The sequence below is a fragment of the Pithys albifrons genome, chromosome Z, assembly GCF_047495875.1.
Source record: "Pithys albifrons albifrons isolate INPA30051 chromosome Z, PitAlb_v1, whole genome shotgun sequence".
In the NCBI taxonomy this organism is placed as follows: Eukaryota; Metazoa; Chordata; class Aves; order Passeriformes; family Thamnophilidae; genus Pithys; species Pithys albifrons.
This window is the reverse complement of record NC_092497.1, coordinates 77003744-77123326: the sequence shown is the minus strand read 5'-3', so window position 1 is coordinate 77123326 and position 119583 is coordinate 77003744. Positions and strand designations below refer to the sequence as shown.

The 119583-nt window shown below is 40.1% G+C and overlaps 1 protein-coding gene across 22 annotated transcripts; it reads right to left on the bottom strand.

The window, feature by feature from the left end:
* Positions 1 to 1449: 1449 nt before the first annotated feature.
* Positions 1450 to 96601, bottom strand: SEMA4D (semaphorin 4D). 22 transcript variants are annotated; one of them, XR_011700023.1, is made up of 23 exons: positions 95929 to 96082; positions 95195 to 95244; positions 45500 to 45576; positions 43362 to 43497; positions 36921 to 37314; positions 34151 to 34296; positions 32900 to 32962; positions 29904 to 30002; positions 28655 to 28748; positions 27586 to 27699; positions 26540 to 26691; positions 24658 to 24833; positions 24375 to 24531; positions 23397 to 23619; positions 22871 to 22986; positions 18187 to 18359; positions 17923 to 17966; positions 13801 to 14007; positions 4868 to 5077; positions 3396 to 3493; positions 2806 to 2844; positions 2297 to 2359; positions 1450 to 1798 (listed from the first exon to the last, which is right to left on the bottom strand). XR_011700023.1 is itself a non-coding variant. In XM_071581636.1 (22 exons), the coding sequence occupies exons 5-21, from the start codon at positions 37012 to 37014 to the stop codon at positions 2815 to 2817; spliced, it is 2196 nt and encodes a 731-aa protein (XP_071437737.1). In that variant the 5' UTR covers positions 37015 to 37314; positions 43362 to 43497; positions 45500 to 45576; positions 95195 to 95244; positions 95929 to 96082; the 3' UTR covers positions 1841 to 2359; positions 2806 to 2814. The 22 variants fall into 22 exon arrangements, 18 of the variants coding, with proteins under 18 accessions (XP_071437737.1, XP_071437739.1, XP_071437741.1 ...); XR_011700024.1 differs by lacking the exon at positions 3396 to 3493 and having other exon boundaries at positions 95929 to 96081; XM_071581636.1 differs by lacking the exon at positions 1450 to 1798 and having other exon boundaries at positions 1841 to 2359.
* Positions 96602 to 119583: the final 22982 nt, after the last annotated feature.

Sequence of the window (119583 nt, the reverse complement as noted above, 5' to 3'; positions counted from 1 at the left end):
GTAAATTGTATAAAATATGTTACAATATATTGATTCTATAAAGAATGATTGTGACTTAAGTAGACTCTTCTAGAAGTTAATAATACTTGAACTGTCAAGTTTTGAGGAAGAACAAGGACAAGGGGAACCAGCCTTCTGCTGAAATGCTCAGTTTGCTCCCTACTTATAATGATGATCTTTTTACATTAGTTTCTTCTAATCATAAATGGAAACTAGGGGCAAAAGGTCTGAATGACAAAATATGGTTCTGGCCAGCATATATCCTTGATCTGGACGGTCCCATGGTGTAAAGGAGAGCACTCTGGACTCTGAATCCCAAGGTCCTGAGTTCAGGTCTCAGTGGGGACTGTCCCTTGGACAGTTCAATGCCTCCCTGCCATCCCATCCCATCAGATCTCGGATGCTCAGCAGGGTCAGCCCCAGTTAGTACCGGGTGCTGTGACAGTCCCGAGGACTTCCCTGTCTGTCCAAGCTCGCTCAGCCGTGGCAGATGGACCTCAGGAGTTAAACGGTGCGGCCAGTTCTGTGCACGCTGTGCCTCACCTAAAAAATCCACTGCACAGGCTGGAAGGGGAGAACCCTTCCCAAATCTTCATTCACAAAGTCTGGCCCTACATACATCCTTGATCTGGAGGTAAGCTGTGATTTATTCATTTATACTTATGCCACTTTGATATACATCAAAAACTGAAACTGCTAAACCTAGTCATTGCATGGAATGGGGACCAGGTGGTGAAAAAGTTTGGTTTTTGACCATGTTTTCCATTTTGTCTTAACTGTAGAAGAACATGAAAAGTTACTTTTGAACATTATAGGTTGTTCAGAATCTTAGGGAGTTATTTCCTCTTATCAGAGAAACCTGGCAATTTTTTTATCACTTGCAGTAATCTTCTGCTGGGACAAAGCAAAGCTTAGCTATGTCATGTGTAACTCTGACCTCAGTCTTACAAAGCTTTACCTTCCCATTCAGCAGCACAGAATTAAACTAGTCTGCTCCAAATCTATTGAACAAATGGAAGAAGGACAATTCAAGCAAAGTCTACTTATTGTTGTCCCAAGAAAAAAAAATGGGGAAAATATTATCTCTGAATGTTGGTGTCCAAAGTCTGCATCACCATTAATTTATGACTCCCAATGTGAAAAACAGAGAACATGGTTAGAAAAATAGGGGAGTAAAAAAATTTTCACTGAGCATCTGTGACCACAAGGTGGTCAGGTATTGGAAAAAAAAAGGGCTGTTCAAGTCATATTGCAAAGAGAATGCTTTCTTCTATGTGCAAAACAATCAAATTTAAATCTTATCCCTAAGTTATCCCCTAACTGATGATTATGAACCTTTCTGCTGTTGCTAGGAGCAGCTGCCCGCTTGGGCTGATTACTAGATGGCATTTTATTTGCTTCCAGATTTGAAAATCATTGATAATACAGAAAACTTGAATTATGCCTGAGATTTGTGTTTATTAGATGCAGAAGGACAAAACTGATAAGCGATGCAGTAAAACAATTTCAGTACGGATTTTGTACATCCTCACATTTTCAAGCTGCAGTTGATCAGTAGGAACACTCTTTGACTTCATTCAGCATAGACTTTGTTTAATCTACCACAGTTATCTCAAATACAGAAGAAGAATTTGCAAACACTAAAGAGTCTGTTTGCACTAGAGTCCTTGGTGATCTATGTGTATTTCAAGAATTAGTCAGAACTTCTTTATTTGATACAGAAACCTTATTACTGTCATGGTTTAACCCCAGCCAACAGCCAAGCACCACACAGCCTATCAGTTACTCACAGCAGGATCTGGGAGAGAAGCAGAAGGATAAAAGTAAGAAAACTCATGAGTTGAGATAAAGACAGTTTAATAGGGAAAGCAAAAGCTTTGCACACAAGCAAAGCAAAACAAAACAAGGAATTCATGCACTGCTTCCCGTGGGCAGGCAGGTGTTCAGCCATCTCCAGGACAGCAGGACCCCATCACTCCAAACATCCCCCTTTCCTTCTTCTTCTCCCATACTTATATACTGAGCATGATGTCATGTGATACAGGATATCCCTTTGGCCAGTTTGGGTCACCTGTCCCAACTGTGTCTACTCCCAGCTTCCCGTATACACCTACTTGCCTTGCCCATGTGGCAGTATGAAAAGCTGAAAAAGCCTTGGCTCTGTGTAAACCCCGCTCAGCAGTAACAAAAAACATGTATTATCAACAGCATGTTCACCACACATATGAAATACATGCCTATTACTAAACACTATGAAGAAAATTAACTCCACCCCAGCCAAACCCAGCACAATTACCAAAGGAAATGCATGTGAACAAATGGAAGTTGCTGAGCCCAGAAAGGAACGCTCTTCAAAAACCTGGCAACAGAGTAAAAGGGTAAACAGAAGAAAATTAGGATACAAATTCAACTGCCTTTAAATATATGTGATCGACATCTTAAATTTCTAAATCATATGCCAAGATACTCTAGGCCAAAATAAGTTGGTTTGCTTAATGCACTCAAAGCAGAAGATACACATCATATATTGTTTGAGCAGCACAAGTCTTACTAAGACTACTTTTGTCCTTCATTAAACTGGATAGCTGGCATCAGAAAACCAGAGATAGTTCCAGCATGGGATAGGTGGCCTCTCTTGTAGCTTGTAACTCAGTTATTCTTTGATTCAATAAGAATATCCCCTTCCACTTCAAGCTTAAGTTGACTCTCTTGAGTATCACTTTTAATGCCAGCACTAACACCTGGAAAGACACCTCCAAATGCTGGGTACTCTTGCATACATTTCTGCTTCTAGCCTGTTCATACCTTTGTCCATTACAGGCTGTTTTTCTTGTTGCAGGTCTCCTGAAGAAAAATTTCAGAATGGTGTGTTAATGCTTTAAAAACTGTAAAAATTAAAATGGGTCTTAAAAGTTGCCTGTACCAACTCTTCCACATGAAAAAAGGGTGTCATACCCAAAATTTTCAAAAGTAATCTCTGTTTTAACTGTTGGGAAAAAACACATTAATAGCTCGATCTGGGCTATTTTTTTAAATGGCCAGCTTTGATGGGCACTGCCATTGATGAAGTCCAGTAGTCTCTGCAATCCAGTTAGTCTACAGTTATGATGAAGTTAATGTATATTTAGTATACACAGATATACTATTTTGGGCCAGAAGAGGAACTACTGACTGAGGAGCACTTGGTTAGTGAACTGGAGGAACAAACTGACATAACTGCAATGAATGACATGCAGAGGACCACTAATCATTTTGTTAATAAATGCATTTTGTTATATAAATTAATACATAAATCAGTGGCAGAAGTGTGAGAGGCAGTTTATAAAATTGGGACTACTGTGCCTCATATAGAAAGCACAGTGGGGGGGGGGGATGTCTTTTCCAAAAATTCTTACCCATGTTTTCCTCCAGTTTTGCATCATCTTGTCATGTTCACTGATAGCACTTCTCCAGGTATCAAATTCTTTGGTCCATGCACCCTGACCAGCACTGTCTGAGAATTGTATATGGGGTGATTACATAACCATGTAATGGTGCAGAAGTCAGTACTTGTTCAGTTGCAGGACTTGCAGTGGAGGGTTGGGCTAGAAGGATCAGAAGCCACTATTTTGTCCTTCATTTTGCTCTACCTCTTTTCCTGTTACTTGGCAATAAGTTCTGGTGAAATGGTTGTCTCTTCTCTGCAGCAAAATTAATACCCTCCAGAGTAAACAGTGTTATTGCCTTTATCTGTGATTTGTGATCTAGAAAATGTGCCCTACAAATTAAGGGTTCAAACCCATCCATCAAGGCATGCCCCAGTTAGATCACACTGATCCTGGGGAGGAGAGTGATGAGATAGGACTGTGTCCAGTTAGTAAATTCTCCATTTTTCAGTAATGTTATATAGTTACTTATTACTTCCATTGAGAACTTCAGAAGGGCTATGTTACTGCTGCGTGATAAAATTTTAATACTGTCTGCCACCTTTTCTTGCAGAATGTAACACTGATGGGGACATAATATTTTCTGTTTATCCTTTGTGACAATAGCAACAGTATATAATGCTTTAAAGCACAGTGAGAGGCCCTCTCTCTGTTTTAAATTAATTTCAAGAGGCTTTTCATCCTGCTTCTGAGACAGACTTCAAAGTAACCAGAGTGATGGCATATAACTTGCATAACTCCCATTGCTTTTCTGTCACTAAAAAAAGAAGGAGCCATTCTTGACAAACTCACATTCATTCACCAGCTAATTAAATTTTCCTTCACATTGCAAAGAAAATCCATACCATATCATGTTCGTTACTCCTGCTGTCTTTTTAAAGACTATTCAGACCTTCTCCAGGCCTGGAGTTCTCAAGAGCTAGGTGTGGCAGGCAGTTTGGATCCCCAAAAATCTTGCACAGTTGCTTAAGTTGGCTACCTGCGTTCCTCCTTCGTTAGAATCGAAATGGAGCAGTGAGAACTGACCTCACCTAGCTAGAGGTGGTTTACAAATCATCTGGTATTTAAAAATCCTGGATACCAGAGGTTTCTCTTTACTGCCTGACTTCCTTAAGTCCTCATGAAATAAAGAAGTTTTTTACATTACCCTGTAGAGTTCTGGCAGAGTACCTCTTTGTAGCTCTCTAGTACTCATGCGACTTACAATTTTTTTCAGTAATTTAGCAGATTTTAGTTTAATATCTAGTCCATAACTGCTAATTTACTAGTTAGTCCTTTGTGGGAGGGTGTGGAAGAAGGAGTTTTTACAACTGAAGTGGACACTAATACACAGTAGGCAAGAGTTACCATCTTCAGATATGCACGTTTTATGGGTAAATATTACAGAGCTTTACTCATACCAAGGTCAGGCCAGACATGGCATAGATTGGAAACAAACCTACCTTTATCTTCCACCATGATCAGCACTTTTGATGTTGTGTTCCCAACTTTTGAGATGAATGAACATATATATTCTGTGTTTTCTGATACCGAATCTTTCACCCAACTGAGAACATGCACTCTGCCATCAAGCAGTGTATGAGATTGCTCCATGATGCATGCCTTCATCTTCTGTCCATTCTTCTTCCAGAGAAAATAGGAGTCTTCTGGACCTGTAAAAATGTCAGCCTATTCTGTAATAGATGAGCCTTTGAAAAGATAACAAAAGCCTACTACCTCAAGATTAGGCTTAAAAGCATAAATAGTTGATTGTCATGTTTCTTAGGTTTCTTCAGCTGAAATTCTGTGTACCAAATACCTGGGATGAGTTGCAGTAGCACTGATGACATAGGTTCAAGTCAAAGTTGTAAATGAGAGTATACGTATTAAGGAATTCTGTGGATTCTCACAAGGGGGAACTTAGCCCACAAACATGGTGGAGCAGATGAATGCACTATCTGCCTATATGAATTCCTGTAGAGCCAGGACCTAGTGCTGAACCAAGCTACACTAGCTTCTGGTACAAAGCTGAAGGCCCCGGAGACATGCCTCACAGAATCTGAAAAACAGGTTCGGAGGGGAAAACATTCAAGAGCTCAGTGTGTCAAAGATGCTGGAACTAGTGATGAGAGACAGAACTGGAAAAAGCACGGAACCAGTAGTCACAGCAGGCACGTAGCAAGACAGAACTTGAAAGAGGCTTGGATCAACAACAAAGAACAATCTAAGTTTTTAGTCTTCTTGCTATTATTTGTCTTAACCTGCAAGTACAATATTTGAATAAATCAGAGATTGACAGTGCCTAGAGGACAGAACAGCTGTTCACTGAAAATCAGCAAAGTTGGCTAAAGTGTACTTGGCAGCATCAGAGCCTTTTCATTTAAAATACAGACATCTGGGCCAACCTAAGAACATGGAATAATTCTGATGTCTAAAACATGCCTATTTCTCCCTCTAGGCCTAGGATCCAGACTAGTCTTAGCAAGAGAAGACATAAAGAGAAATTTGGGGTAAAAACGAAAAGCTGTTTTTGCAAATACGCCTTGACAGAACGGGTAACCTACTACACAAGTGAGTTTCATGAGCACTTCATATTGCAAATCAGTGTGGCATTTTTTCCCTAGAGAAATACAAATCTGTGATTAGTTTTAAATAATCACGCAGGCAGACAAAAAAACCCCAGTTTTTACATCTGTGCATTTCCTCAGTGTATCATGTTAAACTCTTAGTTTTATTTCTTAATCTGCCACAAGTAATGGACACAAATTAGTAGTAAGGTTGAATGATAGAGACAATCATCTAGCTAAAGCATTGCAGAGTTTCTCCGAGGGAAGTGGCACAGTCTTAAAGACTGACAACAGCTCTAACCAAGTGGAGAGGGTAAACACATTCTGGACTGAAAGTCACAGAATAGTTTAGCACATACTCAGTTTAGTAAAAAAAAAAAGGTGCTTTATGTGTGATTGTATTCATTCTACAGTTAACAGCAGATAGGTTACATGTTGTGAAAATCGTAGGAAGTCTGGAACCAGGGACAAATTACTTCTTCAGTAAACTAATGCTGCAGTTGGAATTTGCACAAATGGTGAGGAAGTCAGTACAAGCACAGCAGAAAGAAAAAATCTTGCAGTATCATTTTAGGGCCGTGCAAGGAAGTGGCACATTCAGTGCATGACCCTTCCCTAAACTTACCTCAAATGCACTATTCACATCAGAGAACCTGCTCTACTACTTTCTGGTGCTAAAGGTCACAGTTTTGCTGGAAATCTGCCGAAAGTTCAGCTTAGATCCGCATTTCACCAGAAGACTGAAATCCAAAAATTTCCTTATACATGAAATTTTTCAAGCTGTGTTGGTTCAGGCTGCCCCCTTATGGAGTTACAACTGGGCAATCTTACCCAATTACCTTCTCTACTTCTCTTTCATTATCAGAATAGAACAATAAAAAAAATACAATATGAAACAGTTTCATCTGCAAAAGCTTTGAATCACATTTGTTAAATGCAAATTTCTACAGCTCTCTGGTAAAATAAATTCAGACTCAGATGCAACAGAGAATTAGTTTTTGAAGATAAAGGAAAATAAAATGAACATATTCTCTCCATTTTCTACTGATGCTATAATACAAATTAATTACACGTCTGCTGAAAATTTTAAAATACGAGTTTCTGAAACATTAGATCTACTTACTTTGCCATCCATTTTAAGAATGCTTGAAAAATGAAAAAAAACTATAAAATCACAATAAAGCAAATAAAAAGCACAACAGTAAGTTAACTTAGCAATTGCTTCAATATATTGTGATTAAGTAAAATCAATTTCACTTACTTAGACTTTTAGATGGGGAATTAACCTCAAAAATGCAAAAAAAACCCTTGCTGCATTGCCTGAATTATCCTTTTTTTTTTTTGCATAAGCCCTTCACAATTTCCTGTGTGTGTGAGAGTGTTTGCTTTTGTCCTATATAGATTGCATTTTCTATACCTCTGCTTTTAGTAGTTTGAATGAAACAGTACTGCCCACATACTAACAGCCCAGGAATTGTCCAGGTAGTTTTTGCTGGCAGAAAAGGTTCTCTGATTCATGTCAAGTTGATCTGGGTTGCTTAAACCATGTATTTTAATAGCAAGATGATTTTTCCTCAATATTTTCCACAATAAAAAAATTCCAGCAGCGAAATAGCACAAAAACCCACTGCAGCTGCTTGTAAGCTTCTCCCACAGTGTAACTGTGTGCACTGAGTTACTGGTCAAATTTGACCTATGGGTAAAATCAATAAGTAAATAAAACCAGATTTAAAGAACTGAAGCATACAGCTACAGATCCAGAGAAGCATGGTGATGTGCCCTGATAAACTGGAGCAAATTAAGCATTTACTATATACACATCAGGGCTTTCAAGTTTGGAGATACCAATTTCAGAGGAGAGCATTGTGGATTAAGGAGAGCTCACTGACATAAGGAGCACTGCCCACACTCGCTCATGTGCCAAACGCTGCTAGATGCAGAGCTGCACAGACATTTGAAAAGCAGCCCAGTGAAGCTGTGTAGTGAAACTGAGCAGTGCTACCCCACTGCTGCTGATTTAGCATGTCCTACCAAGCCAGTTCTTGAAGGGTAGCATTAGAACAAGGCTTCCCTATACTTAGGAACAGTCCCAAGACAGAAGAGAGGTAGTGAAATAAAGCGAGAGCAATCAGCAAGCCTAAACTGCTTCCTAAAGCTTTCTCCAGCTAACCTAACTTCTCTTGACAGCAAATTGAAATCCAGCAAAGATAACCAACAGGGATCCCCCTGAGAAATTCCATCAGGGTAACAAAATGTCTTTTACACAACTTCCTATAATCTGAACAGAACTGCTACCACAGGCTATCCAGTGATGGGAAAACCCCCCTCCCTTCTGTAACCCCATACACACTGAAACCCCTTCAAAATATCAAGTGCAGCAGATTTAAAAAGAGTGGCATGTGGATTTAATGCTTACTATTTAGCTTGCAGCTTTGCTGAATGCTACTGAAGCAAATAACAGATTTCTAGAAACTAAGATCATACAGGAAGCTCTGATCTCAAACAGGGATTAAGTTTTAAAAAGACCCTGTAATCTGGATGCAGTAAAGTTATTTTTAATCAGAGATCAAAGTTAGCCCAGGAAAAGGTTAGTCAATCATTAACAGGAACACTACCACCAAGCACTACCCAGTATGTGAATGAAAAATTTAGGCTGGTTACAGTGACTTGAGCTGCGGGAGTGTGAGTCATTGCTGCTGATAAACTACCAAAGTAATTAATCTCTAGTTTATGAAGCCATCAGAGGGTAATTGATTGGAAAAGTGGTGAAAGAATCTAAACTGAGACAAGCATCTTTGCAGTTTTCTGAAAAAACAGTGAGCAAGTTACACAGCCTGCACCTTCTGTAACTGGGGTGAAGTTTTTTATAATGTGATTGGTTTTGTTTATTGAAGTAGGAGCAATGCATTCTGGAAGATAATCCTGACAGCAAACAATCACTTTAAAAAGTCAAGGAAAATGGACCTGAAATGTCAAAAGAATATTGTTTCCAACACCAAATATTTTGTACTGAAGAATACACAACATACGTTGCCTTCAAATACCTGGTATTTTGATAAACTACCAGCCCATTTGTGTAACATCAACACCACAAACTGGTGCAGCCTTATTAGGGCAGATGAAAAAAGCAGGAATTGCTCCCTGCAAAATGTGAACCATGTCCCAGCTGGAATCACCAGAGGTGATGCACACTGCATGCAGATGGAAGCAGAACATGGCATCTGTCTTCTCACAGTGGAACTCAAAAGCAGGTTGGGGAAACAGCTGACTTACCTGTTACATGAAAATGCAATTGGTAACTTTGTGCTTCCCAGCACAAACAGCATTTATTTAGTGTTCTCTGAGTGGGTCCAGAAAAAGGTTTTGCAGTTGGAACCCAGGTAATTGCCTGGGGAAAAAAATAAATGAAGCACTAGCAAGCTAGAACTAAGGACTGGCAGAAAAAAAATTAGGGTTCCACTTCAAGTTTGCATAATCCTGTTATCTAACAAGGATACTACAGTGAGTTTTAAAAATAAGCTGAAGAGAACTGGAGAACATGTTTTATGGAGTAGCATGTTTTCTAAAAATAATTCTGTTCTCCAGAGAACACAAACTACTGCTTTTGCTTCTTTGATTGCCAGGTAGATTTAGCAGTAAGATGACTGGAAGAGATAGAAATGAGATCTTCATCTACACTGAGGGGACAATGCACGTAGCACACTGAAGCAGCTCTGGTAGCAGTTTCTGCAGAAATTGTTAACAGGTGACAACTTTGTTCCAAATTAGTACCCAGTTAACCAGCCATCACACCAATTGATTAATAATCAGAAGTCTACAGGCTGTAGCTCTCATGGGAAAGAAAAGTGTGTGCAGGTAGTAAGTTTGCAATCCAGGCTGGTGGGGGCAAACAAGATGTTCTGAGGAAAAATAGTGTAAAGTTGTGATTATGCTCCAGAGATTCCAATACCTGTCCAAACCACATCTCACCAGGCAGGACGGGGAAACACAGCTGCTCAGTAAGGGCCAGGGTGTGGTTAGTACCACTGTACTGCTCCAGTGTGCCACTACTAAATCAAGAGTTCCACATTAGCAAGGAGAAAAACAGCTGGAATATTTAAACTTAATTGCAAGAGAAGAAAGGCTAAGCTGAGAGGTCAAGGTCAAGTAAATGTGTATAAACAAATGGTAAGGAGAAGCAAATACAAACCAAAGTGAATCCCTTTCTCTCCCAAGAGAATACATCCCTAAAGGTCTTTAGAAGTTAGGTTTGTGTCTCAAAGACCCCAGTGGGAAGTAAACCTCTCCTTTTATAAATACCTACTCATGCTACAAAAGCTTTTTTTTTCCTGCACCCTTGTAGTCTTCCCATAATCATGTGAATATTAAATCTAAATGGAGAATACTTGCTGTTTCATGACCAAATGAGTTTGTCTCCTTAAACAGCCCATGCCATGCCTGATCTCCAAACAAGCTGAAAGCTGAACTAGACAACTAAGCTGCAAAGCCACTGCTGCAGAGGGATTCCTTCATGGAGGTACCAGCTGTTTACCTTGGCCTCCAGAGACATTTTGGCAAATTCTTTTCTCCAGAGGATGGCTTATTGAAACTGTGCACAGCTACCAATGAAAAGCTTTGAAAACCATGCAATAGGCTTTATTTGGCCAAGCCCTTGGCTGACATGTCATGGCAGCCATTAAGATTTACTGGTGAGCGTATGACAACACTTATCTACTGATGTGTATGGGACGCACTACAACACATGCAGCCTCAAAATATTTTAAGCACATTACAACAGTAATAACCACTTGCAGGCCACAAACTACTAGTCCTAAGTTGACTGATTCCCCCCATGGGAAGAAAGATATTTTAGTGTCTTTAAGCATTTACAAATTATTAAAAGCCACACAAGAAAAGGTTTCCCAACTGCATTATTGCACAGAAAAAACCTGTATGATTGCAGTCAGCTGCACACTGTGCAAGGTAAGATTCAATTCAGGAGGAAAAAAAAATTAGAAAACCTTCTGAGGAAAAATTAGTAAGACACTTTTGGTTCTACCTGTTTTCCTTACTCTCCCTTTATGCTTAATTATATTTATGTTTACACAATTTATTCTAATCCTTATAAGAAAATCGATAGTTTTTAAAAGGTGTTATACACCTTAACATGAATTTCTTAACTTGACCATAGCAAGCATTTACATATAAAACTGCACAGTGAAAGAAATTTCTACAAAATGTTTTAAAATCTGTTGATAGCAGACTTTAAGAAGGCATTATCAATGTCACAGTCCTCATAGAAATCAATTTTCAGCTTTCTTACAGAAGTCACTATGAAGGGAACCATCAGAACCTGGAAACACCAGCATTTACAAAGGTGCTTAATGCTGTTGGTTTTGCATGTAGAGTTAGATGTAAGAGGGTGTCAGCAGGCCCCTATGTCTGAAAAATAGAAATGCCAACATCCTAGAAACTACAGCCTTAAGGTATCACAATCTAAAATAGCAAGGATACCTCTACTGTCTATTGATCTTATGTAAAATAGGTCTGTGATATTTACTTGATTTTATAACCTTAAGACTTCCAAGTCCTTTTCTATAAAAGGAACAATCAATTTTTCAATGTATCTTCCAGATGCATCTCAAATAATGAAAAACAGATGGCATGTCAGAGATCCGCCCTAAGGAATGGTTTTATAGTACCAAGATGCCTTTAAATGATGTTTAGTCAGTGCATAAACCTTTGAAAGAACTGGTACAGATTGTGGTACTACAAATTATGAAGTAGCAGCTACTACGAGATAACTATACACTGAAAGTGAGTCATAGGCAAATTGCATTAGATAAAACACTGAAGGTCTCTAGAGAAGCTAATTTATACAGTGGGATATGGAATTGTTTAACAAGGTGCAAATTTAGCATTCTCACATGAACATAAACCAACCATCAATTACTAAGTATCATGCAGATTAAATTCAAGGGCGTCACTGTGTAAATCTCAAAATATTTGGCATAAAAAGTTAAAAATTTTAAAAAGTTTTAAAGTATTTGTTTAGTCACTTGAATTGTCTTGGGAGATGCAGAGCTCATCTTTGCTACTCTACTAAGTAAAACATTTTCAGGTTTCCAAAACTAGTTTTGCATCTGTCCACAGCCTCAATTATTAAGAGATACCAACTGCAATTGACTATAAAACTTAAGTGCATGCTCATGGGAAATTCCTGTGTTACTGGAAATTTGCGTTCTTTTAAGAGTAAAAAAGTAACAGCCCTAGTAAACTCCATTTTAAGACACATGCTGTAATTTAAGTGCTGTCATTTGTAGTTCCACACAAACATTTTGTCTCTAGCAGAAAACACACTCCAAGGCAGGCTCATTCTGCTCTGCATGCTGCACAACTCTGTGCCACCCCTGACTGAGCTCCAAACCAGATGAGATCACCTCAGGGCACCATGGCTGATGCAATCATGTAAATGATGTGAAAACCTCACACAAGAATGACTTACACATTTAATGTGAGCAAGCCAGTCTCTGACAGATGAGCCCCTCCTCCCAGGGACAAATCAGGCACACCAAGGGGTAGGAAGGGCTTTTGAGCCCTGAGATGCATGAGCACGTTGTGACACCAGCACAGGCAGCCCTTAGGCTTCCCAGAAGGGACTAAATCCCCAATCCATAATACGAAGTCCAGTCTTACCACTGTTTCTTTGAGAGGAACCAGAAGCACTTCCACAGCTCGGTCATCCTGGCCCTGCCTATGCCATCAATGCATCACTTGGATGCCAGGTGGTTGTGACAGTTTCTTCCAATACACACACCCCTCCTACACCTCCTGAGGAGTGAATTCCACAGGGTGACTTTAGGACACAGCAAATACCATTAATGGCAATTTTTAAAAGCAGCATGAGCATGATGATAAAACATGCACTGCTGGATGAAAAAAAGTAATTTTAAAATAAATTCCAGGTCCATTTAAATCTTTTGTGCTATTTATGCTATTATAATTTTTTGCATGGTGGACAATGAAGTTTCTTAATTGCCTATAGCCAAATTATTGCTGAAAGGTCTTTTCCAATATAAATTATTTCATTCCATGAAAGAAACTTCATCCCACCATTGTTCTTTTTAGCCATGGAAACACAAATAATGCCTTCATTAAGATCTACACTAATAAAAATGTGTATGACTCCATAAAACACTAACAGAGAGACCAATCTGAAACAACGCTACTTTTAAAAATTGCTCTATCTATATAATCTCTTATTTTAAGGAACAAGGTTACATCTAAAGACCTGTTTAGATCCATTAAATCACACTTAAGTTAAACCAGCAATTACAAATTGTAATTTCTAACAATCCAAACAAAATCTGGAAGGTAAGTGTTGAATTGCTATGGAAAAAATAGCTTTTTCCTTCTTCTGTACACCTCAGATAATACATCTGTCATAAAATGGAAGTTGCTATTCCTGTAAGTAGTTCACCATTTAAAATAAGATGAAAAAGGAATAACTGACCTGATCTAAACAATATGCTAAATTCAAATACAAGTACATTTTTTAAATTGCATACACACTGACAATGAAAATATCTACCTGCTTAAACATCCATATGCAAACCTGATTCCCTGAGTTCCTTCAGCATGCAAGTGAGCCTAATAAAATCAATTACCTCCGTTATACAATACAGTACCTGCACTGACTGGCTCTTGGTAACAGCACGTCAGGATCCCGAAACTGTCTTTTCTCTTCCTGCTCCCCCCACCCCCAAACATCAGAACAGTAAAACTTACACAGTGCATGGTGACATAGCTAAGCCTTTAATGCTGGCTTATACAGGGATCCTCCAACTTACCTGTGGCTTGGCAGAAGAGGTGAAAATGTCCCCGGACAATAACATGCTGTGCCTGGTCACTTAGCAAAGGTGGCAACAGCATGACCTTTACAGGGTCTGTGATAGACCAAACATCAGGCTGGGTACGGGTGGGTGAAGGAGGTGAATCATTTCCCACACAGGACAAAAAGGAGGTACCAGTAGGAGGGAAAGGTATAGGAGATGAGGCTGTGTGACAGAAGAGGACAGAAAAGAAAGTAAAAGGGTACTAAGGAAAAAAGTTGTAAGAAATACATCACACAATGAAGAAATAATGCAAAAAGACAAATGAATTTTAGAAAGGTAGTAAGAGGAAGTGTCCCTAGGCCCCTACAGAAGAGCATTTTTCTCTTTCACCCATATTTTTTTTCCTCATCCTTCCAATCTATCCACCCATTCAATTGAAGCTGAGAGGCTGTTTCAAATTAATTATGAGAGTTTCCACTTTCCCCCTTAAAGGAAATCACAAGGTACACATTAGTGCTTGCCAAATGGAAAGCAGTGTCATTGTGTCACGCTTCATAAAAGCCAAGATATAATACAATTTATTTTAATATTTATTCTGTTATATGTACATAATTAAAAATAGAAAAATAAAACCAAACTGAATCATAAAATATAAACTGTTTACACTAAGATGGTCTAAATTATGTTCGCATGAAAGTTCAACATAGAAAAGCAGCCCAAGCATACTGTTATTTACTGTTAAAACATATTCTACTTCTAGCAATATTTACAGAAAGATGCAGTGAAAGGAACAATTCTTCAGGACTGTACTGCACACAAAATGCTTTTACAGACAAACAGTGCTGCTGTGAACCACGCTGAGAACAAATGCACACTTTCACGTTAGCAGGCATGATTCACATAAACAGTTCAAAGGACTGATTGTTTAAGCAGCTCCAGTTTCAGTCTCCAGGTGCACAGGAGAGTGGAAGGTATCATCCAGAAAGGGTGATGCTGCAAAGATTTGTCACAAAAAGAAGCTGAGTAATTTCTGAATCTGAAAAGAAGAGAGAAAAAAAACCCCAACACGACATTTTCTCTTCAGGCTGTGTCATGACAGTCCGTTCCAGCGAGTCACTTGCTTAACTGCTGGAGTTAATTCTTCTGGATTCCTGTTTTGCTTCCACAATCCAAGAAACCTCATTCCATGTCACTGCTAACTGGCAGTTGCTTGCCTGTACTGTTTTGTTAACTAAAAAAAAAAATAAACCGTGACTATGTCCAGCTCTCTGGCTGGTGGGGGGAGGAAAAATAAAAAAGAAAAGCATTTATTTAGATCCTCCTTCCCCATTCCCCACTTTACTCCATGTTTTGTACCGATATTGTTGTACCTACATTTCTAGAAAGCAGCAAAGAAAAAAGCCATTAAACAAGATTATCCCTGAGTCTTACACAAATCAAGGCAATGCTATCCCCATTTTACCTTAAAATCTAAGATACTTAAAAAGTAGTTAAAAAATTAACCAACTAAAGAGAACTAGTGTGCCAAAACACAAAGCATAAAACTAAAAATAATCACTAGAAGCAAAGAAAAAAAATGTCCCAATCTGGACAAAAGTCTATAATTTACCAATCTGATAAACTAAACTCAATTTCCAATTTGGAATTAAAATGAAACTAGGTCTTTTTTTAATGGGAACTAAAAATGTATGTAGACCGAAGCACTTTTTAAAGCCAACTGAATTAGAAAGTTACTTATACTCTACAGAAGAACACAGCCAAAGAACAAGCAAGTAGCTTCACTTGAGCAAAGTGCTCAGTGGGGGAAAAAATTGGGAAAAACAAGTGGTGATCTGAAACTGGCCATTTAAAAGGAAGACAAAAAAACGCAAAAAAAGGACAGTACAACACAAGATGCTATGGTCTCCAGACAAGAATACCACTTCTCTAATCTGCTGAGATCTGAATGAAAATTGGCTTGCTGTACAGCTTAAGCATGTAACCCCACTGTGGCTTAGCTGTCACATCCTGTCACGCTGTCCGTGCTCAAATATCCAGCCACAGGACCACAGCTTGCTTCCACCATGGAAAGGGGCGACTGGGCCCTTCATTCCCCTTCCACATCAGAGTCAGCATACTTGAGCTCACACTTGACATCAAAGGGCTTGGCCTTGGCCTCTTGGGACGCCTGTGAATCCCCGGCCTGCAGCTGGCTGTTCCCACAGTCGGGCTCAGTCTCGTAGCCAGTGTCATGGGCAGGCTTCGGCTGCTCCCCGCTCTGGTGGCTGACACTGCCTTGCTCCACCAGTGTCTCCTTCACACTCTGCTCACAGTCAGAAAAATCTGACTTTGTTTTCTTCTTACCAAGCAGCATGACAGAGCGAAATTTCAAGCACTGCCCTGGCAAGTACCCTTTGTAACAGTTGTAGGAGAGCAGGCACAAAAACAGAATGAAAAAGAAGAGGAAGAGGAACATCAACAGGAAGTTATCATTTGACTTGAGGAACATTGTCTTTTCTGGGACTGCATCAGGAATTGAATTGAAGAGGTCTGTGTTGGAGGCTACACTTGTTAGGACAGGACCAATGGGCTTTGTTACTATCCTTGCTGTCGTTACTGGTACCATATGAGTGGTTAAGGTTTGAGCAGTAGAACCGTCGGTTGATACAGCTGACACTTTTGGGACACCGTTATTACCTTCTGTTGATGCAGCTGTGGCAGTGGGGCCCACAGTGGTGTGCTGTATTTTTTTCAGTTCCAAAACATGCTTAGCCAGTACTTGAGAAAATTTCTTATTCTTCACTTTTTCTTCTGACAAACACTGGTAAACACCACTGTCTCCTTCTGATAAATTGAAGATGAGCAGTGCCTTTTCCAGTAGACGGTACTTGGGACTCTCCACTCTCAGCACATCGTCTCTGAACTTCCAAACTACCTGTGCCAGATTGGACTTTTGAGAACACTTGAGTTCTGCTGTGCTCCCATGCTTGAATGTATGCTGTAGGGGATTCTCTCTTACTTTATCTAGAACATCAAAATAAATGTGCAGAGTATCAGCAATGATTCCAGTTTGCTCTAATCTGTACAGCTTCACAGGACTGTGTTACAGTCTTAATTGAAGTGTGAAGGTTATGGCATTCACTTCACAAGACCAAGATGACAGCATGCAAAAATCTCAGTGAATTACCAAGCTATAGCTGTAAGCAAAACATCAAGACAGACTAACAGATAAGGACACCTCAAACTCTAAGACAGCCACAACTTCTGGACAAAGATGAGACCTTGCTGATCTGCAACTGAGCATGCACCTGAGACAAGTCATTGTTTGAGACAAGATACTAACTGGTCTCACTTTATATGCAACTGATGCATTTTAAGTAAATCAGCAACTACAAAATATCCAAGAAGAAACCAAACTAAGTGCTGCTGTTACTCGGCTCTCTTCTACAAAAAGAGTATCTGCACTTATGGAACACTCACGATGCAACACCGTAAATTAGCACAAAAAACCCCTAAAACACCATCAAGCAAAACTCTTGTTGCAGTCCAGGCTCCGCTTGGATTAGAAATAAAAAGGGAGTAAATCAAACTCTTAAGAGCCTTGTTTACTGCAGCTCAAATCTCCTGTAACACTTCTCCTCTTTAAGATGCCCTTGATCTGGTAGCAGCAGCACACACTATGAAGAAAGGACCTATGATTACTTGTCTTAAAGCATATCATATCATATTACATCATATTCTGAGTTCCCTCACCCCTCTCATTACAAAATCAGCTTTTTTTCAGAATCAGTTAATCTGATCTAGCAGTAATAACCAAGCACTTGTCAAGGCTCACAGTAGAGTATCAAATGCTGTATCAAAGAGACAGAGGCCTCTGCAATAGAAGTATTTCTGGTACTGCTTTCACTCACAGGTCACTGTTGAGGTGCCCCCATTCATTTCAGGGGGTTGTGCACTGCACACTGAAATGCATACAAACACAGACATTTTTTAAGACAACATGCAGGCTGTACAGATGCTCGAATATTCAAAAGCAGAATCTCTACCTATTCAAATGTAAAGGCATGTTCAGATCATCACAAAAGCGAAGCTGAACTAAACACAACTTTTTCACTACTCCAGCTAGACATTTGAAGACCTCTTCAAAGACTAACTCACCAGAACAAGAAGATGCATCTCCACCTATGTTCTGAATCCAGTTCCTGTAAAAGAAAGTCCAACCATTACAGCTTCAAATTTTGTTTCGTAGAGGCTGCCCATCCCCTGGTACTATGTAAGAGTTACCTTATTTTAACAGCACTAGCAGACATAGAAACAAGTCTGTATTTGAAAATATCTGTTTTATAAAATTCCACTCATCAGCAAGGGATAAGACAGATTCAATATTGATTGTAACTGTAAGTTAATCAATGCTACCATTACCTTTCAATTTCACCTTCTTTAAGAATATCAGTGCAGGAAGCTTCAAGGGGTTTCCAAGCACAGTAAGGATCCCTTGCTAAAACACAGTCAACACAAGTGGTGTACTTGTCACAGAATGCCACTGGAGACTGAACCACGCCAGAATTGGAACCAGCAAAGAGGTATCTTCTGCCCTAAAGAAGTACAAACAAACCATAACAACAACAACAAAAATCACAGCCAATCACTTCCTTAAAGCCAAAAACCCAATTAATTAAATGATTTAATTATCATTAGAGAGTTGCATACATTAGCCATGTTTGTAAAAACTGGTGCATGAGGGGAATAAGCATTTGGTTAGCTTTTATTTCTAGAAATTTACCTTGAAAATATTGCAGCAATGCTACAAGTGCAAAAAGACAAAAACTGAAATAGTTACAACTTACAACAATGGAAAGTAATCATGTCTAACCATGGCTTTATCACACATTTTCGAGAAATATGAATGCAGCAACAATCCCTCTATGAGGCGAGGCAAGGCAAGCCTCTACTCATGACAAGCCTTCAGCAGGCACATTCAATCTTGTTCTATGCAGGACCTGCTCCTGTTAACCCAAAGCTGCCCTGCTGTCTTCAGCTTTATCAATGAACCAAGCCTCTGTAACCACACCAGCATCAGCCTTATGGGAGTCAAATGCTTCTCAAGGAGGAACACTGGCAATATTCAAAGGAAAACAGCACTGGTAAGATACCTAGGAAAAGGGGGGAATAATCAGAACACCTGATGAACCATTGCTGCTAGGGATTCCAAACAAGGCTCACTCTGGTACAACAGGAAAAGACTCATGCCAACCATCCTTCTTATAAAAGGCAGGCAGCTCCTGTATTTCATTCATCTGCTTGAAAGCTCAGAAGCCAATGGCTAAAGCTACACTGAGTTCACATATTACTAGACAAAGCCTCAAGAAAGGGACCTGTGCTGCAACCCAAACCCACCAGTGATCAACTGTCTACTCCTTCTGAAAGGCTCTGCATACAAAGCTGAACAGCATAACCCACCTTTGCAGTGGGTTGGCTTCTTCCTGAGCAGAATACCAAGTGGACAGCACCCTACCGCAGCTGTCACAGCAAATGAGCTGCATCCAAGCATGGAATGGCTTTTCTTATACTGCAGCCATACAGATCTCAGTACCTAGAAATGTACTAAGGGGTCATGTCTGCAGTGAAATTGCTTAACTCTGGCAGGATGATTATGGTTACAAAGTGACGGGAAGACATCCAAGAAAGGCTTCTAGTAGGGAAACATTCTTCATAAATCTCATGTTCATGGTGCAGACATTTGGTCTTGACATCAGAAACAGTCACAAAAAAACTGACTAATACATTCTCTTAGGGGTCCATTTAGGTTTTGGGGGTCACTGATGCTTTTTCAATAAGCATTTAAGGGGTTCTAACATGAGAACTCAGAACAGGTCAATGTCTTTAATGCAATGATGTGGTAGTTTTGGTTTTAGTTTTAGCTAGGCCTCAAATTAGCAGGCTCAGAGAACACATGCAGATTAGGAGAGACAGGTATCACCTGACTTAAGTAACCAAAGAAATATTTCATACCAGATGACACAAACCTGGGATAGGTAGGAGGAGTTTCTCAGTTGGCATGATGGCTGCAGTAGAGTAGGACATGCTACTGCTGTTGCTGTCCTGGGCCTTGCTGCTGCTGCCACTACTTTGTATTTTGTTTGAGTTCAGGGAAGTAGAAACATTTTATTGTTATTTTCTCTCTTTGCCTTGCTGGCTGTCTTTTGGAATGCTTTATTAAATCTAGAGTAATGGAATCTGTTTTTGGTGGGAGGCAGAAAATTGTTCTTATATCTAACTTGTGTAAGTGTGTGTTATATTGAAGTTTTCTTTTAATCTTTTTTTTTCTGTATAAATATATAAGTTTAAATGTGTTTCCAGCTTTTTTTCCTTCCCTCCTTTTTCTTGGCAGCAGGAGGGAGACTGACAGTCTGTATTGGACAGCTGGCATTTTGCCAGCTTAACCCAAGACAAATGACTATGAGGAAGTCTCCAGAGGAAGCTATAAGACCAAGCACAGATTGGTTTAGATTGATCTTGTATATGAACTGTGAAGACAGCTTTCAAGGGAACTCTCAACACCAGAAAATGCAAGGCAGAATAGGATGAAAAAAGAATCTGCTGGCACTGCTGAAAGATGGTGTTTGAAAGACAGTCTAACATCTATCCAAATGCAATCTTTCATACTTATATTTAACTTGGACTATGCTGCAGTGCTCATGGAAGGAAGTGTACAGTGTTGGAGACATATTACTTCCTAGGAAATGGCTCCCACTCTGCCCAAAGACTCACCCAATGCACCAAGCACTGCTTATCCCTCTAGCGCTCTACTAGATAATGCTGCAACTCTGTGCATGGACTGCAGTGTCTTGCATGTTTCCCACCTCTTACATTCAAGAGTTCAGGGAACACACAGCAATCTGAAAGATCATTCAAAAAAATCCAGCCACACCTTCAAGTTAAGTAGAAGTAGATCTACCGTAGGCTCATCTGACTCTGCCCAGCACCCTCCAAACAATGTGGGAAGAACCTGGACACTACTAAAAAATGTGTTCAGAAAGGACTCTGGCTCCAGTGAGGTCTAAAGTTCACCATCAGTCTAATCATTATCCTTCTGTGATTAATCCACAACCGTGGGATGCCACGATATGTATCAAAATTCCAGCTCTATGAGGGACTTCAGTAGCCACTGACTGTGGAGGCAGAAACTTGTGTTTTCATGCTGGGGAGCAGCAGTAAATTCCTGCTTGGGTGGTACCACAACTACACAGCTTTCATGACACTGGCAGCTGATCCAATCTTCCCCTTATCCTCACTGAAAAGGACCTCTGCTTTTATGGGAATGTACTGGGCAGCACAGTTTCAGGGTTTAGTTTTATGCGTCAACAATTATACTAGCAACACAGAAACTTGCCCTTGCAGAAGACACAAACTGTTACTCTCCACAGTGCCACACAGGAAGCAGCGTTTTGTTTCAATTCTAGGCTTTGAGTGAAGCTTCTTTATGAAAAGGCAATGCACTCCCTATGCAGACTCCATGCCATGCCTCACACTGCCCCCTTTCAGGATATTCTTGAAGAACTGAGCATATAGCACCTGGACTAACAACAAATAAATTCAATGACATTATTTTACACTAGCCTTGGCTACCAAGTATGTGCTGAAACTGCTACATCATGTATCTTTGGTATAAGGCTATAATGTTCATCTATTCCTTGCACTCCCAAAAATTGAGAGGAATCATAATTAAGCCAGTGTACAAATGATCTCACAATTAGAAAAATGGGTACTAGCATATTTAGTAGAAGAGTTATCTATTGTTATCTTCTACCTCAGGAAAGACTCTGAAAACTGTCAAAGCAGGGCATTTGAAGCTTTCTCTGCAGATATAGCAGAAGAAACAAGTACTTTTAGTACATACATATATGCACATACGTATCTACACACACATACAGTGAGTTGTCAAAAATGATACAAACATCTTTACTGAAAACTGTAACCACAGAAGTTTTTAATCCTTATTTTCATTTGTCTAGCAAAAATACGCTCTGTCTGCAAGACTTTGTTCTAAGCAGAAAGGACAAATAAGCATGCAAGCTGAGCTTGTAACAATTATGACACAAAGTTCCATTTCACTGAGCTGATCATGCTGACAGATGAAGTTCTATTAACTATCACACAAAAATAAAAGCTGTTTCAAAGGTATGTTGGCAGTATTCCTAATACCTAAGCTGCAGAGCATTTATCGATCACTAGGTAGCTACTGAATGTGGGTATTACTACCAGATATTTCAAAAGAGGCATTCAGCTCTCACAAAACCCTGAAATCTCATTTGAGGGGTCTGACGCTACAAGTCACTGCTGAGGGCACAGACACACATTCATGGATCTGCAGATCTGAGTAACTACAGCCAAAAACCTAATTCACGTACAAACTACACGCAGTGATTATCCTCACACTGTCACAAACCCACCAGGATTAAACCAAGCAATGATGAATAGCAAAGGACAGCAGATCAGAGTCTGTGGCAAGACTTTTGGCACCCAGCTGGAGCTGAAGTTGGTGCCTCACTGGGCAGACAGGACCTTACCAGACAGTCTCACCCACAACTGCACCACTGTGGCTGCTTTCACAACACATCTAGCATGCAGGAAGCCTGCCAGATTGGGGACAGCAGAAACCAGTTAGTTACACAATTATGAGCTTCCTGTGCTAGACAAGACTGTTGTCTCTTCTTGGGTCTATTTCTTCAGAACCACACACCACACACCTCTGTCAACTTTACCGAGAGGATTTTTCTTCACTGATATGCAACGGCCACAAGGGGTCAGGAGTTTTACTACTCCTAACCCAGAATCTGACATCTTAAAACGCCTTACAACTTCTGCACATGGAATCCAAGTGAGGATCTGCACACCTGTGTCCCCTGCACTGCCTTCCCTACATCCCCAATACCTTCAGAAGCTTGGCACCTACCAAACATACTGCTGCAGCACCGTGAGTCACACATGCAGCTTTTGGATAGGTGTTCTGTGAGAGTCTCTAACACAAGGTTGTGGAAGTGGTCCTAAGAAGTTTTGTAGAAGAACAAAATGAGAAGAATGCTATGATGCCTACAGCACTTACTGTTTTGGATGAAAGCAGGAGAGTTTGGACTGGTTCAAAGTTTGGAAAAAACTGTGTTTCTTCAATAATATGCATTCCATTTTCATAGCTGATAGCTTTATGCACAGCTCCCCGACCTGAAATGACAGCGCAGTATGTTTAAGTAAGATCCTTAAAATACAAAGGCAGGAAAAAAAACTGCATAATTGGTCTAAATTCTCAATAATTTGCTTACTGTTCAGCTAAAGACTTCACACTACTCTGTCAAAGGCAACGACTAAATTCACCATCACCAGGATCTCTGAGCAAGAAATAACATTTTGGTACATAGAATAACCACTTAGGGACTATGTGTTTTTGCTGCATTCATGCAGCTTTGCAGTTCTTTTCCTGCAATATTTTCTCCAAGTGTGTAAGACTGCCCACTTACTGTAGCACCTTACCTTATAATGAAAACACCAGCTGGTGTAAAACACAGTAAATATGGAAATTTTAGGAAACTAAAGAATCAGTGCATATTAAAACAGAGGTGTTTTCCAGAACTCACCTGTACCAATGAACATGACATCATATATGGTGCCATTGAGTGCTCTGACTCTGTCTACTACAATCTGTGTATACTTCACATCTCGCTTTACCAGCCGAGGTCTGTCTCCTATTGGGGTCACTGAGTCATCCATTAGAGGATGATCTTTAACAAACTGCAATGTTTTGTCTGGTAAATTCAACGAACTCATGTAGTTTGATGCTCTGGCTTCATTGTTTATACACTAGCAGGAGGACAGGGAAGGGGGGGAAGAAGAAAACAAAAACCAAAAGAGTCAACCAAGACGTATCTTGTACAAATATTAACAGCAGCTGTACGCATTTTCTTCTCTGCATTATTTATTTTGGCCAGTAAGCACACCTTTACATTGTACTTATTCTACTGAGGAAGGTCTTCAGGTCTTGCAACATTTAGGCTTCTGTGATGTACTAATTCCTGAACTTTGGACTATATTTTTGTTTGGGCTCAAAATACATTCTAGGAAAATATTCCTTTTGTGCTTTCATGCATCTTAACTACTTTTACCAATTACCTCATTCAGCAGTGGCAACAAGATGACTGTAAGGAAAGTCTGAAAGAGACCCAGCACTATGAACATTTTAGTTTGAAGAGGAACGCATTGCACTGGATAAACATGCTGAACCTATGGAGACAATTCAACAGTTGCTATACTTCTGTTCATTTGAGCTAAGAATTATTTAACGCTGCTAGTGTATACTGAGTTCTCTTTCACCACCAGAAAATTATTAACAAAATAATGAAAATCCCAGCAAATAACTCAATTCTAAATGAAAAAGAAAAAAATACTTTGATTCCCAGATACAAAGTTCAGAACACATCACTGCACTGTTTTTGTACAAAGTCTTTGCAACAAGAAGGGAAAGCAAATTAATCATTAATAGGTTACCTAATATTCTCTAGTCTCCTTACTTTTGAGCACTTAAAGAAGTCATCAGGTCCAAAATTACAGAAACTTACCGCACCGGGTCGAGGATTAGGAATTTCCCCATTGTATCGTACCCACTTTGTATGAGACTGTTCCACTGTAGCACTCTGCATATATTTTCCTTTTGAGAAAACCTCTTCTACAGTAGACAGATTGTATGCACACACTGCTGACAACCCCACATTATTTCTAGAAGTTCAGAAAGAAATAAAAAAAGAAACAAATCCACCAAAAAAATAGGAGTATTTATTACTTCTTGTAGTAACCAACTGAGATTAAAGGTACTTATTTGGGGAAAAGCTGTACCACACTTACAGTTGTGGGGTGAAGACTCCATAGATCACTGGTTCCTTCAAAGTCAGAGACTTGAGAATAAAAACATCATTGATAACATTGAAAATTAAGTTCTTATCAGGAATGGTACAAATCAGTCTGGCCTTGAGAAAGGAAGTCCATTTTTTCTGCAAGGTCCTTAATCCTCCTTGGTCCCTCTTATGATATTAAAAAAATAAAAAGATGTTTGTGAGGAGAATTAGCAGCACTTTTGCATTTGAGAACCACTCTCACATAGCAAGAAATTACTAAGCTCTGTTATTTTCTAACATTTCATCTATAGCAACATCAATAAATGTTAACACATTCACAAACAGAACAGTAAAAAAGCCACAGGAAAATCTATTCAACAACAAAAAAATATTTCTATCACACATACAGCCAAGATGAAATATGAGAGTTAACAAAGAACCATAGTGCAGCTGCACTTGAAAAAATTGAGATGGGCAATGTACCATTAGGAAAATCCTGTATACTAGAACAAGCAAAATAAGTGTGAAAGTATTATATTGAAAAATAAGTAATATGGCATTTGTTCTAAGACATCAAAACTGTGATTTAAATTCCAGTAATGCAACATGGACCTAAACTTGCCTGACACTGATAATTTCATTAGAATTGCAGCAATGGTTTAATCCTGCTAGCAGTTGCCACCTTTACTACGGATTTGCAGTACCAAGGCTCAGAGAAGTTAAGACATACTGACTAGAAGCTTTCCAAAATATTTGATAAATCAAGCTGTAGCTGTGATACTTTACTTCAAAGATCAGGGTATATTGAAACCGTATTAGTATTTCCCATTTATTATCCAATGGTGTTATGCAAACTATTTAAGCAGATCTTCAAAATTTATAAAAGCAATTAAGTATAAATGCTTATTGATTTGCAACCTGCCACTGATTCCTATTTCAAACAGTCCGAAAAATATAAAACTATGACAGTGAAGCTCTCATATTCCACAGTACTCCCCCTTTAAAGCGTGCACAAGCTGCTAATGGGCAGAGAGCCATAATAAGCCCAATATAAACCTGCCTCCGGCTCCTCGTTTGATGGAAATCTCAAGGGCACTAACTTATTACTGATGTTTTGACCTCCATGTTTAGATTTAAAGCAGTAAAGTAAAACTAAAACTTCCATCTCATAAAAATGAAACAGATAAATTTCCTGTTGGAAAAAAAAATCCTGAGGAAATTGATACACTCCACTAAAAAGTTTTTTTAAGAATCAACATTTTCTACTAGAAAAAACTTTCATCAGCAAGATTCTCAGCAAACACTTCTGAGGACATACTTGAATCAGCCTAGCACACTGAGGTTTAAGCACAGCAACTGCGACACAATCAGGCTACTGGTGACCATTTTCCTTCAGGCTGTGACAGCTTAACAGCTTCACAGAAGTCCTGTCTGCTACACCACAGCCAAGAACTATTTTGCTGTGGACAGAGCTATAGTTCTGTTTGCATACAGCTACTTGAAAAGTCCCTTGACAGACATTCTATCTGCTTAGCTCCAACCAATGTCAGTTCTTCATAGGGAGCCGTACTTGTTTAAAAACAACAGAGAGGAAAGCCTAGAGAGATACTTTTTCAGTTGCTGGGTTTTGTCATGGTCGGTTTGTTTTGCCCCAGAGGAGGGCAGAACTCCCAGTTGTATTGAAATTTGATGACTGCAAAATTAAATTATGTATTTATTCACAGAACAGCCATTAGGCTTTCTCAGTTCTGAACAACTGATTGGAATTGCTGATTCACTAAATTCAACCACTTCCAATTAACTGGAAATAAATTCACAGTAATAAATACTTTTTAATACACATACACAAAATTCTAATTGATATAGCAAAAGTAAACCAAACTATACCCCACCTTGCAGACTCTAGCTATTCTTGGAATCATCAGTTTTCCAACAAATTCATACTCCACAGACACCTCGGTGAAAAAGAAGTATATCTTGTCATCTTCTCCATTTGTGCTGTTTTGATCTGCTCTTATCACATCAGCAAAAACAAAATTTGGCTCTACAGATAAAGAAAAGAATTTTCTATTACATATGGGACTACTAACTTGATTCTCTCAAGGACCCTCTAGTTTTCTTTCAACTCCACACTGCATTCACCTGTTCTCTAGTCACTCACCCGCCTACACAGTTTGTAGTTCACAATATGAATAGCATTTCTCAAAAGCAAAACACCAATCAGAAACCAAAAAAATAAACCAAACCCCACAAACTCTAGATGAAATCACTAAGATACCTGACAGATCTCTGTGGTGTGATAGCTCATCACTTCAATGTTCTTCAGGCCACACTCAAACATGGTTTTCTAATGGGCCTGGAAAGGTGACCTCCCTTGCCTTGCTCTCCTCTATTTCAGCTATTAGTTGAAAGACTAAAAATTACATTACAATATGTACTATAAAACTCACCATCCTGTACTTTCTGGATACAATGATCATGATTTTGGTCCTTTTTGGCACAAAGACTCAAACCTCTGAGCATTCAGAAAATTTAGTGAATTTTGAAATTCAGGAACTGAAATCACCAAGAACATGATAGCTCAATTTGAAAACCCATTCCAGACCAAAACCATTGTCCTCCTTACTGGATCATAACTGCATTATTGCACGGATGAACAAGTAGCTATAAAATGAACTTGCATCCATTAATGTCAGGTTGAAGCCTGTACATCTGGAAGCTGTTTTCATTGTCTATGCCAACAAAAATCGTGAAACTTCAAAATAACATCTCTTGATGGCAACCATGACAGCACACACTTCCATGCCAGTGTATGTCAGTATAATAAAATCCATTCTCTCCAAGATACTACACAATTGCTCCTTACCCATGGAAAATCTGTCAGCGTGATGCTCAAGAATAAAACAATTTATTTACGCTGGTTCTCATGCCCACTTACCATTAAGCCAAGGTATTGCATACTCTGTTCTCAGAGGGCTCTGATGAGAGTGCCGTGAAATAATTGGTTCACTTCCCAAGAAATTGTAGGAAGTCCCAGAATAAAGCTCCTCATCTTTAACACAAAACCAAATATTTTAGATATTATGGACTAGATATGAAAAAAGGGTACACAGATATTTTGAGTCTATGTAAGCTTAAACTTCCCACAGGAAAAGATTAACAAGTATTTCCTATAAATTGCCATAGACATATTTTACATTTACATTTCTCCTGACTCTGCTGAAACCTCACGCTTCCACACTTTGGTTTATTAATGCTCTACCACAAGAACTGACTAAAGTCAGTGCTGGTTTTGTACCACTTAACAGTAAACACATAAACCTACATTTTATGTAAAAACATGCAAATTTACTTAAATGCATCAGAAGTTTGGAATTGTCCTCCTGTCCTTCTATGTCGCTACTATTCAAACTCAACTTCTAAAATTGTAGACACAATGAAGGGTATTGTGTTTCTCATTTCCTGTTTCATATTATGTTGAGCTTCTCTCTTATGATCTTGTGACACAAAGGTAAAGCCATGAACTCTGTTTCCCCCAAATCAAGGTTCAGTGGTGTCTTTCCATGCAGTAAATATACTTACAATAAATATCTCGCTTCCCTACTCTGTCTCATGGGTAAGTCATCAAGACAGCTAAAAAGTACTACTTGTTAAATTCACTGAAATTATAGTACAATTTATACTACAAATTATAGGACAACTTATAGTACAAAGGCAGTCAAGTACATTTGGACTACCTGGACTAATATATTAAATACCTCAGAACACAGTTTGAAAATTAGTATTTCAGGAGTTACTTCCAAAACAACCTAGAGTTTTAAGTTCTCCTGTTAAGAAACATGCTTAAGGTTTACTGAATAAGTATTGCAATGTCTATACAGGTACACAGGAAATAAAAAAATATAGATATAAGCTAACATTTTGACATCGACAGACTGGAGCATGACAGTGGAAAAGACAGAACATTTTTATATTTAAGAATGAGGTACACAAAACTCTGAACTTACCAACCATAACAGATGTGTAGCTTTGAGCAGGATCAAATGGACATCTGCCCTTACCATCCTCATTTTTACCTCCAAGTTCAAATGAAATTAAATTCTGAAAAAAAAAAAAAAGTTGAAAATCACAAAACAACTGTCAGCACTTTTTTATTTCAGCCACTCAACTCATGCAAATGTAACTGAAAACTAAGCACTAAATATTGGGCTATATCATCAACTTCCAGCATCAAAGGAATTCTATGTAGAATTATAAAAGGCATACATGTATTTGGAAAATTTGAGTTTCACAGACAGAGGAGAAATGTGATCCTGTAATTTGTGAGGCCAGGAGCAGGTAAGAGCAGAAGATGAAAAGTTAAAGCCAGACAGACCTCAAGAAGAAGCATCCAATAAAGACAGCAGGAAAGGCAGAGAAGTTAATCAATACATGGAAAGAACTGGCAATAACTGAATTAGGCTTTCTGAAGTGGATTTAGCAATTTTCAAGATTATGTTAAATTTGTGAGATAGGGCATAACCCGACTAGGCTTTAGAAAGAAACAGAGTACTTTGGCTGCTATTTTATAAATCCCTTAAAACCCAAGAGAACAAGATGACAAAGTGCAGTCATAGCACTGCGGAAGTAATTGATTATACTGTGTAAGGAAGACATGGGAAGCTAAGGACAACAGCTCCTGGCAATAGTCCAGAGGTGATGGCTGGCAGACTTGCAAGCAGAGACATAAGAAGGCACAATTACAAGATTGCTCAATTTTCAAATTGCTAAGAGCTGCAGTAAGGAAAACGATACAAGAGTCAACAATGAGAAAAGGGAGTTTTAATTTTGTGCCAAGACTTCACGCTGAAGCTTACAGCACTATGAATCTGTGGCACAGCCAGAAGCAGAGACAAGACAAGCAGAGACAGGAATCTGAGAAATTTAAGGGAGATTTGGTAATGGGTGGAAGTTGCAAACAATGTCTTTTCAGTCTGAGAAACTGATTTTATGCTAATGCACAGTACACAAAGAATTATGAAAATGTAAATTTGCAGTTAGACAAGATGAGTCAATAATTCATTAAATACTCTGAAAAAAAGGTACAGTTTATTTCCATACTCTATCATTATTGTCAGACAGTGCAATAAATGCTCCTAACCTTATGACCAGCACTGAAGATTAAACAGTTTTGAGAATGGAGGTTAACTCATCATTTACCTGAGCTGCTTTTAAGTTACAACTATTGCTGGGTCAAAACTTATGTACATTTCTTACCAGATAATCACACGTTGGCTGAAATGCATTAGTTCCACACACGTAGAGGAAAGTATCGTTGAGCTGCTGCAAGACACGCACGTAATTACGACACTCTGTCTGTAATAGAGGATGAGGAAAGAACTAGTCTGATAAACCATAGCTTCCACATTCCAACATAAATAAACAATATTGTGCTGTCAGCTTGTCTGTTGCCACACACCAATAAGCCAGGGTGACACGTAGGTGACAATGGGACACCATCTCCCTACAATGTTCAGGAGCTCTAATCAGTCCTGCAGCATCTGGTTTCCTACAGACAGTAGGGTGCCGCTGCCTCAGTATCCTGTCAAGGTAGCACAATCAACTACCAACCACATGCTCAGCAGGGTCCATCTCAAACACAAATCCAATCGATAGGAATGACTAGTCAAACATGAAGTAAGTTTTAGATTTCATCATCCCCTGTACATCTAAATGAAACAGCGACAGCCAAGGCTGTTTCTTAAGAGCAAAACCTCTAATACCCTAAAATTGCCTACAAAGCTTTGTCACTTATTGCTGTACTTTTTTTCCTCTCGCAGTCCTTGATATCATCCAAGGAAGCTTCTTAATTTCTTTGGCTCTGAAATAGGACAAGCAGATTAAGCAAAACCCTTATAAAGGGGATACCATGAAGATTCAGATTAATAATGAAGAAAAACACCCACTTAGAGAGAGAAACCAGGAGTATCAACAACATGCCTTAATTCTTGCTGGCACACTGCCAGACACTACCACTGAACTGTTGTTCCATGAACTTCTGAAGCAAGTTTAAGCACCGGCCTTAGTATTCCTTCTTATGAGACAAACTAGGTATTTCTGTGACTGTATGGCAGAAATCTCTAGAGGAAGAGAGTAAAACCAGCAGATGAGGTCCTTGAATAGCTGCATGAAAGATTTCTGATAGCATTACACAGCCTAGTGGTGATAGGGTGAGAGAGGACTACACACTTTAAGACTAAGAAATAGCAGTAGTGGCTTAATACCTTGACCCTTCTGAAACTACTGCATTGTTGTAACAAATACATTTTCAGGCTAGTGAACCAAAAGCAAATTTGCAGGTGCCAGCTTCTAAGATAAGAATGGAATTTGTCTATAGACCTTGAACGGGTGCAGAAGTGAGAGAAGAAGCCTGCAGAAGCTGTGCAGAAGAACACACTAAATAACTCTTTTTTAAAGTTAAAACAAGTTACATAGAAACTGCTTGGATCCAGCAATTTTGTGAAATATATATTATTTAGTATTTACCTATAGCCATGTGATGTTAGATAGTTTGGATGGTGTATGTAGGTTTTAGAATTGTGTGTAACTGTGTAGAAATATAGTCCTGTGTAAAACTCCTCTTGTAGTTAGTATGTTCCTATGCAGAACTAGATAAAAAGTGTTAATGTAAACATAGTGGGCCCTTCTGTTCTTTTTTCACCATTTTTCAAGCAGCTGCAACCTACGACAAAGAAGACCACAAATAAACTACAAGAAAATCCCAAAATTAGATGCAGTCAAGTGTTTTATTTAACGACAGAGGTAGAAGGCTCTTAAAGCCTCAAAAAGGCACACTGTAACTGTGTTGGTGGAGAAACAGGCGTCACAACATTGCACTATGAAAAACATTGTGACTACTAAGAAGGTTAGAGTGCTGTGAGGACAAAGCATGGCTGGCAGTAAGCGTGAATTGCTAAGCTCAGGGCTCTCAGAAAGTACGTATTTATGGGTTCTCATATACCACACCAGTGATCTCTGGAGAGGACTTGTGGAGATTCACACACAGCCTGCTGAACATACACATACACACAAAAGACAAATTCACATCTCATATTTACCATGGCTGTTAGTGAATATTATTACTAGCAACCTCAACTGAACGTGGACAACACAAATAACATTCTCTGACCCCAACCTGAAGCCAAGGAGGAAACAGCCTTTAAGTATCTGCGAACCTCAGATAATGCCCTGATAGTCATCAGTGGAAAGAAAAGCAGCAAGCTGGTCAAAGGGAAAGAGCCAACTAGCACAATGAGGAGGCCCAGGAATGCAGGATGTCTATCAGCCCTGGATCCAGCACTTGGGATTTTTTAACAGTGTGAACTGAATACGCTGCAGAGGTTCAAGGGTCACATCCCTGCAAGTACAGTGCAGGACTGCTTTCTGCATTCACAGGATTTGCAGACTTCTACTTTCAAAGCTGTGCTAAAAGCCTGAATGACAGTCTTGCCCAGCAAACCCTCACTTTACCACATCATTAAACTGGTGTTACACAAGGAGAAAGGTACATCCACGTACAGCCAACTACCTCGAGTAAACCATCTCCACAAAGACACAAAACCAGCAAACCAGGCTGCGCCCTGGCAGTCACGAGGAGTCAGTGGTCCCTAGAAACACCCACGGATCCCAGGGGCTGAGCTGCCTGCACTGCCAAGCTGTCAGGAGGTCGGGCTGCTCAGTTACCAGGTTGCTGTCTGAGCAGTCACACCAGTGAGGTGCACACCACCCACTGTGCACTACAGTAGGGCTATACAGAGAGAGAAAATACACTGGCCGAATGGCAGACAACTATTCCCTAAAGCAAAGCTAACAAAATTATCATTTTGTAAAATCAAATTGGAAGGAATTATTCTAATAACAAAACACAACAGTTGTAAACAATTACTTCAGTGAAAGCAATACTGATTTATTGTTTTAATGGAAAACCATTAGGTGCACATAAGGGCGTGCTCAAATTTCCAGAAATACAAATAATTGTCACCAGAAAAAAAATAGTGAATTAAAAAAAACCCAAAACAGAAAACCAAAAAACCAACTAAACTCCAGCACACCAAAACCTACACATGCTGCAGTTTCTAATGCTCAAGTTAATTAAAAAAAACTTAGATGATTATTTCAAAATTTTAATTTGAAACACTTGGATATTTTCTCAACATCACTTCTGTTGAAGTACAATGTGTAACATCTTTCTCAAAGTTCAATAAAGTACATACCTTTTCTGATTTGCCCTTGACTGCACATTTAGTCCTTTTATCTTCTGTGACCTTCCAGTGCAACTAAGTGAAAGAAAAAGCAACAAAAAGGCACATTCAAAGTACTTTAATTCAATATAAGATCTGAAAATCTTGCAATAACACACACAAAAAAGGCAGTCCTAACACTACCTTGCAGCAAATGCAAGTAATTTATTTTCCAAATAATTTTCAAAGATTCAAAGCCATTCTTTCCCTGCGAGGTGACATTTTCAAATTCATGTGCCCTATGTAGGACAAAACTACTGCCATTATCTCTTGGGTTCATAATGATGACTCCCCTCAAATTGCTAATGAAATTTTCATTACCGTGTGTATTATGTAAATGCAATGTAACTGGTTTAAGTATTTTTCGATTTAAAATACTTCTCTATTTCAGCAACACTTGAATAAAAAACACTGGGGGGAGAAGAATCAAAGAAAACTTAATGGACCAGTTTACACTGTACTGAGTACAATATTTTGACAGTCACATGCACCCATAGAATATGTTTTATATACAAGTGACGTTTCCCACCATCACCCATGAATATGTTCTTTAGATTAAAAACCTTAGGAGAGCATCTTCCAAAGTACCCTGGGTGGGACTCCAGCCTGTGTTGCTGATGGAATGAAAAGTAGGAGCCTGGGAAGGTCTGGAAGCAATACAACATTATCAAACTTCTGCCTGACTAATCTACTTTGAGAAGCCAGTGTCAGCATATCCAAAGCACTTCTCTGAGCAAGCTGGATCAGACCTGCCCTCGCCACCACTTGCTGTGCAGACACACTGACATAAAACAGAAGCTGAAACTCAAAGAGCAGGGCCTTAGCAGCACATCTGCAGACTGCCACTCCTGAGCAAGCTCCAACTTTGCTTCTGTTTCAGACTGGGTTACTTTTGGACTTAGATTAACAGAATGTGGCCCACTCCTCATAGTAAGGTTATGTCTAAGAACCACCATTACAGACAATATCTGAAGTCCCTCCAGTCCAGCATCCCGGCCACAAGAAGAAAATACCCAAAGATACCTCTACTTTTTTATATCCACCTTATCCTTTCTTCCTTTCTTTGATTCTACAGCATCTTCCAGAAGTAACCCTGGAGTAACCCATACAGTGGTTTCTCTTTTAGGTATCTACTACCTAAAGTGCAATGCTACTGATACTAGGAAATTAAGTTAAATTTGGTATATGATTTTCACATGGGGGATAACGTATTAAAATGCATACCTCATGCTGCTTCTCAGCAATATTCACTGCGTTTAAGGCAAAGATCACTTCCCTGGCTCCTACATATAGAACATTTTTGTCTTCACTTAGCAGTAAGGTTGAATAGTTTGACACTTTTGATGCATTAAAATGTATTAGCTGGACCTCTGTTGAAACGGAAAAAAAACAGCACCACATGAAGAAGCACAATCACTTAGGGTCAAACTTATGAGTCATTTTTTCTGGTCGTCTAACAGCTGTTGGATAACTTGAGAACAACAAAGGTTAGCTTAGAAAATCCATGTAAAAGATGAGGGACCCCTCAGAAGCTTGATTCAGCAGAAACAGCAGCTCCCATCATGAACATCAATATTACTTGTCCCCACTTTCTCATTCAATTTCATACAACTAAATATTTCCTCTCACGGGGATCCCTGTAACTCACTTCTTCCTTCATTTCTTTTTTCTATCTGCTTTTTCTAAACACCTATTTTCCACAACCATTGTCAGGTCCTTCCTCACCTTTTTCTTTCCACATAATCTACTGTGGAAAACCAGGTCAGCCACCACATCTCTGGCAATTGCCTCACACAAACATTATAAAATATCCTGCACCTCAGATGACACTTCAGCATATTGCCATAGCAGAAAGACACAGAAGCTAAAAAAAGAATATTTACAGATGGTCAATGAACTGATTTTGAAGTGAAAACCAGAGATGAAATGCACACAACAGAAGGAAATTGCACAAGACAAAAAAATCAAGATGAAAATGAAGAAGCTGAGAAACAGAAGGAGATATGAGATTAAAGGCAGTGGAATGAGGAAGCATGAAGACTGGACCAGAATGGCTTGGAGGAAGATGACACAAACTGACTAATATAAAAGAGTATTTCTTTCTGCATGTACAATCAAAAGGGAAAAATGACTGAAAGCTTAGGAGACCATATTTTGCACAAGAGACTACCACAAGCTTAATTAAGCATGGTTAAGATATATTATTGATTTCAATTCTAATATTAGTAATTTCACATTCTCAACTATAATACTCCAAAAACGTTAATCTTAAACTAGATTCTCAAGCATGAATTTCAAAATCTTTTACGTGGCAGGAAAATTTTCTCTAAATGGATGAACTGATTTCTATAACTCCGTTGAACTAAACTCCTTCTCCTATTCAAAGTAGGTTTCCAATATTTAAAAGCAACAATCTTTAGCGGATGGACACAGAGAGAAATAACAAGAATGAACATAAATTCCATTCATTTTGACTAATTTGGATGTGCATCTTCAGTACAATACTATATGAATAAACAGCAACTTGCCGAATTTTAATTACTATACAAGATAGGAGCATCAAAGAGTCTAAGCAGAAACTATGAGCCTTGTCCAGACCACTCTTTCTGAAAGGCTTCATCAGCAACTACTAATTGCTATACCAATAATCAGGAGAAACACTTTCCTACAGTCATCTTATAATCTTCTTATTCCTACTAAATTCTTAATCTCAATTTATCTTTTCCTACAGTAGGATTGTTCAAATTTAATATCCTTATTTAATGTTGCTTCTTCATATGGCCAATGTATTTGTTCTGCTTTGTTCAGTTACTGCACACTTGGGCAAGTAAAAACTTGTTGCTTACTAACTAGTAGTAAAGTACACTGAGACAAGGTCTTGAAAACCTAAAGCATCCACGCCACATGAAGGTGGGGAGGCAAGGGAGAAGAAAATGAAAAAAAGAATATTCACAAACAGCACCAAATAACGACCCTATAGTCCTTGCTTTAGAGTTCTTCTCAGACCCAGGTTAAATCATTATACCAAAAGCTCAAGGATCCCCTGATGCCTCTTGCTTCTCGCACCACATTTGCAGACTTCTGATAATTGTATTGTGAGGTTATGAGTATTTGCTGCAACATCAGATACTAGAAAAATATGTATGTATGGCCAGACTTCGGAAGGGCTCTCCCCATGTGCCCTTCTGGCCCGTGCAGTGGAATTTTAGGTGAGGCACAGAGTGCACAGAACTGGCCCCACTGTTAAGTCCTGAGGTTCATCTGCCACGGCCGAGCGAGCTTGGACAGTGACAGTGAAATCCTCAGGACTGTCACAGCACCCAGTACTAACCGGGGCTGACCCTGCTGAGCATCTGAGATCTGAGGAGATCAGATGGCAGGGAGGCACTGAACTGCCAGGGGATGGTCCCCACTGAGACTCGAACTCAGGTCCTTGGGATTCGGAGCCGAAGTGCTCTCCATGACACCAAATGTAGTGTTCTGTGAAAGATTGTTTCATAGCCAGGCACTGTACAATGCTGTCAAGAAGCAGGTCAAGTGCTTATTTTTTCTTCACCTGATAATTTATTTAGTCCACAGGACGGCTTGGTGTCAAAATACATCTCAAAAAAACCATGAAATATATTATTAGCTGGAGAGGTGCACTTTCTTAATATGTTCAGACTCAAAGTAAAAGTAATTTGTTTAAAACAAACTGGTGTTTTCTCCTGAAGCAGACTTCATTTGCGAGATCCTTCTGCTGAGAAAGCCAAATGCAGAACTCCTTCTTTAAAAAGCTTTATTTTCAGAGCTGCCTGAAGGACCTGAAAAGTGCTAACGCAGTGCCCAAGTAATTTTTTACTATTCTGGTCCTAAGCACTTCATAAACTGAGCAAAGCCAGCAACACCTGGCCAAACTAACAGCAGACAGGGCCTCAACAAGTTTCAGATCCCACAGAAACCCCGAAGTTGTGGAAATGTTCCCATATTACACTACTTTTATTGCTGTTCTTACCTCTGTGTTCCCACGTGATCCTTGGTACTGGGCCAAATGCTATTGCCACTTCTAGGAACAAACCCCAAACTGCATAAAAAGCATACAGAGCCATCTTCAGTGTCCTTGGTCTTTGGGCTTTGCTGGATAACTTGCGGCAGGTAGTGTTTCTTTGGCAGATGAAACACAAATCACAAGGAGTATTAGAGACCAGGCATTTCAGACCTTGACAGCAGTGCAACAATGAAGGCTGGAACCACTGTAATAGTACGTGCTTTTTAGCAGATCACTTCAAGAGAATGCACATTTTCCAGGATACTGTGCACAGAGACTGCCCATGCTCTCCACAGGCTGCAGAACTGCTGAGAAGTGCAACTGAGTGCATTCTTCTGTTTATGGGGAGAAATGAATGGTGCTGTGGAGAGAGAAGGGGAGTAAGAAGTAGAAGAGAAAGCAAACCAACTACTGCCAAAAATAGCACTGATCTTGCAGTAAATCTAAAGCTATCTGCCTTAATTTGGATTAAAAAATGCATTAATTGATGAAAATAATATTCTTAAAAACAAGACATTACTCAGCAAATAGGCAGAAATTGAAAGGAGTAATTTCAGTCTAGAATGTCAAGTATAAATATTTTGCATTTTCAATTACATTTAATGCACAAATTTTGGCTGTAGTTTTTGTATTTTCTTTACATAGTTAGTCAAAGCAAATCCCACTTCTCTTGACAAATGATAAAGATAACAAAAACCACCATGACTAAGTTCAGAGAGCAAGGGGCAGGAGAAGTGCAGCATTAATTACAAGCATTGGTTACATAAACTTGCTGTACCTCCCATCCTTGGAATGTTTCAGAAGTGTCTTTTAGTGAAGTTTTCTAATGCTACTTACACGCTCAGGGTGTGCAGGGGAAGAAAAACTACAGCTACAGAAAAGAAGACCTAATGCACTGCATACAAAAAAAAAGGGAGGGGTAAGGGGGGAACACTTCACTAGTGAAACTAGATTGTCCTATGAAAGTCACTGTCTCTGAGACACCCATTACTGTCAGGCCCAGAAAGGCCTGTTCTCAATAATCAACAAAGTGTTCACCGCTTTCCACACAATCTTCCACAAGTCTCCACTGCTGCTGTCTTCCTACAACCTCTCCTAGGTGAAGGCTTATTGAGGACTTACCAGGAGAAGTGAGTGCATTCAGCAATTACTGGATTATAGATAAATTCTGAGGGCTGTAAGCTCAGGGTGGGGGAGTGGTGAAAATAGCACACTGTCCTTTGTAGCAGGGCACAGAAGATGCTAGGTTTTCACTGTGCCTTTGCCTGAGACACCAGCACAGCACTACTAAGCAGGTGCCACAATCCAAGGTAGCCACAACACCCAGAGCTCATCCAGCAAGAGGGTAACCAAAGCTTACAAAATCATTAGTAACATTAGAGAGGAAGGGGTCAGTAGGTGAGGAACACAAAAGAAAAAACAGTAGGGTGAAGCTGCTGCAGAAACATCTCTAAGGGTAAGCAAACCTCTGGGAAAGAGAGGTCCCAGATTTAAGCAGGTAAAGGCAAGCTGGAACCTCTAGAAAGTGCAGCCAGCAGATCTGCAATGAACACAGAAGTAATGTGGCCAAGCAGAAGATGAGCAACTACATTTGAAGCATTTACACCTTCTTTACTAAATAATCACAATTAAGATTAAAACATTTTATAATCTCATCCCTACAAATCTTTTGTCTACTATGAAAAAACTCCACACAAGACCACAACTTTTTCAAGCTGAACCTGTGATGTAAATATATTTTTCTGTGTTTGGTTTTTTCCAGTCTCAGTAAGCACTTCAGATCAGATTCTACTGTTCATAGGAGCTCACATACATAATTTTGTTTTTAAGGCATCATATTATCAGCTAAGCTTGTAGGCTTGTTTTGTCGTTCACCCTTCCTGTTTCCCATCACAGGTAAGCAATTCCACATTTTGCTCTGTGATCCGTTAAAAAGTGCCCACTCAGAGGTACAAGGTATCACAAAGACAGTGGCAAACACACAGCTAAGTATTTAAAAGGAAACAGTAATTCAATGATTACTTCAAGGCACTTTAGCAATTTTATTTAATGGCAATGTATGGGGGAAACAGTGGTTTGAAGAGAGATCTTTGGCCCATTATTTCTACATACTGCTAATTCTCTTTTTCCTGTTACCTTTTGTTACTGAAGACTACATGTAATAATTCCCTGTTAACTCCTGATTTTGTGTTTGTTGAGCTTTTTTTCTAAAAAAGAGACACCTATAACCTATCAGTTAAGTACAATATCACACCGCATAGATGACTCTATAAGAATTCTGAAATCTTGTGAATTTTCTGGACTTAAAATTAGCAAATAAAAGCTCTGGTAAAGAAAAATGAGTTTCCCTACAGCCAGTAACATTCCTTGCCTAGCTCACCTACCTCAGGAAAGGCAGAATCTCAAGGAAACCTGAGAAAGAAGTGCATTATCTTCTGAAGAAGACAAAGGTCTGGTTGGACTGCTTAGTGCCTACTTTGCCATGTGGACTGAGAATTGCTCTGGCCACACAAAGTGGAAATCTGTAATTTCATTCCTACAGTACCAGCTTGCAGAACAGGTCCTTTTTTCACATTAATAAGTTTGACTTATTAAGTGGGACATTATTTGTTGATCTATGGTAAAATTCTGCATGTTATAAAAAGCAGTGAGGCACACTACAGTGAACTCTCAAGCCCATTTGTGCAAGATTCACTTTGTTCTCATTTCTGTTACTTAAAATAGATGAAAATGCACTCAGGCCCTTGTCCTTTAATTTAGCCTTCAATTTAATTACTCTCCCCTGCCCGTCCCTTCCCTGTGCTATAAATTATCCTTCACTAACAGCTAATGGGAGGTCACCCATAATCTAATATGAACATCTTTCTATATAACAGAAGGGGTAGAAGATGGAAAAACAACAACAAAAAAAGGCCCAGTCAGTGCCCTGATTTACAATTTAACTCTGTTCTATCAGTGTTCACTGGCTTTGATTAAATCTGAGTGCTCTGTATTTCTGAAAAGTGCTTTAAGTTTTACTCCCAAAACTGAGCCACAACTTGCTTGAAACTAGAACATTGAAGAAGTAAAGCAAAAAGAAACCTGAAATGCTTGGTTACATATTAAACTCGAATTCAAGTGACCACAGGTCTATTTTTTTAAAAACTTAAATATTTGCTGAGGTAAATTTAAATCAGTAATTTTAATTTCCATACTTGGATGATTATTTTACATTAATGGGAGAAAGATACATATACTACTTGCATGAGTTTTCCATAATGCTTGTGCTTATGGTGGCTAAAACCAGAGCAACTATAGAAGAAACAATCAACAGAGCTCCTGCCAGCTTGTCAGAGTACAGCTGAAGCTGAGAGCCATGAACATTCTCACTGACATGTATAATTTTAATGCCCAGGAAGAGAAACAGGTAGAGACAACTTCATACTCTCTCAAAGTACAGAAAATCAAAGTTAAAAAAATTTCAGGCTGCATTAACTGCTAGTAAGCAATACTAGCTAGAAACTACATTATGAAAGCATGGAGTTGCAATGGCATATATTGGCTGTTGCCAAGATCAAAAACATCTGTCTCACATTGCCTGTGTCACTGGATATCAAAGAAACAGTGCTCTGGTCTGCTTTCTAGAAAAATGTGAAACACTAACCCTGCAGTGGGAGAAGTTGAAAAACCAACAATGGGAAGGAGACTGTCATCTTTTTCATCCTCCAGGACACAGACTTGGGAACATAGAAGTGCATCTTTCAGAGATGTCAATTCAGCAATCCTTACCAATGTCGAATTTCTTTTATAAGCAATGCAACCCAGAGGCCACTGTCTTCTTCCACAGTCAGCGTGGTAAAGCTGGATCCAAGTCTGTATCTTGTATGTGCAAATCTTGCACAACTTATCTGAATTCCAGAATTTCGAAGTTAAAAATTACCAATTTCGAAACTCTGGTTTTGAACTATTTTTTTCTTCTAAGAACACTCAGCTGCATTGTGCAACTTCTCAGTTTGGCTCAATACTACACAAACTGATAAGTGGATCTATCTCTATTTTCTATATGAAGGTTAAAAACATAGGAGAATTTACTAACACACCAGCATCAGCCAATATAATAGCTGGGATCCTTGAGATTCCCAAGAAATGATAACTACCATCACAGAACATCCAGCCTCTCCCTGCAGAAAGCCAAACAAGCACTGGCCCTCCTGGCCTAATTCTGTCACTCTCTTCAGAATTCCCCAGGCATGCTAAGTGTTCCCATCATTTCCCTCACATTTTTTTTTAACTCTATTCTCCTCCACAGGGTTTATCTTTCCTTGTAATTCCTCACACACTCTGCTTTTGCTCCCACCCATGCTACCACCCTATCTTCCTTCCCCATCAGTGAGGCTGCCAGGCAAAAGACAACCTTCCTCTGGGCTCCAAAGAAGGCTTTCTAAAATATGTACTTCCCTACCTCTCCATCTTTCACATCACTCATTGTCCAGGCACAGCAAATGAGGACCTCGCAGCAAAGCAGCAACTGACTGCAAGACACCCTTCCTTCCCAATGCCAGGAGCAAAAAAGCAAAATGATAGTTTAAGCAGAAAGCCTACCCTGCTATTTTTAGATTAAAGAAAAAAAATACAAAACCAAAAATTATCCATCTGCAAAATTTCTAAGTTACTAGGATGCGAGATATGAAGCTCAATATGTGGAGACAGGCAAATTTTAAGCAAATTGCTTCCTCCAACAAAAAACGAGAGGGTTAAAGGATTCAACTGTGAAGAGGACAGAAATTGTAAGTTCTCTCTAACTAACTTTCTTTTGAAAGCTTTTGAAGCTTTAACAGAATACAGGCCTGCTTCAATGTTTATTTGATGCTTACTTTGTAATAAAGAGGTTAAGGCTTCATACATGAAAAATAAGCCACAGAACTCCCCCTGAGATTTTGCTTAAATCCAGTTTTTTTTCAATTTTGTTTCCAAAACTGAAAGGAAAAAGTTAGTAATACTTGCATTTTAAGTAATCAAAATGACACTGTAAGAAGTGTACAATTTAACTTTGACAGCTGAGTTTTATTTACATAGTTCATACTTCAGATCAGTAAGGGCAGGCTGGATATACCCTTTGCTTTAGTTCTCACCCTTTCAAAACCTCAAGTACAGTGCCATTTTTAGACAGTCTCATGAAAAACATCACTATTTACAATCTTTTCATTATAAAATACATATGGACTCATTTTCTGCTGAGCTAAGGGATAACCTCAAGCTAGCAGACCAGACTTTATGATTAACAAACATTTAGGGCATGGGACTATTTACACTTCAAACTGTAACCCAAATACTTTGTAGTTGCTAGGTGCTTACAAATTAGATGAAGATTTTTAAGATAATTTGATGTGGTCTTTATTTATTTCTACAACAAAGCTTGCTGGAGGATGTGCCGTAAGTGACAAAAGAGGATGAAATTTCTGAGGAAACTAAAAGTCCCAGTTTTAAGCCAGAAATTAGAATTTTCTGTTTCTGCATGATAAATATGCCTTATCAAGCAGAACTCAGGAAACTAATGCTCGTGCTTAAAGCAGAGAATATTTTTATCTTCAGTGGAATACCTAAAGAGACCCTTTTCTTTTTAATACACATTGTTTTTCTCTTACTATTACGCGCTTTTTCTGGGAGTGAAGATTACATAAAGTATTACACCATAAAAAAAAGTGCAAAACAAACAGGAGATTAAAATGCTTATTTTTCAGCTTATTATGGGTAACTATCCCCAAAAGAGAATTAAAGAGCTACCCAGGGCATATTTGAAGACCCTCTTTTGCCTCACTGAGTACTCCCAGATATTGAATCTGGGTTGTGACTGTGTTAGTGCTGCAGTGGAAACTGCTCAAGCAAGCAAGTCCCTGAAATTCAAAGTTCATCTCCCCTACCACTTAAACAAACATACTGTCACAATCAAAAATATTCCTCAGTTTCTCACACATTTCTTTTTGGGCTGATAGGACTGAGTGACTCATTTGAGACATCTGAAGATGCCTACTGGCAACAAATGGCACTTGTAAAAGTACCTGCACATCTAAATTAACAGGCAAGTGTGCTTTAAAAAAACCCCTATCCTCAGCGTCCAGCAACAGTTTCAGAGTCAAACATCTCCAAAAGCAAGCCCCAATACCCTCTCATAACACATAAACTGCATTACACAGGGTAGCTGCAATCCTGAACATGACCATTCAGTGGTAATTAAAAGCCAAGTATATATACAGTATGTTCCCAAGTGAAAAAAGTCCCTTTTCCTGTTAAGTTTCTTTGGTCTTTGAGCAAAAGAAAGCAACAAATCAAGCTTATAATAACATCCTTTTTTTACATTTTCTGGTGTAAGTCCCTAGTATTCTTGTATTCTTGCAGTGTATGTATTTTTTTGCTAACAAAGCCACCTACCACTGAGTCACCATGAATCCATCACAGTCCACCTTTGCTGTTGGGAGGATACCTCTAGTTTCACTGTATGTACCTGCCACCCTCTGGAGTCTCCTGAACAGTCGGAAGCTGGGAAGCAGTCAGAAACACATCCTTTCTGAAAAGAGAGAAGAAACAGGCCTTGATATCATTATCACATAAACCCAAAGGGCATGTTCTCATATGGGAACTATAATAAATCTTCCCCCAAAAGTTTGGCTTTTATTTCCCAGATTGGCAGGACAGAAACCAGACATACTACATTTGCATCCAACAATCCAAGACCCTGACATTGCACTTAACAGGAAAAAAATACTAAGCAGACCTGATAAAAAGCATACACATTAGCCCATTTAAAACTCAATTTGTTTCTCCTGTCCCACGCTGCCTGATAACTATTCAGTACAAAATTATTTGACATCTACATTGCAGTAGCAACTACCAATACTGGTTAAGAGTCAGGGACTCTCCCTTTACTGGTACGGGATAAACAAGAGAAAGTTCAGAAAGGTTAAACACCAGCCAGCCCCACAAACAATTACCTTTGCTAAATCTATACAAAGGAGTTCCAACACTTCCCTGCATTTTTTGAATTACTGCATCATGCACAAACTTAGACAAGAATATATGGATATTTATGACAAAATCTCACAGGCTTATATTTATATTTTTGCAACCAAGGGAGAGTGGAGGGCCACTCCAAAGTAATCGCAACTGGACACAAAGAGGCATTTATCCCAAGACTGGTTTAGGTAACATACTTCTGAATATGCAGATTTGTAATACTGTTACATTAGACTGTATTCAGCATATATACTTCCTACTGTTCATCAACGCACTTTTAGAAGGGTGTGAGCTATGGAAAGGGACAGTGTTTTTTAAATGCAGGTCACCATGGGTCTGAAGTAGATTTCACTTAACAGTAAGGAGGTTCCCAGAGATGCAAGTGGGAAGACAGTGCACCTAAAAAATAGTCTCCATTGCACATCTGAATGCTTCATTCTTGATCCACAAGATTATAATGACTCATAAGACAGAGGCCACAGAAGAAAAAGGCCAAAGAAAATAACAAGAAACAGCTCGATCCCACATGGTCTCTGAGGAAAGGGAGAGCCTATATGGGGTCTTTTTCAGAGACCTTCAACAGCACATGTTTTGTGGCTATCAGTATGATTGCAGGTATCAAACAGCTACAACCCCACTTCTGCCTACAAAATAGTATTTTCCTTTATTTCTGGGTCTTTTGTGCTATAGAGAGGAACTCTGGTATGACTCTCTCCACACTCTTGTTTCAACAAAATAACCCATGAAAATCCATTGCCCTCCTATGTTATTATCCACTGACTATTTTTCACAAGTACTAACAGAATATAATTGAATTTTTTCTTTTTTTGCAAAAACAACCATCCACCTATCATTCTGCTGAAAAACAGAAGAGGCAAACTGTGAGTCATCTGACCAGTTATGAAGCTCTCTATGAACCAGCTTGCACCAGATCATCTCTACTGCTGTAGCTACTCAGTATTTTAAGTGAACAGTTAAAATTCACCAAAAATTAAGGCTTGCCACGAGAGCCCATCCAACTACATAGTCACTATCACTGCTGGAGTTTTCAGATCCCAGTGTGTTTTCTTATAGCTTACTGCTTGCAGAGCAAACTATAATCATCTATTTCAGCTGCAAATACCTTAAGGGAAAAAGAAATTTCTCTTTTGCCTCTCTTGAGAAAGGACTTTTAGCAGCCTGCGGCTTGCAGGAGTATTTTCATTGTAAGAAAGCACTTGCATATAAATGAATAGCTGCAGTAGGTGTGAAACTCCTTGCAGCACATGAGCTGACCTCTATACTAAAGAGTTTTTAAGTCTCCACAAGTGACTCCAAGTTTGAGCTACAGTTTGAGGCCACTGGGTACCTGAAAGCCAGGTGAACAGACAGCTGAGCCCAGGCCAGCTCTCAGCTAGCCCCTGGATCTCCACAGAGATGGGGAAAGGCAGAAATGCTACTAGGAGCTCCAAGATGTGGCACTTCACCTAAAGAACTCAGCTACCCAAGAGCAGTCCATCATTCCTTGGAGTTTCTGGCAGAGAAGTCCACGCATGTGGGCTCGGGTGTGAGGGTACCTGGGCTAAGGTGAAGGGTCCTTTGCAAGCAGGGGCTGATTCCTCTCCTTTGATCAGACTGTCTGCCAGGACACCACCTGTAACAAGAGTCACAAGAGTAACTACTCATAGCTTGCCAGAAGCTCTGACATAATTGAGCCCTTTATTCCAACCAGGACTTCACCATGAAATTAACATGCATGTAAGCACTGCAAATTGTAAGACAGCCTTTGGGTCATCTTGTTTGACACAAGCCTCACAGGTGATCCCTTAAAGCAGGCACTGCAGAAGCTCCTTAACAAACCTCATACCCTATACCCTGTCAGGTTTTAAGAGTACTTCAGTGTAAACTTAAGGGGGGTGGAAAAACCCAACCTGCTTCTTCTGGCAACAATTACTTCAGCTTGGGGAAAAAAAATTACACCATGAATAGTTCTTTATTTTGACAGCAGTGACTAAGTCCTCAAAGATTAAAGAAAACACCTACTGGATTATAAATGAAAGGCAGCCTGGAATACATTAATGTAGAATAAAAGGACAGACGCAATAAGCAAATTTTTCAAAAAATATCCACAATCCTTCATATATGTGTGTGCATATACTTCATTTATTTGAAGACCTTCTTATAATCTGACAAACTCCAAAGCACATTAATCTATTACAAGGTACTTCTGGCTGTGACAGCCTACTTGTATTTAAAGGAGAAAAAAAGTTCAAAGAACAACACATAACATGTGCTCCTTTTTCTTCTGCACATCGACCACTATCCAGACCAGTAGCAATTCTTTCATTCTCTACTCAAGCATATGCCTGCTGTAACCAGGTCCCAGTGATTCCAAATGAAGAGAAGAAAGGGAATACAAGAAAATCAGCTTGTAAACAAATTGTGTTTACTTTGAGAACTCTTTAGGAGACCACGGAGGTAAATTTTAAGTTTGAGAATGTTTCTAGCATTACTACACTATAAACAGACCTCACTGAAACACAATTTCCAGATAAATATCTTGATGATTACAACTAGAGGTGTATTTGCTACCCGTATCTCAAGCCTGCCATAATCTATATGCACTGGCTCTCTTAGAAAAACTCTTTTAGATGCTTACATGGAAGCCACAGATAAGGCAAATATACAGCCAAGGCTGCATATGCTGCCCACAGACAGAGTTTGTCACAAAAAACTTTGCTGCTGTGAAAGCTGTGTGGTTTTAGAGTTTTGAATTAATTACATGAAAAGACAGGCTAAACTACAAACTTAAAAAACTGTACATAGTACCAGTACTATATTTTAGTAACTGATCTGATATACCAAAATAACTTGCCAATACTGCCACAACTTCCACTGTTCCCACCCTTTCTGTGTGGTGCCAGTGATCACACCTGCCAATCACCTGTGCAAGACACTGTACAAGGGAGGAGGGAGGACCAAGTAACATATTACAGGATTTACAGAGCAAAGCATCAAATATTTTTTTTTCCTTTCCTGCCTGCAAAGCTTCACTTTTCCTAAAAGCATCCTTCTTTCACAGAACCATTTAGTGGCCTATCAACATCCCTCAACTTTTCCTAAACCGCAGCAGAGGCCCATCCTAAACCCAGTTTTGAAAGAAAAAAGCAGAAACACCCTCATGTCTCAAATAGTCACTCCTGTGACTAAACTCTGCTGGGATCTTCAGCTTCCAGTTCCATTGTCACCATGAGAGTCGGTAGCTCTCACAAGCACTCTCAAAAAAGGCAAGAACAACACAGAGATCATCACGAAGGCAGAAAGCTATGAATTCCTCCTGTGCCCCAAGAGCAAAATACAAATATCAAGGCTGGGCCATCTACTGCAAAGATAGGAGTTTCTCCATTTTTAAAGATATTAAGAGATTCTGTAATTAAGCAACCTAACTTTCATAAAACGGAACAGGAACATTCATGGTACTACCTATGCAACCTAACCCTTCTTCAGGAAAGGATCTGAGTGTTGTTTCACAATTCTCACTTTCCTACAGTTAAAATACTATACAAAGGTCAACAAAAGATTATTTTAATCAAAAACATGGTAGCGGTTCTGAATCAAATCCCAGTAAAGACAGAGAACACCAACACAAATGTGTAAGACCAAGAGCCCCAGAGTATGAAGAAAGTAACAAATGCCAGCACTTTGGCTTCAGGTTGAACATTTTAAATCACCACTTCAGGGACAAGTAAAATTTTTATGTGCTTGCACAGCAGTTGTTTAGGGAAGAAGATGTTCTTTCACAAGCAACATTAGAATATTTTGGTTAATAAACAGCCGAGTCTTTGAAGAGCAGAGATCACTGGGAGCACCTCCATATTCAGCATTTACTTCAACAAGATCAATATAGAGGAGACAATTACCCCTCCTCTTGTCATAAAATCCCACATAATCCAGGTCTCTTTCTCCTTCTATCAGAAAAAGATCAATCCTGAAAACCGTTTGATGGTTCAAAAACCTGAACAAGAAGGAACAGCAGAGGAGCCTTAAATCTTACTCTAAGTACTTAATGAAAAGAGAAAATAAAGTCTAAATTCTGCCTGTAATTTTTGTTAATGTTCTTTAATAAACAAATGAAGCTCACTGCAATAAAATGAAGAGTTAAAAAAACCTCAAAAACAATTGCATGTCTTACCCAAAAGACTAGCTGCTAATTATGTGCAAATACCTCCTAATATTCAAAAGTAAATGAATGTTATATGTTTCCATATTCACTCTGACAACACAGCAACCCAGGAAAGCCAAAACTAAAATCAAAATGCTGTATTATACCACCTGCTTTCTTAAGAGCTTAAATTACATATTTTGTCACTTTAAGAGAACACCTTTTGTTGCTTTTAAACTATTTATTACTACAGCATTTCCTTTTTTGACTATATGGTCTTTTGCACAAATTGCACTTACCGCTGTTTACAGGTGATAGTCTGAATATATTCAAGACAGTTCTATGAACACTGAGATTACAAAAGGTGTTGGTGTTACTTCATAGTGTTTCATACTTCGTATTTTTCAATGCTAACTTGATATTTTACTTTCTCTCTTGCCTAGAGAAATGCATGGTCCCTTCCAAAAAAACCCAAAACCAAACAGAAAACCCCATCAAAACAGACCACAAAAAACCAAAACAACAAAAACCCAACAAAAAAACCCCCACCATGCAGGCAAGGAAGACACATGAAAAGGACTCCTTAATGTTCTCTAGGACTGAGTACTTAAGCATCATGATAGTGTAGAAAAACTCAGCTATTCAGTATCAGATTCTAGTTTTTCAGGCTTTCTAGTCAGTTTTTAACAAATTATGCCAGTTACCAATAGGTGTCAAGACCCTGAAGTTTCTTGACTTTCAGAGGAGGCAAAATTCAACAACCCCCTTGTCCACATAGCAGAGGTTTTCAGTACGAAAACATGCTTGGCCAGTATGCCCACTGAGAACACTTCACTTCTTAAGTTACACGTATGCTTTGAACAGCACACCCTGCTCAGGACCCAGACAGTGAGATGGTACAGTGACAAGACAGCTTTAAACAAACTTTAAAAGCACACTCAAAACACTGCCTTCCTTCTAATTTCTTCTTTTCCTCCCTAAAGTTAATTAGAATTAGGTAGAGGAGAACGAAGAGAAATTTTCAACACAGCACACAAGATTAAAAGACAGCACTTCGCCACTTGCACATTCTGCACATTGAAGAGAAGCCTTGGAAGAGGTTACCTGTCTTTCCTGAGAAAAAGCTTCTGTGCTGAAAAAAACACGCACCTTCAGTTCGACCCAGAGTCAGCTCCCTGGTTGTGTAAGACACAGCACAGCCTCCCTGAGGGAGCTGCACAAGGTTGCTGAAGTAGGGGATTTGAACAAAGTTATTCAAAACCGTGGAGAAATAACAAAAACAAAACTTCACTGTGCTTGGCTACACAGAAGTCAAACCCTGCAGCAGTATTTACTATTAAAAAAAGCCAATTAAAATTCACAGGTGGAGTTCTCCAATTTTTTGTAAAAACAAAACATAACTTTCATGTCCAAAAAACGTCCAAAAGCTTGAAAAGGCATTTCCTCAAGCTTTACAAGTTATGCAAGAACATCTCTGACTTATGAACACAGGTAAAATTTGCTCTGCTTCTCAGTAACTTTATCTTACTCTCATTCATTACAACACACTTATCACACACATCCCTTTGAAACCATCCTCCTCTCATGTTTAGTTGCACAAAGTCATAATGTCACGAGAATGTCATTAGACTGGTTAGGACGATATTTCATATCATGCTAAAAACATGCCCATTCAATAGCAAAACAACCAGAACAGACCTTCAAAAATTAACACATTCCTGATTCTCCTGTATCACATTCCCAGTTTCATCTGGAACAAAGAACCACAACATCCAAACGACAAATAGGTTTGTGAGAATAATTTTGACCTCTCAGTTTCAGTTGCAGTGAGGAGATGGCAGCACTGCCGCTCTCAGTGCTTCACCTGTCACTACACAGAGCTGCTTCCACTGCCCACCACACAAAACCAGTTTGCATCTGACATGAATCATACAGGCTAAACAGTAAAACCTGTGCAATTTTCCCTCCATCTGTTGAAAATGGTGCAGTAAAGCCATCTTTTTTTCCCCTAATTAATTCTATTTCCATGTCAGCTAGTTGAAGAGTAACCACCAAGTGCTGTCAACTCTGTCAGAAGTTCCATGCTGAAGTCAGTGTCTCCATGCCTGTGCTGTTTGCTTTTCCAGTAGCAAGTTCAACATTCATGTTTCCATACGACAGATACAGAGGCATTATGATTTATATAGAACATTGATTGCTTCCATTTTTCCTGTGACCCAGCTGTGGGATGAAGTTGCATTCAGAACCTTCTCGAAGTAAATCCAGTCTGACTTCCAAAATAAATTCCACTGAGAATCTGCTACAGGTTAAACATTAACAACAAAAGAACTCAACACTAAAGATGGTAATTTCCCCCAGGTCTGCTTATTCTCATATTAATTGAAATTAACATAGAAACATCTTATCTCTACCTTCCATTCCCATTCTTTGTTATCTGACCCTCGGACACAAAATGTCAAATTCTATTTTCAGGTACAGCATTAGCAACACTAAGGAGGAACACAGTTTTCACTGCACTGACACATGTACATTTTAACATTCTCGGCTCTCATACCTGGCATGTCACCAGGTGGCTGCTATTTTCCTCTGTCTCCTGCAGTATTCCACTTGCAATACGTGGTAACCCACTCCTATTTTTACTCTTAATTACAGCACATTTAGGCTTTATAGGTCCCAGACACCAGCTGCACAGTGACAAATTATATGAATGTCTTACTTTTAAGACATTCATCAGAAATTTAGCCATGTGCACGTGTGAATGGCCTAAAAATCATCTCCTGGATTCCTAAAATGGGGCTAGGGGAAACAAGCTAGATTAACTGCTCCTCTTCCTTAGAGTTGGGTCCAGGCTGCTTACTTACCTCTGCCCATTTCTGTGTCCCCTGGTCTCCATCCATCCCAAACTCTCTGACTCTGAGCAGACTTACACCACTGTGTAACTGGTTAGGGAGGCTGACTGATCAACTTCCACCTACTCAGGGGAGGAGAAGGGTGAGGGTAGTTTGAATTCATCCATAATGCCTCTTTCAGTAGCTGTGTTAGCTTGGGGTGGATTGAAACCTGTGTGCAACACTATTGGAGAAATTATGATCCTGAGATTAGCTCAGTTGTTTAGAGCATGGTGCTAATAATGCCAAGGTTGCAGATGCTGTCCTAGTACGGGGTCACTTGTGGGTCCCTCCCAATTCAGAATACTTTGTGATTCAAGTCTGAGCCTTCCTTAAGGGAAAAAAAATGGGATGGGAAGTAAGTGCTAGACTCACTCTAAGTCCTCCCTGCCTCACCTCAGGGGCAAAATAAGAAAAAGCGAGGAAGCGATGAGGGATCATGGTCTGAAAAAAAGGAAACCCCTGAAGGACTGAGGGCATTACAGGATTAGGCCTGTGACAGACATAACACAACTCTCCCTTCTGATGGTGCACAGCATCCAGTTAGGGTACCAAGCTTTCTGCAGGTCTGCTTCCTGAAAAAGATGTTGAAAAGACGAAAGTCAGAACTACTCAAGGGTAGGGCTACATCCCCAAGAGCAAACACTGCTCTTCTACTGCACCATTATTAGTTTATTCTGTCAGTGATGAGTAACAAACTACAATTCCTTCTCATCAGCTAAACGCTGACCACAAGCGTGTTTACCTTACATTTATTTTCATATTCAAGAAACTGCACTCCCTCTGAAGGACTGGCAAAGAGCATTACTGTGTGACAATTATATATGCCCTAGCCAGCGCCACTCAAAATAGGACATACCAGGTTTAGAGTCAAACTCCAGAATTCACTGTACATTACGAAGGCCATTTTGAATACTCGAGATCTCAACAGGAGATTAATCTCCAACAGCAGCTCCAGACTGCAGCTCATGTTTTGTTGCCAAGCACCATGGAAATACAGTAAAACAGCCTTAAAAATTAAGAAATCATCATCTCATCCAAACAGAGAATACACCTAATACACACCTAATACGCACAGCTTCAGATGAAAGCATTTTAAAACATCTGGGATTTTGCTGTGTTATGCTAGCTCAGAAATGAGTCACCTTTTCTTAACACATTATAACCTCTGCACCAACTCTAGCATCTTTTATGCTGAAAAGTAACAATCATATTTTTGAAATAAGCTTTTAGTACTATTCACAGACAGCATGGACATGGATTATACAAATCATCATTAGATAATTTTACTATTGCTCACTAACCTTTGCTATTTTTAAACTATGTAGAGCCAGGGAGTCTACAACTCTTCTGTATGACATACAAAGAAATTACAGATGCCAGCAGCTATAAGAATGTTTGCAAAGAACAGAACTTGTTAAACATTATTGTTTTGCTGCAGACTCTGGTTGGCAACAAGTTAGTGATTACTAATTCTGGAGTTTGAAAAAGCTCACTGACTTTGGGATAATTTCCACAAATGTAGTGATTTATCATGTGTTGTTACATCGATTCTATCTGGTTATAGCACATTGATCATACCTGCTCCTGCCTCAATACAAACCTTTTGTTGATATTAACAATGCAAAGGTCATTTTGACCTTTAGCTAGTAACTGGGTTATCAGTTTGTGCCCATATTACTGCTTTCTGTACATACAAAAACACAGGTGCAGATCTTTCAGTAGAAGTTCTTCAGGTTTCACTTCAAATTATCTGTGAGCATGTCAGAAACAGGATTAATAGAAGCTTTGCTTGCAGAACATTCTCATAAGCATGGGATTTTAACTTCCTGCCAAGCCTAAAATGAGCTTTTTCTTATGCCAAATGAAATGTTGCAGAGAGAGTCGTTATTACACTCGATGATTACCTTCTAAGAACCCTGTTTGCACTATCATTAGACATTTGAAAGGAAAAGACTGATGTGAGAGCTGCACACCACAGAGGTTTCTTGACACAATGGATAATTACTGCAAGTTTCCAGCCCCAGAATGCTAAATTTGACAGGTTTCAGTATTAAAAGCAGAACTGGAAAATTACATGAAGGCATTAGAGGAGAGACTATTTATGGGCTTTCTTCAAGATTTAGGTCTCAACAGGGAAACAGCCTTCCATGGCAAAGATGACCTACAATTGCCACAGCATCGGCCATTCACGTCGTATCGTAAACCAAAGACCCCCACCTCAAACCACTTACCGCTTTCACATTTCAAATGTCACAGTGGAAAAAATAAGTTAAGCTCAGCCAAATGCAAAAACGAATCCCAGACAAGACATATATGTCAGAACTCAGTGACAACTGATGTTACTTGTGAACCAGATTCCATAGAGGTGCTCAAGCAGTTCGCTGCTTTCCTGTATCCTTCTGTAACCTTTTGAGGTCCTCAGCTACACATACCACAATACCAAAAACTATGCAAAGAGGAAGACCGTCCTTGAGACTGCCACCCTCTTTCCAGCTGCATTACCCAGAACAGCCCGAGACAGGACTCAAGAAGGTAACTTCATTGCCTATATTCCAAGCGTTATTCTACATTGCAAAATATCCTCCTGTTCCAAAGTGCACTCAATTGAGCAAGAAAGAAACCCAAGTCCCCATACAGCCTATAAAGCAAACGGGCCATTTCTTAAAAAAAAGAAAATCATTCATCATTCGTTCAAATCATTTAAACTTTAAGTTCTCTGTTGATGTATTCATTTCGTAAATTTGAATTTCAATTGTTATGCAACCAGCTAAAAGTTTGCTGTTTTGTTTTGGGTCAGCTGTTAATTTTTTTTAAGGACAGATATAATGCAGTAAACAAAACAATTACTAAGCATTAGTTTCCTTCTCACTCTCCCTTGATGCCTCCCCCAATTTTCTTTATTTGGAATATTAAGTTTAAACTACTGTGAGAGGTTAAAATAGCAAAACAAAGCAATCATTAGTAACATTAGCAAAACATTATTAAAATATGAGCCTAGGCAATATTATTTATTTATGTATAGAGTAAGTTCTGTTATACTGTCTTCAGCAAACTATTGTTTAGACTTCATTAAGTCTAAAAAACTTTTTCTTTGCAACTGAAAACCACTCATCTTCAAGTTTCCTACAGGATGCACAGATCTGCAGTGAGAATCTAAATCTACTACAAATTAGCTTGCTTTTCTTAAGTAGCTTTTGCAGATCTCTTAGAAGTCATCCAAGGTAGCCAAAGTATATGGGCCACAAACTGAAATCAGAACTCCAGATTAACAACATGTATTAGCTGCTTTGCTACTGCTCTTTGACAACTAAAGAGGGAATGACAGATTTCATTATTTTCGTTGCTAAGAATTCTGCCTCCTGTCAGACTCTTTGCTACCAAGCTTCCTTTAAGCTTTCTTGTTCTTAAAGGCCACATATTTCTGCTTGGCAAAACAGATTGTCTTTAGCACAGGAGAAACTGCACTGTAGTTTGCATGTACTGGTCTAAGATGTTCAATGGCAAGGTCAGCCAACTGCACACCTCAAGGCACAACACAAGCTGCTCCTTATTCACCCTGAAACTTCTATGACTCCCCTCTGAGAAAGTCTAAAACCGTAGTCATTCTGCAGAAAAAATATAGGTACCAGATAATCAATGTTCAAACATTTCTCTATCTTTCTAACAAGACAGGCATTTATGAATTTTACTATCAGCTCTTTTGAGCCATGGCACTTTAAAAATATCTGAGTAGGTTAAAGATTTTTAAACATGCTTTGAAAGGCTGGGGGCATATCCAACATTTAAGTGACAGAAAATGTTTATGCAATTTCGCTACAGCTGACCTCTTCCCCGAGACTGCTAGGAGAACACTTACCATGCTGTATTGCCTCAGATGATGTGACTGACATCAGTCCCCAGCAGGAAAAAGCCCCTGCTTATTTATCTTTTTGTTAGGATGAAACAAAGAAATTCAGCTGTTAATATTTAAAATTACTGCTCAAAATCAACCTTCTGCAAGATAATGACAAACTAGCAAAAGCTTAAAAATTAGTATTATTTCATGTATATTTCAGCAGTGATAAAAAGTTTCATCTTCCTGATGTTCATTTAGGTTCTCCAAGCTACTGCTGGTGGACAGGGAATCCAAGATGCATCTCCTGCTGCATCTCTTGAGCATGAAAACAGATTGCTGCATTCTGTATACCACAAGATTTCTTGTAAGATTTCCTACAGAGTCCTTCCTGTCTGACGTGAGAGATTTCACAGGAGACTTTCTGAGAAAACATGTCCTGAAATCAATCTGCTCAGATCCTGGCCAAAGATGAGCTGCTGACCAGCAGCCTCTCAGACCACCCCATGGATAACAGATGTTTTTCAACCCAAGGATCAGAACTTCTCAATTGCATTTATCTTCTCTCCAATGCTTTGGTACATTTCCAGCTCCCAGAGACAGGTGTTAGATTTAACCTTCCCTGACAGACACTTGCCAGTGCAGCTGCCAGTTCCAAGCCTTCAAAAGAAAAGCAATTGCTTCACCTTCAAAGGACACAGTAACTGCAAAACCAGGTGACCTTGCCTGGAGAAACAGCTACTCTACAGAGCACTCCACCCGCTCCTGTGGTGCTCAAGGGGCTGATGCTGAGAGCTGGACTCAGGAAGCCTGCTGAAGTGTCACAATGCACTCGGTGAGAAGCTCTTCTTGGTACAGCACATGAACAACACTCAAAATCGCAAAAATTTTAATAACCAGGAAGACTTGAAATGTCTTCAGCACCTCCAATAGAAAGAAAGTGAAAGGACTTCCTAGTGAGATCACAGCAGTGTGATAGGGATTTTCACACTTTTAAAAATTACAACTTGCAGCTTGCAGTGAATGTTCACACCACTTTCAGCTTAAACATCTTAATGCTTATGCTCACCAAATAATTCTGTCCTACTAAGACACTTCATAAGGTTTCAAGCGGAAAGCAAGTTTAATAAACACTATTCATCTGTCTCTTTAATAGTCTGAGTAGTCAGAAGCACAGTCTGTAAGCACCTTTGAGCACGTGCTGTTCTCCTCTATGGATGTCCCAGCCAGCCACTCACCTTACTTCTTCATCCCCACCTCCATACCTACCGGAACCATGTCATTGCAGCAACCATTCCTTCACCACCACAGGCCTCTTCCAGCTGCACTGGAGGACCCATGCCTGCCATGGGGTAGTATGACCACACTTGCAGTACTTACATGCAAAGTAAGAAAATACCATCTGATACATATGAATGCAGACAGGTTCCAAAAAGTGCCTACTCTCTCCGTAGGACTCAATCTGGCCTTACAACAGCCTGCTTCTCCTGAGCCCCAAAATAAACCCATCTCCATGCACTTCTGGTAAATAAGAAATGCAGCGGAAAGCAAAGACCCCAGGCCAAACCCTCCACTGCTTCCCACACTGCCAGAAGAGGCAAGGGCCAGGCAGACAACTCTCTCCCACTACTGTGCAAGGTCCTGTTTCATATACTTTTGGATGAGTGATAAATTTTAAGACCAACAGCAGTAAGAAGCACTCTCTCAGACAGCAAAGCACATGCCATGTCCTTAGGACACCAACAGGCAAAGACACACGATTTCAAGGAATAAACGCATCATGTGGTGGATCATCTGATCGAGGAGGGACAAAGGCACTTAAAAAGTCTAGAGCTGAACAATGTTTCTCAGGTGAAATGCTCATCCGATAGAAAGTCTGTAGTCCTCCACTCCTTGCCCTCACAGCTGTGAAACTGAGACAAATACAATTATAAGGTCTTAAAGTGATCTGTTAAAGCAGATAAAGCAAACACTTCACTGTCTTACTGCAGCACACTGGAAGATGAGGCCAAAACACAAACCCTGTTTCTCAAAGGAATAGGTTTTCATAGCTGCAGAATACCACAGAAAAACACAGGATTGTTCCTGCTGCTGGTTTGCCAAATTTAAATACAGGAAAATAGCAAATAAAGATGCTTAGAGAACACACCATATTGTCAAGCTCCATTTCAGTAATGTCAGTTTGTAGTCCAAAAGATTAAACTTTAGTGGACTAGTAAGGATGACATGTCACTTTTAGAACAGCCTGTCTGTGACAATTATATCCATGAGACTGCAGAAGGCTGATCACCAGCAGAGGGAGGGTAAGGCAAGTGTACAGGACAGAAAGTCAAGTAATGGTCCACTCCACAGACAAAACTATAGTCAGGCCAGGGTTTAGACCTCATTCAGACTCTTAACCTACACAGTGGATGCTGCCCTTCAACCCAGACTTGAGGAAACTCATGTAATACTGCCTCAGGGTAAAGAACAACTGCTGATTAGCAGGATTTACATTCAGCACTAAAGAGGACACTACAAGAACAGAATAAGCACAGCTGGTTTGGACAAGTAACACACCACACAGGGATATCCACATGGTGGCCACATGGACCAGTGGATATAAAAAACAAAATTAAAAATATATTCTAAAAAATCAGCCAGCTATATTTGAGAAAAGCTATTTCAGGGGAATAAATTTTTAACCAGGACACCCTAAATTCACATTATCACAAAGAATTCATTCAAGGGAAGCAGTAGAAGCAGCAGCACAGGAGGTCAGGGAAGGGAGGAAAAGGACAAGAGCAGGCAGTTGCAGTTACTGTATTCAGCACAACCTGAAGCTGGGACATTTAGGCTGCATCCTTGGAGGACTGGCATTCCATCTGCCCTGCTCCTGGGCCGCTTCCTGCAGTGCCTCAGAACAGTGTGACAATGTTCCCACCTATGAGATGCAAGAGTAAATATGGGAGCACCAGATCATGTTCCTTTATTGCACATTAGCTAAATGCTGGCAACAAGGCAGACTCCAACTGAGAATTATTTACACTTCAGCCTCAGCAGTCATTTTATCTTCTTAACATACAGGCCAATATTACATTTCCAGTTTCAAGGAAGCTGATAATTTATTCCACCAGAACAAAGAAAACATTATCATCACTAACAAAAGACGTTTTCAGATGTTGTGCATTATTTCATCCAAACCAAGGCTGACCAGAGACAATGATCTGTGATGTCTGCAGTCTTTCCTTTTCTTCTGCTTATAAAGGGTCTGTTGGTTGACAGAAGCTAAACAGAGCAAATGTAAAAATAGAGAATTTCCACAGATCTAAAGATCAAAAGAACCTAGACTGAAAAGTAGCAATCATTTCCACCTTCATGGGGAAAAAGCCACAGTCAGAACAAGCTGAGTGAATTTAGTTAATCATAACCACAACAAGCAGTTCATCACTTTAGCAGAATGTTCCAGGCTTTGCAGCTAACATTTCACCATGTGAATGGGTAGAAACATTTGCTCACATAAGCTGGTTAAACGTGATTCAGCCCAGATGTCCAAATGTCCTATCAGTCTTTGTTATGAGACATTTGCAAAATACCCACTAAGAATGGCAGACACAAATACATGACTGAGTTCCTGTCCACAGGATGTGCAAGGCCTGGAGTTTAACAAGACCACTTTTGGCAGCATGTCTTGCTAATTTACTGATCTACCCAAACTGGAGTTATACAACATTCTGTTCTTGTTCAAATGAAAGGTAAGAATAGGATACAACCTGGAATCTAGAAGACCTGCCCATCACACTCCCCACAATTCTGTGAAGCACTGATGTACCTTTCAGCAATAAGGAAACAGAGCAGAAAAATGAGATTGGCAGTGTTTTTTCTGTCTTGGAAAATACATGGTACACCACAATGTGTGACTAAGTATTCCACTGACAGTCGTGATTGTTTTGATAACTGTGCACCAGGGTAAGTACAAAAGGTTTGTCTTACAGGTAGTGGAAGGTATGAGTAACTAGGGCCAGAATTGCATTTACAGTGGATCGGCTCAGACAATTCTGTCAGAATAGCTCTCTTAGTACCACATGTAGTTCTGCAGAATACACACATTAAAATATAGTATTTTAAAACCAAGTATCACAGACATACAAAACTTAACAGAAGAACTCAGGGTGAGAATAATGCAGGAAAAAACTTGAAGCAAGACCAATAACAAGGCCAGTATTCCATCCTTGCAAATACAAGGTCATTTTCTACTCTCACTGGGGAATGTATTGATTCTAATTAAGCACAAAATTTCCTCCAGCAATATGTCGTCTGATTCAGACGGTTTCTGCAATGCATGTGTACATTACAAATTTACCCTTAAGAAAGCAAACATGGGAAAAAACATGGACTTGATCTATTATGTAAATGTGTGTAAACATGCAGGTACAAACTTCTGCACAACTAATTACACAGAGGTATTTGGTTCCGTATGATGAAACAAAATGATGTACAACCTCTTTCATAAAAAAAGACATTCACCTCACTCCCTGATCTCAAATAACAAATCCATTCCAATGCCACTGTCCCAGATTACCTGCTTAATGGAATATAAAGCTGAAACTAGCACAGAAGCTTGATTAGAACCCAAGTCCTCCCCATAATGTACCATAGATCAACAGATGAACCTTAACACACGAGGTCAGACCTATGAGCTGCAGAGCCACCAGTCCCTCCTATGCTACTTAAAACAGGCTAACAGCTAATTGTAAATAAAGAAGCATTTCACAGGCAAAATAATGAATATGCAATAATTAATACTGATAAAATTTATCATTACAGCAGGACACTGTCTTCACAGACACCAGGTTTACTGCCTTCAAATTTAAAGACAACAAATTAAAGGAAACACACAACTCTAAGAGCACAACAGATACAACAAAGTCTTCTACACCTGTGACTTTGCATCTACACAGAGAAAAGCCAGTTTCAAATTCTCCTCCTCAGAGCCATCCCCATCTTTAAAGCTCAACAGACATCCTTCTGCTTGTAGCAGGCTAGTCAGCTTTCATAACTTGAGAGGATTTACCTTGACCAAAACTTAAGAGGTTGGTTTTAACTCTGGGGGGTGGAACAATTGGGAAAAAATTGAGCATCAAGTACCTAATTATAGCCCAAGTGCAAGCAAAGCGAAAACTTGTGCACACTGTACACACTTAACTTTGATCAACACAAGAACACTGAAACCCTGAGCAACCACGCTCTTGATACGTCTGTGCCAGAAGTCTTTATGCTCTAATGGAAGAACATTACCTTTTGTGTACCACTCTCCTTCACAAGTCATTTGTAACTACATTTTGACACATTTAGTTATAAATGTAGTTTTGCACAATATTTTCAAGAAAGGAAAGCAAAAAAGCAAATGCAAAGAAGATTTTGTGGCACAGAACAGAGCTATGGGATCAAGGACCAAAAAGTAAAACACCCAGCAGAGCTTCCCCCGCCTGAGATTTAAAACATCTGCAGAAAGTTTACTGATGAAACATTATCTTTTGTTCTAATTTGTACCTATCATTTCACAGAATAGAGGCAGCACACTCCTGCATCTGTATTTTGAAGGTGCATGGACCAAATGCTTTATATAAAATAGTACAAATATTCTTTCTACCTGCCACATACTTGGGATGGCCATGTACAAGCAGTTGCTTCAGCCAGTTTTGTTCCAAAAGCAGCAACTGCTCTCCTTGTTCCTAAAAGAGAATTTAATGAATCCATCTGCTCACAGTTCAGACTATTCTAAAAACATCCTGGATTCTTTATGCTCTCTTTTACAGTTCAAAGCCTGGCTGACATCCCAAGGTTATAACCCTTGAAAAAAGCAAAGCAAGAAACAAATAAAATATTGAAAATATTTTGCTCATATGTATGCTAAAATACTTCAGTATATGCATATATCATATTACTGACAACATTTTTGGCAATATTATTATTTTGAAGAAAGGCAATAGACTAGTGAATTGCAATATAAATATAAAATTGAATCTAGCAATGCTTGTTTTTCAATATTTGATTATTTACTTGCTAACATAAACAATGTCCAGTCAAGGAAGCTAACTGATCCACAATTTAAAAATAACTTGGTGTTACAAACTCATAACCAAGAAATTCAGAACTTACATTCATTTAGTTTTTGGACTCTCTATCCAACCCATCTGTAAAATACCAAGCAGGAAATACAGATTTAAAACAACTGCTGTACAGGCTATAAGAATGTGCTGTCACACAATGGAATTGCCACTCAACTGCAACAGCTTGTTTCAGATGAGAGGATGTTGCCCATCCTTCTGGAATGTACAGGGCAAGACTCCTGGAAGAGGTACAACCAGCAAGAATGAACATGAGGTGGGTCTCCTATGTGAAGTTACTGCTTTTCCAGAGTACAGATACAAAACATGTATTGATTTTTAATAGTCCAAACTTAGAGGCCTATTTCTACAATTTCTCATCTGTTATCACCCCTCTGGCAGCAGCTTAAAACATGATTTTTCAAAGAGATATACTGCAGCACAGGATTAACTTCTGCTGCATCTGGCAGTATAAATAAGCATTAAGTGTAGTTTTCCAACTGAAAAATACACCCTTTAGTTACAATGCAAGATCAAAAAGGCAAAACCTGTTTCATTCTTTATCCAAGATAACTCTGAAATAAATAGTGCTGCAAGTCATCTGGGAACAGAAAATACATTCATCATGGTACCAAGCACAATGGAGCTTTCCATTTAGCCTGGCTCTTCTAGATCACTTTCCCACACAACTATTGGCTGTGATCAATTGCAAACAAAACATTATGAACAAAACAAAACAAACAAGAAAAAAAAATCCAGAAACTACATGTGGCACAATTAAAAAAAGCCATCCAACTTTATTTGTAGGGAAACAGACTTCAGACAACAGGAGCAAGCGCGTGAACACACAACATGCATGTTTTGGGGTTCATTGTATCCACAACAAGACTTTCCAGAAGGCTGGGGACAAGAAAGGGAGAGGAATCTCTCTTTCAAATGTTTATTATGACAGTTTCTAAAAGGACGGTTTCTCAGTGGGACTCACATTTAACATACTAAGATTGCATATTCGAAATTTCACTAATCATCTGGTGCCCAGGAAAGTTATGGCAGTAGCACAGAACAGGAAAAAAAAAAAAAGGCAGTGAAATTCCACACCAAAACCTCGGTGTGAACATTTGCTCTGCTCTTGCTGTGCTAAGTGACAAATTTCCATACTCCCAGCTCGCAACACACTGTCAAAGAGCTGCTTCTTCACAGAGCCAAGCCTGTTACAGCATGAAGAGAAACAAGAAATTCTCAGTTTACAGTTTTTCTCCCAGGTTTCTCTGTAATGAAACCACTCTTTTAATTGCATTCATTAAAGAAGTGTGTCTTCCAAATCTGGCCTTTTCACAACCATAGCACAACAAAAACAAGGCTGTCATTTCTGGTCTTATACAGAGAGAAAAAAAGTAAAAATGGTACTGCAATCAATGACTAAGAAATATTTCTCTCCACCTCACCAGTGCCAGGATTCTCCAAACACAATCATGTGGCTACTGTCAAGGGCATAGCTAACTCATCTCAAATACTACGTGGTTGACAGAGACAGCTCCCAGATTAGGGTAAAACTATCAAAGGAACTCCATAAGGCCAAAATTAAAGTTCTACAAGAATCCAGTTTTCCCACTGCAAATGGTGCCATTTCCTCATTCTGCATGTGTTAAGTGACTGAAACAAAAGGTTCATGAAAATTGAAGCAGAAAGCACTAAGACAGTGCCACAAGTGTTGAAGACATACAGCACCTCCTGTTCTGAGAAGCAAAACCACTCTGTAATTCAAAGGACAATGGTTAAGTACGGTGTTTGCTACACTCGCTGACTTCAAAGACACAGATAGACCTCTCCTTTGCACTGGCCTCAGAACTTGTGCCTTGACGGCAAAAACTTTACTAAACAAACTGCCTCAGCCCACTCTCTGGGTAAGATAAAATACATCTGCAGAACAGTGGCAGGATGGGCCTTGTTGCACATCATCTGGACACCAGCACTGTGCATGCAGCCAGTATGCTGTGCCATTCATTTCAGGGACTGCTGGGTCTGTTGGGCCAGAACACAGGCAGGCAGTAACACACAGCTCATTTGCTGTGCAAAGAGGAAGGAAAAGATCTTCCTGTCAGACGTGGTATGGGAGTCTGCACTTGGTAGTCAGTGGCTACTTTGCAAATTACTGCTCAACAGCACTATCAATGCAACTCCTTTTCTGACCGCACATTAATGAAAATTCCCAACATTATCACTCACTGCATATTGAACAGGCCTAGGCCACATGGCGAGAACGCTTCGACTCCCCACCAACAAGGCAGAGAGAGAAGCAGTGCTCCCCCAGACACCACTTTCTGAACCAGGGATCCTACTAAAATAATTAAGGCAGGGACACATAGTGCTGCATCATTTTTAGCACTTCTCAGACCTGACATGTTCTGGAGAATGTTCTTCTGGAATATACAGAAACAAGTTAAGCAAAAACATGTTTTCCAGGTTAGTGCTAGAGTCACATCTGTGCATGCATATTTTTTCTCCTCCATATTGTATGGTGTCTGATCAGTGTTATTTATCAAGGATTAAACAGATTGTAAACTACCAAGTGCTTGAAATTTGCTTTGTTGGAAATGCCCCTAAACTCACTTGTTTGAAGTATGTGAGGCAAGAGATGAAAAGTAATTTGAACAAATATTAGCCGTGCTTGACGGAGATGCAGGTTTTGTCAGCTGCAGACACAGGCTCTTCTCCACCTCCACCAACCAGGAGCAGAATGTTGTCACCCAGCAAGTCAGAAGAACAGGACCAGGCACACAAACAGAAAAGTACAGGCTTTATACAACCACCAAGTTGACAGTATCTGAATTGACACTTACACAGCAGTAAATACATAACATCTATACTAGTATGAGACATGCAGAAAGCTACATGTGCACAGGGGTTTTTGTCCCTTGTTCTTAGAGACAAATGAAAACACTAAAATTAAAGTTTATGTTAGTTCTAGAAGCTTACCAGTCAAAGGCTATTTGCTTATACAGGGAGAAAAAGAGGTGTGATGTTACTTTTCAGCTGGACCAGTTTCTGAATGTAGCTCACTGTAGAACCAGACAAATTTTAATACTAATGCAGGGAAACAAGTAAACTGCAGATTTAATTGCAGATTTTCAAGAAAAATATGTTCTATCTCCTTCACTGTGCAGAACTAGTTTTGAAAAGTGTTAAGGTTTTGACTGATATTCTGACAACTAGAGAAAACACATGGGAATCTACTAGACCAGTTGCTGCCATGGAACAAAGCATCTTCAAAGTGTTCCTCACAAGCTGAGGTTTCCAGTGATTCACTTGTGCCTTCAATTTGTAGTTGTATTTGGGTACCTTTTGAGTATCTCTTATTTAATTTTCCTTCTGACACCTGCACCAGAGACTTGACAAACTCTGAAGCATCTCTCTTCAGCTCACAACACACCAGGTTAACAGGACCCTCTTGCTACCTAAGCGAGAAAACACTGCAAAGCACCAACATGCTTTATTTCAAGTCAGTATTAACTTGTGTTTGAGCTCCAGTGAAGGTAAGAAGCATACAGAAAGGGTGGAGCAGGTTCTGAAAACCCTGTGTTGATGACAGGACTGAAGTGCAAGTCCATGAGCTATGCCTCTGTGACACACACAGGAATGCACTTCAAAAACACCAACCTTAGCGGCCCTGAAACACACTTGCCACACACAGCTAAATCTTCAACAGTATTGATACTGTGTGGCAAACCTTGTAACACAAGTGTAACAAAAAGTAGGAAATCTGGATTTCAGAATCCCAGTACTCAACGCAGATAATGTCATCTTTGCTCTCTTCCCACTCCAGACCTTGTTTCAGTCCATTAAGCAGAGATAGCATTTTCAGTTGCCTCCAAAGCCTCTTTTTGCAGCAGCAACGTGAGATGTCACCTGTTCCTGAGCCTTTTCCCATTCCGGGGCTGATGAAAGCCAGCAGACTGTGGCACAGACACAATGCTTCAGCCAGACCGCAAGTTCAGAAGTACAACTTCTATCACAAAAGTTGCCTTCACCACTTGGATATCACAAACGCACAAATATTGTTACTGTGTTTAAAATTTACTTGCCACATGTTGAAGACTGAAAACGTACCCTAAAGGATCACAATTAAACCCAGGCAAAAGATACAGCAAGCACACAAACCAAACTGCATTACAGTTACACAATGTCTTACAGTCCTCAGTAAATTTTTTTGAAAAAAAATAAATTTAAATACACTCATTTGAAGTGAACTAATGTTTAATCAAATTCTTTCATCTCACTCTATCAAAATTAAACTGGGATTCTGATCATAAGGAAGAAATAGTGTAACAAGTAATTAGTGGCTGACCCGTCCAGACCACTGAACAGTGATTGACTGACCACAGCACACAGTGTAGTCATGGCAGCTGTAGCAGAGAGAAAATGATTCTACAAAACATGTAACCAGACTAGCTTAGAATTGCCAAAGAAAAAGTTAACATACAACTAAGACCTTCACACATGGGCACCTCATTAACCTTAGATTTTCATGTTATGCACCGCTGAGTAACAGGTATGTGAAACCTTGTTTTAAGAGGTATCTACCTCACTATCAATGCATGCCATCATAGGGTCCCTCAAAGAGAAAGCTCTGCAGTTACTAAATCGATTTAAACGGGTACTACCATCTTGACTAAAACCCTGCCCAAGTGTGGATGGCACCCACTTACTTTCCTCCTGGAAAGTAAGTGGATGCTAAGATAAGAGCTGGATGCTAAGGCTATCACTCAGAAGTGGAGCTTCAAAGCAGAGAAATCAAGATTCACAGCTACTGGTACGTTTGATTTTCTATCCATCAGTGAATTTTTGGCGTTGCAATTCATACATCAGTCTGAAAGACTTTCAAGGCAGACAACTAAATATTCCTATAGGTTAGTATGTCACTGACCAGTGGGCCTCCTAGCACAGTTCAAACAAACGAACTCTACTAACAGACTGTCCATTAATTAAAGCTGACGCTTCCTTGCCCATCAGGCAACAGGCATTCAGGAGCCATCACATAACTAAACCATTGTTAGTCAGCCTCTTACGTATTCAACTGGAGAACAAAAGGTGACTGTTGTACAGTCAATGAGGATTTCTGCAGGTAGCAGGGCTTCTCATCAACAAACAGCAAAAAAAAGATCTTGCACTGAAAGAAGAGGTGAAAACTTAGTAAAAACAAATCAAACTTTCCTATTACAGTTTTTCACTGAACAACACCCTTTCATAAGCACTATCAGATTTTAAGTCTGACACCATACCACTTATCCTCTGTCATTATCTAGAGAAGATAGTACAAAATAGCTCCCCAGAAAGGACAGTTCACTCTTCTTCCCTCCTCACAGATCCCCATATTTAGTGCTCTTTTGCAACTTTTCAGATCTATGAATAAAACACATTTTTACTCTTGAATATGAGTCAAACATTGTAAAAAAATCAGATATTCACTTATTCCCAAACATTTGTGAAATGATAGTTATTCTTAAATTCAAAAAATCTGAAGTTGAAAAACACTTACCAGAAGGAAAAAGTAAGGAGAAAGTTCCTTGCACAAAGGAGAGAAGAAGACATTTTGAACTGCTGGTGGTGTTCCACGAATATATAAAACACATTTAAAATCAAAAATTGATTCATATTCCTACCAACTTTGTTTCTAAACTGTGATGCTTTATCAACTGCACTAACTATAAACAGCAATCATAGCTGGGACAATGCGAGCACCAACTCTAAAGAGCAAAATATTTTCATCACAATTTTCCTAAGAGTAAAATAGATGAAAGAACATCCAAATCTTCAGAAACCAGTAAAGAAAGAAACCACAGAACAAAATGAAATAACAGGCTGAGGCAAGTAAAGGGCCTGTAATGGTAGTGATTTATTCTATTACAGCCTGTTAGTGTCAGGTTATGTAATAAGACCATATGATTAGGACTTCACATAGGGAGAAAATATTTTTCAATTAGCAATATGGATCTGGGTTGGCTGATGTCAAGTGCCTGTAAGTGATAATCTTCTCAAAATGACAGATGAAGACTTTCAACAATGGCTTAAAATTAAATACTTTTTTGACCCTGTGTTGATCGAGGTATTCCTTAATGCTACCTTCAAAAATCAACCAAAAGAAATTAGAAAAGTAGATGTAAGCTGCAATTCTCCCCAGTACCAGCATCTCTCACTTTCAAATGCCTCTGCTTCCAAATTAGGGTACAGATGAGATGAGGTATGAGGCCAAAACACAGAGGTAGGTAACCCAACAGCTATGAATTACAGGCAGAGAAGACTAAGCAATGAAACTCACAAAGAACAATAATTACATGGCAGGCATTTCAGAAGGGAAGATATGGATGGAAAACAACATGCAGCCAACAAAGCCAAAGCTTTCATGGGAAAAAAAAATTCTAATCTGCCCTTCTGCATAACAAGAGACTGCTAAACCCCTCGTCAGCTGAAGTGAAAATCTGCTCTTAGAAAAGCAGACCATTCCCAATTTATAGCCTCCTGCAGAGGAAGAATCCATTACCAGTTTTCTTTTAATTACATAAGTGCGCTTAAATACTGTCCTGAAATACCTGCCTTCACCTTCCAAATACTGGGGTGCTATGTACATTACCCTAACAAGTCAGGTAATATTTTCCTCCACGTCATCTGCATTTATTTATTTATGACCATTAACTTTTATTTGCTAAGTTACAAGCTTTTGTGAGCTTCCCTAAACTGATACTTACAAGCATTAGAAGCACCACACAGTAAAAACATACACAGAATCAGTTCATGATGGCTACAATAAACTTTCAAATACATCCTTGGAAGCAGCTTTTGTAACTGGTTTCTGAGACATTCAGACAGTATCTGTCCAAAACCTTGTGTTTTCAAAGGAACCAGGTTCAGAGCAAAAAGTCATGACCAAGCAGCAACCTCTGGGGGCAGTCATCACTGAAGTCCTCTGATGTCAAGTCAATTTTGGTAGCTCTGAAGTTACTGAAAGGAGACGCCTCCAGCAGACATTTATTCTCCAGAATCTTTTAAAAGACACAGATATTCTTGTTATACAACACAAGGGGCATAGGTAATACCATTTTTTGGGGTTTTGTTTTGGTTGTGCTGTGTTGTTGTTTTTTATCTTCTTAAATCAGTTATTAGTTTGGTACACAGGTATCTTTCATTTAGTGATGTAACTTCAGCCAGTTCAGCACAGAAAAAGCACTCCTAGTAAGCTGTAGAACAGTTATGCATTCCTTTTTGCCTGAAGGCACACCACTTCATGTGGGTAAAGAAGCTATGCCAGGTAGAAATCCCTCTGATTAAGTAAGGACAAGAGATAAAGTACAGAGACAGTTACAAGATTTTTCTCATGATGCAACTTTGGCCATACCATGAATACACTTCTCTTCAATCTGAGTCCAATTCTCATATTGCCAAAAGACATGCAAAGTGACCCTCTTATTCCCACCAGCTAGAATGTACATAAAAGTTTGCAAAAGAAAGGGAACAAATACGTTTATACAAACCAAATTAAACGTTTTGGCTCATTTCCTTCTTCCCCTTTCACTTGCTAAAAGCCAAACCTCTTGTCTTCATCACTCAGCAGAAATTCCTCAGATCAATTATCATCTGCACTTACCTTCTGCAGGCAATGAGAAATGCAGTGTCTTCCTCTCAACAAAGCTTCAACATTTCACAGGCGAGAGCAAAGCAAAGTTTCAGGGTGGACACAAACAGGCAGTAAAGGAAGGGGAGGGCTGCCGAAGTACACCAGAGAGGTCAGAGTTCCCTCACAACCCGATGCCCCATGCTGCACATGTCCCTCAATACAGATTTGCCTTCTCCCATCCTGCAGAGCCCATCTGGCCACTGCTGCATCAGCTCCCGTCTTCCCAGACATGCCTGTCTTGTTCATAACAAGGAGGAAAACAGAGTGGGGAGAGCAAGAGAAGAGAAAGGGCTCTATGTTTTTCACCACCTCATTTTCTGGTTTGAGGTTCATTTTTGTTTAACATTTGACTTATTTAAGAAGGAACTGATGTCATCCCGGTGCAGTAGTTCAGTGCATCAGAGAAGCAGCAGCCACAGGGACATAATGCAGTGGCTACCATGTCTGCCCCCCAGGATTCCTACCACATCTCACATCCACAATCAACCTTTGGTTGCCCCAGAAAACTCTGGCCACACTAAGCCACCAGCTGCCGGCCAATACTGCTTAAGCAGCCAGGGAGTCCCTGCCTGACAAACACTGAAATACCTCACAAAAGGAGGAAGGAGGTCTACAGCTATCAACCTCCATTAATAATTCAAGAACAATATCAGACAGTTACTATTTTTCAGAAGAGCCTTGTTCAATGTTAAACCACATAACTGATTTATCAGACCCTTGAAAAGCATCTTATCCATGCTTAATACATTAACTGATCTGTTAGCTTCACATTAAGGGTCAACCCTCTTTTCCTACAGCTTACAAATACAGTTTTTATCAGTTCACATTTTATACCCTGGAACTCTTGCCCAGATTTTTCCCCTAGAACCTGACTGTCAAATGATTTCTATCTTAACTGTAACTAAAAAAAAAACAACCAACCAAACAAACAAAAAACCCTCAAAAAAACAAAAAACCAAACCAACAAACAAGCAAAACAAAAAACCAAAACAAAAACCCTCAAAAAACCCAAGCCCAAACAAATAAAAAAACAACACTAAACTCCCCCAAACTTTTATCCATTTCCAGCTTTGAAGAAACCCTACTGATACGTACTTTTCTGACTCAGGAACACAAAACACTGTACCCTTCCTAAAAGGACATGCATTTCCCATGTCCAGACCCTATTCCACAGTCAGATGTGTTCTTTGAAATACTCAGTGTAAACAATACAGCAAATTAGGAGTTTCAAGTGCTAGACTAACATCCTCAGCATGGCTAAGTACATTTTATCCTTCAGGCACTCTTCAATAAACAGACTGAAGTCGTACCATGCCTATAGCAACCATTCTTTCAGGAAGATGATTAAAAAGAAGCTGCCCACCATACTGTCCCTATGATGCAATTTTTGTTACAGAAAGGTATCTGTAAGATAGCTTAAAAATTAAAACATCAGATCAGGGAGTAAATTAAGACTTCTCTCATTAAGCAGCTGTGTTTTCCAAACACATTTTTCTTAGAATTTTTCCACCATTCAAAGGCAAACAATACTCCCCAAAAAGACTACCCATATGCTGCATTTATGTAATACTATGAAAAGTGTTTCAACCTACAGGAAGTGGGACAGTTTTCAAATTAAACAAAAACTGCTACTTTCAGCCTTCTTAACTAGTAAGTAGTTTGGCATTAGGTCAATGGGACCAACAAACTCCAACGCTACTGTCATATATGGGTGAGCTAAAGCAAAACAGTTTTGTAGCAAACCACCAACTACAGCCTGCAAAGTCATGACCGAAGAGCTATTCCATATAAAAATCAGCAACTTGCTGAACATAATTAAGAAATATAGGTTGAAAGGAGCATATTAAATCTTAGGGAAACTACTTATGCAGCAGAATGTTAGTGGTGAAAAAGCACTAACTACTGACAATACCAAAACACAGAAAACAACTCACAACTCATCAGTAGCAAAGTAAGCAATCACAGCGAGCTGGTCAGCATTGCAAAGTGTACCCAAAAGCCTACAGGTCAGATTACATCACTTTTGTGTGCTTTATGGAGAGCCCTCCCTCTACACTGAATGTCTGGGCTTAAACCAAGACAGCCTGCAGAGCGAAATGCCAACTCTATTGAGAGTAAATAAGATGGTGAAAATGTGTGCCCGCACAAAGAGAATCAACTGCTACCCTGAAACTAAAATTAGAGAGGAAAAAAATATACAACTTGTTCTAAGAAATTGTCAACTGGAAAATGATAGGGTGACAGATGCTATTATTAAACTGAGTTGTACCAGAAATCAAGAACAGAGACCACTTAAACGTCAGGTGAAGATGTCAACATCGAAAGGAAAAGGACACTGTTCAACCAGTCTCCAATACCCCATTCTGTGCCGCCCCCATCCTAAAACCTGGGGGAAGAAGAGATAACATGACAAACACATCACAGAGATCATAATCTCCTGCTTCAGGGAAAGGTGTGGAATTAAAAATTCCCTCCTTTGGTGGCTGCCAAGGAACACGACCTACAATTGCACACTAGATAATAATTGAAAAAAAGCTAGCATTTATAAAGTATTTTTATCAGCTGAAAGAAACTGTCACTTCAGTCAAGTCAGATTCATTCCTAATTTGTTGATACCCATTTTCATGCTCCAGCTCACTGCAGCACAGATTACACCATGGTTTCACCGACACTCCTCTTGCTGGCAAAACCAGCTGAAGCAGCTCTCGGCCCCACAGCAGTGCTGCTTTGTCACTGGTGGGGCCACACCAGCAGCAAGCAGCACTGATGTGGTGCAGCATCAGACCTCTAAGCATCTGCACCACACCTCTAAGAAGCCTGCATGGAAGCACGGAGAGGGAGTAGGAATAGGCAGATTTATCTTAGCCTGTCTTTTCTGGCATATGCAATGGCAGTGGTGCATCAACATTAAGAGATATAAGCTTCTATGAATGCTCTGACTACCTGAAACACATAGAACACCTCTAATGCTGCTGCATTCAACTTAATGAGCAAGCAGTGACATTGGAAATTTGCATATGTATTCACAATAAGAGTCCTATTGTGCAAATCTCAAGCTACATTCAAACAATAAATATAATCGTGGAGGATAAAGAGGCAACTCTAGTTTTGCCCATAGTAACAATGAACTCATAGGCAAGCAAATGTTGGGAATAACCATCCTGTTCTGTCAGTAAGGGCTTGTATTCATGTTTCACATGCCTCAAGTCACACTGACACCTTCTTTCAGTAGGAGGCGGACAGAAGGGACACCATGACATGCCCAGTGACATGGAGTGGTCATGTGCTCAAGCCATCACACCACTCTATATTCTCCATACCCTGGCAGCACCACCGCATCAGCACAGTCAACCCCAGGTTAGCTCCTTGCTGGGTCATTACTGTGAAGGTGAAGCACCTATGTGCCTCAAGAGCCACTGAGACACACAGGGAGCTCAAAGGTCTGGGTCTTTTTTAACCTGACAGCCAGTCCACTCCAAGTTGCAGGCATTCTAAATACATACCAACACATCGGCAGGTAAAAACTACACCAAACTCAGTCTGGCCTTTCTGCCTGTGGTAGACTACAGTATCAATATCACTATAAAGACACCACTGTAAAAACCAGCAGTACCTTTTCTCATGGGTTTTCAACCATAGTATGAACAAATGATTATCACAAGGCAAAGGGCCCACTTCTTATTATAGTTAAGGTAAAATGTGCAAGGTACTACTGGTAGTTGAGAAACCATCACAATACTTCAGTAATCTTTGTAAACAAAATAACCCTCTTCTACATAGACTGACTGGGTACACACTGCTCATGAAGACGAAAGACAAACAGGTCAGAAAGCAAAGAGAGTTTTAAATACCTGCTTTGGAGACAAACGTCAATACAACATAAAAAAGAAATCATGTTCCTTATTTACAACATACTACGAGATCTTACAAGCTCCTATACCTTTAACTCAGTTTGTAATTAGGAGTCTCTCAGTAACATGTGCACAGGATTATAGATGTCTTTCCCTTCCCCCCCTCCACACCAAAATCAAGTTTCAAGTTTGTGGACCAGATCCAAGGAGCTCGTTTCTATGCATTCCTGAGGGAGAAAGGACTATAGAAAATCCTTTTATTTCTGCATGTATTTCCCAGAAGGCCTAACTAATGCAAAAAGAAACGTATCAGGCTTCTTCAGTGGGGGGAGGGCAGGAGGGGATTAACATGTTTCACAGGCAGAGTGTGCACAAGCAGCCAGGGGTGAGCACTTCAGCCTGAGCAATTAAATGCAACTCTTTTGTGATACTTACTGTAAGATATCTGAAATACCCTTTTCACCTGAAAAACTTACTCAACTAAACGTCAAAGTAAATGGCACTGAAAAACAAGACTGTACTTCACAAAAAGCTGCTATGAAGGGACACACTTGAGTCTGTGTGAAGCACATCAGCATCATGAAGTTAAGGGTATAAATACAGGAGTGCATGTTGTCATTGCAAGTCAGTTTCACATAACTGCTCACAATGGTTTCCTCTTCCTCCTCCTAAATGGATTTTATACATATTTCTCTGCAAAGCATTTAAAAAACTTATCAGGTTGGTCCCAGGTTCAGAAAGACACTTCAAGGTAAGATTTAAAAAAAGGCAATCACAAATAGAGCTACTGTTTCCTATACTAACATAAATACTACAGAAAAACTGAATAAAAGGTTATTGCTGCAGGATTAGGACTCTGGCTGCTGGGTCTATTTCACTGCCATAGCATACCATAGGCAATGCACCAGGCAGCTTTTGCCCCTCCTCACATCTCTGGAGACCCAAACCCTGATTCCAGCCATCACACACACTGTCAACTAGAGCATGCTGCCCCAAGCCTCTCTTTTTCCCTTTTTTTTTCTTTTACTTTAAAACACATATCTTCCTTTTCCTAGCAGAAGTAGCACTTCTGCCAGACATAGGCTGAGTTTGCTGCAGGTACCTGTCCCTTTTATTTTTACAGGGAGGAGAGGCAGAAGACCACACAGCTCAAGTTAACTTCTTGTTAGCATACACTTACCAATATACTTGTTCAAGAAGCTTAGTTTTACTGCATTTGCTGCTTCAAAAATTCCTGCTCTACCTGTATTTAAAAACTATTTTCATGTTTAATATAGCATGCAACTATTATAGTTGTCTCTTCACACTAAATAAAAACAAATTAATTTGCAGAGTTAATCACCATTAATACTAGTTACAGTGTAAGTAACCTAGGATATTTAACTCGTACACTCAGTAACAGCCACTCATCCTCATCTCCAACCCTTTCATAGAGAAGTAAAAGAAGCAAAATTATTTGTTTACTCAAAACCAAATACTGAGGTTGTTTGCTGTTAGGACTGTGTTTTTAGGTGGTGAACTACTTAGCACTGTATTTAAAACATTTAGTAAATCAGTAAAAACAGAAAGTTTTTTAGTAAAAACAGAAAAGAGACCCAACAAGATTTATTACTGATTTTGCTCAGTCATTTTTCTTTCCTATATTCTCATTTTACATTATTTTAAGACTTCCACTTTTTCAAAAATATATTCTGGAATTTTAACACTACAAATGATAGACTTTTATACACCTCTCTGTACACAGAGATCACCACTTCCAGCTGTGACCCACTTACTTATTGATAAAAAAACCCTAGCTGGCAAGCAACTTAAGAGTTTATAGAGAAGGTGATACAGAATAGCATGATCATTCACTTGGTAAGGTATTGAAAAGATTCAGCAGCAGAAACTGATGATCAACAATAGAAAGTGCAGACTCTCACAGAGGAGAGTAATTAATGACTGGAAATAAGATGACATGGGGGATTTTCAATCATTAGAAACAAAATGAGGAGAGATCCATTTTATGCATGGGGAACAGGAGAGTACTGGACAAGGCTGGGTACAGAATTTCACTCAGTCATTCCAGAGGTTCCTGTTACTCAGGGCATAAGGTAACACCTTTAATTTGCCTTTTTTCAGGGAAGCACAGGGTTACTTTCTTTCATCACATTATCTTTTCACCTCAGACAAGTCTAAGCTCATCTCCCCACCACCCTGTCTCAGACACCAGAGAGGCACTGAAGAGGCAGGCAGGACACCAGCCACTGTAATTCTGGGGGTGCTACAAGAAAACAGATTTCCTCACTCTATGAAGATTTTTCCTAACTTTCACATCTTTTAATAGTTCTGTAATGTAGCTTTAGCCATAAAGCACCAGCAGCAATGAAGGACAGAGCACAGCTGCAGCAGTAGCATACATGGCTCTGCAGCACAATCCCTTCTCAAGGCAGAAACCCACTCACCAGCCCCCTGTTACACGTGCTGCTGCCCCAAAGAGGGAACCTCGCCATCCCATGCAGTGCTCAGAAAGACTTCATGCATGTACATCTGAGAGACACAACAAAGATCAAGGCAGCAATCTTTCTTATGGCTGTTTTGAACACATTTCTCTACTATTCCACCAAAAACGAAAACAAAATGCAAAACTGGAAAAATACCCACACCACAGCAAAAAAAACCATTCATCATTATAGCACAGTTATTTTCATTATGAATGTGCCCAACCCATTACCAAGTTGAGAACTAAACCCAAGCATCAGTACATTTGTGAAAACAATGTCTCATCATTACAGAGCAAACTACTCAGTCACCTATATAACAATTATTTATAAAAAACCTTCTCATTTCTCTTTGTATACACAGCTTTGAAAAATCCCACTTAGATTTTAAAAAAGTCTCCTTCACAAAGCCATACTGCTCTAAGTCCATTCTTATTTGCCATGAATCCCTTGAGTACAAGTTCTCCATATTAACTCCTTCAGCCTTGCATGGCATAATTACAAATGTTCTCTCTGCATATTTTTGCATATTTAACTGAGACATATTTCATGCTAATGCAAAGGAAATGTCTCAGTACACATTTATTTCATATGTTATACTTGCATTGTGCGACACCATTTACTTCTCAATTTCTAGATAAACTCTTGCACAGTGCAGGTGGAGCTCATAAACAGCAATTATAACATGATACAAAGTACAACAAAAGTACATTCACAGAACATCAGGTTAAAGTAATGCAAAGGGAACTCCCCAAATTGCACATGTTAATTAAGATCCTTCAGGAGAAACCTCATGTGAAGAAAAATTTCCTTGTATACCAGGAAAGTGATGACTGTAAACTCAAATAAATGGGAAGATAAGTTTCAGCCTCAAGACACTGTGCATTCTGCATGCATGCAAGACCTCAGAGAACTTTCTCTTAAAACCTCACATGGGATCTGAAGCTATCTGTGATGGTCTAGAGCAAAAGAAAAGCAGCAGTATGTGATGTTTTGCCTATGGTAGTAGCAGCATGGTTTGGAGGAAGTCTCTCGTCCATATAATCATTTGACCAAGGCATTTGTGCTCCCATTGTTACTACTCTGATGAAGCCACACTAGCTGAAGGATTACTGGAAGCACACCATCAGAACACCTCACTCTGGATATCATCTGCAAAACTGAAGTCAACAGCAAGTGCCAGCATAACTAAGGATACTTCCTCCCTCACCAGTCTTTTCCTTCACAAGACTACAAATCTCAAGCAGAGCAGGACCACTGATCTAATGCCTGATGTGAAAGTGCTACTCTTGACAGAGTTAAACATACTCCCCCTCTCCATAAGCCTTGTAGATCTCAAACCTCTGAAGGAATGGGTGGTCCCTTCCGGAAGTAAAGAATTCCCATCACCTAAAAAGATGGGCAAAATATAATCAGTCAGCACTGAGCAAAAGCAAACTCCATTCTCCATTCCTGACTACTTCCTAAAATGAGTTTCTGTCATCCACAAATCCAAATCAAGAAAGCAGATCCTGTAAGAGCAGTGAATACTCCTGAGATCGTAACTAGTAGCTTCTCAAATCAAAGAAACAGGTATAACTTGTTTCTTATTCCCTAAGTTCCTCATGCATCCTCAGAATAACATCTGAACTTCAGGTAAATAGGGCCCCTCAGGATTCTGGCCTTCACTAGATTTCCAGACAGGAAAATTTGCATTTACATGATTAATAATATAATTACTATTATAATTATAGATAATTATATATTAGTATATATTATATGTTAGGTACTATAATATATATTAATCCAGTGGTATAATTACTTATATTTATCGAAACATTTAGAAAGGTACAGACTTCTTTCACTGACTGATGCCTTTAAAGTTTAAAGCAACATTTAACATAAAAGGAGAGAATGCAAAAGGCAGGAAAATTGGGTTATGCACTTATTTTACTTTAGCACTTCAGGCAAATTTAAGTACTTTACTGAGCTTTTTGAAAGATTTCCTCCAAGTTGTAAAATTCAAACTGCAATTTATGTTGTCCACATAATTTAATTTCTGATTATGAGGCTATCACCCGAAGTCTCATACAACTTTTTAAAACAAATTCCTTTAGTTACACTGTGGCTTTGCTAGAGGTTGGACAAAACGCAGCAAGCCAGCCACTGCAGACCTTCCCAAACCTCTTGAATGTTTGCATCTCTGGTTGCTAATGCAGCAGGGTGACTTTATCAGCACCACTTCTACAAACCATTTTAACTGCAAAAGCCAGCATGCACCACTGGCTTCTGCTGTGGCATGCTGTGCTGCACACCCCCAACCTGGGCCTTGGTCACGGTGTTGAAGCAGCCAGACTAATCCTAAAGGTTTGTGGTTTTTTCAAAAGAGATCATAGCAGGTTTTGTGGACCTTATTTTACAGATGAAGGCAAACTGCAAACAGCAACAAGCAACAACAATGACCACTTTGTTCATGCAATAAACCAATGTGAAACTGCCAGTATCTTTCTGAATTGCTGAAATAGCAAAGTTTTACAGCACTATGGTAAACAGCTGGGCTACAAAGCGAAGTCACAAAACTCATTTTGTTGGTATTTCCCTCTTCCATTCACCCTGCCTCACAGCAGATACCAACTACTCAGCCACATTTTGTTATCAAGAAAAACATGCAGTCAGCTCATACAAATATGGTAACATGAAATCTCTCATTGTTTTAACCGTTTCATTCCTGACAGAAAAATGAGAAAGAAAACCTGAACACTATACAGTTCAAATCTGCAATTATGGTCCTTCAACTGAAGGGAAGAAAAAAAAAGGTAGTAATTCTCGATACACAAATAAAAACTGCATTCTGAAAAAAACTACTTGGCAAGTTCAAGGTTTTGTGGGTTAAACAAAATAAAACCAACAAGGGCACCATGTGATTTGTGTAACACAAGAGAAGCAAGACGTGGAGGGCAACACAACTTTCTTGAGAGGAACACTCTTGTTTCGCCTTGCTACCACCCACTGTGGCCCTGACACCTTGGGCAGCCCAACAGCCTCTGTTAAGGCTCTCCAAACAGCCTGCTCAGGTGCTGGTATTCTCACAGCCTGCAGGCAGGTGGGAGAGGAGGCCACAGACAGCAGGCAGGAGCCCTGGTGAGGGTCACACAGTAGCAGGCACTGTCCCAGATCAGCAGAGGATGTCCTGTGCCACCTCCAGCACTTCTGTCCCTGGCTGTCAGTGCCTGCAGAGCTCAGGGCAAAACTAATCACCATATATAAGTAACAGGTATAAAAGCACAGGCAGAATAGCCTGTACTGAAATGCATGAATAAACAAGGCTGTAGAGAGTTATGCAAGACAACAATCATAAGGCACCTGATTAGCTTTAAAAATAAAATTAAAAAAGGGAAAGGAAGAAGAAAAGACAGACATGTACATACCCAGACAAAAATCAGGGAGAGCAAACCACCACTGAGACCTACGCCAGATCAGAAGTATCAGCTTACCACTTAATAAAAGTTAAACTGTGACAGGTTTCAGCCATTCCAGAGAAAAGCAAGTCTGTATCACACACATCTCCTACAACAGATGGGACCATTCTCTCAAATCACTTCAACAGAGTACAGAGAAAGGCCACCTGTACCCATGAAAACACATCTCATGTCCCAGCAGCCCTGAAATCCAAACCAAAACCAAGAAAAGCCTGCTGTGGCAAACTTTCTGAAGGACCTACTACCACGGAGCCAAACACTACTCTCCTGCCTGCACCCACCCTGACATCACTGCACATTGATCCATGGACACCATCTACTCAAACACACTTGTCAGGGAAGGCTCCCTTCTCAACAAAGACGGAGTTCCTGAAGAGAAGGTATCTCAAGGTATCCAATTCTTTGTGTGCCATGATCTCACATACTGTAAAAACCTTCCCCATTTTGTCCACTGTATCATCAGCTCTAATTTAGTCTGCTATCTGCTGATCACCCTAGAAAAAAAAATATATATACACTTCTTTTGTAGTAGTAGGAGAGAAAAAGCAAATTCAAGACATCAAGCATGAGACACTACTACATGCCCTATCCATGACAAAACAACTCAGTGACAAAGGTTTGTTTCTCCAAATCTGCTTTTGTGTCAATGTGACTGTTTTGGTTTTCTTTTTCTGACTAAAGTAACAGGTTCAGTCAGACCTTGGCTAAAGTAATGAAACATTCCAACATATTAAAATAAAAGAATCTGTTAATTGAACACAAGGTAAATTTCTTCTTAAATTCTTAGCTTCTCAAAATGCTCAGATTCCCTTCCCTTTTTATTTTCTATTTCTTAACAGATAAAGCATCAATGTCATTAAAATGTAACAGTACCCTTTCAGTATTTAATAGATTCTTGCTATTAGGGAAGCATAAAACATAATTCTGTTGTCTTCTAAAAGGCAGATTTTATTCTTGGTTTCCCTTTTGTTTTGCATGTATTTGCAAACTCTCTACTGATTTTGGATTTTCATGGAGTGAATTTTGTTCATTTATTAAAGTGAGCTTCAGTGACGTTGATAACCAAGGTACAGCTAAGTTTTTAAAAGCAGAAAACCAGAGCTAGTTATGCAATACATACTGTAAGTTTTAGTAAAGAACAAAAGCACTGGCATGATTTAAAAGCAATAACCAGAAAATGCAGTAAGATATTCTACATTCCAGCCACTATTTATTCATCTAAGTTCAGCATGTCGAACAGTCAACTGTTACTTCATAAGCACAGATTATTCTGAATGCATTATTACAAATCACCCATTACTTCAAAACAAAACTCATGATTGAAACTACAGTTTTGCACACTCACAGTGTAAATAAAGCAGCCAATTCTTCAGCTACAATTTACACAATATACTCGTTAAGGGTTATTTGTGAATTCTACACATTTAATTTGCATGGCAATAGAAAATGTACAGTATCTACATACAAATATATTGATAGAAAAAAAAATAGCTTCCCAGTAGGTCGTTATCAGGACAACACTGAGGCATTTACTCGGGCATTGCTGTTTGCAGGAAACTGCACCTACGTGCGTATGTCTGGGTACTCTCAATCCAGACCAAGGCTTTCAGAGATGCAGAAAAGGAGTCACAGAAAGAGGTTCCTCTCCAAATACATATAAACATAAGATCATTTACCATTAATCTCTACACAGGCAGCATGACTCACAGTTCTAGAAATCTCAATGTGCTGAGTAATTCAAACAGCTTCATTGTTAATTATGATGTAATGAAACTAGTCAGTCAGCAGTGACAACACTATGTAAATCTCTCTCATTTGGAGTCTAGATTACAGCATCTTACAAGTTAAGACAATTCTCTTCCATTACCACTGAATTATTCCCTATTGTGATGACTGATTTACCAGATGAAGAATCTTTAAATGGCTTCAATTTACTCTAACAAAAAATTTTATTACACGCAACTCAGGCTGCATAGCTGTTTTCAGAGCTTTATTACAAGAACTGTAGCAGAAGTTTGCCTTGAGCAGTTGGCAATGCCCTGAATTTTGTCCTCAGGTAATGAGTCTGCCACAAAAACAATGACCACAAGGCAGCAGACTACTGCATATAAATCCCTTCGCTGCTTAAAACTAGACTTTGGATCAGTATTAAAACAAACACAAACCCCCTATACTATCTGAAAAGAGTAGCAAGAATAAAAAGCATCTGTGCTTGTCTCACTAACAGGATGTAAATTAGCACTAGCTTGTTTTATATTTAAGCAAGTGTAAAAATAAGAACATGAAACAGAAAACACTTCGCTTTCTGCATAGCTCTCAAGTCCTAAATGGTTCACCATATAAATGGGGAATGCTTTCTAAAGAAAGATTAATACTGAGACGCATCAAAGTAAGTGCTGCATGCTTTTGGGAGCTGCCTCCTCCCTCCCCCTCCAGCTCTGCTTACCCTTTCCTCCCATAAGTCTTCAGTTCTCGGTTAACATCTCTCTGTCTGAAAATAATTGCCTTCCTCCTAAAGGCATCTCAGACCATGTCACTCCTTAATCAGCAGGAGGACAGCTGAGTGATGTGAGGCATTTCCACCTTCTCCCTGGAGTAATTGCACCATCTCCGCAAGGCACTACCGCAACATCAAGAACTAAAATTACTTTAAATGTGGTGCTCTCCCATAACGAGAGCCATATTTCAGTAAGGCCACCCTCCAAAAACGCAATTCTGTTACACCAGCTGCCCATTAGGACTTAGCTTATCAATACAGCTATTGCCAAGAATCAGTTAGTGCAGCCTGAATACAAACCTTAGGGAAAATCCATTTGCAGAAATGAATTCACAACGGGTTTTGTATACCTAGATACATAAACAGAAGCAATAATCAATTGCATTATCTTTACATCTTTTAGCACAGTGTGAACATGGTAACAAGCAGCAGTAGGTTTGAAAGCTCTAATGTCATGGTATAGGAAGGATACCAGAAGAATTACACTATATTTACTAAATGGGACAAATTTACTTCTCTGAACAAATATCTTGGACAATAAAACCAGGTATCTATTTCTCAATAAATTGCAGAAATTGAGAGAAAAAAAACATGCTCATGGGCTTTGTTAACACATTTGCAGTGGGTATACAAAGCAGGAAATGAGTAATCAGAATGACACAAATTTCAGCCTTCATCAGATCAGTAACACATGCTACAGTTTCAGTCCAGAATGAAACATCAGCATCTAGAAATTGCTTGGATGTGTTTCTTCAGAAATGTTGCCTTTTCTTCCCCACATGACAAATTCATCGAAACGAAACTTCATAGGCATGATCCTTTACCACCCTCAATTCTCAAAGAGACATCAAAATCATATTTTCTGTGAGAACATTTAAACCCCATAATTCTTTTTATCCAGTTTTCTATCCTTCCCAACTCTGCCCCCTTCCTAACTATCCAATCTTAAAGTCTGTGCCACATAGTTCATACCTGTGACTACTGCTCTTATTCCCTGTCCCACATTAATGTAATTTTGCAGCTTATCCAATAAATTAACAGCTACTGTCATCCTTCCCTTCCCCAAGCATTTGGAATCCACATCTGCAGAAAGATTTAGAAAGATTTACAGGAAATAACTTTCAGATAAAGCAGCCAAAAGGCAAAGTTCAGTGAATGGATGCAGGAGAGCCACTCAAGTTATTTTGCCAATCCTGCTTCTCTCCTTCTTCCATGAGACTCACTTTCTTCGTGTTTCAAACTATGCTGTACACTTCTCAAGGAAGTGACCATGTCTCCCCCCTGGTGTTTATCCACCATAAACTCTTAACACATCAAAGCCCTGCCTGACTGGGACCCTGAAATGCCACCAGAATACAATAGCCCTGGTATTGCCATAAACCCAATTACACCCGAGTCTAGAGCCTTCAGATTTTTGCAGGAAATGTAAATCCCTGTCCTTTTGCAATCCTCAAGTCCCTCTTTCCACATAAAGGGAACTAACTAATTTGGTTATATCAGACACAGTTTGATTGTTGGGATAAAAGTTTCAGGAGCCTTCATAATCACTTCCACTGCCTCTCAAAAATCCAATTAAACCTCAGCTTGTTTTCTTTTCTCCTTCCTGAACATTGTTAAAAGCTCACATTTCCATCAACTATAGCCGATTAAACTGCCCATGCTTCATACCACATTACAGTAACACAGAAACATTTAAAGCTTTTCACACAAACTTTAAAGAACAAATACAATTAGGAATTAAATTTAGAGCAATCAGTTTTGAAAATGGAGAAAGCAATCCTTGCATTGAGAGATGGGAAAAAAGAAGTGCTTTATATCCTTAAAGCAATCAAGGCATGTTTAGAAATGTGAAAAAATATGGCAGCAATGTAAGCAGATACAGAAAGCTTGAGTACAAAAAAGTTTTGCCAAGTGCTTAAAGCCTTGAAGTCCAAAAGTAAATAAACTCCATTATTTCATCCCACAAAGCCTATATAGAGAGAAGGGGAAGTGCTTCTGAAATCTCGGGTTTTTAAGAATTTCCTTTTCACAGCAGAACACTTCCTTAATTAATTAATGTATTCCTGTATGATGCACATGTACATAACCCCCATGTACAAAGAGAGCCCTTACACAACATACGCTAAACATTTTCAAGTCTGCAGATGGCCAGAACGAGACGCATAAAGCTTCATTACTGATCCTCACTGTTATCATGGTTTCTCCGCCTTTAGCAGTTTCAGGGCTAGGCTGTTCCACACGCCTCTCAGAGACGTGAAAGCCTGACCTCAGGCTCTCGACCAGATTACTCTGTCCTGCCAAAGAGCTGGGCAGAGGGTTCCAGCCGAAGTCCAGACACATGCCACAACTGCCACAGCAAACACGGGCTGTTTTAGTGCATCCAATTTCCGCCTGCCACAAAGCCTGACCCCAAAACAAGGACGAGCACTTTACTCCTGTGAGGAGTTTGCTGGCTGACAGCCGGGCTGAGACACAGCTTATCAACAAAATGAGGCATATTTTGCTGTGTATTTTACGAAAAGCCAGCAGCTTTCACCCTCACACTCCCTGCCTCGGTCTAAAACCAAGCACTGAAAGTACTAAAATAAAGGTTTTGAAGGACTGTTAACAAACTTTACAAATCACAACACAGCCCAAGAAGAGATGATCATCACACTGCTGGTACTGCCCTGGATGTCGCAGGCCTCGCCTCTCATTCTATACACTTAACCCTTTGGCACACATCCCACTATTGGTTCAGTATGACGAGTCTGGAAAATCTGTGCCAATGTTACACATCATTTCCAAAGAGAAAAGACAGCTATGTGCATATTTGTTGTACACAACGGCATTAGGAATTTCAAGCAACTAAAAATCAAGCTTTATATACAATACTTCTTTGTCCTAGGTGTTAGAAATGCTAAGTACATAACCTGATTATATAAGCTACAGGTACTACTCACTAAAAACTAACTGAAACACCAACTTTGAATTACCCATGTAACTACCTATGCAGTTGGAGATTAAAGTTTAGATTAAAAAATTTGTAAGTAGCTTGATATTAAAATTTAGACTAAAGTGATTTTAAGGAAATGAAACATCAAGAAATAAAACTCAATTGAACTTTAGCTACAGCTTTTCTTTAGACTGGAAAGCAATAATCATCCATTTTTATTATAGTTTTGGCCTTCACATTCCTATAGTCAGGATGACTCAGGAAATTATGAAGTTGTTTGTTCCAATACAGGTCATACCCACCTGACACTGTTCTGGCTCACAACAGTACAAACAGTTCCATCAATATATTTACAAAAAAAAATAACTTGCTGAAACAAACAGAATTCTTCAAAACTGTATTTTCCCTCTTTGAATGCTGAGATTGATAGGCATCGTTATTGTTAATATCTCACCAATAAAACTTCTTTATTTTTTTCTTACTTTGCGTAAGAATTTTAATATATGCCAGCTTTAGATTGTATGATCTATAAAACGCTTATGGCTTTCCTGTCAATATTTAATTTTAACCCTAAACAAAGGTTCCTCCCTCTGTGAACAGAAGACACACTCACACATAGCAATACCTAAAGAAAAAAGCAATAGCGTATTGCCTGAGTAACCAATATAAAATCTCAGCTACATTTACAATTTTCAAGTCTTAATCTAAAGGCTTGAACATCTTGAACACATGCAATCACAAAGGAATTTCAACACCACAGGAAGGGTCTCAAAAGAGCCTGCTGAAGTCATTTGATCACATCTGAAAAAGTTCATGGAATCAATCCTGTATGAACACCTAACCAAGTATTTTCATGGTGCTACTGGCTGTAATGAAAGTACTACACTGAAAATCCACACTACTCTTCTTAGTGAGACCATTAAAACATTTTTCAAAAGACAATTTAAAAACCTGCAAATTCCAAATACAGGCTACGGTGTTATCTGCTACACACATTTCTATTTCAGCTGAGCTTTATCCAGACAGACACTTCAGGATCTGGATGAACTGTTCACCAAGACTGCCCAAATATCATGGTCTGAACACACAAGTTCAGAGCTGCCACAGCATCTTTTCAACCAGAGGCACGTGTTTAGATCATGAGGGTCTGTCCTGCATTTTATGTGTCCATCTTCAAACTGCAGCATGTGCTTTCAATATTCTTAATTTGTGACCACTTGGTTCCCAACCTCTACAAAACTGCCTTTTAGGCAGTTTCAGATAATGTTATTTATTTATTTATGTTATTTATTTGCTTGTTTTTGTTATCTTGTGATGGAACAGAATATAAACCTTTACAAAGCTCACAAACAAGTTTTCAGGACCCTAAAATAGGGGTTAGAAACTTAGCTGTAATTGACATGGAAGCTAATAAATAATATTTTCCACTCTTACACATTACCCCAATCCACCCTTCATACCACAAAACAGTTATGGGAATGCTCTCCCGCCACACAGTAGAAGCTGACAAAAAAACCCACTTTCCTTCTTTGGTGATAACCACTAGAACAAGACCACTTCAGAGAAGAGGTTTTGTGACTTTGGTGTTTTACTGACAGCACTCTTCCATCAGAAGACAAATGACCACATGCCTCATGGGTATAACTGTATACACCTGCATGATGCCTTGTGGTCAGAAGGCAAAGCAACTTGATCCAACAGTTACTTCAGCCTTAAAATGCATCTGTTTAACTCTGGCTAAAACAAAAAGTTGTGAAAACAATGCCTCATCCTCTGACAGTTAAAAAACAACCCTCAATCCCTACCAACTAGTGCTATAACTCACCTTCCTGATTCATGAAAATGGAGGCAAATGCTGTAACTATACCAGCAAGTCCATTTGGCATATAGTCCTGTATGACCAGGATGACCTCTAATTTTTCCTGCCTTTATTTAGATCCCAAGCAGACAACAGTTACCTTATTTCACAGAGTAGCCAGAAATACTTACTCATATCACAGGTTACTGAAAACCACTCCCAATACAAAATTAAATGGATTAATGACAGTATCAATATCCATTGCTAGCCTTTCCTTCAAGTTTTGTTTTTCTTTTCTTTCCCTTTTTATAGAGGAGAACATCCTTATAAATATCCTAGCATCATGAATGTTCCAGTTCTGTTTGCACAGTCACTATGAACTTTTCCCATTAACCAACTGGGTCTTTCAATACCAAAAACTTCCTCAAGGAATGTTAAGAATTTATACAAGAGCAGCATAGCATGAAGGGCACTTCATGGTCAGGGCAGAAGTACTACATGAGGGTATTACTGACCATACAGTGCACTCAGTCTTAAAAATTCAGATGGAATAGTAAAACTCCCTGTTTTGGCAACCATAGCCAACTCTGTCCATTTCAACTACTAACTGCCAATCATGAGGCTTAGCAGTATCTATACATCTCTTCCTTCTGAAAAGAAAAAGAAATGATGGTGAAATGCTATAGAAACTCTACATGTAGTTTCAGAAAAACTTTCTTTATTTTCTCTCACCAAGTCAGTCATGGCCAGCCACTTCTGCCTTCACCTGCAATCAGTACTGGTTAGTCCAAAGCAAAGCCGAAGTTTAGCTATCCAAAGCAAAGGCACAGAAGAAAACCATTATTTTATTTCATCCCTCTTCAGAGGTGTCCTGGTGCTCTGAGACTACAGATAAACTCTTGGTAGCATAAACATGAAATCCACATGCAACGCAGTGTTTCTCCCCAAGGATTATGTGAGAAAATGACAGAAGGCAAAAATTCCACTGCTCTTCAATAGCAACAAATTTCCAGGAAATGCAACATGATGTAGCTGAGTATTACACAGGATATTGAACCTTAATGGACAGCACTCCTGTCACTATACTGGTACCTGGCCACCACTGCACAAAGTAAAACACTTTCAAGAACATGCAGGTGGGTAGAGCAGGGAGAGACGTGAAGATGCACTAAGTATAAACATGCCCTTCCACACAGCTTGCAAAGCAACAGCAAGCCTTAGTTTCAGCAGGAACACCTTGCCCTCCCCACCAGCATAAGGCTTTTTGCACCAGCCATTACACTGCTTAAGAAATTACAATTTAGAGCACATCTCAAGTTCCTCATCTTTGAAAAGAAGTCTTATTCAACAGAAAATTAAGGGGTTTTTCCTCAAACTCTTTTACCAAAGACACAAATCTCCTTGCATAAGACTTAAAGTATAATTTCGGTACAAAATATAGTAATATAAATAGATAGCAGCTACATTGGTGGAATGATGTTGGTCAGCTATGATCAGAGAAGCCATTTCCAGAACTTCACATTTGCCCCTAAATATCATCTAAAAGTCTATCAGACGGGGAAAGGACAGCTGCATTCCTTATAGTATCACCATACTCCAAAAAATGTAAATAAGGGATACTGCTAAAAAAAGAAGATCTAGTTAAAGCTTTACGTTTGTAACTTTTTAAAGATTTTCCCCTCTTTTTTGTATCTTTAATCAAAGGTTATAAATGCGCAAGGGATGGCTGTTGCCAAGGAAATATGCAGGCCAACATCTCTCTGCAGGAACCTCAAAGCTTCCCTCACCACTGGGTGCCATGTAATGACAGGGTCACATTAGCACCTTTGACTCCCAAAGCACATTTATGTGCATTAGAAATTAGCACAGCTGACTCCATTCACCTTCCACAGACAAACAGCAACTACTCCAGCTCCACAGATGCTCAGCTGCACTTGCCCATTCCCCAGGACATGCTCACAGACCTGTTTCAGCACCATCCTTCACACTGCAGCAAATTGAGTTTCAATGTGTACAGCCCGCTTGGCAAACACTAAGAAGAAACCTGAGAATGCAGAGGCCATCAGATGTTTCACCTGATCAAGAGCTTAATTTTATAATCTGTTGAGAAATTTTTTTCCAAAGCAATTGACATATAATAAATCTGCATCTATTCCAGAAGATGAAGGCATAGCTATGAGGAAAATAGAGGCAAACATGCAGCGACAGGAACAAAACTCTCATAAAATCTATTAGAGAACAGAAGAGAGGCTCTGAATAATGGTTGGCTTTTGCCCTGGTGGCTGTAAGTCCTAAAGCAGGAAAAAGTAGTTCTTAAAAGCCTTAGTAGAATTCCTGAATATCAGCATGTACCACTTGATGCACAATCAATTTCTGCACATAGGAGGCCCCTTTCAAAGCAGATGCAAGCAGAGGTTTTTTAATTTTAAATCAATTCCAGAAAGGCAAATTCAACCACCTGAGTATGCCCTGTTATCAGCATCTTAATACTGTGAGCAAATACACACATTTAATTTACGCAGTCACATGTTTGTATGAAATGGAGATTTGTGTCACATACTCTGACATTGCAATAATAAATCCCTTAAACTTATAAAAGATTGAGGATGCATTTAGAATTAATTTATTTTCATATTTGAAGACAGAAACTTTCAATAGTGTCTACCCACATTAAAAATGGCTATCAAACATTTCAAACCACGAATATTTCGTGAATGTATACATGCGGATTGGTTTTTATTTTTAATTATTTGGAGAGAGAAAACAGCACAGAGAGGAAAGCTCTTAAGCCTATGGAAAGGTCTGTCTCACATATTTATCATACAACCCCTCACAACTAATCCTAGTGCAAAAGACGCGAAATGAAAAGGCCATTCGGCGTCTCACTTACCCAGAAGACAACCAAGAAGACCTTTCAAGGCAGCTTATTTGCTGAGTAGAAGAGATCTAGATTCAACTGAATAACAAATTTATTTCCATAGGGCCAAACACCTAAATATTTAACAGCAGATTTGTAACAATCTTAATAATCTCAAAAACAAAAAGGCAGTCGTTCTCTCATTTAAGTAAGATTAGATTTTAACAGCAAAGGAAAATTTAATTCCTGCTTCTTAGCAAAATACAGATACTTTTTAGTGGGTTTCGTTCTTCTTTCATTTTCTTGGTGGAAGAGTATTAGTTCCATCGAATGTAGGTACTTTCTTTACTTCTACAGTTCTGAGGAAGGACTGATTTTCTGGCAAATGGACCCTTCTGGTAGGGTACACCTACAGCCAAATACAGATGGGGGTCTCTGTGGGCATACATATGCACCTCTCACCTTAGTAATTATATGCAGTTGCTGAACGGAAACAGGAATGCCTGATTTCTTGCCTCTGCCCATTTTACACACTTTTAATGACATAAAATAACATATATACAGTGGTAGAGGGGAAACAAAAAGCTTTGAGCACAGCATTGCTCCAGCAGACTACTATACCTGAAGAGGCCAACTAAAGCATCACCCTGTTACTACTGCAATTTTTTTGAGGTTTATTGTTTGTCTGAGATTTTTTGTTTGTCTTGGGGGGCGTTTGTTGGTGTTGTGGGTGTTGGTTTGGTTTTGTTTGGGTTTTTTTTCCCCACTTGTTTCTGAAAGATGTCAAGACAGTCTGCATGTGCAGGGCCCCAGTAAACCTCTGCAGGCCTATCCCCAACTTCAGCTTCACTCCACCCACACAAAACTGCTGGCCACTTTTGAGCCCCTATTATTAACTTCTGCTTGCAGAGCACTCATCTGTTCTTAAATGCTTTGCAGAGAATTCTTACCATTCTCAAATTAAGTACAGACTTACATATGGCAATTTCTCATGTCAAGAATTAGAGTCTACCATGAACATCCAAGATGTAGCTTAGAGAGGACAATAAATATTTTATAAGATTAGGCTGAGAGAATATTGATTTTTTTCAAAGCTGGTCATTGTATCCGTTGGTCCAATGATCAGTTTAGACTCTTTCCACAACTCTGTCTTCCTTACATCCTCAGGCGAGTAAGAGGAATCTCATCTGGATTCACTGAACAGCCATGTGGTTCTTGCATTAACAACTAGGACTTTAGTCCTTAAATGTGTTTTAATAAATGTCTTCTGAATAAATTCAAGCATTACTAGATGAAGTAAAAGCACAGAGAAGGGTATCTGTAAAACGCCATACTGACATACATTCTGACAAGTCACTGTAACTCTAGCAAAAGAACAAGGATTACCCATGTGCACATGACAGTCCCTAATGCCACATGGCATGGCCAGTTTCATCTTCCCTACTGTAACAAGAGATGACCTGCAAATGAGACAGGTTAAATAATGCATTTTTACAGTGATAAATTACCAAATTCAGTGTGTCCTCACACACACTTTGACAAGTACACCTCATGCTAAGCAATACAAGCGACAGTTCCTCTTGGAAGTACTTCAAATGTACGAGTTTAACTACAACAAACCTAAATAAAGCCAAGCACAACTTCAATGAACTAGAACACAATGAATTAGAACACAAATTCAGTGTGCCTTTTGCGTTTTAAAAAGTCTATACTGCTCCATTCTCCTCAGAACACATAAAAATTACACACAGAATTCAAATACAAATTCAAAGGCTTGCACATCTCTAGGTCTCTTCCCTACATCCTGAATTGTTTATCCAGTAACAAACAACCATAAGTCATTATCTCATTCAGTGAAAAGGAGAACAAAGACATTCTGTAAAAACAAAAAGCCTCCACATTTCTATGCATCTCTTTGTATATACAATGACTATGTTCATACAGTATTATTTGTTTATTATAAAAAAAATAAAGCACAAATGAGCATATACATATAAAAACAAATATTTGGGGCAAGAAGAATACCTGCTTTATACTGGGAGAAGGAGCAGAACTCAGCAGAAACACAGTTAAAGCCAGCCATTGAAAACTACTCTTGAACAAAACAAGAACTATAATCACATTTCATGCATTTTTCCCTCTACTCCTCTGCTCCATCATTTGCAATGCATGCAAATCTGTGTGGACCTGGGGGTTTTATTCAAGCACACAGGAACACCAGCCTTCCCACTCTGTCTCACCTCACTGCTGCTCTGTCAGACCTGCTTTAGCTTTCAGGCAACCTTTGTCTCTGTTGCACACACCAGCAAAGGAGCTAACCAAGTCCACAGAAGTTTCTACTCTCCTGCCTGCTTTCCCAGCCAAAGTTGAACATCTCCATAAACCTTCCCCTGCTTTGCATATCCTTTTCTGTCTCACAGCTGAGTAATCAGATGCACTAACAATGACAAAATTTCCCAGCCCGACAGTTCCATATATTTCCCAGTCATTTCCGTATCAGTGCTCCAGCACCCACACATCTGCTCAGCATGCACAATCTCACACAGGAAAACATAAGCAAGCATCTCACAAGAGAAAGGGAATCTGCCTGTCCTTGCAATGAGGCCAACAGGTACTAATTTTGCAGCAGTGTTCAATCCTCTTTGGCCTGCCTCATATATAGGCTAATACTAATTTTTTAAGAGGATCAATGCAGAAAATGCCTGATGGATTATGTGTTCACTGCTGTACAGGACCAGAGAGAGAAAGAAATAGGTGGAAAAGCAGGGAAAGACAAGAAAGTGGGTACACTATTTCTATATTACCAAGAAACTTATTCTAAACTTGATACATGGGCTTCAATTAACTTTATTGTCTTTACAATAAAGTTCCTTATATCTGCTTACATCTACAGTCCAGGTTTTTATTACTTTTCCGTCTGTTTTTTATCCCCCTCAGGCCACAGAAATGGTCCCCTTGGTATGTAAGAACATCTCTTGAAGTAAAGGCTGCTGTTTAATGCTTTAAAGAACTTACTTGTCAAAAATCTCACAGTAATACAAACAACATACATGCCACTTCATTCAACAAAAGTCTTTTTCTCCACCACCCCAACATTAAACAAAATAAAAAACCAAAAAACCCAAATTCAAAACAAAACAAAAAAAGGAAAAAAATTCATACTGTCCGAAAATTGAGTTTTTCCTTATTTATGCATGCCATTTTCAGAGACATGCTCACATTCTCATAGTGAGAAGCTCACTGCAGCAAGCTTGGTGTTGCAGGGAGCAGGAGGGGCCAGATCAGCTCCCTGACACCCTTGGTTAGCACAAGTGGAGCTGAACACACTTCCTGCAGGCACTAAGCTTCCTCATAGTGAAGGCAGGCTGCAGCAGGACCTCCAGAAAGCTAAACAGTCCTTTGCATTCCTGGTACTCTACAAGCAGATAAAAGACAGAACCAGAACATAAAAACTTTTTGGCCAGAATACAATTAAATGCAAGACTTCATTAATCTGTAACTTCCTCATCCAGCATGATGGCACACATTAGTCTGAAATATGAGGTGCTACTTTTTGTAGCTGAAGAGTTTTCATAACTGAAAAAATAATTTTTGTTCCATTCACTAATTTATCCAAGAAACAAAGAAAAAACCCTGACAGCAGAAGGAAAACAATTAAAACAGCTTCCATAACTTGACTGCACAGCTACATCCATGCAGGTCAGTTAACTCTCCCAGTGGAAGCTGTAGCAGCAGCCTTTAGGCATTCCCAAGCTCCTCCTGGTACACAATTAGTGTGTGCTCCACTGAAAGGCAATTCTACAGCCACTTCAACTTCCCAAAACTCGAGACACAAATAATATAAGTGGGACTTCCCTTATTCTTTCTTACACACTTGTTCTAGCTATCCACCTAGACACTCAAGCACAGGACTATGCAAAGCCAGACGAAGGAAGTCTTATAAAAGGCTGCTGTATCATCAGAGAAACTACTAGTTAGAAGAAGGAGGAGGAAAGCTTCAGAGAAAGAACAATCAAATAAAAAGCCAAAAGCACTTCCCAGCTCCTTGTTTATTATGCAACTTCTCAGCTGGGCATACGTTTCTTCAGCTAACTAAACATGGCATACAGCTAAGTATACAAGGCACAACAAAGAACATCCTTCCTGAGTGTTTAATACCAGCACAATAATGAAAATCTGAATTCTTGCTTTAAATTTCCAACACAGTAATTTATATACCGGTGTTAAAAGAAAAATAAAAAGGAACCTTTAACGGATAATTCAGGGAAGTTAATGACCTGCTTTGCTTTTGCTGTTGTCATCTTAAAATCTCCAACCTTATTATCACATGCTACCCAGAATTATTTGTTTCATGATTTTTTTTCTAAAACCAAAACGTGAAAAATTCTCTCAGCCACATCTATAAATAATTAAACCTCAGTTTAATACATAGCACATTCGATCAGCACCTACTCGTGAACAACGTTTTCATGGTAATGTACCTTCTTCAGAAACTACTTTTCAACTCATTTAAATCACAGAGTATGAATCCAACATGATCCAACACTTCAAAGCGCTGAAGGCTTACAAGAAATGTTAGTTAACCTTGGCAATTATTTCAAGTTACCTTTGCACAGCCAAAACTGGGATAAAAAAACTTCACCTCTGAACATACTTTATTATCTACAAAAAACCTATTGTAATAATTGTGGCTTGAGATTCCATTTTTCCTGGAGAAAACCAAAACTAAAGCAAAACTGGCATAATTCGAAGGCAACATAACTATGGCAGAAATCTTCCAAGATTTTATTTCCACTTATTTAAAGTAGAGTCCCACTTTGTAAAGTCATCCTTAAAATCAGAGTATGGCACAACTATCTACCAACTTATGCCAACACCTTTTGCGAACTAGGTGACATATGTGAGCATTGCATCTAATGCTAGCAACCCAGAACAAGAATTAATTTTGACATGACTGCAAGAGACCTGCCACTTACTTCACTGAAGAAAACATCTAAGACAATGTATTTTAACACCAAAACGTTCATTTGACACACACCCCCTAAGCCAGTTGGCAGAGGAGGTGAGTGCACCGCAGAGCGAGCTCAGTGCAGTCTCCAACTCCAGTCAAGAGGCCTGGGCAGATGACAGCTCCTCTCCACCTGCTCCTCACTAAGTGGCTGCACAAAGCAGGTAACTGTGAAGCTCAGGTGCACAGCAAGCAGTCCAGCAAGGGAAGTGCCAGGACATCAAAAACACCTCTTCTCCTCTCAGGACCTTCAAGTGGTTTAAAGCCACACATTTTGGCAGGGTACTGCTGTATCTACGACAGCAGGTTAACAGAAGGTTATCAGGTGCTCAGTGGAATAGCTGTTTATACTGAGACAGGAGGAGGAGAGGGGACTGAATCATAGTACCAGCAAAGAGAGGGCAACACAGCATATTAAATGAAGTCTGTGGGCACACCTCTACTTACAGTGTCCAGACAAACCTGTGAATTGGTGTTACAGTTTTGGAAAAGCTTCATTCACATCAAACGCTTCATCTGCTGCTACCGCCCTCCCCATCAGCTACATCGGCTTTCGTTTCAAAAACAAAAATTAAAAAATCAGCTAGAGACCTATTTTGGATGGTAAGAATGTAAGCAGCTTTTGTCACCAGACTGTAAGCAACCCCTGGCTATCACAAAGCGTACGTAAAGTAATTGGTTCAGGGGAGGGGGAGGACGGTGAAACACTTCCTCTCCAGGCCAAAAGATCCAGTAAAGACACGTTTCATCTATCAATCCAGCACCGCATTTACAAAACTTTTTTTTGTTTTTCCTTTAAAAACATACACAAGAGAAACACATTCTCTTGCAACGCATTTGCTTCCAGTGGAAAACTCACTTGTACCTCAACTGTGCTACCGGAAAGAATTATGAGTGCTCCTCCATACACAGCCTGCTCATTCCAGGCAGGACACTGTACTTTTTCCTGCACAGCAGGGAACATGACACGTACAATGTTTCACCCTACATGAGATATGCGATTCTCTCTCCTACAGTGCCCCTTTCTAACAGTTTGTAAATGATACTCCCACTCCTGCACGGCCTCCGCATTTGCCATCCATGATGCAGCCGGAACGGCTTCCTTTAGGTGCGCTTCGTAACTGCCTGAGCTCGCACTCTTTCTAATAAAAGAAGTCATTAAACAGTTCTCTAACAAAACCTACATAGAGGTATCCAAAAGGGACTATGAGCCTGATGGCCACACAGTAGTCAACAGCCTACCTCTAATTACTGTAGTAGCTTTTTTAAAAGAGGTTTTAGTACTATATTGATTCCCAGAGCCTACTAGACGTACTTGAGTGTCATGGACTTAAACGTTAAGTTTCATATTTTTCAGCCGAAGTAATTCCCCGCAAGAGGTACATGATAATAAAGACGTTAATGAAGACAGGAAAATGTTTCAGCATTAAACGAAAGAGCAAACTTGAAAAGGCCCTTCAACCTGCAGATCCATCAGGTTCCCTCCCACATCAGGGCAGGAGCATCTCCTGTTCCCCCCTCCCTCGGCAAAGGCGGGCACCTAACACGAAAGCAGCTCTAACAATGAAGTTACCAAGGCTGCATTCATCCACTCAAATCCTTCTCCCTTCAATGCCAATGATGCGTAGTTTCGCGTACGTGGAAAACACCACCCAACAGCCTCCACCTCCGGGAACCAGTAAAGACATCCACTCAGAACTAGATCAAGGGCAAATGGGGACAAGAAACTGTTACTTCATCCATACCTTGCAAACTGGGCACCTCTGCGGAGACCCGATTTAAATTCCCTTGACAGCTGAAAAATAAAACAGCACACAACAGCTCTTCAGAACACATGCAGCCGACTCCTCAGCAGCGCGCACACAGCACAGCGTCCCGCTCTTCGACAAGCGAAGGACGGCGGCTCCCAGCAGACAGCGGCCTCCCCGAAGCGCCCGGACACGCTCCTGGCAACCTGGGCAGCTGGGACTTCGAAACCGCACGCTTCCCAGCGGGGCGAAGGCGCCTCGCATCCGTCCTCACGCCCTCGGGAGCGCCTCCGGCCCCGTGGCCGCGGCAGGTGCGGCCAGCGGGGCCGCCCCGGGCACGCACCTGGCGGAGCCGCAGCGGGTGGTCGCTGCCGCGAGTCAGCGGGGCTCAGGGGAGGCAGGAGAAAATACACATTTATAAATCTAGCAGCCCTCGCTCATTTGCTCCTCCTCTCTCCTCGCTCCGGCCGTGCCGCGGGTGGGGGCTGCCAGCGCCCCGCGCCCCCCGCCCGCACCCAGCGGCGGCCCAGCCCCGTCTGGCGGCAGCACCGGCTGAGCTCCGCCCGCCCGGACCCCCCCCGGCCCCTCACCCACCTCCGCGAGAGAAGGCACAGCGGGCACGGCCAGAAGCTGCCCCTCGCCGACCACCACCACCACCGCCTCCTGCTCCCTCCGCCACCGTCTCCTCCTCCCCGGGCCGGCGCACAGCCCGCCCTGCCGGGCGCTCCTACCTGCGGGGGTCCGCGGCGCTCCTTCTCACGGCCCCCGCCCGCTTCGGCGCCTTCCCCGCGACTGGGGCTGGGCCAGCACAGCCCCCTCCTCCCCGCGCTGGCGGGGGCAGGGCGGTGGCGGCGGCGGGAGGAGGAGCCGCGGCAGCAGGAGGAGTTGGTGCCCGTGTGTAACTAGTTTGGCTTACCCCGCAGTATGGCGGCCGAGCGGCGCTGGGGGCGGACCCGGCCCTGGCTCCGGGGGGTCTGGCGGAGGGGTCGGGCTCGCCTCGGTGCTGCCCTCACCCTGCCCTGCCCCGCGCCCGCCGCAGCGCCCGGTAACGGCGCGGCCCGAGGACTCTGTCCCTGCCCCGCCGCGGGTCCCCCCGCGCCCCGCGGGCTGCGCGCCCTGGGCAGCCCCAAGGCGCCCCTGCCTTTGCAGGTGTGGGGCCGCGGTGCAGCCCGGCCGGGGCCGCCCCGCTCCTCGCACCTGGTGCCACTTGTCGCATTCCCCTGCTCTTCCCCCTCGGCTCGTGCAGAATGGGTCCGCTCGCCGCAAACCACAGAGCAGACTGTACTGGAATTAGTGCACCGTAAAACATAGGCTCGCCTACGTGGCGGCCTGACGGTATTAAAGGAGGAAAGAAAACAGATCAGTGTCTGCCCAAATCTCACCCGATATCCTTGTGCTGCTGAGTCATTGAGGAGTTATTGATCACCGTCATGTCCACGCACGCCTGGTGCGACTGTTCGATGAATGACAGGAACCAACACATGAGTGACTGGGCTTTGCTTTTTATTGCTGTGGAACAGGTGATACTCGGTGTCCTCGGGTTGATGCAGCTCGGCTAGCAGGAGTCTTTTAAGCAAGACTGAACAAAAATACTTTGTTTATGGGCATGCTTTACTGCTGATCTTTTAATTCCAGCATTACACAATATGTATGTAGTGTTACAATAACATGACAGTCAATTTCTAATGTCCATAATTCACATTAGCTATAGATAAGAAATCCTGTCAAGAAGAAATTACTCAGGAAATGGAGCCTCTTAAAGACAATGGAGTCATAATGATAACCTCAGATGAAGAAGGTTTAAACACAAAGCAAGACCTGGCCACATTGATATTTCAGGGTCTTTGAAACAGTAGGGTTGGAAGGAGGTTATTACCAAAATCAGCAAACGGTTCATTGTGTGGAAAACAATAGGGAATCCACTTGCCTTCATAATGTTTTCAAAATGGTGATTTAGCTTAGGCCATCTTAACATCATGCCCCCAGTGTCCATGGCACTGTTAGCATCACGTATGGTCATATGCCATCAAAATATTGGATATGAAGCGTGGAGAAGAAAGGAGTCATACGCAGCTCTGGGAGGCAACAGCAACTGGGAGCAGAAGGGGCTGAGGAGCCAGGGCCTGCCAGGAGTGGGGAGAAGCCCTTGTGATGATTTACCTGGGTCTTAACACAAGCGTAAGAAAGAATCAAACACTGAACCCATGCCAGCAAATACATAGTGCAAATACAGTAGCAGCATAAAAAATCCTTATCATAATTTATTTGGGCAATTGCTGTAATTTGCACCAGCAGAATAATAAGCTGCATCTCCTCTGGGACTGGCTGTTGGTATTAATATGCTAGCAAAACCCTCCTAGACAAGACTTTATGCATCTCCTGGGAGATACAGCTAAGAAATTATATTCCAAAGGAAGAAACAAAGATGCTTTCTAAATCTCTTTCACTATTCACAATGTGTAGGCTAGGGCGGTTCTTAGCACCAAGTAGGAAAATCACAGGGATTTTGTCAGGTTTTTCCAAGGGAGCCTGTGTCTGCACAAGCTTTCAAAAACCCAGAGCAACACAAAGTAACTGGAGCAAAGGCTAGCACTAAGGCAAAATTTCTGTTACTTCTGTCTCCATCCAGATTAGATTTCATGACGTTTAAGAATTATATTGTTCCTTTGCATAATGTATTTTTCAATCTCCATTCTCAGTAAAACCTGCAAAGGCTTGCAGATTGGAAGACTGGAGGTAAAACAAGAATTTGATATTTGGAACTTGTCACATACCAGATTCTTGATCACATTGAGGATGTCCTTTCAAGTAAAACATGCTATTAAATGGGATTTGCTGAGAAAATGGAAACATTATAATAATAGAAGTACCGGGTACATACAGTTAGTAGCATGAATTGCGCCACTGAAAATTCCTACTGGTTCCAATTATGAGTACTGTCTTTCATGAGACTTAGAAACAAATTCCCTCCAAGGTATGATGAACACAAATTTGGGAGGTTTCCAAAGATCTGTGACATTATTTTGGATTGTATGTGAATTAGTGGGATTGGGATGAACATATTTGTCCTTGCAGTAGTTACAACTGATGTTGTTTTTTAGAAAAAGATTATCAGGTTTCAAATACTGCATACTGCAGCAATGAGATCATATAATGAACAATTATTAATACATGTTCACAGCAATTCCAAAATGAGTATTCTGAGAACATGCGGGAAACATGCTTTAAAAAACCTCTACTATAAGCATAATAAAATCTTCAAATGGACACATAATGCATTCTGCAAAGTAATAATATATAAAGACTGCCTCAGTCATAATAAACCTAGTTCAGACAACATGTTGAGGATTGAATATACACATGGGTATTTTATGTCTAGGTAAGCTGTATCAAATTTGTGCCAGGAAGGAAAACAAAAAACAATTAAGCAGGGAAAAAGTTAAAGAAAGCTGTAACAACTGAGTGTCCTCTTAAACCTGGAGTCCTTAATTGAACTCAGGAAGAAATAAGTTGCAGTGTAGAAGATACCAGAGTAGAGCTGGGGATGAGAGACCAACATTGGCTGAGAAGCCAGGTCTGAGACTGAGGGCAGATCAGTCCAAGAGAGAGAGAGAGGGAACAGGTGGTAGGTTTTTAGCAACTCAGTGAAAAAGGCAGTGAACGTGCCTGGAGGTTTGTAAACCAATATATAATGCAGTGAATAGGTCAGAAGCAGAGTACGTGAGCTAATTAATAGATGAGAGGATAAAAGAATAAATAGTTGGGTTGAATGAGTGCGACTGAACAATTCTGAACAAAGTCAAAGTTTCTTATATTCACTATTAAGGCATGGCGTTTCAGATCATTCCTCACTGACATCAGCAAACATTAGAGGAAAACAACTCAGTGCTGAAAAATACCCTTTTACATTCTTGAGAAAATACCATGATAAGAATACAGATTTTAGATGTGTTTTACAATCATTATATAAAACCTGGGTTTGGAAACCTTAATACATAAAAATAAGCACCATAAAAGGTATTTGAAAGCACTGTCCAGTAAATTCATTTTGATTAACATTATCAAACTACTAGAATTGACGTAGACCTAAAATTATTTGCAGAGTAGGAAGTTACCATTAACTCTTTATCCTAGCTAGGAACCTGATACACAACGTCTCAAAGTGATTTGTACAAGATTATACAGTAAGTCAGTGGCTGAACCACAGACAGATAAAGACTTGACCTTTTTCTGTTGTATCTTCCCCATCAAGCAGAGAAATTGCATTGCCTTCACTTTTGTAATTACAGAGGCAGTGAAAGTAAATTATAATAGTCGAGGGGTGTTATCTTCTAAGCTTGGGGTTTTGGAGGTTTTTTGGGGACTGAACACTTCCTATATCATTATGGATAAATGTAGCAATTATGTAGAGGATACACTTCTGAGACTTCGAAACTGTCCCTTTATTTGCCATGTGCCTGTTTGTATATCTGAAACAGCAGAGGAGGGAGCTAAGCCAGTGCTACACAGACATCTGCATTTAGATTATAAAGTGCAGAGGAAGTGCATGACTGGATGATATGGCAGAAGAATGTCTTTTTTCCTCTTTTGATGGATTCAATTCCTAAGAATGCCATAAAGGTCACAGAGAATATTTTCCTTTTATTTTATTTTCTAGTCGGGGATCTACACTGTAGGTTATTTTCTCACTAACCTCTGTTAAGTCCAACTTCTGTTAAATTTCTCTACAAAGCCTGTTAAAAAGTTTGCTAATAGGATAAGGGACACAGTGAACTTAAGGAAGGATGGCAAAAGTGGTAGGGATTTCCCTCATTCTGGTGCTGTATAAGCATTTGTATTTTGAAATGAGGTATCACTAGCAAATTACATTGCTAACACGCTTTGCTCCTAGACAAAATAGCGACAACAAATTATTATTACTACTAAATTAACTATCAAATTGATTTTATTATTAAAAGCCCAAATATTTTGCATTAATTATTATCAGTGTCCAAACACAAAGCCTGTAATTCTTACTCAAACAGCTAAGTTATGTGCATGAGTACAAAATTAAGAAACTAAAATGCTAAAAAACACTTCATCCACTCTGCATGGTGGAAGAAGTGCATGGGTTAGTGAAGGAGACATAACATGGTTATTAATGAGAAAAATAATAAAAAGGTGTCAGCACTGCCTGCCTCAAGGGACAAGGTCAATGAGGCAACATCAATAGTGTAGTACATTAAAAACAGTGAAGAAACTAAAACTCAACATACTGATTTTCATCTTTTTTGAAAATGCAATTACATTTCCAAAAAGATCAAATTAATGAAAATTTTTAATGGAGTCATCACCAATCACAGGAATTATTTCTGATTACATGTTTTTGACATGTTTTTTGTATAATATCAATATCAAACTATGGACGTGGGGTTACTGTGCTTCTCATAAACAAATGAAACTAGAGAGGTAACAAAGGTGTTCTGTTGTTAACACAAGAAAAGCAAATGTAGGGTTTGACAGCAATGGATTGAGACATTTATAAACTTTATACTAAGTTTCTAGTTTTCCTGTATGAACCCTGTATTTTTATTGCCTGCACTATTACAATACTTTATGACATTTCCATATTTTTCGCATTTTTCATACTTGTTTTTATAGACTAATAACTTCATATCACACTTCACAAATACAAATTAAGGAATAGAATTATAGGGGATTTTCCTGGGGACAAACTTGATTGTAAAAGATAGTAGCCACCTGCGTCCTTTATGAATTAAGCAGAGTTTGCCTTTTTATAGTTCAGCATAGCTTTTTAACCCAATTTCTTTCCATACACACCAGTTTACTTGAAGAGAATCATAAGACTGGTGGGATTCTTTGACTTGTACCAATGCCTGTAACTTCTGCTGAATTGCTCAGTTAAAAGAATTACTCAGCTGTAGGCTCCAAGTTGGGACTTCGATAGGAAAATAATCTTAATGTTAAAACAGGTATCTCATAGTTGTCCTGTTCTTTTACTGATCATCTCTGTTAAGTAATGCACAAGCCAATTGGTTCCTGTCAACACGCAGACAACAGTGCACCTGCAAAACGGAAAGTCAGCAATGGAAATATACTGTGAATAAAAAGTGAAAGCAGACTCCTCTGCTCTCCTTGTATGCCCTTTCTTCTGTCCTTGTTTTCATTTTTTTTTTTTTTTGGTGTGTGTGCAGGCTCCCTTCTCACTCCCAAAGAATGCAAAAACCTGATGTAACTTGCTTCTGAAACTAAGGTACCAAGTTAATCTAGTAACCACCCCTTTGGCTGAACTGAACCAGGTCATGATTTCCCAGTGTGATGTTACAGGGACATTTCTTTCCTGCTCTGCTGTAAGATTTTCCTTTTCACTGGTTGCTCCTATTAGGGTTCTGTTACTTCATATAGAGAACAAAAGCTAAGGATCCAATTGCCTCATTATTATAAATTAAATAAAAGGACATGCAGTACCAGAAATGATGGATTTTTCTAAGCTGATGTGAGCAATTTGCAACTATCAAGACCCTCTTGGGGAAACTGCTCTGTTCCAGAGAATAGCAAAATGAAAAATAAAAGATAGGATGGAAGGGACCAAGGATAGTCTTTGACAAGAGACTCACAAAGACAGAAAAGATTATTTTAGGTGTGCAGAAATTTGGAACACTTTATAGACTTTCTAAGACTTGTGTAACAATCTGAATATAAGTGCACAATTTCAAAATTCACTTCTGTACCTTGCTGTCCCCCCAGAAAGGGGACAAATGCAAAAACTTTTGGTTACAGCATTTAATGTGCATTGAACTGTTTGGCTCTTGGGCTGTCATATCTGTCTGAAACATTCCCCACCTTAGAAGTCCTTCATTCATGTTTCTGCAGAACTGCCAGACATTACAGAGAAGTTAAAGAAAAAAATATAATCTTGGAAGAAGAGGAAGCAAAAGTCTTATTGTAGTGCAAGCTGGGGCTTTTTTTTATATAATCCCAAAGTTTCTCCATTACTTATCATGAAAACCACTTAAAAGGAAAAAGTTTGAGTTACCTTGATTACATACTGATTTTATGCTTAAAATTATGAAGTTAGCCAAAATTTTTATCAATTAGCCAAATGCTTTTATTCTGAAGTATTTCTTATTTTGAAGCTTTCAATTTTTCTTAGTTAATAAAAGAAAATTCAATTATAGATGAAGCAGTTTGATTAACCATTCATCTCGGAACTATTTCTTTGTTGATTTTTCATTTTGAGTTAGCAACATTTTAATAGCAAGGAAACAAGAAAGGAGGTGTCCAAAATTCTTAGTAGTCTTCAGGGTAATACAGCTTGATAGATAGCAAATAATGAATTTAAAAACCTGTTGGTCGCTCACATTTACATCTCATGATTTCATGATAGTGCAATGCAACTATGAAGCAAATTGTACTAGAAGTGCAGAGTATGTGCACATAGCCGTCCATAAGCTCGGCCAAGACACCTGTGCTGAGGGTTGGCAAAACTCTTAATTCATAACCTGTTAGTTCTGATTCTGGTTGTACATTCTTTTATATAACATTAAAGTGATTTGTTATCCAAACAGCTCTCTCTCTCTTCCTGCTGCCATAATGTTGTCCCTGGCATACAGGCAGGCAGAAAAGAGCATGGGAGGGCTGTACTGCACATTTGGGCTTATGTGCTGGACAAAAGTGGAACCTCTTTCTTAAACCTCATTGCTGAGACACCCTGACTCTGCTGCATTCAATCAGGTGCTTTTACCTATAGCTACTAACCTCAGGGATGATGTAGAAGGTAGGGGGATGTAATATTTACCCTTTGTTTTTATTTGATTAAGATTTAAAATTTCTAATTATTTTAGGGTGACAGAGGTAAGAAAAAGGCTAAGACAAATGTCAACAAAGAAATTATGAAGGACATTATCAGCTGATAGCCACTGTGCTTTGTTTGGCTATAGGAATCAAAGCAGAGAATGAAAAGTTTAGTAGAAAGCAAGCATCTTTAGTAAGAAATATCCAAGAAAACAAAAAAAAAGAGGCAGAGGTAAAAAGGATCTGAGAAAAACATTAGAAAAATGTAATGACTCATCTGGGCCTGTTATTTTTATGTTTCTCGCATTTACAATATGTTTTTGCACTGTGATAAAGAAAAAGATAAGAAATACTCTGTAATTAGGAGCAATAAAGAAAATTCATTCCCAGAGTTCCTAGGGTTTTGAAGTTGCTTTCAAGGGCTGTTGTTTCTGGTTATTGTATCAGTCTTCACTATGAGGGCAGGCCTGGAGTTTCCAGGTTCTGGGATTTGTTGTGTGATATGCCTAGGGGCAGACATTTTAAAGCAATGCTTTTGAGAGTCACTGGCAGTCTGCTTACATTGTGTGTTCAGTCTGTATCTATTGTGTGCACTCTTTTATTGGAGAAAAGCACATGACCCTCATCATCATCATCATGGCTAGGCTTCGCGAACGAAGATTTGGGAAGGGCACTACCCACGCTTGCTGCAAGTGTGCTGGTGGCTAAAAAGGCCAATACGGGATAGGCAGGTCCGGTCACAAAAGGCACAGCGGAACGCCTCCCTAGGTGACATTGGCAAGGAACGGTTCTGTCTGCGTTGTCTTTTCTCCTCAAGACTGACTCTCCGTGCATTCTCAAAGGAAGCAGCAGCATCATGAATGGTGTGTCTCCATGAATCCCGATTGGAGGCCAGAGTGGGCCATTGGTGGCAGTCAATATGGCTGTCACTCTTCATACGGATCCTCCTGCCTTCTTTCTGCATGAAATCCTGTTGTTTGAAGCAAAGACATGCACAGCACCAGGCTCCCTGGCTGATGCTCCCTTACCTGGTCCACAGCCCAACCTCATTTGTTTGTCTGTGAGTTAGTCACTTGGAAATCATTTTATGCATAACAGCCAAGGAAGTCTGGTAGTATGAAATTATTAGATAGTATGTGCTGTCACAAAATCAAACAGTATCAAAAGAGCCACTCATGAGTGTCTGTGTGAAGCAAAGAAAAAAGGAAGCCAGGCCCAAAATGCGACATGTTAAGGTACCTGCTGTTTTTGTAAGAATAACAGATACTTTCAAGAATGGTGATAGATCTTTCAAAGAATAAATACAGATCTAAAAGGCAGGCTCAGATTACCCATCTGTGCAGCAAATTATCAGTGGTAGGAGCTCAGGAAAAGAGTTCCAGGAGTACAGCAGGCCAAGTTGAGAAGCCACATCACCTCCAACCTCAATGGAATGGACTAGTAGCACGATATGCACTTGGACTATGTATAATTAAAGTTTCATGCAATGCAATTATTGAACACATTTAAAAATGAGATAACCAACTGCTCTTCCAAGGGATTTTAAGCCTATTAATACCATGTCCAAGTTCCGAGGCATTATTGTCTTGTGTCCTTGTTGAATCTTGCCAATTACTTTGTTTCCAATTAAATGGAGAAGGCAAATACCAGAATTTACAGAAGACCTTTACACGAGACCTCTTTCTGGGCCTTATAGTGGCATTTTGTCATCTCTTTGGATGCAAAAGACCTTCCCCTTCATGATCTTCAAGCCTTAGGCTGGCCAACAATTTCTGTAGGTTGGTCTCATCTGTTCCCAGCTCTCCAACCATCAACCGAATTTGATCAGAGAGGGTGGTGCAAGACAACCTGCCCCTGCGATGCTGAGTCTTGTAAATATGAGGGAGACCCATCTGCCCCTCAGTGTCATCCCCCTTTTCCCCTTTTTCCAGGGTGTTAGAACGTCACAGCCCCTCTCCCCTTTTCCCAGCTGTGCTGGCAGCTCACTTCAGCACCAGAGCAAGTTAAGCAAAATCCTCACTTGATACTGAGGAACAAAGGTTCAGTGCAGATTGCATCATCTATGGCAAAAATTACAGATGTGAAGGACGTGTTCCTCCTAAGTGACACCTCCCTTCTGAGCAGGATTTGTGAAAATCCCTTCCAGAACAGACTTTTTCATAGAGCTTACAAAGAAGGAAACGGCATGAGAGAATGCTATTACTTAGAATGTTCACAGTTTTTTTCCCTCAATTTTTCCAATTCTTCCTATGCTGTATTCTGGGCTTAACTGGTAAGTCTTGGCCAGTTTCCAGCTGCTTTATGACAAACAGATACAGCAGGCACTTCAGCATGGATTCGTCTTCTAGGGGCTAGCTAGAAATATGCTTATGGAAAAAGACAAACACTAATTTAAAAATATGTATTAGAATCCTGTTAAATCAGAAAAGTATTTTCATCCACATGATGAACACTCCTTTTGATGTTTCAGACTAAGGAAATTAAATAAATCCCTCAAGAAATTTTTCCTGTGTTCTACAGAGCGCTTGGCTGAGTGGCTTATAGCAAGGAGTGTGTGAAGACTTTGAGGTAGTTTGGGAGTGCTGATTAATGATAATTTGAAACTGATTGAGCTCACTAATGTATGGACTAGTAGACTGACAGGAGGGTCAAAAGAGCCTGTCCACAATTCCTGTCCACTGACAGCCCTTGTGGAATATACTAGCCTTTACACTTGCCTCTTCCTCCTGTCCTCAGATGTTCATTTGACCTTTGTTGGGACAGATTTCTCAAATAACCAAATGCTATATAGATACCCAGTCAATAGGCATGTTTGTTGTGCTTGTTTCATAATCTGAATGGAGTAGGACATGCTCTCAGATTCACAAAATTCCTAAATGTACCCACCAACCAGAACTAATTCACAGTGTGAATTAACGAGAAGTAAAAGCTCAAAAAGGGGAAAACCAATGATTTTTCACCCTTTATTGTATATTGCTCTTCTTTGTTCCAAGAACAGCTCAAAAGGAGTTGCAGGAACTGTGATTTGCATTGCTTGGTCTTCTTGATGCATGTTGTTAAACCACTCTCCATGCTGGTTTACTTACACCCAGTACCAACACCCTGGATGGAAGGGTGTTGGTACTGAGTTTAATGCAGGATTTTATGTGTCAGTTTAGGAAGCTCAGAGCCTTATGTGCTAGGGTTTGTGCCACAAGGAGGTGTGCAGTTCCCTCTTTTTGTTTGTAGGATTTAAGGATTAAAAATGATTGATCATTTAGTCTCACCCTGTGTATCACAGAGGTCAGTGAACTTAGCCAGGGTTTGCTGGAGCAAGCACAAATGATAAACATAATTTTTAGTCCTGGAGCAGGTAATCTTATTTGAAGACAGAATAAAGATGGCAGGATGCAACTCTCTCCTCCAAGTTCAAAATTAAATACAGTGTTTTATGATGTCAGAAGCTTGTCCGTCTGGTATTCAAAGTGAATGTAATTGCTTCTCACAGTTCTGCTTTGAAGGAGAGGCTGTCAAGTTTTCACGATTATCTGGCCAGCACAATTCACAGACATGAAAGTTACATATAAATGTTTACAGACAGATATACATACCTACCATGCAAAATTGTTGTTCATCTTCCTCTCTTGCTTTACAAGACCAGGAAGGAGAAGAAATGCTTTACTGGTATATATAGCCTTATGAAAAACAAAAGATTGCATACAGTAAAATAAAGCAGCACAGTTCTCAAGGGAAAGAATAAAGGTTTGCTTGTTGGTTTTTCCCCTTCCTCACCATGGAGCCTGTAAGTCTGAAAACTAAACACATGTGGGAATCAAACAGATTTCCTACATGCGTGGTAATTCTGCAAGAGCTGGTGTAATGGCAGTGTTGCCTTAAGTTCTAATTAGAGTATTTTCAGAATCTCAACAGTGTCTGATTTGTTTAAACTCAGAGGTGATCAGCTCATGACTAGCTGGACACTTTTTAGGAACTCAAGAAAATTGTAGCAATTCTAAAGCCTTTCACATCCTTCCACAGTGCTGCAAGCTCATGAGCCCTGTTGCTGAAGGCAGGAATAAGCTTAGGCAGCTTAGCCCAGCCAGAGTAGTGAAATTACATGTTGCAGTTCAGTTCACCATGGTCAGTGCTCTCAGACTCCATTTGAAGAATAATTTTCCTGATAGCAATTTTTCTCAAAGCTTGATAATACCAGCTCTTGCCTTCTGCTAGTCTTTGTAGAAATAAAATCCCTTATTTTCCTTTTTGATTAAACAAAGTGTCTCACAAAGCCAAAATGACAAAGCTTTAACGGTATTAGGAAGAAAGAACAATAAATTAGTCTCTAACCTCAGAGACAAAAATACCTATTGGACTTGAGAGTGCAGAATAAAAAGGAAGGAGTATTGATTGATAACTCTCTAGGCATGAAGCTATCACAGGCACTTGGTCACTCACTGAACCTAGATGCAAAATGCATCTTCCCTAATGGAAATGTTATCACACTCTAGCAGTTTAATTGCTATCCATGGCTGTCTCCTTGCATACCAAATACAGTGAGTTCCTCTCAGAGGAGAAACCTCCCTGAGCCTTCATATGTATTAAGGCTACCAAGTGTTGGTGATGATCCAGGCTTGAGGCAACCCTGCTTCTGGGTCTCTCGCCTCTCTCCCATTCTCTCCCATGCAGATGCATGCATCTGTCCTAGGTGTGGTGTCTGGGTTTTTTGCAGGTTTCAAGGTTTTTAAGATTGGGACATTTCCTCAAGCAGCTTTCAGCATGGCCACTGGAGTGGTCTCCCCACCAGAAGCAGGAATTGGACAGGGAAGGGGAACAGGAACATCTTCAGGCTGTATTGCCACCAAATGCTCAGTATCATAAAACAACCGTAATTATACTTTTGTCAGCACTTCTCTTGATTTCATGGATTAGTACAAGGAAGACAGGCCATACTGGAAAGATCACAGGCTGTGATGACTAAGGAGTTAATTAGGGAGGTCTGAAGCTCTCTGTACCTTACTGGCTCTTGCCAGACCTACTACTGCTCTAGGGATGTAAGCAGGACCACACAGAGAAGGCCAGAAGGTGAACCTGGGTGTGAAATCAGTGCCCTGCTGATGCTGTGGCATTCAGGGCCCAGGGAAGCTACTCCCTGAGGAGCTTCTCAGAAAGTCAAAGTATGCTCATGTGAGATTATATGCCTCTGACAGCCCTCCTGCTTCACCCTGCCAACTCAGCCATCCTGTTTATGCATTCCTGGATGTCTTTATCCTGCTCTGCAAGGGTTTGGGTGGCTTCTTATCAAACTAATTTCCCATCTTTCAGAAGTTGTTATTCATTAATAATGCAGAAAAGTTTCCCATGCATGACAACGTTGTGAATCAAATTGGTACCAACAGTAGTAAATGCCTTATAATGTTCCCTTGCCAGGAAGATGGTGTGTTCCCCCACTGCCAGTTTTCAGAAACATTTTCATTTCTCAAGTGAAATGTAATAGTAGGAAGATGCAGTCTGAGCTCAGAAATCAATGCCTGCTGCTAACTAAGCTGCTCCTTTGGGAACTTGTTGGTATGAACCCGCACAATGATATATTGGGGGAATGATGTGTGAGCAGGTTTGCAGAAAGCAGTTACATTATGATATTACTTACTCTTTATGCAAGTATTGTAAAATGGTAAGAATAGCTTGTCTCTGCACAAAGTATTTTAGTGTAATTTGATTTTCCTCAGGATGCATATGTGTACAGTTACTGCTAGAACCAGAATTAACATTACAGAAATCTCTGTTTATTGCTAGCCTTTTATGGTGGAGTCTAAAATATTTGCTCTCAATAGTTTATTTATAAACATTCTTAATCCTTTTTTTGCTCAAATGGGATAAAGTCCTTACTTACAGTAAGTACTCTGCATTACTCAATCTTCATTTACTTTATATAATGTCGGGCTTCCATCCTAGATGTACACTGCTAACATACAGCAAGTCCCAACCTGACTACTCAGTCCCCACTGGGTTAACTACACAAATTGGTATTAAGTGGTAAGTAGCCAAAAAACACTTTAACCCTTTCAGAGAAGGTCCATAACCGTGTTTCTTATGAATTAGTATACTAATTCATTAATAAATAATTAATAATTAATAAATAAGAAGTTACTGCATGCTAAATTGCTCTGTTAGAGAGCAAGAAAATGGTTTTTACATGAAGCTTAGACTGTTATAGGAGAAGGCAGTGAAGCATGCAGAAAATAGTGCTCTTGGCTTTGCCATTGTCACGAAGGAATAATGTGGGTTTTCTTTTTTAGAAAACTGTACAACACAGAAACTTTGAAGTTCCTCAGAGATGTTCTGTAAGCCTGGTAAAGTGCTCTTTCATTTGTGAAACACGTTTCCTTTGGAGCCAAAATAAGAAAGAAAGATCTTCAGGAGAGATGTGCACTGCGTTGTACTGTTGTTGGTCTGGCTGCCTTGCAGAAATGTATGTAGTTTGTGGAGAAGGGTGGAGAGATTTTTTTCCCTTCCAAGAGCTTAATCCATGTGAGAGGTCAAGCTGCAGGGATAAATGAGATCCATGGCACTTCCAGTGTGTGTATTGGCTAGAAGACCCTTAGGAACTGCTTTTGTGAGCTGCACATTGTTTGAATGTTGGTCCTTCTACTTCCCCACCCCACCGTTCCCACCAAATATTTTTGTTATATTTGCTCTTTTCTGAATTTTGGTGCTTCTGGTGCTGGTCTTGGCCACTTACCAAAAAGGCAGTGTGGAAATCACAATCTCACGTGACAGGGATTGCCACCTTCCCGGGTCTTGTGAGACCTCCTGCAGATCGCTGCCGGAATAATCTGCTAGAACTGGGAATCTGAATTTTAATGAAGGTTTTAGACTAGACAACAGGGCTGTAAAGAGATCCGATGGATGGGTATGGGTTGTGTAAGTATCAGTGCTTAACCTACAGCTACAAAAAAGAAGAGGAGAGTCTGATAAACAGTGACATTGTCCTCCCTGTAGGGGGGCATTAGCATGTACCTGAAGCTGGTGTTCACTACCTGCCGACATGTGAAAAGGCAGTTTGCCCTGGCACTTCAGGGTAATGGTTATGCATATTCAGCACTAAATTGTTTCGTTTCACGTTACGAATTCTCAGGTACAGCTTGAACTCCCAGAGCACGTTGCAGTGGAGGGAAGGATATCCCCCTCCATGCCTGCAGGGCTCGAGGAGGCCGGGGCAGCGCCTTTGTTTGCTGTGCCGCCGTGTTCCCGTCTGCAAACGCATGGCGTCCATCCTGACCCCCGGCCCGCCGAGACCCCGAGATCCGGCGGGAGCCGGGATGCGGCCCGGAGGGCAGGGGAGGGACAGGAGAGGGGAGAAGCCACTTCTGTTTTTAGGCCATGCTTGCTTCTAATTTATTTTTGCAGAGTTGCTCGCTGCCTGCCTCCGTTGCGTAGCCAGATCTACTGCACCGACAAAGCTTTGGCAGAAACATGGATCTTGCTCATTGCCTTTCTGGAAGAATTAACTGAAAAGCCTCCCTAAGCATATAAATGCCATGCTGGGGAGGAGGGGTGGTGAACCATTGCATTACAAAACACATCGACTCAATATCAGTTATATTATAACTAAAATTAAAATAGAAAATATGACCTAACAGATAACAAGATGTGAATCTGCAAGAATTACCAAGGATGGCTAAGCTTTAGAAGACAGCAGGTCATGCTGATGCCAGGAGGCTGAAGTTAATCACACCTAGCTAACATGGGTTCTTCTATTTGGAAGAGCTGTAAAAATAAGGCAGTCAACACCTGAGGAAAAAACCCACTTTAATATGTATATTTATATATCTATATCTATATATATATATATCTGTGACATCCTTAACACTTCATTCTCCTAAAAAATATTCAGAAAAATGTTTTTTCTCAAGGTAAGCCTGTCGCACGTCTAGATCACATGTTAGCTGGAAGCTTTTTGATCTCAGAGGTTCCTTTTTTTTCCCAGCTGGTCTTTGAGTGTTATGGAGCAGAGCCATGAGAACATACCAAAAGCAAGGAAGTGCAGAGGCAACTACTAATAAAACTAAGTGTGTACAAAACCTGGGAAAAGCCAGGGAGATTTCCTAAAACGAATTGCGCAAACCAAACACCCTACGGCTGAGGAAGTTTCTGCTGTACCGACCTGGTGCGAATCCACAAGTATCACGGCAAAGATATCGTAGTAACTACTTCTAATGAGTGCAAACATCAGTATAATCACTGGTAAATACTGTCGGTGTTTAAAAACAAACAAAAAGCAGGGAGAAACAGATAAACTCTCCTCTCTCTTTGCAGGACCTGTCTGGACACGCTGCCAAAACACTGCCTGCTGCAGTTCCCCATGGGAGCACCATCCCAGCGTCCTTTCCCTATGCCTCTCCGAGACTGGAGCTCAGCCACTCCGTTCGTCTTCACTGAATTCCTCTCTTCCACCACCTGAGATGCACGTGAGTGCTGGAGGGAAGATTGGGCCTTTTCCCTGGCATATGCAGCCTCAGTGATTGAGCACATCCACCTTTTTCAGTCACTTCTGGATGTTAGCCCTGCTGTCCTCTATGGGGCATTCTTCATTCTTGCTGCAGATGCTCTTTTTTACTCCCTTTATGTTATTAAGATTATCCGCTAGGTTAGCTGGAAAAGTGGTGCATTTTCAGAGTTTTCTTTTTATACACTGAGGAAATACCCCTTCTCCAACAGTTTACTTGCTGTCCCCACAATGGACGGGATGGAGTTTTCTCTTAAGGATGATGCTGGTTGCTCTTTATTCCCAGAGTCATCCTATAGATGCTTGCGTGGTTCCCAAAGGGCATTACGACTTTTTCTTTTCTCCTTATTGTCCCCATGATATGGCAATAAGTTTAAGGGATATAATTTCTTTTTCCTTCTACAAATATTGTAATGAATCGTATAGTCCCTGAGTCTAGAGATGGTGCATTTTTCATCCCCTAAGTAGGACATTTCTGACAACCCTTCTCCTTCTGACATCAGACCACTGTGCTAAGCAGCAATCTGTTATCTGCAGCTTTGGGCAGCTGTCCTAAAGAAGTGCTCTTGCACATGCTGGGAGCAAGTAGAGTGATGTGAAATTTTGGGATTTCTCCTTCATTGGGTCTGTCATGTATGCAGATTATCCACATTTCTGGGCACTCTGGGATGTGCTGGCCCTGCTGGAGAGATGCAGCTAGTCACGTGTGGGGCATGCTGGGCTGCCCTGAGACTTGGCCAGCACCAATGCGTCTGTCAGGGACATGCAGTTGGTATGGACAGAAAATGAGGCTCACAAGCCGAGTGATGTCAAGAAGTCTGCAACAGATTCTGGAAGAGAACCTCACCCCTGAGCACTGCACTAATGGCTTAAACCATGGTGTGAATAAAAGTCAAACACAATGTCGCCTGAAAGTGTAAGGCATAAAGAAGTTATTTCTTTTCATCCCTTTTGACTCCATTGCCTGTTGTCCAGTACCTGTGCTCTGGGTTGCCTTCTGAAAACCCTATAGTTGCCCAGTTGCAATGCAGAACAGCTATGGACATACCTGCTTTCATGAACTGTTATGTCTTTGCAGGACCAAAACTCACTTATTTCTTTCACATTATAAAGTTATTGCAGAGTTTTGGGAGCTAGAAAAATATCAATCACAATTGTCTAATTACAAAAGGAAATAATTTGAAATAATTCTATAAATTTCTATATCTACTGCACCTACTTGTCAAGTTTCTCTCTTTTTTTCTTAACTGAGAACACATTGTAGCTCAGACTGCCTACCCTATTAAAAATCAGTAGATTTTTCACTCATACTTTTTTCCTTTGCTTATCTGCAGAGCAGATGCAGACCTATTTGCTTAAATCAAGACTTATGATTCATCAGCACATCAAAAAAGCAATCCCTATCACATCAGTTGCTTTTATTATTGCGCCTTGTCTCCATGATCTCCACTGCACTCTTGCTGCAAAAGAAGGCCCCTCTATCACTTCCTTTTCCTCTGCTCTTAGTGGAATCTGCCTTAGCAATCAGAATAATAATGATTTATCTTCAAGGGAATGTGAATGCAAGCCAAGTTCCTTTGGTACAGGGAAATCAGTTTGGTACTGTTTACTCATCCCCTGTGGATTCACCAGATGGCATCAGACAGCATAATTTGGAATCTGTGCTCAGAAGAGAGGCAAGGCTGGAGCTACCAGAATCCCTAATAAGAACCTACCAGGAACAGTTCTGATCATTTTGAGGCTATGGCATGTCTTTCATCTTTGTTGTTAAACATGCAAGGAAACAAAGCATGTTGTAGCACACCTCGACCCCATAACATGGTTAATAAACTGGTTTCAACATGGTCATTTATGAATGATTTTGGCCGCTCTTCTAATAATTTCTTCCCCTGGGGAAGATGCTCTTCCTGGGCTGGGGTGAAGGTCCTGAGCAAGTCAGCAGAGAGGAGGCGGTGGGAAATGTGGCATTGCAGCTGTTTTCTTCTAGACTAGCACTGCTTGAATTCAGTAAATAGAGGATTTATATTTCTGTTCTTTAAATATCCCAAGCATAAATTATTCACTCAAAATACATCTGTTAAAGAAGAAGCACAAGGAAAACAAGTAGAAAGCCTTAGCAGAGCCTGAACCAGCTACAGCTATACTGATCACAGCACAGAGCAATCACTGTAGCCTGATGTCCCATGCCAAAGGGATGCAGAGGATGACCTAATAATTCTTTTCCATCTTGCTGCTGCTATTTTCTTATTTGAATTATTTTCAGGATAGCTCCTAAACTTACACAAGCTTTTCTGTAGTGAATGCTGCTGCATTGATTTATAGCTGCTGAGTGTCTGGCCTTTGAGGACTGTTTTAACCTTTAGAATATTGATTTCTCCTTTTATTTTCCCTGGTGCTGGGAGCAAGCCTCTTGGTCAGGTCCCTGGTTGTGCAATATGCAAAAGTGTAGTGGTGCTGTGATTTGTAAAATGAGTGACCAAAGAGGTGAAAAGTTCAGCAGCCTTTGCTGCAGCACTGCATAATCACTGTAAAAGGGGCCACAGCCTTCAAAAATCACTTGACAACAGTGTTTGCCATGTAAGACCCATCCTGCTGCAGATGAGGGACCAGAACCAGAGGACAGCGCAGTCACAGGGATCCTGGAGGAGTGGGTCAGCGGGGCCAGAGTGGGCTCGGGGCACTAATGGGAAGGATGTGCAGACATTTCTGCTCAGTGCTCACTCAGGGCAGTCCTGCCTCACAGGTCTGATTGCTCCTGACCCTTCCTTCCTGAAACCATGGCACACTGCATCCACTCAGTCCTTCTCCCCTTCTCTGTGCTGCCGTCCTTTCAGGGCAGGGCTTCAGCTCAGCCCCAGCTGTCAAGACCCCTGGGGTAAGAAGTGACCAGAAAAGACAGAAACACTACCTGAAAAGATTACTGGTGGCAGAGGACGCTCTATGAAGGTAAGAGGAGCATGAGGATCAGGAACATAAAAATAGTTTGCAAAGCACTAGTGGTCCTGGTCTGCCAGCCAGGCCACCTCTCAGAAGACATATAGGAGAGTGGTAGATGCTGTCACCCCAAAGGTGAATTTGCCCTGGTTCTATCAGGGACAGTGCTGAGCTTCATCCTGACTGCTGAGATACCATGGAAGAGCCATTAAAGGTGAGGGAAAGGGAGAGGGAGAGAGCACTTGCTATGCCTTCATGCCAGCAGCTGCAGAAGGTGTTGGAATTTTTTGGAGACACAAATCATGCACAGGCTTATCATGTGACAGAGCCACCAAGATCAAAGAGTGCAGACTAGGAGCCTCAGCCAGTCCCCAGTCCTTATAGTGACTTGAAAGATGGCTGGCATAGCCAAAGAGGTGTCTGTCAGGTTAAAATAAGTCTCACTATTTTAGCTAGGCCTGATGCAGATCTGCCTTTCTTGAAACTTCTAATTACAACTATAGAGTATCTGTCATCACCACCCCCACACACACGGTTTCACGAGTGGTTGGTTTCCAAAGGGAACGTACGCCTGCCTCAGAAACATCCCAGCGGAGAGACTAAGTTGCATGAAGACAGCAGTACTACATTATGCTGTCCTTCCTATGATTATCTATGTTAGTGACATGTTATGATAGCAAGAAGTGGAATTCAGAGCTAGAAGTCTACCTGCTGTCTGTGCCCATTCTATGTCCTCATTTTGTAACTGTCAAAGCAAGAAGTGAGCTTTTACTTGATTGGAGTGCTGAATTATCCCTCATTAAAGGCTTACGATGCAGAAAAAAAAAACCCTGGAAAATCTCATATGTTCTAACTGGTTTTTGACATCTTCATTAGGCACAGTACATATTTGGGTATTTAGCTGACAGTGAAAGGGTGTGATTTTGTTCACATGCAAACTTGTTTGCCCCACATGTTGATGTTCAGATTTAAGTAATAGAATGTCACAACGACTTTGTAAGACCTACACAGTGCCTACAGCTTGGTTAACCATCATAGAAAACCTGCTCTTCTCCTTGCACAAAGGGATGCAGAGCTCACATCACCTTCAGATGTCTTTTCCACTGTGGTTTGTCCAGGTCAGTCTGTCCTGGTGGTCTTGCAGAAGTGGGGGTTGCTGTGTTGAGGTTGATACTGAGGTGGCTGTCACCAGTGGCTGGATCTGGTTCCTGATAGACATAGGCAAAGAGGGGACAGTGGGGCAGCAGTTTCTTCCCTGGTACTGTGCTGATTTATAGTCCATGGCAGTGGGGCCTGCCATGGCTGGCAGGCTGGTGTCATGTGCCTGATTTGCAGGACACAGCATGGTGAGACTTTGGGGCAGCGCTGCAACAGCAGCAGGTTGGGGCTCGATGGTCTGACTCAATATTTTACAGCTGGTCTGGCTGTGGGGGCTTGGGAGAGCAATCCACCTCCAGCCTGGTTGCAGGCACCTCATGCACAGGTGATCGTCCTTCCTATATTGATTTCTAGGTCCTAGTGCTTTCACCAGCATTTCCAGTCCACTTGCTTAGGCCTTGGGTGTCTGGACATGCTCAGCTACATATTTTTTATGCCTTTTAATCTGCAGGATAGAGCAATGCCCTGCTCATTCTGGCCCACTTGTACTGTTGAGATTTAGGTGTGTAAGTAATAAGGCAAGTGAGACACTGCACCAGGATGAGCTTGAAATGCATTGTGCCAGTGCAAGTCTGACCTGTAACTGCAGAGAAGCCAGTCCTTACCACCTGGAGCTCTTCCCAGCACAGTGGATTCCAGTTTGCAAAGGGCTCTCTGGTTTAGGAATAACTTGGAGGAATGCCTCAAAATGTCACATGCAGACACGTCCTTCCAGTGCTTTGAAACACCCAATTCTCACAGAAGCCAATTACCTACAATGCAATGCAACTGGGAATCTGGAAATACCTCCTCTCATCTCCTCTTCTATTCTAATGTACCCCCTAGCAAATGAAAGACCAGAGAGGCAGGTAGCACAGAGTGCTGTACCAGTTACACATTCCCCCAGGATTCCCCACTGCTTCTTGTACAGCAGACTTCCAAGCTGTTAGTACCATGATAGTAATGCAAAGTGATCCTTTTCTCCTGTCTGTTTTGAAGTTTGGGGTTCGTTAGTTGGTTGGTTTCTGTTTCAGGTACTTTATTATACTGCCACTTGCATGAATTTGGCAGAAATGAAGACAGCAAATGCGTTGGGAAGGGCCTCTGGAAATTACTACTATCTTATAGGTACACTTTATTCTGTAACTATATCCACACATTTCAAACATTTCAAGCACTGCCAGATGTGGATTGCACTCAGAATTGCATTATTACAGAAACTCTTTCCTATAATAAAAATGGTTTTCTATAACCTTACCAATAATAAGAGATTTTATTATGTACTCACTGCATGTATGTCTAAAATGCAAAGATTTTTGGTTGTATAACAGCTGTGACAGCCTTTAATTATGTCATCCAAAAACATAAGTGTTTGTTTGTATATCCAGGACTGTGGAAAATCTTACTAACATAGTCATAGTCAGTAATCTGATCATCAGTAAAAAGTTAATATTAAAGCCTGAAATCAGGAGAAGAAAATCTACTCATCAGTTTGGGTTGGAAGTTTTGAGATTGTCTTAATTATGTCAAGTCCAACCTTAAAACTGCTGAGGATTTTCAGCTTGCATTAAAATCTGAGAAGTCAATTGGGCTGACCCAAGAAGTCAGTCCCTGCTCAGGGCTGTGCAAGAGCAGGCCTGAGAAAAGAAGAATTTCAAGTGTTAGATGCCAAACTCCTGCTGCAATGGCTGCTCTGGGGTTCAACCTGCCTGCACCACACATCAGTTTGGCTCCAAGACAGTAAAGCAAGAAAGCTTGTCAAGACAAAAGTACAGCAATGTGCCATGTGAGAGAGGCCAAAGTACATGTTAAAACACATCTTTCTGGCTGCCAGGAGAACCACATAATTATTTGAGAGCACTGCTTTACAAAGTCTCGTTAAACAGGTCTTTCTCATTTTACTCATTAAAAATGGTGAGTCCCATGACTGGGCTGCTCGCTGCTTTGTAAAGTGCAAGGCCTGCTAGTGAAATCTGATTTCTCCTCTCCTTCTTGCCTCCAGACTATGTCCTTTACATGTTCTGAAGCAAACCTATTTGGCTAATTCTGTGTTATTTATGATTCCTAAATGTTCTGCTTCTGTAAAATCAGCTCCTCCAACTATAGTTCTGTATTCAGTTTACATCCTGGCTGTTTTATGGGATGTGTCAGCAGACAGAGCTACCTGGCTGTCTGAGACATCCCTGCTGTCTCACAGCAGCCATTGTGTACACCTGAAGAACAGTCTTTAGCTTCAGAGCCAAGGGCAGACTGCTGCTCCTCCTGTAAGCAAGTTCTACTCAGCCACAGGGTTGTAGTTTCTCTACAGGCAGTAGTTTTCCCCTGTGCTTTGCCCCAGTTTTGGTTCTTGCAAGGAATTGACCTGACTGGGATAAAAAAGAGATATTCTTTACCAAAAGTCCTGTGACATTAATATCTAAACCAGAAAAATAATTAGAAGGAGGCAATTCAAAAGGGAGCATAACAGAGGCCTACTGGTAAGGGAACCAGGCAGCTCCATATCCTGATCGTGTGACCAACATCTCTTGTTACACAGAAACCAGATATATGTCTAGTTATACATACACAGAAACATCTTCTGGAGCAAGATCTAGAGCTCAGGTCTGCCAGATTTTATTCCTAGGCTTAGCTCTTGCATTTCTTTCTGTAAATAATCTCAATATTGCATGAAGAGGCACTAGGTTGAACTGTTTTCCAGAATAGGATTCAGGATGGTAGATTCCAGCAGTCCTGACCCAGATTTAGCCTCTGGAGCAGGATGACATTTCCCATGCTTTTACTACTTGGTGGCCCTGTGATGTGTTTTGCATTGCCAGTCTGAGGCATCAAGGACTTCCAGGACGCTGTATCAGCAGCCGCAGGATATAATATAAACCTATTGATCCTCTTTCAAGAGTCGAGTATTTAAAAATCATTGCAGCACTTCAGTTCTGTATATGTCTTTGCTGAATCTAGTTCACAGCCTTGTCTTTGCAAGCTCAGGGTTTTCACAGAATGATTTCATTTATGTAAATTATTAAATAAAACATGAGGTGATTCCTACAGTTACAGCCATTGGGTAAACAACCCTGAACTGAAATGCACCTAGGAAAACTCTCATGTTTCTGTAGGTGCCAGTTTTCCAGTATTCGTATGATTATAAAATTGCAAAGCACACAGATTAGGTGTATTACCTGTGGTACAGCTCTACTGGAGTCAGGGCTGTGCATCCATGCCACAGGGGAAACAGTATGGCCCGTTCAGATGGTTTCAACCAAAACTTGTGTTCGTGAAGTTTGATGTATAATTCTTAATAGTCCACTAAGCTTTGCTTATAGTTCCTGAAGCACGGACTGGTACCAAGAACGTTGTTTTCGATTTACATCGAAAAGGGAAAATTTGTCCTCAAAGGTGATGCCGTGAATGACCCTTCCCCCCAAAAACAGGACTTCGAGCCACGTTAGTGTAGGGTAAGATAAAAAGTAAAGGTCCTTTAATAACACAGGGCCTACAGCCCACAGGAATACAGGATGACATGCATGTGTCTTAGTTCTTGTTTCTATGGCTTTTATAATAAGATCCCTCCAATCACTGCTTTACACATTTCTCAGTCCAGCCCCAGTCCCACCCCTGGTCCAACCCCCTGGAATTGGGTCTGGGGTCGTCAGGACCCTCTGTCTTCATCAGCTCTTCTTCCTCAGGCACACAAAGGTCTCTTGGAGCTTATCCAATTCTGGCTTTTGGGTCACTCTGACCTATGTTTATGTTTCATTCTGTAGGCCTTCTGATATCCTTCAGCTCTTTACCTTGGAAAGGAGTCTAAACAAGATTAATTAACTAAAGGAATTTGAGCTCCCTGTTCTGGGACAGGGGTAGTGATAGAAAGGCATTAAACTTAGACTGTTAGAAATATTAACCTTCTAAAAATCTACAACTGCTGTGTTCCTAAAATCTACAAAATGTGAAAATCAGAACAAAAACCGGCATCAAAGGTATATGTTCATTGCTTAAAGTGTTTGTGTTTCTGTGTCCTGCTTAAATGTCTCTGGCATTTGGA

Coding starts and splice junctions, on each gene's coding strand:
- SEMA4D (XM_071581627.1), bottom strand. CDS start 37,014: ATGGCTCTGTATGCTTTTTATGCAGTTTGGGGTTTGTTCCTAGAAGTG. Junction 30,003..32,899: donor TCAAGGGCAAATCAGAAAAG/GTATGTACTTTA, acceptor CCTCTATTACAG/ACAGAGTGTCGTAATTACGT. Junction 16,789..17,922: donor AGATGCATCTTCTTGTTCTG/GTGAGTTAGTCT, acceptor TTGATGTTCTAG/ATAAAGTAAGAGAGAATCCC.